The sequence below is a fragment of the Magnolia sinica genome, chromosome 2, assembly GCF_029962835.1.
Source record: "Magnolia sinica isolate HGM2019 chromosome 2, MsV1, whole genome shotgun sequence".
Lineage (NCBI taxonomy): Eukaryota > Viridiplantae > Streptophyta > Magnoliopsida > Magnoliales > Magnoliaceae > Magnolia > Magnolia sinica.
Genome location: NC_080574.1, coordinates 42,221,241 through 42,365,419, shown reverse-complemented (window position 1 = coordinate 42,365,419; position 144,179 = coordinate 42,221,241). Strand labels below are relative to the sequence as shown.

Here is a 144,179-nt window from a genome sequence, read left to right as displayed (position 1 = left end):
TTTAATCTTTTTGAAGTGAGACAAATCCAAGTAATAAATACTGATAATCTCAATGATATTAAATCCAAGACAACTATGATCACACATGTCTATCTCCAAGTAGTTAAACTATCTTTGTTAAAAGTTATACATGTTTCTAATGAGAAATATTTTGCTTACTTATAATATATATCCACATTGAAAGAGAAGTTAGAAATAAACTATATAATAGAATCATCAAAATAAATGATATTGTTGGGGATTTGTTCTGCAGAATCACACAGATATGGATCTAGGATAGCAATCCAATGGCACCAAGCAATCACAAGAGAAATACAGAGATTTAATGTGGAAAACCCTTGTGGGAAAAAATCACAGCACAAAGCGACAAAATTCTATTATGAAAATAGAAATTACAAAGAGAGGTGTCACGCCCCAAACTCAACAAAATTTTCGATCGCTGAATCCGGTGTCGACAGCCTCCATAGTACCCCCATTCTCGGTTCCTGGCGCTCATACGCCAGATTCCGATCCTGGGATCCTACAAGGAAGATTTTTCAGCATACATTTATCTCGTAAGAAGCATAATCACAAGTTTACCCAAATCACAAAGGCAACATCATCATTACATATCCACTAATATAAACAGTTGAATACAGTACTGAAAGGGAAATATACATATATAAAAAATCGAAGCTCCAGAAGACCGCTGCATGCTCCAAGCTCAACGTTATAGCAACCTAATGCCACCTGCACGCATCTATCGTGCATAAGCTTATAGAAAGCTTAGAGGGTGTTGTAAGTGTGTGCGCAAGATAAGTGTCAAGTATACAATATCAGATTAAGCGAAAATACTGTCAATCCATAAATCGTACAATATCAGAGTAATGCGGAAACATGCTGGTAAGTCCATAAATACCATCAGCCTTATCCAAGATATGCGATGCAAAAACATAATAGGCCAATAACATATACTAAGGAAGCAATGTAAGTCAGCTATGCAATGCGAAGACATAGTAAGCCAAACATTGCATACTGAGGATTCAATGCAATATGCAAATCCTAATGAGTCCACGAATACCGTTCACCCTATCTAGACCATATAAATGCAGAAACATAGTAACCCAAAATGCCATATGCCGCGGATGCAATGCAATATATGGTGTAAATGAAATGACCAAGCTAGAGTGTGAAGTCGGGATGATAGCACGTAATATCGCAGGCTATGAGGTCCATCACAAGGGACTTTTATCCAAACCAGTCTCATACCTAAATTTGGATAGCCAGACTCAATGTGGTAAACTCCTGATCTCAGGTTGGTCGCGTGCTCCAACCGAAATTCTGGCCATTGCGAAGTACCCAACAATTAATTGCGCACCACCAGCCCGAGTGGATAGTGAATGAATGAATGAATGAGTAAAATGCTGAGTATGTAACTCCTGCTCAATAAGTCCACATGTTAGTACCGTATATCTTTGGGATCATCAATGGGGTCTAGTATACTCTACGCCAGCTTGTCACCTCTATCCGAGCCTACAACTGGGTAAGTGGAAGAGACCTCACTATCCGCCTGCCAATATCGAGCCTGGCTTATCGATAGCGGACCTATTCCTTAAGCTGGTCAAATTCAACCTAGATATTGCCCCCTTACTCAAGTGGGTAAGGTCACACCCCCTTTCATCCGACCATGACACAGTGGGAGACGCGGCCTACTGGTATACGACCCTCATACGCTCATATATATCCACTCGGTATAGACGTTGGAGCGTCCCCTGGCCTCGGGGGTTTAGAAATTTTCACCCAGGAACATCTATAGCGCCCGTATGCTAAAACCAAACATTTCTGATATCCCATCTGACCATCCACGATATGCCTGTGGAGGCTACGGCCCTAATATTGCTAGGGCATATAGTAGTCATATCACAAAATGCATGATGCATGAGTCATACAATCCAGTCATACATCAATCCTACGCATACCATACGCTCATATGGGATGACTCCGCCTATCAGGGAATCCCATAAACAACTTGCCCCATAACATATGTAATGGTCAACCACATCTCATAACAAACATGCAGATGATGCGTATGGGCATGTATCATGATGTTATGCTGTCACATACTCATAATCGGTATCGATAACCGGGACCGATAATCAACATTGATAATCGGCCTCAATAATCGGCATCGATTATCAGCATCGATTATTAGCATCGGCCTCGATAATCCAGCACCCATAATCAACATCGATAATCAGCACCGATAATCAGCCTTGATAATCGACACTAATACAGCATCGATAATCGGCACTGATAATCAGCATCGATAATTGGCCTCGATAATCGGCCTCGATCAACATCGATGAAAATAGGCCTAACAAGGCCTAAAGGAAGGTCACAATGTGGACATTTAACCATCATTGCCCATTAATGTGGACATTTAACCAACATCACTCCTAAGGAGTGACCCACATAGAGCTTAACATATAATGGGGCACATGACCTCACACAAGGCCTCACATACAACATAATAGGCCTCACACAAGGGTCTCTCATACATCATAATGGGCCTCATCGTATGGGCCATATATATATCACATTGGGCCTCAACATAAGGGCCTCATATACATCATAATGGGCCACATCCATGGGCCTCAAAAGCATCACAATGGGCCACATCCATGGGCCTTAAATACGTCACAATGGGCCTCACCAAATAGGCCTCTCATACATCATAATGGGCCTCATTATAAGGGCCATATATATACATCACATTGGGCCTCATCAAAGACCACAAACATATCACAATGGGCCTCAACAAATGGGCCACAAGAACATCACAATGGGCCTCACCAAACGGGCCATAAATATATCACATTGGGCCTCATTAAAGGCCTCAATACATCACAATGAGCCTCATCACTTGGGCCACGTGTACATCTCGTTGGACCTCAAACACGGGCCTCATAGACAATAGTGGGCCTCTCACACGGACCTAATATGCATCACAATGGCCGCTCACACAGGCCTAATATACATCACAATGGGCCTCTTATACGCCACCATGGGCCGCATCATATGGGCTTCATATATAACACATTGAGCCTCATCATATGGGCCTCGTATACAACACATCGGGCCTCACTCATGGACCGCATGTACATCACAATGGGCCTCGGCACATGGGCCATAAATACATTACATAGGGCCTCATTAGATGGGCCTCATCATATTTATAGTGGGCTTGATGGGGCAACCCATGGCCCAACAAAACAGATGGGTAGCATGAATATACATCAAGGTGGCCCTACACATATAGCAGGTGGGCCTGCACCTTCAAATGGGCCCACCAGATGAACAACATAGATGTACAACACATATATCAGGGGGGGCGCACGTCCAACGAACTGGATGGCGTGGAGGATACAATACATATATCACGGTGCACCCCACAACATTAGAGAGTACGCTGGACAGCATGCTGTCCAGCAGTACGCCCCACCTAAGATTTGAATCTACCTCATATGGATGGAGGTGTGGATTCACACCATTTGGATGGACGGTGTGGACACACACGTGTGCAGCGAGGTGGGTCCACGTCCCAAACAACTGGATTGGACGGTATGGATATAAAATACGTACATCAAGGTGGGTCCCACCTAAAATTTAGATCTATCTCATTCTAATGCCATAAAACAATCTCCCAAGTGGTTGGATGTTGTAGATGACACACACCTCATGATCAGACCCTGTTGATGTAAATATAGCAACTATGGGTTGGTGTGCTGGCCCACCATCCATCAGACAGACGGTTTGGATATTAAACAGATGGACAGTGTGGGTATAAAACATATATATAGTGGGTCCCATCTAGATGGACAGATGACATCGATGAGATCCATACATCTGGTAGGTCCCAGATGAACGGTTGGGATATAACACATCCCTCATGCGGGACCCATAGATCTTGATGACGTCATACAGCAACTATATAGCTGGTATGAGGTACCCTAGCCAATTCGATTATCCCCACTGTCCAGGGATTGGACGATGTGGATAAAATAGATACATAAGGTGGGTCCCACGACACATACATCATGGTGGAGTCCACACGTGTATGGGGCCTACGCTGCTGGGCAGCATGGATAAAATACATATATCATGTGCGGGCCCCACAGAATTTGCTGACGTTAATACCATAGCTGTAGTGCTGTGTAATGCACACCAGCCAATCTGTTCCCCACCATCCAAGGTCTGGACAGTGTGGATGCAAGATACATACATCATGCGCGGGGTCCACCGTTCTAGTCAGTGGACGGTATGGATCTCACATGTGCAAGATGGTGGGCCACGTGGATGGGATCCATGGACGGACAACGTGAATGAGACACTTACACCATGGTGGCCTCTCGTCCAAGCCCTGGACAGACGGCTTGGATCTTGAAGCACATACATCATTGTGGTCCCCACATGATGGCCATTCATGGATGAAAGACATACATCAGAGGTGGGTCCCACATACACGTGGCCCCCCTGATTTAAATCAAGTTGATATTTGTGTTTTACTTGACAGCAATGCCTATTGCTGGACAGCAACAGGTGTAGCAGATCACGGCCCATCTGGCCCGCTGGATCATGATCCTGAGGATGAACGACGTGGATTAAATACATACATCACAGTGGGGTCCATGCGGGGTCCACATGGCTAAAGATTAAGTCAATATTGGTGTTTTCTAACCATCTAAACGGCCCAACCGGACTGACAGTCCAGCAGGGTGGACAACAAGGCTGTCCCACCTGCTGGACAGTCTGGATCAACATACCATATTATAGGTGGGCCACACACATCATCACAAAGAAAGGGAAGGAGAGAGAGAGAGAGAGAAAAACGGTGGAGATGGGAGGAGCTCCGCCACTATGAGCTTCTCCATGCACATGCATACATCAAGATGGGTCCCACAACAAGTGGGCCCTCAAATAAAATCAATGGTGGATCACCCACCGATTTCGCTCCTTCTTGGCTCCTTGGAATGCTAAGCTTCTAAGCTCTCCCATTGATGGAGGATGATAAGGATTGAAGGGTTGAGATGAGGATTTTGGGGGTAGGAAGTGGACCACACCTAGCTTTTCCTTTCTCCCTTAGGATGCTTGGACGTTGGCTCCCTCTTGGGAGTTACTTGGAAAAAATGGGTAGGGAAGAGAGAGAGAGAGAGAGAGAGAGAGAGAGAGAGAGAGGTTGTAAGGGAGAGGGATGGGTGTGATGGGTGAGAGATGGGTGATGGGTGACGGCTGGAGTGATGGATGTGTACTTGACTTGAGAGTTGACTTTAGATGAGAAAGGGATGGGCGTTAGTACTTGACTTGATTGATTGATTGATGTGATGTTTGGTAGAGATTCTCTTAGGTTTTGCAAATGTGCAGCGTTTTCTCAAAATAAACGCTGGCCCACATCTCTTAGCTTGGGTATCACATCGGCGCGCAAGACGCGGCGTTGGAACCGTGACGATGGCGTGGTCGAAGAGTACAAGTTTTGACTCGAGTCGACTCGGGTTGACAGGGTGCGACTCAGTGTCACCTGCAAAAGCCGATTACAAGTCGCAAGTTGCCGGAATTCAACGGGGACGATCACGGAAGTCTACGGAACAATACAATCTAGGATGCGGGCCTTACAAAAAGATTTACCAGATTCGAACAATCTCGAGTCTCACCCTTGTTACACCATTTGATAACCCTAAAACCCTTTTAGGAACCCTTAAAACCCATTTAGAAAGCCTTAACATTCTTGAGAATGGCCCTAGGGACTCCTATTTATAGATGGAGCCTCACTTACATCTCATTGAGCCTCAAACAAGGGCCATATGTATATATCAAGGTAGGCCCCATGATCTGGACGGTCTGGATATCCCAGATGGTTGGACAATTTGGATATAACGTATACCTCAAGGTGGGCCCCACCGTCAAAAGGGCTGGACGGCTAGAATATAACACATACATCGCATGGGTCCCACCATCCATATTTGGGCGGTGGACAGCATGGATGAACACATGCATCATGATAGGACCCACTGTCCAGATCATGGTGGGCCACATCCAAAAAGAGAAATGGATGGACGACTTGGAATAAAACACATATATCATGGTTAGCCGCACACAGCAACAGATGAACGGTGCTAGTAAAATACATAAATCATGGTGGGTCCCCACGGCACCATCCATGTACGGACGGTGTGGATACAAAGCACTTACATCAAGGTGGGTCCCGCCCGTCCAGAGCGGACGGACGGCTAGGATAAAACCCATGCACCACATGTATCACCCCGTCCAGATGGACGGTGTGAATACAAAATATATTCATTAAGGAGGGTCCCACCCACACGTGTGGGGTGGGCCACGTCCTGGACGGAATATTTTGATATAACATATATCTCATGATGGGGCCACAGAGCTTGCTGACGTCAAGCATTGGGCCCACCGTTCCCAAACGGACAAACGATTTGGATATACAACATATACATTAAGGTGGGGTCCCACCTGCCACACGTGTCACACGTGTGGGGTGGGCCCCATGCGTCCAAACGGATGGTATGGATATAAAACATACCTCGTGATGGACCCACAGAACTTGTTGCTTCAATACAGCAGCTTCAGCTGCTGGCTGTCTAACAGATGGACGGCCCAGATAGATCACATGCATGAGGGTGGGTCCACACGTGTGGGACCCACCAGCAGCTTCATACCAAGCTGATATTTATGTTTTCTCTTCATCTAGGCCTGTCCAGACGGACAGGTTAGCAGGGCTGCCATTGGACAGTCCAGTAAGGTGGGTCCAATGTATGGATGGCATGGATGTAATACATACTTCATGGTGGGGTCCATCAAAGTGGGCCATACAAATCATCAACACCATAAGAAAAGAGAGAGAGAGAGAGAGAGAGAGAGAGAGAGAGAGAGAGAGAAACGACGGAGATGGGAGGAGCTCCGCCACTATGAGCTCCTCCATGCATGCACATGTACATTAGGTGGGCCTTACATAGATGGCCATACATCAGAAATTTTGATGGGGAAATGCTATTTCCTCCACATAATTCAGGGCCTAAGTGGCCATACCTTATTGCATAGCATAAAAACTTTATGGTGGGATCCTGGAGGATGGTCCCACCATGGATAAATACATGCATGATGTGATGGATCTTAGGCCACATCTAGGGACCAAGATGGGATCCCCACCATTGATTGGTGGGTCTCACTTGCCCCATGCTAAAGAAAATAAAGATCCATGGAGAATATGAAAGAAATATATCCTAGGTAGCACCCACCTTTAAATCTTCTTATCCTTCTTTCACTAATAGCTCTCAATGCTCTAAGGAGTGAGATTGATTTTTGAGGGTTGGATATGGGGGATTAGGGAGAAAGAGTTGCTGGATTATTATTTTTTTGGAGTTGCTTAGAATCCCAAGCTCTAACAATGGAGAATGAAGAAGAAAGAGGGAGGGAGAGAGGGAGAAAAGAGAGAGAAATGATTGCTTGGAAGGTAATTATGAGTTTGGGGAAGAGAAAAACATAATTACAAGCAAGCATGGGACTAGGGTGGCTAGGTGTAGGTTAGGGTGAGGTCATCCTCATAATGGCCTAGGGAAATGTGCCATGAGATAAGTGGGTCTCGCAACATACGGTCCACGACCATGATCATGCGCGGCCCATATCTCATGATCTAGACGTCGAATCGTCACACAAACGCGGCATCGGAATCGCGGCGACGACGCGGTCGTAACGGCGCAAGTCTCGAGTTGAGTCGACTCTGGTTTACAGGATGAGACTCAGGGTCGCGTGTAAATGAAATATACAGGTCACAGGTCGCCGGAATTCATCCGAGAGGACCGCGGGATCCTATGGAACAGAACGGTCAGTAGGACATGGGCCTGACACATTTAAAGTACTACAATCTGACTGGTTTAAGTGTCAAACAAAACCCGATAGCATTGCTGAAAAAATTTAAAATTAAAGATTATCGTAGATGTAGAATGGGTATGCTTTAATATTACTTGTTGGATTCATAGGTCGAAATGCATTGGAACAAATATGGTTTTTAGAAAATCCTATTGAATACATTAAATGAAGGATCCCCATTCCAATAACCTTTAATTTCGTACTTAATCTAAATCACATAGCTAAATGAAAAGCCATTTCTAATGTTAACGGACGTGATGGAACTTAATCTTCCACACCTTACACACACTCTCTCACACACACGGGGTCCTTACTCTTGCTCGGGTGGTAGACTCTCAGGAGTTTCAACTCCCGGTCAAGGGTTCGAGTACCCATAGGTGGTGAAATTCCACTAGCGTGAGTGGTGTGTGTGCATGTGTAAAAAAAAATAAAAAAAACTCTCTCACACACACATCTCTACATATGATGGACAATCCACATTAAAGGTGGCCATGCATGATGGATGGTCCACATCGAATGTAAGGCCCACACGATGGACGATCCACATTAAAGGCAGCTCCACATGATTGGCAATGGACACTAAAGGTGAGCCACCCATAATGGACAATTAACATTATGGTAGGCCTCATATGATGGATGACCCACATCGATGTGGGCCCCACAAAATGGATGGTCAACATCTAAGATTGGCCCCTTGTGATAAATGGCCTACATCCAAGTTGTGTCCCCCAACATGATGGACAATTTACATCCACATAATACGATGGACAACCCACATCCAAGGTGGCCTGGCATGCTGGAGAGCTCACATCAAAAGTAGGCCTTACAAGGAGGATGGTCCATATCAAAGGGAGGCCTCACATGATAGATAATTCACATTGAATACAAGGCTAAAGTGAGGGCAACATAATGAACAATTGACATCAAAGGTTGGCCTCACATGATGGATGGTGGATATTAAAGGTGGACTCCACATGAATAAGTAAAAATTGAAAGAGACAATAATGAAAGATATTTTAAAAAGATTGAAAAAAAAGAAGAAGAAGAAGAAGAAGAAAAAAAAGAAAGATTAATGGGAGAGATTAAAAAAACCAGGTGAATAAATAAACTACTTTACTTATCTACGGATAAGTATGTCATAGAAACCAAGATAAGATACATAAAGCATAAGCAGCTTATGCAAAATGACTTATGATCCAAATGGGCCTAAATGAATAAGAGAGGCCCATTCTTTCACTTGAGCAACTACAATTTTCAAATAGTGATTGCGTATAATGAGATCAAATTGATGAGTGAACTAGAGCAAAATTTACATATGTTTAATCAACAATTCCTGGATAAATGCCCCATATTGATCATTGATTTAGATCGTTCATAACATGGTTCACCCTTGATTGTGTCTTGTAAAATATCACATTTATTGGAAGATCCTAACCAACCATTCAATGGTTAGTGAAATGGATGTCCATATTGATCATTCTACAAGTGTGTTGATCACTAATCTAGACCATCCATATCATATGGTCTCACCCTTGATTGCCCATCACAATAAAAAAAATCACTTTTTTCAAATGACCTTGACTATCCATTCAATAGTTAGGAAATGGATGATGAATATTGATCATATCACAACTAGTCTGATCGTTGATCTAAACCATCCATCATGTAGGTCCCACCCTTGATTGCCCATCCCTCTCGAAAAATCACGTGTTGGATGATCCAAACCATCCATTCAATGTTGAAGGAAAATGGACGTCTATAAATTGTTTGAATATTTTTCTAGACCATCCATCATGTGGGTCCCACCCTTGATTACCCATCCCTTGCAAAAATAAGCACCTTGGTTAAATGATTCTTACATCCAATCCATGCCCATGGAAATTGATAGTCCATCTTGATCATAATAAAAAAAAATGGTCTTATCATAGAGGTAGACTATCTATCATATGGGTACCACCATTAATTGTCAATATCTCTAGGGGAAAAAAAAAAAACACATTGTTTGGATGATTCTCACTCCTAACCTCCAATAAATGCATAGGAAAATGAACAATCCACCTTGATCATACTAAAGGTGTCCAATCTGATCATTTATCTAGACATTCATCATGTGGAGCCCCACCTTTGATTGTCCATTCCTCTAAAGAAATAATAATACTTTGGAGAAGCAATCTTAGGCTTCCAATAAATGATGGGGACATGGATGGGCCATGTTTACCTTGCTACAAATAGTAGACCCTCCATCATATAAGCCCCGCACTTTGGTCCAATAAACCCAAGATGAGATTTGATGAAATGTCACCTTCTTAGAAATAAAAAAACATTCATTTTTTGGAGCATTAAAATTCCCAGTATACATTTGAATTGCTGAAAATTCGGATGCCCAAAATCATAATCATAAGGGAAGTTGCCAATAGAATACCCATCATTCTAATTCCCGAATCCAAATGACCCTTAATAGTTTTCTTGACTCGAGATCCAACACGTCTTGCCATTCACAGGGGCCCACTTGCTGAGATGATTGGATTATTTGAATTGTCCATGTTCACGTCCGCAACATAACTAAGCTATTTTCTTCTAATCATGCTTAAGTAATGATGTCAACTTTTTAATTTTAAAATTAAATGTTAGCCATGGAAAAGTTTCTTTTCATTGTTCTTAACTCATCTGTTGATAGCAATGGTTAATCATCGATTCCATTAACCATATAGCATAAAGTTAGCAATAAGGTCAATTCAGCTCAGGGGTCAACTCAACATGCCAGGCCTGAACAGAGCTTGGGCCTATTAGCCCAACCAATGGGTTGGGCTTTGGGCTCAAGTCATTTATGCCCAAACCAATTGGACTTTATATGTAGAGCTATACACGGGTTGAATCGGCTTGGTACAGCTCGGCTTAGCTCGGTCCTCGAGCTTGATTAGCCAGCTCAGATTGGTTCGGCCAGCATCTTGGGCCAGTTCAAATTAAGTTAGAGCCTATGCAACGTTTTCCGAAATACATAAAATGCATCTACAATTTTTCACATAATATAAAACGGTAACAACAATTTACAAGTATTTCATCAAACACTTGGTGGGGAACATCAAAATCAAGATATGATAGCAGTTTTACAATGCAAAGTTTTTTGTTGCTGTCATTTGTTTTGCATTCATTCCTTCCTCGCCACCAGCCGATCTCACGAAGAATGTATGCACTTGAAACAATACTTTGTTGAGTCATTTCATCAAATACTCGGCAAGAAGCGTCAATATCAAAATAACCGAGCCAATTCGATTTGAGTCTATTCGAGTTGAGCTTCGATCCAAGTCGAGTCGAGCTCAGGTAAGCTCGAACTCCGCTCGAAATTTTTTCAAGCTCCAAAAACCAGCTCGACTCAATTCAAATCCAATTTCAAGCAGGCTAACCGGGCTAACTGGACTCATGTACATCTCTATTTATATGTGCATATCATATATGCTACCAATAGTAACTTATGAACATTGAAGTGGGAAATAGGAATTTTATCAACTTTTGAGCCAGGCTGGATTATATTAGGCCTAGGCCTTTAGTATGAGCCAGGTCTAGGCATAACCTGGCTTAGCCTATACCGAGCCCATTGGCAGTAGCCCTCCAATACATTTCTTTCCTGTTCAACTTAGAAAAAAATAAAAAAGACATAATTTTGAGGCGTGGATTGGGTACTACCCTCACTGGGACCTAGCTAGATACCGGCATTCCTGTCAGGGATTTATGGGGCCTACCAAGATGTATATGTTTTATCCCTGCCATCCATCCATTTTGATAGATCTTAGGGCAGGAGCCCAAAACGGAGGCAGATTGAAGGCTCAACCCACCAAAGCAGATCTTTGGGAACATGGATTAAGTGGACCATGGTACCAGAAGCAATGGGGGTTGAATTCCTACCATTGAAAACTTCCTATGGCCCACATGATGTTTATTTGTCATTCAACTGTTCATAAGGTCACCAAGACGAAGAGAAAACATAAATATCAGCTTGATCCAAAGCTTCTATCTCCTCGAGAAGTTTTCAACAGTAAGCTTTCAATCCCCATTGCTCTCAGTAGTGTGGTCGAATATTGAGCCGTCAATCTGCCTCCTTATTTAGCTCATGTCTCAAAATGGATGGATAAGAAGGATATAACATATACATGTTAGTGGGCCCACAGATCCTCTGACAGGACCGTCCGTCTCTACGTAGGTCTTGGCCGGGGACCATGGAATGATGTGACAATATAATTGCAGTCTGGAGCCCACACAAAAAGCTTATGCCTGTGCTAGGATCCGGATTTAGACCCGAACTTGAGTCCAAACCCGGCTCAGGCAAACACCCAGGAGTCCAAGCTTTTCAATTGTTGAGCCGAGTTTGTAAACGTGTGGCCAATGGCCGGTTAATCTGAGCCATTGATCTAATGGCCCTCGGCATGGATGGACCACACGCTCCAAATTTTTTAAATCACATCGAATCTTTCGTCTTTCCTCTATCGAAAATGGCTTGTTGGTGCATTTCTTCTTAACCACGTATGTGCATGTAGAAAACGTAAAGGTCAGAGAAGACAAGTTGACGAGATTTATTCAGCATGGTCCATCCACGATGGGGCCATCGCATCAATGGCCTGGATAAACCCAAACACCATTGCAAATCCCAATTCATGCTTGAAACTCGACCCAACCGTACGTAATACCCGAATCCAGTCGAATTCGGATCCAGCACCACGTACATTGTAATCCTACACATTTACAATGACTTAATTCAATGGTCAGGATTGACCCATTTCACCGTAAAACACCCAATCTCTGTGGGGCAAAACCATGTTGAATACGTAAAATCCGTACGGTCCATCAGGTTCCATGCTTATCAGGATGGAGTGAAGATACAAAATCAGCACGATCCAAAACTCAAGCGGGCCACACCACTTGAACTTAGAGGTTTTAAGGGCAATCTTAGATTGCTCACATTTGTGTATCCCATCAGAGTTTTTTTTTTTTTTTTTAAATTTTATCAAGCTGATCTTTTGTATGTACGGTTGAAATAAAGGTTATCACTTGATGGACGGAGTGGATGTACGTATACAAACGTCATGTGGCCCCACATAGCTTAGGTGTTTTAAAACGAGTATGGGAGACAATTCCAATCCCATTATTGTGACGGACAAGGACATTTGCCACGTGTATGACAGGGATTGTGGCAAAATCACGAGAATAGCTCTTTGATACTCTGGCAGAGGGTGATGGTTGATGGGCGGACACTTTTATTTGCTAACGTGGCACATATGTAACTTAGCGGCAGCAGGTTTCACAATTTGTTTGTTTAGTTTGGGTTAATGTAGGTCACATGTACAATATTTTAGCACACGTGTATCAAGCTTAGTATTATAGCAGAGTATCAGATAGCTCGGAAGCGGATTGAGTCTGTGGGGCCCACAGTGATGTAAGTGTTTTATCCACGCCGTTAATCGCTTTTATTAGATCATTTTAAGATATAATGTTTAAAATTAGGCAGATCCACATCTCCAATGGACCACACCAAAGGAATCTGCAGTGGTAATGATACCCACCGTTGAAAACTTTCTAAGGGCCACCATTATGTTTTTTTACCATCCAACCTATTCATAAGGTCATGCAGATATGTATGAAGTGAAAACACAAATATCAGCTTGATCTGAAACTTCTCCAGCTCCCAAGAAGTTTTTAATGGTGGACGTTCAATTCCCATTTTGTGGTCCATTTAAGGCTTTGACCTCCCTCAGTTTTTGGATTACATATTAAAATGATCTGAGAAAAACTATTAACGGCATGGATAAAACACCTACATCACGGTGTGCCCCATGGAGCCCTGTCCGGACGGATTACCGTCAGGGGGGTAGGACGCAATCCGCGTCCCAGATAGCTCCATTCGGTTAAAACAGAGTCAAGTGCATGGTATTAGTAACCATATGATAGAGTTATTTTTGTGCACAAAGTGATATTTCTTTGCCATCCAAACCATGTATCCATTGAGGCTGATCATAAAGATTGGACAACCCAAAAATGTGGCTAATCCAAAACTCATGTGAGCCACACCATAGGAAACAATGTCAAAACATGTACAAACCTCCACATTCTAATTAGTGGGGTCCACATGTTTTGGATTTGCTTGATGATTTTTGGGCGTCCTAAAAATCCGAATTCTAATGAATGCAGCAGTAAAAATCTCTTTAAGAAAGAAGAAAAAGAAGTCAATTGATCTAAAATATGGATGTCTGGTTACAAGTCCCAGTCGGGTCGGTCCCTACCTCACAGTCAGGTATGGCCGGGTAGAGCCAAATCCGAGCACGACTCCGTGCTCATTTCCTAGGTAGCCCAAGCCCAGCCCAAAATGGCCCGAACGGGCTTAGTAGCCGGAATGGATTAAATGTATGACCCAACACCACCCAAATAGGTGGTGTTGGGTGCTGTGGGGCCTACCTTGATGTATATGTTTTATATCCACGCCGTCCATCCTTTTTTCATGATCATTTTAGTGTATTATGTCAAAAACGATTTGGATTTGAAGCTTAAATGGACCACACACCAGAAATAGTGAGGATAATGACAACCACCGTTGAATCTTCCTGGGGATCACAGTAACGTCAAATTTCCAGCCAACCTGCTCATATGTTCACACAGGCTTGAAAAACACAAATATCAGCTTGATTGAAAGCTTTCATAGGCTCCGAGAAGTTTTTAATGGTAGGCATTCAATCACCACTGTTTCCTATGGTGTGGTCCGATTGAACTTTAGATCTATTTTATTTTTGTGGCTCATGCGAAATAAAAATAAAAATGGAGAGCATAAATTTTTTTTTTTTTTTTTAAAAACGAACACATATAAAGGTGGGTCCTACAGTTGGGTCACCACCCGAGCCAGTGTCTTTACAAGCCGGTTGGGGCCTGTTAAAAAGTGGGTCGACCCCACCCATCCTTTTAAGTGGGTCCATCACTTGTGCCAATGTAATAGACAACACCTCTGAAATCATTTGGGATCGGCACCAAGCACCTGATATGTCTACCAAACAACAATAACAACTGTCCACCGGTACACATGGACAACAACGTACCATCTGCGTTCTTTCTCATTCATGTCCGATCCGTGAATAGAACCACTCATCAATGATCGGTCCCTTCAGTCGAACCGGAATTGTCTACATTGCATGTTTTGTTTTACCTTGGGTGTAAAACACCGGAGATCTGTGGGGTCCAACATATTGTATATGTACAATCCACTTTGTCCATCAGGTGAGAAAAATTATTTGGACCGTACAAATAAAAGATAAGCCCAATTAAGAACTCATATGGGCTGCACTGCGCCGCACCAATGGTAACAATGTAAAAAACACTTGGTGAGCAACATCAATGTCAAAATAACCTTTCACCGAACTAGTTCAATCTGAGTACGACTCAAGTTAGGGTTTGATCCGAGTCAAGATTGGGCAAGCTCGACATCTCAAAATCTTTTCGAAATCTATTGGAGCTCAAAAAATCAGCTCGACTTGGATCGAACTTAGTTTCAAACCAAGCCGAATCAAGCTTTTTTGAGTTAAGTCAAGCAAGTTAACCTTGCTAACTCAGTTCGTGTACTGCCCTACTCATATACAAACCTATAGCTAGTATCCCATCCCCATTGTTCTTTGTCATGTGGCCCATATGAGTCGTTGATCAAGATAATTTTTGTCCCTAGGACCTAACACAGAGGATAGAACTTTATATGCAAAGTGGATTTTACAAATACAATATGGTAGGCCCCACAGCCTGGGTGTTTTACACGGGGCAGATTCGGTGAGTCCATGGTAACAGCTTATCAGGTTAGTCCTGTGAGGTACTTTATATCCACTCTATCTACAAATTTTTCTTATTTTAGAGTATGGTTCTAAAATGAGGTAAATCTAAATATTAAGTAGAATGCAGTACATAAAATAGTGGTCATTAATCATTAAAAACTTTCTATGGGCCACAATAGTTGGGGATTAAGTTGATATTTATGTTTTCCTTTCATCTGCATCAATATAACCTTACAATAGTTGGGGATCAAGCTGATATTTATGTTTTCCTTTCATCTGCATCTACATAACCTTACCAACACATCCGGAGAATAAATATAACAGTGGGCCAAAGAAACTTTTTAATGGTGGGCATTTAATGACCATTGTTCCCTATGGTGTGGTGGAGATTTATATATACTTTATTTTTTAAACCATGTCTTAAAATAAGCAGAAAAAACTCATAAAGGGAGTGTATACATCAGGGTGGGTGCCAAAGTCATTAAGGCGAGCCAATGCCTGTAAGTCACCCACTAAGCTGTCACCCTTGGAGTCACGTATTTGGGTTCCTTTTTACTTGCCGTGTAAAACAGGTGTTGTAGAGGATTTCTATCTTTGGATCTTCTGTCCGCCACAATCAGAAAATTCCTGATTATCTACAGCTGGAGTGGCCTATGTCAATAGAATCGCATTAAATACGGTGTGTAACGATGTAGTCCAATCAAATTGAAAAAAAACATGAATTTTCTATTTGTTGCAGGCATAGCATCCAGATTCAATGAAATCTATCCGAAGGTGATGCACACACCAACCCTGCCATGTGTCATCACAATGACCACTTCCGCCATCTTTCTGGTCCTCATCTTCTCCGACATTGGACATTCATTTCAAACGTGTAATGGGTCTCCCAGGGCCCACCAACGGCGACATTGTAAACGTAGTGGCATTATCCTCTTTTCGGTGCAACCCAGATAGGCCGGTTCCACTACAACCGTTTGTACAATAAGCTTATTCTACCGCATGGTGTGTTTGGGCACATCATGATGTCTACATTAAATCCAAACCGTCCATAATGTGAGACCGCTCATGCTCTCCTCTAAGCCCAAAAATACGGCTGATGCAAGATTCAGATGGTCCACACTGTACAAAATCATGCCTGAAACCTCTAAAATTGCGTGATGTAGCTCAGATGAGTATTTGAATGGCCTAATTTTTGGCGTCCATTCATATTGGCAGGTCACGTATAATGAATGGATTGAATGGAATGTATAAATCATGGTGGACCTTACACACCATCTGGAAGTTTTAATGGGGGGTTTGCCGTCCATAACCTTTCCCTATGGTGTGACCCATTTTTATAACTTTATGGGCTGATTTTCAGGAGATGGAGTGAAATTCAAGGAATATTTTATATGGACGGATTGGATCACGGTGGACCACGTACACTGTTCGAATGACCTTAGTCTGTAACCCTTGCGGAGGAAGCGATCTCTAGAAAACTGGAGAGATTATTTTTATAAGCAGGCGAAAAGGACGGTAGTCCGCAGGCCACGGGAGGTCTGACGATGAGAGAGTTTTCTCACTGGCAGGATCGATAGGACTTCCGTTTCAAAAATGGTACTCCGCGAACCACTGTACTAGGGAATGGCGACAAGGGATAAGCTGCAATTCCGTGGTCTTTATAGCTGGAAAAGAACCGTGATATCCGGCGGTGTGATGGATGATAGGCAGGCACTGCGAAATTTCTTAGAAATTGCATATGTGGCATACGCGGACAGTTTCCTGTAACACGGGAGTTCCTGCTACACAACCCTGTGAACGGTTTGGATTTACCTAATTTTTAGTGGTCTTTCAAAACAGATGGACGGAGTGGATTTGTCACGGACATCTGTGGGCCCACACAGACCTGGGGACAGAAATATATATCTATGTGCCCGGGGACCGGAAGCGGATTGCGTAGTAACTCGGTGTGCTCAGCGCACTGAATAAACTCCATGAGGTACACCATGATTTATGTATTTTACCTGCTCCGTTAATCCATTTTCCCAGATAATTTTAGGGCTAGAGCCTAAACTAAAGCATATGTTAAAATGGACCACACCACAGGAAACAATTAAATTAAAAGGCTACCAAAGTTTTGTATGAAGCTTATATTTGTGTATTCATGCCTGTATGATATTATGAACAGTTGGATGACAAATAAACATCACTGTGGGGTCTTGTCCCCACTGTTTCCTGTAGTATGATCCAGATATGCTTCAATTTTAGGCTCAACCCCTTAAATTAGATTGGAAAAAGGGATGGACAGTGTGAATAGACCACATACATTCAAGGTGGGCCCAACTTAGTTTACTCAGCACGATAAGAGCGTACCGAGTAACTCAGTACGCAATCTGATTCTCGGGACCCGGTAATAAGAAATCGGATTGCCTACTGAGTTACTCAGCATGCTCTTATCTTACTTAGTAAACTCAGTTGGGCCCACTATAAATTTATGTTGTTTATCCACATCTTTCATCCATTTTTCCAACTCATTTTAGGTGTTGAGCCCAAAATTGAAGCTTATACAAATCTCAAGTGGACTATACCACAGTAACAGTGGAAATACTGATTTCCAGCATTGAAACCTTTCTAGGCCCTACGGTGATGTTTATTTGTCATCCAAAATGTTCATAAGATCAAACAACCATATATTAATGGCAAAAAACGAATATAATTTTGATCCAAAACTTTTTTGGCCCCCAAGAATTTTTCAACAGTAGAAATTCAATTCACACTGTTTCCTGTGGTGTGGTCCATTTTAGCATTGTATATGCCTCGGTTTTGACCGAACATCCTAAAATGATCTTGTAAAATGAATGGACAGACCGGATAAAATACATAAATCACGGTGAACCCCATAGAGTTTACTCCGAACGCAATCCGCTTCCGGGTCACAGGGGCTTCCGTGCAGGAAATGCCCATAATAGGTGTTGTAGGAAACTCGGCTTCTGATTAGATGCATCTAGTGGATATTTATTAGACGGTTAAAAATAAATAAAACCCAATGGTCTTATTTTTGTTGGAAATTATATAGATTAATGTATTTCTGTATAATGTGAAAACCGAAGATTGCAAAATAATCTGAAATCAGGACAGGCTGAAGCATGTCTGAAACGCTGTCCTTAAAGCGTTATTTGCCTCTACTCAAGTGAATTGAGTATGCTGATAGGTTACGGGCAAATAGCTTCTAGGATACGACGAGCCTGGTGTGGGTCTGCATTCAGCAAACAAGAAGGGCCACCAAATGGAACTCAATCACACACTTTCTGGCAGTATTACAGTATAAAAGAAAAATTCCAAAAGAAGAAGGAAAGAAGAGAAAAAGTAGTTTCGACTTCTACACAAGTTAGTTCAAATCTTCAGCCGTTGGTTCAGTTGAACCGTCCTAGACCACACCGCTGGTTTGTTCTTCAAGCTAAGGTTTAAGCCTCTACAACCACACTGCAAGAAAGTGCAAAGTGCGCCACTAACGCTTCTACAGCCACACTGCCTCACATGCCCACGCCCTCGCATCAAGCCCGAGACCGAGACCAAGACCGAGCTCGAGCCCGTGCCCGTGCCCGAGCGCGAGCGGGTGTTCTAGTGCTACGCACTGGAACATGCAAGGTACATAGTCCACAGACTAGGTAGGTAAATATTATAATACTCCACATCCTTCATATAAACCACAGATTTTTCTCTTCCCTTTTCCATGTGGGACTATTCTCAAAAACTCACAAAAAGATATTTTTCAAAACAACTTTTTATATATTATATATTATTTTATTATTGAAATATATTTTATTAAAATTAATATATTTCAACAATCCCACACTTGATTTTTTAAAATATATTTTTCAAAAAAATATCTCTGCCAGAATAAAAACAGCTTATATGTACAAAGAAAGATATCTTTTAATTTGAATATTCCTTTAGTGTAAGAATCTCAAAACTCTATCGAAATGACTGTAGCTATAGCATTAAACAAGTTATTCCTAGATAACAGAGTTGGAGAAACTACACACATATTCACTATTGTGTATTTTAGAGTTTTCATAATATTTCTTAGCACAATTAATGGCCATGTACTCATCCTATTTCATGAACGATGTCGAAAAAAAAACTCCAACTCTCATGAGAGACGACACCATTTCTACGTCCACATAGGTAAAATCCTTCTAGTGTCTTCGTTACTTTAAGACACTTGTCCTTTAGACTAGATTTCATTAAGTGTTCTAAAACTCAACCCTCTTTCATAACACTCAATACTTATCTATTATAGATAAGGTCGTATATGATTTTAGTGCTGAAAACTTTTCACATATCAGTAACTTTTTTTTACCCATTAAACCCGAAATTAGAGATTTTTGAATTTTAGGTTGGGTTAACATTATTGGAGGAACTTTAGTTGAAGAGTTTCAACCCCATCCCTCTAGATGTTGCTTTTACTACCTCTCTCGGTAGAGGTTTAGTAAAAGGATCTACTAGGTGATTACTTGATTTCACATAAGAAATAGCAATAATTCCATCTCAAATCAATTGTCTGACATAATCATGTCGAAGACTAATATATCTAGACTTACCATTATAAGTGCCGCTATAGGCTCTAGCTAATGTGGCTTCACTATCACAATGTAGTGACACAGCCGATATAGGCTTTACATATAAAGAAATTTCTAATAGAAGATTCCTTAGCCACTCAGCCTCTTTACCTGTTGCAGCCAGGGATATAAATTCAGACTCCGTAATTGAATGCATTATGTAAGTCTGTTTCTTGGTTCCCCAAGATACAGCTGCACCTCCTAAGGTGAATATCCACCCTGTAGTAGACTTGTTGTCCCCTACACTTGATATCCAGCTCGCATCAGTATATTATTCCAATACGGCAGGAAACTCTGAATAAAATAGTCCTAAGTCTTTGGTTGCTTTTAAGTAACCAAGGACTCTACTTATTGTATTCCAGTATTCAGTACTGGGGTTGCTAGTAAACCTACTAAGTTTACTCACAGCATATGCGATATCAGGTCTAGTGCATTGCATAGCATACATAAGACTCCTTATAGCACTCGCATATTCTAATTGTGCAACTGTTCTTCCAGTATTTCTTTTAGCTTGATACTTGGATCAATTGGGGTTTTTGCTTCCTTTATATTTAGATGGTTAAACTTGTTTAGTATCTTCTCAATATAATGAGATTGACACAAAGCATAACCCCCACAATGTTTTTTAACTTTGATACCAAAAATGGTATCAATTTGTCCAAGATCCTTCATTTTAAATACGGAAGATAGAAACCTCTTTGTTTCAGTCACACCTTCCATTTTATTACTTATTATTAACATGTCATCAATATACAAATAAATAATAACGATGTAATTACCATCTACTTTAGAATATATGCATTTGTCAGCTACATTGTGCATGAAACCATGAGATAGTATTTTTGAATCAAACTTCTCATGCTACTATTTTGGTGCTTGTTTTAATCCATACAAAGATTTGACTGATCTACATACTTTGTTTTTATTTCCTGGTAGAACGAATCCTTCAGATTGTTCCATGTATACCTCCTCGTTGAGAGGAATGCGGTCTTTACATCCATTTGGTGGATGTGAAGATGATGTATAGAAGCTAGCGCAAATAATATCCTAATGGATGTTATCCTAGCTACAGGAGAGTATGTGTCAAAGTAATCTATCCCTTCTTTTTGTCTAAAACCCTTAGCTACTAGTCGAGCTTTAAAGGTTTGGATAGTCCCATTAGTGTGATATTTCTTCCTAAATACCCACTTACAACATATGGGTCTAGAACCTGGAGGTAAGTTAACTAGTTCCCACGTTTGATTTGATAGTATAGATTCCATTTCATCGTTTATAGCTTTTTTTTAGAAAGATGAGTCTCTAGAGGATACGGCCTCTTTATATGTTTTAGGATCATCTTTTATAGTCATTACTATAGGTATTTTTCTTATAATATTTTCTCTATCTCATTCTACAAGTTGAAAAATGACACGTTGTGAGTGTATATAGTCATCTCCTAGACTCTTCTCTATTCTTGTCCTTTGACTCCTATGAGGTTCAATAGGAGCTTCCACTATCTGTGGAGCTGTGCTATTTGGTTCTCTATTAGGAGTTTGGATTTCATTATCCTTTGACTCCAAGGATAGTGAGTTTTCAAAGAACTCAACATGTCTTAATTCTATTATTGTATTAGACTCTATGTCTAGAACTTTATAAGATTTACTATTTTGTGCATACCCTACGAAGGCGCACTTAATAGCTCTTGGTCCTAATTTAGTTCTTTTTGGATCAGGGGTTCTGCAATATGCAAGACACCCCTACACTTTTAGATATCGTAGGTTAGGTTTTCTACCTCTCCATATTTCATATGGAGATATTTTATATTTTTTAGACGGAATTCTGTTTATTATATGGCACGCTGCAAGCAGTGCCTCACCCCATATACTAAGTGACAACTTTGCTCTTATTAGCATTGAGTTGACCATCTCTACTAATGTTTTATTCTTCCTTTCAGCTATTCCGTTTTGTTGAGGTGTATATGGCGCTGTACATTGATGTATCAGTACATGTTCTTCACAGAAGTTATCGAATTCATTAGAGAAGTATTTTCCTCCTCTATCGCTATGGAGACTTTTTATCTTCTTATTCAGTTGATTCTCTACTTCTTCTTTATATATTTTAAACATGTTTAATGCTTTATCTTTGCTCTTTAATAGGTACACATACACATACCTAGAGCAATCATCTATAAAGATTATGAAGTACCATTTACCTCCACGAGTAAGAATGCCGTTTAACTCACAGATATCATTGTGCACAAGATTCAATACTTGAGATGATCTTTCAACACTTGGAAAAGGTTTCTTTGTCATTTTGGATCTTATGCACACTTCACATTTTCTGGTTTCATTATCTATGTATGAGATTAAACCATTCTTAGCCATGAACTTCAAGGTACTATACCCTATATAGGCTAGTCTATCATGCCACAGTCCAGCGGATTCAACCATATACGCAGAAGTGTTACTTTCATTCAAAGAAAACTTAACCATTCTGTTACAAGCATATCCCTTTCCGACAAAATTCCCATTTTTGGACAAAATCAGTTTACCTGACTCATACACCACCTGTATGCCTGGTTTTCCCAAAAGATCCCCAGCAACTAAGTTTCGCCTCATGTTTGGGACGTATGGTACATTAGTTAGAATCAATTTCTTTCCAGACGTGAGTATCAGTTCGACAGTTCCTTTGCCGCGACCTTCGATCGGACTTCATTACCCATTTGGACTTCTTGACCATCGGTCAATTCCTCATAGATTTTGAATGCTGATTTGTCGTAACACATATGTACTGTAGCGGCAGTATCATACTACCAACCTGAAACTTTGCCTTTGATGGTATTCACCTTAGTGATCATAGCCACGATATCGCCTTCTTCTACTGCACTTGTCTCTTTTTTAGATTTGCGATAGCGGCATATTCCAGCATAGTGCCCGGTTTTTCCATAGATATGGCATGGGCCCTTGAACTTTCCGTTCTTCCTTTGGGTGTTCTTCTTGAATTTTCCTTTATTAGGTTTCAGCGGTTTATTATCTACTATGCTGAAGTCAAAATACCTGGTGATGAGAAACTTGTTGGTACCTTCTTCTTCAGCCTTGTATTTGAATTCCAAAACGGCCCAGATCTCCTTTGTTGATGACATCTGTTGGTACAGATCGGTCGGAGAGAACGTTCAGAATGTGTCCTCGACACAAGAGTTCGTCTTCGACTCTTTTGGTGCAGGTAGCTACTTGTTCAGGTGTGTCTTTGTCAGATGCTTTAGGTAATGCTTGCAAATTTGGATCTAATATATAATAGATCTGCAGCGCCGTCAAGAAAAATTTCAGCTTGTCTTGCCATCTTGTAAAATTGGTTCCATCGAACTGATCAAGATGTATCAAATCCTGATTCATCAACTTGATGGATGAAACACTGTCGGCTTCCATCAGAAAAATAACGCTTTAAGATTGTTAGAAATTATACAGATTAATGTGTTTCTGTATAATGTGAAAATCGAAAATTGCAAAATAATCTGAAATCAGGACAGGCTAAAGCACGTCTGAAACGCTGTCCTTAAAGCGTTATTTGCCCCTACTCAAGTGAATTGAGTATGCTGATAGGTTACAGGCAAACAACTTCTAGGATACGACGAGCCTGGTGTGGGTCTGCGTTCAGCAAACACGAAGGTCCACCAAATGGAACTCAATCACACACTTTCTGGCAGTATTATAGTATAAAAGAAAAATCACAAAAGAAGAAGGAAAGAAGAGAAAAAGTAGTTTCAACTTCTACACAGGTCAGTTTAAATCTTCAGCCACTGGTTCAGTTGAACCGTCCTAGACCACACCGCTGGTTTATTCTTCAAGCTAAGGTTTAAGCCTTGTTATGTTGTTGGAAACACTAGAATATATAAGTGGAGAGGGGCTGGCTGTCTCAGTTCGTATAGGTTTGCTGGAGTGAGTTGAGATGGTTTGGAAACCCATCTAAGCCCTCCTTTTATAGGCTATGGTGGCTAGGGGGTTATGGTCCAGAGACTTAAATTTCATTAAGCCATTTCTAGCTATTGGAAAACTAGCCATTTTATGGCCGTTTTCTGACTATTGTGCATGGGCCATTAATCTGCTGCATGCTGACTGTTGTGAGACAACAGCTAGCCGTTTTTTGGTTGTTGGGCTAGCCATGCAGCAGTTACAGCTGGACCCTGCACTAATGGCTCAGCTGTTAAAGTTTCTGCTGCAACAACTCTTTTCAGTCCCTCTATTTATACTGAGAGATTTCTCTCCCAGTCCTTCAGTCTCTCTGCTAACCAGTCACCCGCCATAGCCACTTAGTCGCACCGCGACTCGTACATGTCTCGCTCCAGTTCGCTCAAGGTCGCGAAGGAGCGACCCTCTGTGACACGATGCGGACGTGTAAAGTGCAAAGTGCGCCACTAGCGCCTCTACAGCCACACTGCCTCACATGCCCACGCCCTCGCACCAAGCCCGTGACCGAGACCGAGACTGAGACCGAGACCGAGCCCGAGCACGAGCGCGAACACGTAAGGTCCATAGTCCACGGACTAGGTAGGTAAATATTATAATACTCCACATCCTTCATATAAATCACAGATTTTTCTCTTCCCTTTTCCATGTGGGACTATTCCCAAAAACCTACAAAAAGGTGTTTTTCAAAACAACTTTTTATATATTATATATTATTTTATTATTGAAATATATTTTATTAAAATCAATATTTTTTGCAACAATTTTAGCTAACAAAATCCCACCAATGATGGGCAGGATTTTCCAGCCAATATGATTTTAAGATGCTACATCAACAATAGTCGGTTACACAGTTTTGCCGGTTTAATTGAATTAATATATGTCACATGTGACATTTCTAGGTGCTTATGGGTACTCGAGCTTCAAGAATGTATCTAGAGCTAATATGTGTTCATGACTCTCATTTTCATTTCTAGCAAGTGGGACCATTGCTTGGGAATCCTGACCATTGATTTGTTGTGTCCTCATGTTGATTGCTTATGCCTCAAAAATTTCCCTTGGGAGGACATTCTTCACCGTTCAATTTGTGGCCCAAAGATAAGTAATGAAAGAGAAATACAACAAAGGTCCATTCACGATGCGGCCCGTATCATTATCCAAGCCCTATCTTAACTAATTGGAATCAGTTACAAGAATCTGGCTTTGAAATTTCACTTTGTCAAGATCTTGAGATAGAGTAGTTATAAAATCTTTTCTTGCTACCTCTCATCCTCCTTTTTGTTCATTCCCTCTTCTTTTGTAGCTCTCACTTATGATAACTCACTTCTAGCAAGCATAGTTGCAAATAATCAAACTATTTAAGTTTATTTTTCTTTGTCTTATTATCAATTGGTACTACTCTTAACATCATTGAAGCTCATTTACTTCTAATTCTATCATTTTTCATCTTCCCAATCATTCATTTCAACGTTCTTATTTCAAATATGCTTATCCTATGAATATATTATTCTTAAAATGCCAACACTTATGTATCATAAAGCATGATTGGTCTTAACACCCTGATCCACAGCTCAAGTGGTAGACTGAGGCCGTGTTTGTTAACGCTAAATTTTTGCACTTAACGCGGAATTGGAAAAAATTTCCTTGTTTAGTGGTGTTTGTTAATGTGTTGTTAACGCGGAACATGGAAAGCACTAAGTGGTTTTTCACTGAATTCTTTCCATGATAGGAGTCTGGCTTAATGGTGAACGCAGAATACGCTCCGTGATTTTTCATTAAACAAAAATATTTGCTTCCAAAAGTACCCTTTTTCAAGTTACTACGACAATTTATTTATTTTTTTAAATTGTTTGCGAAATACAAAATCAACCTTTAACCTGTGAAACTTCTTTATGCCCCACCATGATTTATGTGTTTGATCCACACCGTCCATCAACTTTTTCAGATCATTTAAGGTGTGAGCTAATAAAAGAAGCATGTCCAATGATTAATTAGACCACAAGGTGGGGATTGAACGTCCACTGTTAAAAACTTCTTGGGAGCTGGAGAAGTTTCGGATCAAGCTGATATTTGTGTTTTCACTTCATCGACGTCTACATGACCTAATGAATAGGTTGGATGGTAAAAAAACACCACAGTGGTCCTTAGAAAGGTTTTAATGGTAGATGTCATTATCACTGTAACATCCTTTGGTGTGGTTCACTGTAGTTGTGGACCTGCTTCATCTTTTGATTCTTATATTAATATAATATCAGAAAAATGACGAACGGCTTAGATAAAACACTTACATCATGGTGGGCCCCACAAAGCCCTGCCCGGACGATAATCCGTCCGGCCGGGGGTAGGACGCAATTTGCGTTCGAAGTGGATGGGCTGGTATGGATTGGGAAGCGGATTGGATGGTGTATTGACGTCAGCAAGTTCTGTGGGTCCCATCATGATGTATTTGTTATATCCAAACTATCCATCCATTTTGCGAGTTCGTCATAAGGCTTGAGCCAAAAAATAAGACAAATTTAAAGATAAGTTGGACCACACTGCATTGAAACCCTTTTGGGGTCACAAAAGTTTCGGATCAGTTGAAATTTGTTTTTCCTCTTCATCCAAATATTTTTGACCTTACGAATAAATTAGATGAAAAATAAACATTATAGTGGGCCCTGCGAATTTTTTAACAGTGAAAATCATTATCTCGCTGCTATTTTTGGTGTGGTCCATTTGAGTTTTGGATATTATTCATTTTTTGGATAATGCTCTAAAATGATCTCAAAAATTTGATGAACAGTGTGGATATAATAAATAAATTATTGTAGGGCCCATGTAACTTTGATCTCTTTGAACCGTTCGTACAACTCAAACCTCGAGGAGCATCGCCGCTCGTCTCAGACGTAAATTTCCTGCAAAAGCCTTTCGCAGGAAGTTCTTGCGTTGGGAACGCTGGTGGGGCCCACTAGGATGTTAGTGAGAAATCCTCACTGTCCATCCATTTTTTGAGTTCATTTTAGGACATGAAGCCAAAGATGAACCGTATCCAATGCTTAAGTGGGCCGAAAACGTGATAATTAAACGTCCACAGTTGAAATATTCGTGGGGTCACAGAAGTTTTAAATCATGCTAATATTTGTGTTTTCAGTTCATCCCAGTAGGAATGACGTTATTAACAGTATGGATGGCATGTAAACATCACTGTCGAATCAGGGAGGTTTCAACGGTAGGAATTTCCCTAAATACCTTTTCCTTTAGTACGGCCCACTTGAGTCTTGGATCCTGTTCAATTTTGGTCTAATCTCCTAAAATTAGCTCACAAAATGGATGGACAGAGTGGATTCTTGTCAAACATTACGGTGGGTCCCACCTAAGTTCCCAGCGACAGGAACTTACTACGAAAGGCTTTCGCAGGAAATCCACGTCCGCTCTTCTTTGCACGACACGTATCTACGTTGGATACTCCCCCTGCCACCAGCTCGGTCAGTGGTGGTCGGTGCTCTGTGGCCCCCATGATGTATGTGTGTTTCATCCATTTTGTTCATCCATTTTTACATATCATTTTATGTCTCTGTCCCAAAAATAAAAGGGATATAAATCTCAAGTTGACCACACCATAGGAAAACAATAGTGACTGCATATCCACCATTAGAATCCTCCTAGGGCCCACTGTACTGTTTATTTGACATCCAATATATTGATTTGGTCATGCATGCCCAGATGAAGTGAAAAATAAAAAAAATCAGCTTGATCTAAAACTTTAATGGCCCCAAAAGGTTTTCAATGGATAAAGCTCATTCAACACTGTTTCCTGTAATGTGGTCCACTTGAGATTGGGATATACCTCATTTTTGGTCTCATACTATAAAATGGTCTGGAAAAATATATGGACAGCATGGATGAAACACATACATCATGGTGGGACCCACAGAGCACTAACCACACACTAGCTATATAACTGGTGTAGGTGCATTGACGCTAGAGCTGGGCATTTTAGAACTGATACGGTGGATCCGACCTGTTCCGACCCGATCCGACTTGATTTGAACCGAACCGACGGGTTGGATCGGTGCGGATCAGGTAGCTCTATCCAGATCCGAACTATTTTTGGCTCGGATTTGGATTAGGCCTAATCCGACCAGATCCGTTCCCGTATCCGATCCGATTCGGGATCCGATCCGAACCTTCCAACAATCAATCTCTATGTCTGCCACCTTCCAACAATCAAATTCCAAAAAAAATCCCCCCAAAAAATAAATCATCACAGCAATCAACCTCTCGCAGCCAAATCACGTTAATTCAGAGCAGAAATTAAAAAAAATAAATAAATCAAATCTAAATCAAATATTAAAAGAACCCAAACAACAACTGCAACGAAACGACACTCCCATCCATCTACAGTAATAGCTGAGAGAGAGAGAGAGAGAGAGAGAGAGAGAGAGCGTCGTACCAATGGAGCATTGGTTTCCTTTCTCCATTTTAGGCGGAAAGCAGAAGAGAAAAAGACCTTGGAAAGGAGGAGAGAGAAAGATTGAAAACAGAGCTTGCTTTTCTTGCCTTTATAGCTTTTTTTGTATGGTATTCCTGCTATGTATGACACTTGATACACAGCCACTCCAATAGTGCACACGTGATATGTAATAACTCACATCTGGATCGATCCGAACCTAGCCCAATCAGAAAATCGAGTCGGGCACGGATCGGATCAAACAATTCACCTTTCGGATCGGTCCGACTCAGGTGGTCTAGACTCGGTAACGGATCGGTTCGGATTCGGGTTAGACCAATGTGCTTTCGGATCGGATCGAGTTGGCCCGGATCCGATCCGAACAGGACCGATGCCCAGCTCTAATTAACGCTCATTGAGCTCTGAGTTGTACGAACGGTTTAAAGGAGATCAAAGTTGGCGAGAATCAATTCACGTTTATTTTTATTTTTTTAAAAACACATCAGGCTTCTCATTCATTTCTCCATTGCATCATCAATTATTTCTTCAGCTTCTTTATAAAAGATTATAAATATTTCTCTTTGACGGGTATTACAATCTTTTTATCTTTGAAGATTGACTTAATTTTCTTGATTTTTTGTCTTTTCTATCTATTTTGATTTAGTAAATTTAGTAAAATTACAAGTAAATTTATTAAAAGATTTTTACCCAATTGTTCTTCTTTAAATAATTCTCAGTTTATACTAGACTATTGTAGCGATGGCTTCAAGGGATAGTGGCAGGGCAAGATGGAGTGATTTGGAGAAAAAATATTTATTGATTGTTGTCTTGAAGAAGCACATAAGGGTGGTAGGTTAGGGTCAAGCTTGACCAAACAAGCATGGAACAAATTAATAATTAAGTTGAAAAAGCGTATGGGAAAAGAATTTAATCCAAAGCAATTGAAGAATTTATGGGATTATCTAAAAGTACAGTATACTACGTGGATTAAATTGATAAACATCACGGGACAAGGGTACAATGCATTGACGGGCCAATTCGATTGGCCTGAAGAAAGATGGGATGAGTACATAAAGGTAATTATGAATTTTTGTTATATGGTTAAATAAGAATTTTCCTTTCATCAAATTAAGATATGATTTTATGATATTTTGTGAAAGAATTGCTAAATGGTCCATCTTCATTTTGCTACGAATTACTTAAAATGGAGAAAGATACATTCAATAGTTTGTGTAACTTGTTTCGCATTTAAAGGTGGTTATTTGATAGTAGATATATATCACTCAAGGAAAAGATTGCCATGTTTATAATGACAATTAGTCATAACCTTCAGAATAGATTGGTAAGAAATCGATTTGTACATTCAACACAAACGGTGCATAAGTACTTCCATGAGGTATTATTTGTTATGTTAAAATTTACCAAAGAAATGATTGTCACTCCATCATTTGATTAAAATGTCCAAGAAATCAGAACACATTGACATCTTCGGCAAATATTTAAGGTAAAACTTCATATAAAAAATATAAATATATTTACTTATAATTGAATCATCCTACTCAAGGGTTAACAATTTACTTTTAATGTTTAGGGTGTAGTTGGTGCGTTAGATGGAACCCTCATTCATGCATATATCCCGACAGATAAACAAATACCTTACAGAGGAAGGGGTGAATGTGCTCAAAACGTTATGGCCATTTGTGACTTTAATATGATTTTTACATATGTCATAACTGAATGCGAAGGGGTGGCACATGATTCAAGGGTCCTTATAGATGCTGTGCTTGATCCAACAAAGAAATTTTCATTACCCCCTCCTGGTAATATTTAATATATTTTTTCATATAACTTGGTAAAATTATAACTTAAAATTTTGCTAAAATGTCATTTGTTTTTATGTAGGTAAATATTATCTAGTTGATGCTGCTTACACTCACACAAGAGGATTTATGGCACCATACCATAATGTTCGGTATTAGTTGAGTGGCTTTCGTAGTGGTGGGCGACCTACTAGTAAAGAAGAGGTTTTTAATCATATACATGAAAAGTTACAGAATGTAATCGAAAAGTCTTTTGGCGTGTTGAAGGCATGTTTTACAATTTTGAAGCGGATGACACCATATTCCTTCCCGATGCAAAGAGACATAGTTATTGCATGCATGACACTAAACAACTACATCAGAAAAGAATCCATCTCCGATCCACTCTTCCAACAATACAATGATGAAAATGTTCTTTCGGAGATGAATATCGAATCAGAGAATGATATGCCTGAAGTGGAAGAAGTATTTAGAAATTGTGAGCAAACTATTATGTCCAATATGCGAGAAGAAATTGCCGCCACACTTATACATGCAAATCATTAATTTTTTTATCTATTTTTATGAATAATGATATTTTAATTTTTTATTAAGTACTTTATAATTTATTTGAATTAAATAGAATAATTTTATTTTCATTTAATAAAAAATAATTTATTTATAATGTAAAGCATTTCCAAACATGAGATAGATCGGGGCAAATGTGTTAAATTAACATATTTTAGACATTTTAGATGTTTGTTAACAAACAGATTATTTCAAATTCAATACTTAATTTTTAGACTTCAACTATAGTTAACAAACATGTTTTTTTTTTTTTTTTTTTACTTCAGATTTTAGATTCTGGCTTCAGCTTTGAGATTCAGGCTTCAGACTTCAGATTTAACAAACAAGGCTGAGTGAAAGATACCTCGTTTCAACACTGAGGTCTTGGTATCGATCCCTTGTGGGGGTGGCTAACAGTGAAGTGTGATCTGACAGTGGGGTGTACTACCAAGCTTAAAAAAAAAAAAAAAAAAAAAAAAAAACGATACAAGAATGCATGATTGGTCTTATAGTTATCCTGTGGAAAATTTCTTTCACACGAAAATTATGTAAAACTTAAGAGGCGCATCTCTATTTCTTCTACATTGTGACATTGTATCATTGAAATTTCAAATCAAGTTATTGCAACCATCAAATTTGGGGACACATAAGTTGGGGGCACCTCACAATTCTAAAATGATGTAACACTAACTTGCAAGCATCAACCATCATTGATAATGAGATGAGTTGGGCTTCACTGGTACCGATTCTACTCTAAGCATACATCCATACCAGTAGATGTAGGGCCAAATCACCTAGAATTTTAGAGGGTATATCTTTTATTTTTTATTTTTCTCCAAAAATGCTATAATTTGAACTGATCATAATCAGATGGACTATTGGGCCCATCTATCTCAAATCTATGATGATTCATCCATTAGATCATCAATCCACATCATGAGTCATTAATCCGAAGCATCTAAACTTAAAAGCAACTGTTGGATTTTCAAATGAACTATTAAAAATGCTTATATGACGAACAAATCTTCTTAATCACGGAAACACAACCATTGAGTCACTTGATCCATCCGATGATCATCATTTATTCTATGAAATTAGTCATGATTTGGTTTGAGATAATGAATTTTATAAGTAAATGGTAGAGATTGCTTAGATTTTAGCCATCAATTGTCTATCTTTGCATGATCTGAGTTTGACATTGCTTACCTGGCAGTAGTAGCTATAAGATGTACGATCAAGATGATCTTGAGGTCACAATTGTGGCTAGAATAATTGGTGAATGACTATGATCATACATGTACTCCCATGATATTGAACAATCCTGCACTGCACTTTCACATAAATTGCATTATCATGCATTACCTCTTCATTTATGATGTGACCACTACATGAAACATCATGAACTTGTCATATCCATAACATTTGATCATGCGGGTCACGTCTGGATGGTGCACACACTAATAGCACGAGTATGCTTTGCACATGCACCACACGAGCACTAAAATATTTATCATTATCTTCGTCACTCATTTAAATTTGAAAAGGGAGAAATTAAGGGAAAATTTTCCCATTTCAAGATAAAGAGGTTACACCCCGTGCCTATATAAGGAGAGAGAGAGAGAGAGAGAGAGAGAGAGAGAGAACCGTTGATCTTGGAAGACCACACTACATTTATCATTCAATAGGTTTTTTATTAGTCAAATTCACTTTTCTTCTTTGTTTTTAATGGTTTGGATTGCACAAATTATAGTGTTTAGAATGATCATCAAGAAGACCCCACGTACACCAAGATAGACCACACCTTTGGGCCTCTTGTGGCCCCAATATGCTGTCAAATGGGCAACTGTGTGGGCCATGCTAGAGCTGTACACGAACCATGTTAGCTCCGTTAACTCGCTCAACTCGACTCGAAAAAGCTCAACTTGACTCGGTTCGAAATTGAGTTTAAGCTGATATTTTTAGCTTAAAATTTTTTAATCCAGAGTTCTAGCTTGTTCGAGCTCGAATTGACTTGGATCAAACCTCAACTCGAATCGACTCGGATCAAATCAGCTGCCAAGTGTTTGATTAAATGACTCAATGAAGTGAGGTTTCGAATGCATACATTCTCCATAAAATTAGTTAGTAACAAAGAAAGAAGGGATATAAAAAAAAAAACACACGCTCACATCATAAAACTGTCTTCAAATCATGATTTCTACGTTACCTGCTCAATGTTTATTGCAATATCAGGATGTTGCTTAAACTTGGCTCGAACGGGCCCGAGCTACTAATGAAACTAAGCTGAGATAGCCAGCCAAGCAAGCTGAGCTGAACCAAGCTCTGCCAAGCTTGACTTGACTTGATTAGACCGGTGTACAGCTTTGGCCATGCACGCTGTACGATATAGGCCGGTGTGTCGGCCCCAGTACACTGCCACGTGGACAACAGTGTGGGCTCCACACGCTGTCCACTTTGGACAATGGTGAAGGCCTAACATGCTGCGACGCGGGCAGTTGTGTGGGCCCCACACGTCCACGGTGGACAGCCGTGCAGGCCACAACACACTGCCATGGTGGGCACCCATGTGGGCCTCACACACTGTTCACTGTGGACAATTGGGTGGCCCCACATGCCCCCCAGTGGCTTAGTCAGGTGGTTCTCACATGTGGCGAATTTTAAAGTGGACCCGCCTTGATGCATGTACATTCGCTGTGATGGGTGCAAAATATCAAATATGTATTGATTAGATTTTGATTTTAGTTAGATATTCTATCTCATGAGGCGTCGTGGGCCTCATACCCATTGAATTTTGTGTCACATTGATACCACGATGGTGGGCTCCACACGTGTTAGAAAATCTTATTCTTAGCTGGCCCTACCATACGATTTTGACTAGATTTTACCTCATGTAATGAATGTGTTATAGGCAATTGACAATCAAATTGTGTGACTATCAAATTGTGATTTGATGACGGGCCTCAAACGTGTCAATCATACTGTACAAGTGGGTCCTACCATATATACCCTAGTTATGTTAACATGTCGGGGCTTTTTAGTTTGTGTGCGTAGAGAGTTGTACATCGAGTTGAGTCAAGCCCAACTCTGCCATAACCGGCTTGGCTTACTCTTACGACTACTTCAGCTCTACTTCACTCGGCTTGGCTCGACCTTCCAGCTCAAAACTCTAGCTTAGTTCCACTCAACTACTTGAGGCAAGCAAGCTGGATTCAAGTCGAGTTGAGGCGAGTTAAGCTGATCTTTGTCTCTCTTTTTTTTTTTTTTCAAAATCCCAAATCTCAAATTTGGAATTTGAAGTTTTTCTATTTTCGAACAATTATATAAATCAAAAAGAAAAAATCTAAAGATTCCATATATACCTTGTTATTGACTTGAGAGAATGTAAGAGGACTTGAACAGCCGAAGATAATGATAAATATTTTAGTGCTCGGTTCAACCTGTTTTAACTTGACTTGTGCAACTATCATAAGGGTAAGATACTTGTTCAAAAGTCAGGCATGCAAATCGCACTATTGATTTGGACCAACAACCGTAATTACTAGTCGTGTTTTGGATTTAGTGATCTCGTAATTATACTATTTTAAACGAAAACTCTATTTATTGTATTTGGGTTTAACAATGGCTAAAGGGAAGACATTGAACAAAGAGAATGACTAGCACTACAACAATTCAGTCTTTTTACGACAAGTCAACTCATCGCTAAAAACTCTAAACTCGTCGCTAAAAATTTTTTAGTGACAAGTGTAGCTAGTCGCCAATTTTATTGCAAATACGTCGTTACAAATTTTATTTAGTGATGAAAACAACAACCTGTCGCCAATGACTCAATTATTTACGATAACCCAATAACTTATTGCAAAATATAGCTAATTAGCGATGAGTTAACACGTCGCCATTGCATATCAAAAAACGTCGCTAAATATGAGACTCGTCGCGAATAAAGACGTTTTGCGACGAGTCCTTGTCATCGTTAATAAAACCAAACTTGTTAGCTTGTTACAAATAATAATTATTTGCGATGACTTAATAAATTATCGCTAAATATAGCTTGTTTGCGATGAGTTTACACGTCGCCATTGCATATTATAAAACGTCGCTAAATATGAAACTCGTCATGAATAAAGACGTTTTGCAATGAGTCCACTTATTGCTAAAAAAATATAAAATCATCGCCAAAGCCTTTATGGCAAATGGAGCTGGGCATCGGTCCGGATTGGATCGGATTGGGTATAACCCGATCCAATCCGAAATCTCTACGGCCTGATCCAAACTCGATCCGATCCATGACTGAGTCCAAGTCACCTGACTCGGACCGATCCGATGTATGGTTGGCCTGACCCGAACCGAGTCCGATTCGGTTAGGGAAACTGAGTCGGATCAGGTTTAGTATGATTCAGATCGGTTAAATTTAATTCAACTATTTCATGTGGTGTGGTCCACTTCAACCTTCAATATACCACATTTTTTTGCTCAAAGCCTAAAATGATATGTCAAAATGGATGAACGGCTTAGATAAAACATATACAACAAAGTGGGCCCCACATAACTCTAAAACACTGTATCTGTGCTTTCCCTATATGTATTACAACGTTGACATGCACTGCACGAAAGTGCAGTGCCATCCTTTTCATGCAAGCACGTCCCTTGCTGTATATAGGTTCTGTATTATAAGCACGTCACTTGCTGTATATAAGCACGAGGGTATGTGTTATATCCAAACCGTCCATCCATTTGGCGAGCTCGTCTTAAGGCTTGAGACAAAAAATAAGACAGATCTAACTATCGTGGGGACTACATGAATTGTTTAATGGTGAAAATCATTCTCTGCTACTATTTGTGGTGTGGTCCAGATGATCTTTGGATATTATTTATTTTTTGGATAATGCTCTATAATGATATCTAAAAATATATGAACGGTATTGATATAATAAATACATCACGGTAGGCCATGTAGCTTTGATATCCTTTGAACCGTTCGTACAACTCGGAGCTCAGAGGAGCGTCAGTGTCATCTTCTCACGACACATACCTATATAGGCTATATAGCTGGTGTGTGGTACGCTGAAATATAGTAGCTGGATGTCAGATAGACATCATGTGGGCGCACGGAGAGGGAAACCGACTGGTACGCCCCCTGACATGGTCGGTGCTATGTGGGCCCCACCATGACGTATGTGTTTCATCCATGTCGTCCATATATTTTTACAGATTATTTTACAATATGAGTCTAAAAATTATGTATATCCAATTCTCAAGTGGACCACATTACAAGAAACAGTGTTAAATGAGAGTCGACCATTAAAAACATTTTGAGGGCCATAAAAGTTTTGGATCAAGCTGATCTTTGTTTTTTCTCTTCCTTTGGGACTGTATGACCTAATCAACGAATTGGATGTCAAATAAACATTACAGTAGGCCTTAGATGTCAAATAAGCAGTATAATAGGCCTTAGGAGGATTTTAATGGTGGATATTCAACCGCTATTGTTTTCATGTGGTGTGGTCCACCTGAGATCTATATTCCTCTCAAATTTGGTACCAAGCCATGGCATAAACTTTAAAATGGATGAACGGAATGAACGAAACACAAACATCCGAATTGGGTCGGTTCGAATCGAAACAGATCTAATCGGATTGGATTCCAGGTCGGATTGGTCCGGGTAGGCATGAATCCGAACCCGACCCGAAAAGCATTCGGATCTAGCCTAACTTACTCGATTCGCACCGATCTAGGCTGTCGGATCGGGTCGGATCTCGTCGGTTCGGGTCAGGATTACCTAGCTTTAATGGCAACGAGTTTTGATTGTCGCAAATACGATGTCACAAATTTTATTTAGTGACAAAAACAGCAAGTCGTCACCAATAAATTAATTATTTTCCACGACCTAACAACTTATCGTAAAATATTAGCGATGAGTTGGCATGTCGTTATTATGTATCACAAAATGTCACTAAACTTCGAACTCGTCGCTAATAAAGACTTTATATTATGAATCTACTTGTCGCTAAAAATTCCAAACATGTCACCAAAGATTTTTGTCAACGATTGTTGGTCATCGTGAATTATGCTAATTTATTTATTAGTAACAAATAAAAGTTGTCCCTAATACAAATATTTTTTAAAATATTTTTTTTCTATTTGAACCAACTAATCAAACAAAATAACTTGTATTAATCAATATTCATCATCATCCATTGAAATATAAAAATAATTTAATTAAATAAAAATCAAATTTATAATTATCCATAACACAAAATAAGTACACATTTTCAAATTGTCTAATAAAAATCAATAAAATAAAATAAAGAGAAACGTGCATCCTTGATAATGTGGCGGAGCTTAGGAAGATAGCACCAGTCTGTAGGAAAATCTGTAAAATAATTAAAATAAAATATAATTAGTGACTATTCTACACTACTTGTATAATTCAAATGTGACATTTAACTTACCAGTGATGGTGTGATTGAGGTTATAGTGACATGAGAGTACGCACCATCTATTCTAACTGAGCTTATCGTGTCTGCATATCATTTATCATTTGTACTATCTCCTCCAACTGAGCCTATTGTATCTGCATATCATTAATCATCTCCTGCATGACCTGCACCTCAGTCCTAAGCTTAGTCGTTGTTGCCTCTGCCTGCTCGGTTGTAACGCCCCAGATTTCGAGGGTCAAGCAAAGCTCAACTCCCAAAATTCAACGCATCACTTATGCAACATAGATAATGATGTTTAAATGTTGTCCATATAGTTCATTAAACATGAGAGGGATTATACCAAATCAGCATATTATACTCCAGAGACAATTTAATTTAGCAAGCGGAAGACTGAAACACATACACACACACACACACACATATATAAGTATGTAAAGGTGTCGCAACCTCCAGAGTATGGGTATGATACCAGGCTGAATATAAACATGTATTGTTTCAAAATTTACAAAATATCAAAATGTACATGTCCAACTAATCCATGTATCCCTGTAATCAGCAAAGCCTGGTTAATCACAACTTATAATGGGAGCCCAACACCTGGAGGTTCATAGCGACTCACAGCTCGTCATCAACCAAATAGCTAGTGAGTATTAGACTAAAAAAGAGATAATGAAGGCCTACTTGCAGAAGGCCCGCGAGTTAATCAGTAAATTCCTGAAGTGTAATATCAGCCTGATCCCTAGATCAGAGAACTCTAAAGCAAACATGCTGGCAAAGCTAGCTTCATCGGTCAAAGATGATATCGCGAAACCAATCCTAATCGAGTTCTTAACCGAACAAAGCATTAGCGAACCCGATCCAGGCACGGTCCTCCTGATAGATTTAGAGCTGACCTGGATGAACCCAATAGTCAACTACCTCAAGGAAGGAAAACTACCCGAAGACCGACTAGAGGCACGTAGACTTCGATCTAGGGCGGCTCGCTATACCATGGTCGGAGACATTTTATACAAAAAAGAATTCTTTCTCCCTTACCTCAGATGCTTCCGGCCTGACGAAGCTGAGTATGTCCTGAAAGTAATTCATGAAGGCATTTGCAGAAACCACTCCGGCGGTCAGGCCCTTGCTCACGAAGTCATCCGACATGAATATTTTTGGCCAACCATCTAGGCAGATGCTAGGCAGTACACTCGAAAATGAGATAAATGTTAGCGATTTGTGACGATACTCGGTCAACCGCCTGAGCAGCTGACTCCAATGACAGGACCATGACCCTTCGCCCAATGGGGGATCGACATCATCGGCTCCTTACCAACTGGCAAGGGGCAGACTAAATTTATAGTCGTCGCATTGACTATTTCACTAATGGGCTGAGGTCGAGCCCCTAGCTAAGATTATCGAGCAGAAGATTACCGACTTTGTCTGAAAGAACATCATATGGCGGTATGGGATCCCCTACATGACCATCTCGGACAACGGGAAACAATTTGACAACAACCAATTCTAAGGCATGCGCGAAAACCTCGGGATCCGGAACGTCTACTCATCTACTTGAGATCAAACTCCTGACTACTTGGATCCGCTTCTACACCGAACAGATGATGCTGGACCTCGACCTGATCAAGGAAAGAATGGAGCAAGCCCAGCTTAGAGTCATGGCTCGACAATAGCAGGTCTCTTGTTTCTACAATTTTGGAGTGAGGACGACAAGGTTTCGAGTTGGAGACTTGGTCCTCCGTAAAACCTTTCACAATACCAAGGAACATGGCTCAAAAACCCTGGGACCGAACTGGGAAGGGCCCTACATAGTTACAAGCACGAGTCGACCGAGAACGTATCGGCTCAAAGACATGGAAGGATGACTCTTGCCATAATTGTGGAACGACGAGCACCTGAAAATCTACTATGCGTTGGAGCTGACCTGGCCTAAGCACAAAATCTACTTTCCTTTTGTTTTTAATCAATAATGTCAGAATCTACGGAAACTTAATAAAAATCCCAAGCTCGGAAAAACTTCGCTCTCTACTTTCCTATGTAAATTTACTGAGGGCTTCCTACAATAGAAGGAAAAAATAGCCCTCACCAATGGACCGACCCTTAAAGAAGAGGTCGGACCATGAGCCATCGCTACCACATAAACAACACAACCTACGATAGGAACAATGCTTCTGAAAACGAGTGTCCGACCAAGAATCACAGTTCGTAAAATGAACGACTAAGGGCCCAACCTTGGCGCAACCCAAAAGTACCGACCTGCCCATCATAAAACCGACTAGTCTACTTAGAAAATCCACGCAAACAACCATTGCAACAAAAAAATATTTTATTAATAATAACATAAAAAGTACATTGCAAAAAAAGAAGATTACAAGAAAAAGAAGAGAAAATCATCATTAGGGGGGGGGGTGGGTGGGTTCTCAGAAGGCAAGTTTTCCGGAGGCACCTCGAAATCTTTAGAGAAGTCAACCTCAAAAGCCAAGATGTCAAGCTCAGGATACGCCCCTTTGACATCCTCGAGGTACTTCTCATACCCAAAGTCATATAGGGCGTCCCTATCCTCCTCATAATCCTTAGAGGCCTTATACTCCTCCATGGAGGCCGCCCAAGCCACAAGAATGGCCACCCGAGCTACTTTCATCTTCATGCTATATTCGCGCTTCAGCTCGCCCATGTCAGACTTCCACTTAGTGCCCCTCTCCAGAGCTTCGGCAAGAAGCCTCTTAAACGCCTCTAGCTCGGTCAGCGCTGCCTCCACCTGAGCCTTCAGGGCTGTGTTCGCTCCCTCCACCTGAGCCCCTCAGAGCAGCGTTCTAAAAGCAGAGTTGCTCGGCTTCAACACCCTTCTGCAACAGCGCGACCTCAGCCTCTTTGTACTCCACTTTGCCGCGCACTATCTCGTGACGAGTGTTTATGAGAGATGGGTTGAACATAAACAAAACTCACATTAGAAAACGCAAAAATAACTAACCAAAGGAAATGTCGAAAGAAAAACTCACCTTGACAAGGAGCCTCGCCAACTGCCCCATAACCTCATCTGAAGGCATGTCCATCGTCATGGTGAATTCGACATCGGTTACGTGTTGTTCAATCCAGTGCAGAAGGCCCTCCATCGGGGCACGAGCCAACCTAAGGGACCCTCGAGCCTCGTCACCTTGGCCACCAACTGGCTTCTCCACTTGAGGCGCAGGAATCTTGGCCTCAATCTTCGCAAACCTCTGGGCCCCAGCCCTCTGAGCCCCAGTAGCTCGGACCTCGGCAACAGAAGTCGGCCTCACAACCACCTCAGCCACCTCGGGGACGGCCGCGACAGAAGCCATAGTCGGCACAACATCTGCGACTTCCCAACCCGTAGAAAACGAAGACATAATTATCCCCTTCTTCTTTGAGGTCATCTTCTTCTTCCTCTGAGCCACCTCAATCAGAGAAGGCGCTTTACGCTTCGAGCCCCTCGGACTAGGCATTTCTACACGATAAAAAATAGAGGTCAACAAACACATAAACAAAAAAGAAACCTACAGTTAAACCCCTAAAAGATATACCTGTCAAAAACAAGTTAAGACCTGATTTGAGTAGCAGCTGGGGTGTGATCAAGCACTTCCAAGACCTTAGCTCGGCGTCCATCGACCTCGCTTTGACAATCCGTGCTTGTTCCTCTACACCCACTGCAACAAGGTACTTAGGCAGAACTTCCATGAACAATCACGATTAGAAACAAAGAAGCAAATTGAACTAAAGCATAATCGATCATATATACCGACCTAACGTGGTGAAGGAGGTCAAAACCTAAGAGCGTAGCCCGAAAATCTCTGGTGTCTCCCAGTCCCCCGATGTCCAGAACCACTTAGTCTTCCAATTCTTGTTCGAGGTCGGGATGTCTGTGACTATGGCCCTAGTAGTCTTCTTCCAAGCAGCAAAATAATACCAACCCTCGTGAAGGGGATTGAATTTCACTTGGTACAAGTGAAGGAACTCATTCACCGTCAGCTCGGGTTGATCAAGCTCGGACCAGAGAATGAATGTCCCCACCAGCGTTCTCCACGCATTAGGGATTAGCTGCCCCAAGGCTAGTCCAAGTATGCGAGGACTCCTCACAATTCCAACAAAGGGGGCCTCAACCCACACTGTAGGGTGACCTAGAAGATGGTCACCTCGTCCTCCCAAGGTTTGTTAGGGAGCACCACGGAGTTAGGGACATGGTACCCCGACTTGATTCGCACCAGGTCGGCCTCCATCAACAAGGACTCTACCAGCCATTTTCCTCTTCCTCTGATGAGGACCCACTGACTTCTTCAATTACTACGGCAACCCCCTCTGCATCCTCCGGTTGTTCGGTCGAGGATCGCTCCGTCATTCACGACTCATGGGATGCCTGGAAATCCCTGTCGCTCATCATCATCAGGGGTGATGGCGGGTTTGACATGGGATGAAGATCACCTGCCCCACCGTCACCACAAGACGTCCTCTCTCGCTGGCTTGGCATTTCCGGTTTGATTCCGAGAATGGAAGATTGCCAAAAACCTGAAGAAAAGAAGAAAAGGACGAAGGGAGGGGAATAGTAAAGCAAAAGTGATGCTCACCAAGGAAGAAGACTCGCGAGACGACACCAGAAAACCTCTTGCAGCCTCGCTGGAGATCGCCTGATGCCAAGGGAGGGCAAGTGCGACAAAAGCAAAAGGGACAAGTAACCCTACTTGACGTTAGGGCGCCCCCTTTTATAGCAAAACCATACATATGACATTTAATGTGCTCATTCAATGTGGCAACCAGAGCAACTCCTCGACGCCTGCGCTCAGACACGTGGAGCCCTACCATTCGCTGCACGACTCCACGACCAAGAGCATGCCACGTGTCGTCGTCCCATTTGCCGGATGCTGAAAAGGCACCTTGACAATGCGCATGACCTCGAGTTACGAACATGCCGTCTCGAGTGCCACGTATCATGATTGCAGATAAGCTTTGGTTCTTGTACCCGCTGCCTAACTTGACATTAATGACGAATTGACTCGACACCCCAAAAGATAATGATCCGACCTAACCAGGACCAACTTACTTCTTAAGTCCGCTTCGCAAGCTTAGAAATATGGGGGCTTACTGTTATGGAAAAAAATGGATCAACCAAGGAGATATGGTTAGGTCGGAACTCCACGTGCTTACCCAGGTCGGAAATAAACCAATGCGACCGAAAGAACCAACCTCTGACCCGAGACCAAGCAAGAAATAAGATCAAGCTCGAGATATCGTCATTGAGATAGAAGTATCTATCACTCGACTAGAGGAATCAGGCCGACATGAGCCCAGGTCGGCCTACTACCTCCAAGTCAGATCGGCATACTGCCCCTAAGTCAGGTCACCTAAGACCACCTCGGCCTTTTACTGCACATCCCCAACGATCCCGAATAGTTAGGGGAGATCCACCCGAGATCTTATTCAAAGATCTCGGGGGATATCCACGATACGCTCGGGATCCCGAGATCTTCACCAAGGATCTCAGGAAGTCTCCCCATGCGTTCGGGATCAAAATCCCTCTACGGGATGTCCCTACTAAATATGGAGATCTCCTCTACATCACCACCTTTCCCCAACTATAGATACGTTCATTTCTAATGGTGAAAGATATGCAATACAATTCTAAGTCTAAAATTCTACTCTCGACTAGACCTAAATTCCGTAGCCTGACTTTGGCATCGGAGGTTCCCTGCTCTAGCAAGGGTCTCCTTTATCCATTCCTTATGCAGGCATCCGAAAGATTCAGGGAAGGCTAATCAGTTTTCTGCATCAATAATATGCATAATATACGTGTGGAAAAAAAAAAAAAACTCTTTACATATTGATACAAAGTAAATATAATATCTACGTACAAACGAATGATACGTCATCGATGGAGTCACACCCATGACTAAATAACTCAGTTAAGAATGCTCCGATGCCGAAATCCTAGGTGTGCCAGGAGAAGGGCAGGAACGCTTACCCTTGATTCTCACCGGGGCCCACTGAGCTATAGAACAATAAGAATTTTATCCTGGCCCTTCATCCATGGCAGATTAGGCATCTGTACGGACCAGGTTCTACATAAACAACATGGGGGTTCTCCACGCAAATCAAGGGTGGGTGTAACTCTCGATCTGTCACCATTGGCCCATGTGAGTTTCCGTTGGCTGATCTGTCATCATTATGTTGAAAAGCTTCGTAGGCCCATCATCATCCCTGTGTTTTATCCACTCCGTTCATTCATTTTTTTTAATTTTTTTTTTCCATATTAGGGCACTAGTCAAAAAAAATGAGGCAATCGAAAGCTTAAGTGGACCACACCACAGGAAGAAGTAGGGACTTTCCTGGGCCCACCATGATGTTTACTTTCCTCGAACCTGTTCATAAGGTCACACAAACCTCGGTTAAGGAAAAACAAAAATCAGCTTATCCAAAACTTAGAAGTTTTCTACGGTAGCAGTTCAATTCCGACTGTTTCCTATGATGTGGTCCACTTGAGCTTTGAATCTGCCTTATTTTTGGCTCATGCACTTAAAATAATATTTTTAAAAAAATGGGTGGATGGTGTGAATAAAATACGGACATCAAGGTGGGGCCCACAGATCTTTTCCACGTATGTCGGTGATGTATATTATACACTAGGCAATCCGAATCCCCTTAGGCGACACATCACACGGACATGTCAGATGACGGTAATGCATGACGTGGTCCCGCGACGGATCACATCCAATGGTGGCCCACCAAGATCAACGGCCCTAAATAATACAGTCCAGCTAATCAAAGAGTTCACAACCGCTTTAAAGGTCTCAAACGGATTCCAGCTGTTACTTGTGTTCCCGAGAGCACTTTACCTTTATCGCACCTCTCACTTCTGTCGAAACCGCGTTTGTCGGCCCGCCCGTTGTTATAACCGTTTTTCAAAAACCTCCCAACGGAAAACCCGCGAAATTCATTCCCCTTCCATCCCCTGCAACCGAAAAACCTGCGAAAGAAATCGCACTCTCACGAAACAACAAAAATACCAAAAAAAAAAAAATTTAAAATTAAAAAAAAAAAAAAAAAAAAAAATCCCCCTTTTTTCTGATGCATGAAATTCTTAGGATTTTGGGTTCTTCCCCTTTCAACCTCTCCTCCGAAGAAATGCCATTTCCCATTCTCTCCCTCTGAAAATCCAAAAATACCAATCTAGTCCTTTCACATCCAAGAGAGATGGAGGGAGAGGGAGGAGGAGAGCCAGTGGATAAGGTTGGGATGGCCCAAGAAGAGAGCAATGTGATTCAGGGGCTGATCGATGTGATTGAGGCCGTTGGATCATTTGCGGATTTCCGACGGACCCAGAGGAAGGAGTGTTCCAATCTGGTGAGAAGGATGAATCTGTTGGCGCCGATGTTGGAAGAGGTGAGGGAGTTCGAAGGGCAGCTGCCTCCAGAGGCTGAGAAGTGTCTGGATGATCTGAAGAAGGTCTTCGTGTTGTCCAAGAAGCTTTTGATTACTTGTCATGAGGGGAGCAAGATTTATCTGGTTATTTTTTCTTTTCTTTCTTTGCTTTTTTCTTTTTCTTTTAAAAAAATAATAAATAATAATTTTAGCTTTTTTCATTTATTCGGTTTTGTGGGCAGACCAAAATTATCTACTCCATCCATCTCCACTGCACATCTGATGGTAATCTGGACAGTGCATACACAAAAGTCGTGATGATCAGACAATCCTAACTGTCCAATCAATGAAATTTTCCATGTCGAATGTGCGATGCGGGAACCAAATTAGCTCCTCTGCCTGTCTCGACTGTATTTCCAGTGGGCTCACATGGTGCTCCGAAGCGTCCATTGATTCTGCCTCTCTGTTGATGGGCTGTGGCGCAAACATCGCAACAATTAGATCTGTCTGGTCGAGGAACTTCTCCCTGTAGAATTTGGGTCATTTCCCTTTTCTCCATAGCTGCCCTGCCTCAAAATCGTGACAATCGGATAATCCTAGCCGTCCCTTCCATGATGTGCAAGTGGACAATTAGGAAACTGAAAGAGTCTAAATTTTACCGAAAACTTTCAGATGGTCATGATCAGATGAATTTCTTTCTTCTTTTTTTCCTGTATTGGTTGGTCACATCAGCACTGCAAAATAGCACAGGTTAGATGGTCCCAACACTCCATATGATGAAAATTTCCATGTCCAATGCGTGGGCGTGGAAACATATTAGCTATCCACCTGTTTCCACAATGCATCTGGTGGGCCATGGTGAACCAGGCCATCTTTTTGAGTCTGCCCATCTATGAATGGGCTATGGAATAAACATCGCAACAATGGGATGGTCCAATCAAGAAACTTATACCTGTATAATGTGGTCTGTTTTGTTCTTCTCCCTAGTTGTCATTGGCTCAAAATTCGCCTATTGTAAAATCCTGAATGTCCAACTGGTGCTGTTCAAATTAAGAGTTAGAAAATAAGCAAAAGTGTGCATATTTAATGGAAAAAATTTCATTGATTGTATAGTTATGATTGTCTGACCGGCACTCGTCGGGGTATATAAGCTAGAGTTTTTATTATTTATTATTTATTTATTATTATTATTATTTTTATGTCTGTGGTGGTGGGGTTGGACTGGGTCTCTTTGCTGATTAATACTTTTCATTTTTGTTAGGCATTGGAGAGTGAAGCGGTGATGGGTAGATTCCATGCTGTTTATGAAAAAATGAGTCAGGCTTTGGATTGTATGCCTTACAATGAGATTGGGATCTCTGATGAAGTGAGAGAGCAAGTGAGTTTCTTTTTCTTTTTTGTTTTGATGAATATTTTTATCAAAATCTTCTTGAGAATTACCTAGATTTGTTCTCGTAAATAAGCTTTAATTTATTAATTTCATCAATCCAATGAGGCGAAGTATTTTTCCTTCCAAGTCTTCGACGTTTCTTGCAATTCGGATATGAAAATCCAATCGAGGAAGCTGACGTTTACTGGATCAAGAAATAGATTAATTGTAACCATATTGACAAATCTCATTCTTGGCAATTTCACAGCCTGGAAATTTCTCAGGAGGAACTCTCTCTCTCTCTCTCTCTCTCTCTCTCTCTCTCTCTCTCTCTCTCTCTCTCTCTCTCTCTCTCTCTCTCTCTCAATTTATGTCCATGCCTACTTGTCAATATATCATCTTGCAACTTAAAATGTTTTTATTGCCCCATCAGCATAAAAATTGGGTGTCTCTGTTTATCTGATTAGAGTTTATGATATTGTTGTACTCAATTGGAAATAATAAGGTTGTGTTTGGTTGCACCAAATTTCATGATATTTATACCAAATTAGACTGATTAATTATGAAATTTCATGATATTTCGGGTCCTTACTCATGCATTAGTGCAGACTCACAAGAGTTTCAACATGAGGTCATGGGTTGGAGTACCCATTGGTGAAATCCCACTGTGTGTGGGTGTGTGGGGGTGTGAGTGCATGTGCTTTAAAAAAAAAAAAAAAAAAAAAAAAAACATGTCAATTCGCTTCCTACATTCGGCAATCATCTGTGAGAAACCAGGCATTATATGATGCTCAATCTAAAGAAACATCATGCTCTGTTTTATCCAGTAATAGGAATAGTGGGTCCTGTCTTTCTGTAATCTAAACCACTCATCTGTTGGGCCTCATCATCAGTGGACTAAGCCACATATCTCTACTGTATGATGAACCCAACCATCTGAATTGTGGCTTTCAAATGGACACTTATAGCCAATTGTCCACATTTGGGTGCTTAGGATTGTCGAATGGGGGAGATTTTCAGTTGGTTTTCCCATAAATGATGAGTGAACCATATGAACATTTTGGATCAGCAAAAGGTGGGCCGCCCTATATGTATGTTTATTGAGAAGAGAACTGTTCAACCGAGTATCTGTATTTCCTAGTGATAAATAGCTGTATTTTCAGAAGTTACAGTTGTTTTGTGTGCAACTAAACATCATTGAAAAGCTTTTGTGCATCTGGGTGTTACACTAAATGTAATATGTGCGCTGAGTCAGGTTGAGCTAATGCATGAGCAACTCAAAAGAGCGAAGCGGCGAGCGGATACTCAAGATATAGAGCTTGCAATGGATATGATGGTTGTATTTTCTAAAAAAGATGATCGAAATGCAGACACCGCCATACTGGAACGGTTAGCGAAGAAGCTAGAGCTGCATACTATCCCAGAGTTGCGAGATGAAACACTAGCTGTAAGAAAACTCATCAAAGAAAGGGGCAGACAGAATGTTGAAACCACCCAACAGATCATAGACCTCCTGAACAAATTCAAACAGATTGCTGGGATTGACGAGACAAACAAGCTAGATGATGTTACTTGGCAGAAATGTTTTAATAAGTGCCCATCTTTGGTGATCCCAAATGATTTCCTTTGTCCAATCTCACTGGAACTCATGACGGATCCTGTTATCATCGCGACCGGTCAGGTAAACTTTCATAACCCAAAGAGAAATATCTACGAGAATCTTGCGAAGAGGATTTGCGGTGAACATGCCAATGTGGGACGTATGAGAACTGGTCCAATCGTCAGGTGGGACTGCCAAACATGCCTGAGTCCAAAATTCAGGCCGATCCACTCTACAGGCGAGCAACACATATGCCTTGTTGAATGTGGAAATTTGTCATACTATTTGTGACAGTCCATTTCTCTCATACATGTTTCGCCCACCTCATGGGCACCTTAACAGTGGGCCCCACCAGATGGATGGCCCAGATCTCACACATGGGTAGCATGATGACTCTTGGCACAATACTCCCTAGCATTTCTCAAGCCCAAATGGGTAAATATTCTATTTCTGCAAAGATTGTAGTGGAGGCTGATAGCAGTTATCGTCTATCTTTCAGACATACGAAAGATCGAGCATACAGAAGTGGCTGGATTCCAATCACCGGACCTGTCCAAACACTCGACAGATATTGTCCCATCTCTCGCTAGCACCAAACTATGCCCTCCGCAACTTAATTTTGCAGTGGTGTGAGAAGAACAATGTCGAATTGCCGAAAAAGGACAGTTGTGCCAGCTCAGACGACTCTGAACACAAAGAGGAGATTTCTACATTGGTTGCAAACCTGTCATCAGGTCAGCTCGATGTGCAGCAAATGGCAGTCAAGAAAATCCGTCTGCTTTCCAAAGAAAATACTGATAATAGGATCGCCATTGCTAGTTGTGGTGCAATTCCACCTCTGGTCCACCTGCTGTCCTACCCAGATTCCAAGATCCAAGAACACACAGTAACCGCTCTGTTAAATCTATCGATTGATGAAGGAAACAAGAGACCGATTGCCAAAGAAGGAGCCATTCCCGCTATAATCGAAGTTTTGAAAAATGGAACTATCGAGGCCAGAGAGAACTCTGCTGCGGCGTTATTCAGTCTATCTATGCTTGATGAGAACAAAGTGATGGTGGGGTCCTTGAATGGAATCCCACCATTGGTTGATCTCTTAAATAATGGGACCATCAGAGGTAAGAAGGATGCAGCGACTGCCCTCTTTAACTTATCTCTCAACAATGCAAACAAGGCCAGAGCGATCGAGGCCGGCATTGTCCCACCTCTACTCCAACTGCTTGGTGATAAGCAATTAGGTATGATCGACGAGGCTCTATCAATTTTGCTTCTTCTCGCATCGCATCCTGAAGGACGCAACTCGCTAGGACAGCTGTCGCTCATTGAAGTGCTCGTGAATTTCATCAAAGATGGGACGCCCAAGAACAAGGAGTGTGCGCTTTCCGTTCTGCTCGAGTTGGGATTGAGTAATTCATCTTTCATATTGGTTGCACTCCAGTTCGGTGTCTATGATCATTTGGTTGATGTGGCGAAGAGCGGAACTAGTAGAGCTCGAAGGAAGGCTAGCTCCCTCCTGCAGCATATGAGCAACTGCGAGCAGGTTCCATGAAATTCGAAGTATTAGATCTCCGGGTTTTCTACACCTGCACTCCACAGGCACCTCTACACGGGGGATCTGAATCGTGGATCAGGTGGGCCCAACATGTTGATGACATGGTGAAATCAGGCCAGTTAACTGATCATATTTGAGCCAGCATTCGACATTTAACATACACATGCAGCCTACCTGATGAGTGGAATGTCCTGATCTTTGGGCTATCTCAGCTATGCAGTGGGGCCCACCGCCCACCTAATGTATGTGTTGAGATGCCGCACAGGTGTGGGGGTGAGTGTGAGCTTAGCAGAACTTCAGACTGTCAGATTGTTATGGTATTCATTCAACCAGATAGTCAGAATATACACTGAAATTCTCAATGTGTGATTCTCTTAAGTGATTTTCCTACCTCCTACTCTGTAGCTTCATGCTATATAATGTATTGGATGAAAATATCTGGTGTAAACCCAATCCCTGACTTCTTAATAGTGATTTTTAATAGTGGCATAGTTCTTGAATTCTACATTGCTTCTTTGTATTAGCTTTGTGTTTGAATTCAGTATCTAAAGTTAAAAAATTCAAGGAATTTCCTGCTGAAAATGCATGGATGCTGAAGGATGACAGATGAAACAGGACCTCAGCTCCATTGAAATGTTCTATCATCAGAATAGTTGAGATGAATAACCTCAAATACGGCGCACATATCTGCAGGTAAATGTAGAAGAACAAGATATTTGAATAAATGAGAAAATTTTTTTAAAAAAAAACCTCACTCCAAGAAATTCTTTGATATCGTCCACTCGACCCTTAATCTTCACAAATTCAATAATTTTGGGTGCAATTCAGAATAGATGATTTCTTTCAGTTGAGGGTGTGTTTGGATGCACAATTTAATTGAATTGGGGAAAATTGAATTCTATAAGAGTTTCTCCACCAATACAAAAGGCATGTTTAGGGGATCACTAGAAAGCGAGTGAACATGATGCTTTTCCACCCAAATTAGTAAAATTAGCATGCATGGCCATCTTAGGTTGGTCCTGAAATATACCGACGGCAGAAATGCAGAGAAGTCGTAGTATCGTGCTAATGCAGTTCCCCTTTGCTGCCCACCACCCCAGATGCCGAACAGATGGTTATCTATCAGTTGAATCAGAGTATTCATTCTGCCTACATTACGTTTTTAATTAAATCCAACTGAACTTCTAGTCAGCTTCACAACCATCAAAATCAAGCACTTCTCTAAACATTCTTTAAACGCTTGTAGAATACTCTTTTCACTGTTAGCAAGTTTTAAAAGGCATGGACATGGGCAATCCTCATGACTGTTAGATACACCCATTCCTTTCCACTTTTGGCTATACATTAGTACAGATTTTTACATCCATCTTTTCTATACATTGGTACAAAAAACACCCACTTTTCCACTTTTTGTTATGCAATGGTAAAATGTATAGAGAAGAGATCACATATAGTGGCTGTAAGTGAAACTACAGGCACTTCTTTCTCACCAACATATCACATGTATAGTATATCAAATCCATGGAGATGGTGGGCCACACCCTGATGATCACCTGGAACGAAAATCAGGTCAATCCATTCACTGAATGAGTAGACGGTTGAATCAGCTTGGATATAAAAAATTTGATTAATTAATATAAGGCAATGATGAAACAATTCAAACCAATCTACAGCCAGCAGTTGAATTGCATGCGTCACTGCTTCAATCTCCAAGTTGTTATGACATTAAGGTTGTGACAAAGGCGTTTTTTTTTTTTTTTTTTTTGTTCAGAGAAACCTTGTGACCATTTTAGTGCATTCAACCACAGTCGAGTTTTCTAATTTGGCATTTTTGTTCTGCATCGAACCTTGATTTTCTGCGGCATTGATTTTCCATGGGAACTTCAAGGATGCCTTTGGATGTACAAATGATATGAATTGTCAGTTACATTCTTTCCAAGTAAACCTTCAAAGTTGCTTGCAGTTTGGGGCCTCCACTCTCAACATGGACTATGAGGAAATTAAAATTTGGTAATTATGAATTTATCAGACTAGTAATTGCATCCAAACACACATACTTCCATTTGGCATCCGACAAATCAAACCCCAACACTCCCCTCGACTGTAGAAGGTGAACATGCTTAAGGACTTTCATCATACCTATCGTCTCCCCATTTAAATACAGAGGAAGAATTACACCGTAATGTGAGGTGGGAACTCCAGGCATAAAAAGGGGAGAAGATGGATTTTCATTGTTGCTGTTTACAAGATGAATTATCTTCCCTGTCAAAGTGCACTTCTCTGCACAGAAACTACATGGATAAAGGAGGGTCTATGCTCCCCGAAGAACTTCCCCAGGAATCCCAAAATCTCAGCTCTGTTAAAATTTTAATCAAGAGGATAAAAACAGTTGTATTTGTTTATGAGTTACACGACACAATGGAATATACAAATGATCTTCATTCCACAAGAGCCTGTACGTACAGAAGATGGAAAAATCCACAAGTGCAATTTAAACAAACAGGTTAGAAAGCTTATGGCTCCGTTTTGCCTTGACCGGTTCCGTTGTTAGTTCCTGCACAATCCCACAGCCCATTGTGTCCATGATGATTTTGCCAAGCACAAATCTAGTTTCCCTTTGATCTCCTTTCCCAAGCCGCTTGTAGTTGATGTCGAAGCATTCTCTTTCACAGGCATATGATTTGATATCGGTCTCTAGGACATCAAAGAGTATAGATGCAATCTTTCCCATTCTCTCAGATACAAGTACCTGAAAACCCCACATATTTTCTCACAAGATAATATACATGCTCAAAACAAAAACACATGCATGGATGCATCTAACTATTCCAGACAGAAATACAATTTCTAAGAAACACGATAAGCTCTTCTCCCCTTCTCTTCGACCAATGCTTTAAACACGGGGCCTGACCATGACAAGTTTTTGTGGGTGGTTCAGTCCAACTGGTCAAACATGTGATGATCCATTCCGTCCCAAGAATCTCCTTAATCTAACATCATAAAAATATAAGGTTGGCCAATTCGTTCTTAAGTAGAGGTCACAGATTCAATCATTAATGGTGAATTTCTTTTTCCGAAGAAAAACAGTTGCCCACCTGGTTTTTTTTTTTTGAAACGATAATCAGTTTATTAAAACAAGGCCAAAGCCAAATAATACAACAAACAACAAAATAAAAATACAAACAAAAGACCCATTACAACTCAAACTAACAAACAGGAAATTGATCAAAGCCTGATATACTAGCTGCGTGCTCCCATTCCATTACATTCGCTTTTGCCCTGAAAAAACTTCGGAAAGATGACCGCTACAATTTCTAAAACAGAGATTGTTTCTTTCCATCCAAATGTTCCACAACCCTACAAGCAAACTGACTTAGCAAACCCACTTCCCCACTTTACCCTTGCCCCCACAATTCCAAGCTAAGAAGAATTGAGATATCGAACTTAGGGCAGCCCATAGAACTCCAAACAAGGAAAGAAAATCATTCCACAATTTGGAGGCAAAAGGACAATGTATAAGCAGATGGTTAACCAATTCGTCTTCGTTAAAGCATAATAAACACACATTTGGAAGAATCATGTGACACTTGCGCAAATTGTCCAACGTAAGAACCTTATTCCTCCCCACTAACCAAGCAAAACCCGCCACCTTTGAAGGAGCACTATAACGTCACGCATAGGTTGTATGGAACACAGACTGCTCAAAATTACTGCCATCAATCATTGAATAAAATGACCTTATCGAGAAATTACTACACTTTTTAATGTAGGGACATTTTCACACTGGGCTCGAGTGGGGTGGCTTGTGGGATGCGGGAGCACACTCGGGGTGGGCAGCTCATGTGAGGCAGGTGGCTCATGTAAAGCCGAACCCATGTGATTTGGGGACCACGAGAGGGTGGAACCCATGGATTCGGGGCCCATGAAGAGGGTTCGGCCGAGGACCTAACTCATGGATGTGGGGCCTGAGCTATGAGATAAAAGGATTAATTCGACATGTTCTATCAGTTAAAGCTTTGAGAGCAAGTGGTTAATTGTCCTGCATGAAATTGGTATCAGAGCGGGAGATCTCGTGTTCGAGACTCCTCACCGGGGGTGATTAACACGAGTATTTTTGCACCGGGCTCGAGTGAGGTGACCTGTGGGATGCGGGGGCACACTTGAGGTGGGCGGCCCGTGTGAGGCGGAACCCATGTGATGTGGGGCTCACAAGGGGGCATAACCCATGGATTTGGGGCCCACGAGGAGGGTTCGGCCAAGGACCTAACCCATGGATGTGGGACCTAGGCTATGAGATAAAGGGATTAATTTGCCATGCTCTATCAATTTGAGCTTTTAGAGCAAGTGGTTAATCGTCCTGCGTCACTTTTCTTTATGCGCCACGCCATTAAATCTGACTTTGAAGAAGACAGATGACAATTTGAAAGAAAATCTAACAACCTGATCAGATCATTGACCTCGACATCATTTAAATTCCTTCTACACGATGGTGCCTAGATAGTATCCTCCCCTTAGAGAAGCAGTGAACAACTGAAATATTTGGTTCTAATGAAATACTTTTTTTTAAATGATGATAATATTATTTCACAAAAGCCAAAGCTCAAAATATACAATAACCACAAGCCCGATTGGGCTACAACTCCCCCACTAAATTGGAAAAGAAACTAAGATCTTTGAGGACTACACCCATTCTATTACAAGAGATTTTGCTTTATCAAAGATCCGAGAAACCTGATTTTTGCCATTTTTGAAGCATCTCTCATTCCTTTCCATCCACAAAACCCATATACCCACCAACAAGCACAAACACCATACTTTTGCCCCAATTTTTGACCAAACCCCATCATGCCATATTAGAAGGAAACTGTCAATTGAGTGCAATAAGACCCAATCCACTCTGAATAATCTGAAGTTCTCCCATAATCTTCTTGCAAACAATGGAACGGAACACAATGTTTAATTTTTTATCCTCTATCCACAAATCCTACAAAAATAGAATCTTCTTACCATCACCTACTGAGAATCCCACTCCCTCCCATACCTTAACTTTAAACGAGCTTACCAATTTCCATAGGGGAAAAAAACTTATATAAAGAAGAAGATTTTATCCATCTACCCCCTTCCTCAACCCCATACTTTCTTCCCACCACCTTACTCCAAAAACTACCATCCTCTATCCCGAACCTCCAAACCCACTTTCCCAACAATGCTAAATTCATTTATTCCAAACCTCTCAAGACTTTGCCCCCCTAAACCATCAGCTTACGCCCTTCTTCCCATTTTAATAAATGGAACTTCTAATTTTCTTTCGACTCCTATCACAAAAAGACCCATCTTATCTTTTCTAACTTGTTTACAAATTACAACTGACTATGAACATTTAAAAGTAGAAATAAAATAAATCAACAAATTTAACATAGCCGATTCTTGCCTCCCAAAGAAACGTGTTTGCCCCACCAAGATGCCAATTTTCTTTCAAATCCTTCTATCACTTTGTTCCATAAGTGTTTGGCCAGTTTGCTTATACATACAGGAAGACCAAGATATGAAGATGGAAAGGAACCCACTCTACAACCAAAATGAGTTGCAAAACCTTCTACCTCAACCTTAGAGAGCCCCACCCCCAACAATTCACTTTTTCCGATGTTGACCTTCAAGCCCAAAACCACCTCAAAACATAATATAATCGACTGAAGATTATCTATTTTTTCTTCATTTGCTTCACAAAATAATAATACTCCGCATATTAAAGATGAGATATTTGGAAATTAGAATTGTCTACCCAAATTCCTTCCACCAAACTTGACAGAACCCCTTGTTCCAACATCCTTCCTAAAGCCTCCACAACAACCACAAATAGATAAGGAAATAGTGGGTCACCCTTCTACAAACCTCTAGAAGTTGGGGAAAAAAAAATCCATTTGGTGCACCATTTACTGACACCTCATATTTCGCCGATCGGACACAAACTTGGACCCAAGCGACTCAACATATAATCAAGAAACTCCCAATCCACATGATCATACGCCTTCTCGATGTCTAACGTACAGATAATGCCTTTTTTTCCTTTCCTATTACAAGAATTGAGAGATTCATGAGCTATTACTACACTATTAGCAAGTTGCCTACCTTTCACGAAGGCCCCTTGAGATTTTGATATCACATCGCTAAGAACCACACTAAATCTGGCAACCAATATTTTTGCTAAGATTTTATACGGTCCCCCAGAAGACTGATTTGTCTAAAACCCCTTTAACTTTCCACACCGTTTTTAGGGATTAGAGCTACAAATGTAGCTCCAAGTTCAGACGCCAACCAGCCCAATTCAAAAAATTCATTGAGAAACCTAATTAAATCGTGTTAAATGGTTCCCAAAATATTTGAAAAAAGGCTATTGGATAACCTTCCGGACAGAGGCCCTTATCTCTTCCCAACTTTGAAACTGCTATCATAATTTCTTCTGAAAAAGACATTCTAAGGATTTCTCTGCCGCAGGAGATAAAGATGCAAAAGAAAGGTTATCAAGCTTAAGTCTATCCCAATCTTCCCTTTTCAAAAGATTCTTGTAAACTAGTTTGCCCACCTAGTCAACCTAGGTTTCCAGTAACCTAGCCCGTTTTGGTGGATGGTTTCATTGCAAACCCATCCGACCGCCCAGTCTGTTATATGTTTTAAAACACTGGAATTGACCAAACAAGATATTCATTGTTTACGAACACTAAATTGTCCTAAAGCTCTCATCATCATCATCATCACATGTATCATTAGAAAGACCTTGCACAAACTAAATCATTCTAAAGCTCTCATCATCATCATCATATGTATGTGTCATTAGAAAGACCTTGTAAACACTAAAATGTCCTAAGGCTCTCATCATCATCATTTTCATACATATGTTACATCAAAAAGACCTTATAAACACCAAATCACCCTAAAGCTCTCATCGTCATCGTCATCATCATGAGCATCATATGTATGCATCATCGGAAAGACCTTGTAAACACTAAATCATCCTAAAGCTCTCATCATCATCATCATCATCATCAAATGTATGTACCATTAGAAAGACCATGTAAACACCAAATCGTCCTAAAGCTCACATCATCATCATCATATGTATGCATCATCAGAAAGACCCTGTAAAAACTAAATCGTTCTAAAGCTCTCATTATGATATATGTACCCATATTTGTATATACATATCTATGCATGTCTCCCCGTGTGTATAAGTATAACTAACAAAATTTTATTCAGGAAACAAGAAACATCCAAGAAAGCAAACACGTTCCCAACACAGATTTAGTCTTAGCACGCCTCTTAGCCAAACGAGAATGAGAATTAAATATAATGAGGCCTGACCCATGCTCATTTTGAGGGGATGCCTATTGGGCAAAGAAGAAGAAGAATCCCTACAAAGCTGACCCTCACCTGTCCAAACCTTGTATATAAAAGAAACACATATAGAAAGAACGTGTTAGATGATAGGCACATTTTCTTCTTCTGGCTTTTCTAGTAAAGGTGCCCATAGTTGTCAAAATCCTATAGTTTCCCATTTACCATTTACAATTTAAGTCAAAATTAAGGTATAGCACTTTGAATCCCTTTCAAATGAAGCCTATGATTCTACAATTCAACTCCTATGATTTATTGAAATCTCGATGTACAATTCAAGTTGTACTTTATTTTTGAATTTTTATTTGTCTTCCATTTTTGTTTTTTAATTGGTGAGGACTTTAAGAATCCTTTGAAACAGGTTAATTGTTTTATTTACATTTTATAAGAGATTAAATGATGGATCTTCTTTCCACCTCAAATTGTCAGGCTTTTTGCATAATTTCCTAACGCTTAACTAGTTGACTGTAAATTGACCTACGCCTTATCTTGTATGGTTTTTTTTATGAACAGTTGCAATCATGTTGACCTATATGTATTGTGGTAATACTGGTTAGGATTTAAACTTAAATAACTACACTTTTTTTTCTTTTTTCTTTTTTTAATTTCAAACTCGATGACCTATACTATTTTCGTCACATATCTTGAATTCAAAGTTCTCTTTTTATTTTGTCTTTTTTTAGTTCTCCTTATGGGATTATAAACTCAAAGGTTTATCTGATTATTCAATTAGTAATGAAAAACTTAATATAAATTTTTTGCAAGGCCTTATTAGGAATTTGCACTTTATGAGTTCTACCTTAAAATGTGGCAACGTTTATGCTTTGTTAGGAACATTATTTTAGAGTCAATGAGTTAATGTCAATACTTTTTGAGTTTGAGTTGATATGTCAAACTTTAAATTGATGATTTAGCCCAATTTCGAGAAAATATTTTTTAACTCAGTTTACACTTTTTGGAAAGTCTTTTTAGACTTCTAATCATCTCATTATCTTGATAAATGTTACTCTTTAATTTGCAGTCAAATTTAGGTACCGACTGTATCTGTAGTAATGAAATGACATATTTAGCAATTATCCACAAATTATGCTGTGGAATGACAAAATAATAAAAATTTGATCATATCCTCTTTCTTTCTTTTTTTATCTTACAAATGTTACTTCAGATTTTTTCTGTATTTTGTATAAAAGATTATAAAAATCTGACGTCATTTGATTTGTGGTTTTGCAATCCGATCCAACTTTCAAAACATTTTAGCTGCCCACAGTCCAAAGAGTGGATGGCATGGCCCTGCAGCTGGAAACTTGGATATCTGTGATTATCACATGGATTTCCATTTCTTTATATGATGACTGAAAGAATGGGTGTTTACAAAAGCTCATGCAAACCTGCTGCACAGAAGCAACCTTGCATGTGTATGGAACATCCAAACCATGTTTCAGGTTTCCCACACCATGTAAATGACCCTGCCAAAAAATCAATGAACCATCCGTCACATGGACAACACATGTACAGAATCAGTAAACAGTTTAAAAATGTTGCCTGCATGTTTGCATGGTGCAGTGGCCTATTTGGGGCAGGTCATCTACATGGAAGTCAACATGATGCATAGTTCAGATGTCCCGTGCACATCCAGTTGGGCACATGCAGCCACATGTAGGTTCATGTGGGCTTGGCAAAAGTCTACATATCCACACCCTCAAAATTAACAATGTGAATCATATGCTAAAATGCCAAAACATGCCGACAAGATAAGAAAAGTCCAACCGGTAAGTGACATCATCATATTGTGGATGATGTATTGATGCTACAGAAAAGAGATTTTAAAGAAATAATAAAATAAAGATATGAGAAATCTGATTTTCTTCAAATGCACACACAACAGTGCCAAACAAATTTCACTTACCAAACCAGAACATGGAAAAAGTGGGTATCTAGCCATTGTTTCAATAAGCGTATTTGTGCTGGTCAAAGCGCCTATAGAAGATTTCACTAGTGATGCTAAATCAGAGACTTCCTCCAGAAGCGATTCATTTGATTTACTCCCAAAAGTCTCTGAAATTTCAGGAATGAACTGAACTCTCATTTGAGCATTTTCTCTTGCAACTTCCACTGCTTTAATCCAATTACCATAATATAAAATGGAAGATAAAGTCCAAACTACAAGAGCGTCTTGAGGGTGCTTTAACAATGCCAAGTGAAAGGCCAAGAGCCCAACCCTGTCCAATACCAAATGCATGATTAGAGAGGAAAAAAAAAAAAGAGTCAAAGACCACTTCAAGATTTGGATTTAGCATTGCATGTAAGACAAGAATCACCAAACATCTAGTTTTCTGGCATGCAGGATCCCGTACATATTAAATGGCTCAGGTCAACCTGATGGGTCAGTGGACCCGATCTAAAAATTAAATAGGTCCCAGTCCAAATTTGGAACCATGGAACTGGTCTAGGTACAAAAGTTTGACCAGATTACTAAAAGGGTCAAGTATGGGAGCTCCCAAAATCAACATGACTGGACCTGACAAGGACCCAATTTTAAAGAGGTCAAATTTGGGCCATCCTAAAATGGACCTGACCCAAACCCAAGAGAGTTAATTCATACAGTCTAAGGAAAAGTGGGAGTTAAGAAATTGTCTAAAATTGCTAAGTTTCATTAGGCCAAGTGGGAATAGAGAAATTACAATTAGTTAAATTAGGGGATGGATCTGAAAATTGGTAGTATTTAATGTTGTTGCAAATGAAATGTTGGAGGAAAATAAATGGATGGATTTGGAAGTTCACATACAACTCATGTATGTGATCATTTCTTAGATATCTATCAAATGTGCAAAAGGGGGGAAAAAAACGGAAAGAAGTACGGAAAGAAGTTGTCCAAAGGAATGCCATTGTTAGGTCTAGTTGCTCATGTGAACAGGGACTTCACGACACACATGCCATCAATTCCCATTTGTCTAAGATCTGGAGCATTCACCATGTAGGGATCACGTGTGGGACCAGCCCAGATCTGACCCATGACTCTCATGGATCAGCTATGAATACTCCTATATGCAAACCCAATCCATTAAATAAATAGGCCTGACCTGACCAAAACTCAGACCTGAACCTGGATTTTAACAAGTGGGGTTTAGGGCAAAAAAATAGATGGGTCAGGTCTGAGATTCCCCTCCACCCACCCATTTGCAACCCTACGCACATATAGAAAGACAATTCAGTGATCCACTAGAGAAAACCATGAGTTTTGGCTAGACTCAGAGACTCCTCATACGCCCAGGCTAAACTTTGGAATTATAGGAGAGCTTCGTCATCTATGCTAATATGACTATTAGGCATCACCAATTTTTTAAATATCGACGATATCGGCCTATATTTCTCACGATATTATCTTATATCACGCTTGTGCGATATGAAACACACAACTAGTGCCGATATATCCCACATGTTCAATCCAATGAGCATTTTCAATTACCGATCCCTTCTTTTTTTAAATTATGCTAAATCGGTGTCAAATGGTTATAAAAAAAATTGGTTCTTCATGTTCTATATATATTTGAAATTTTCCTTCAACCAGCTATCAATTAAGACTAATTTAGAAGTATTTAGGAGTATTGGATGAAATGATCATCACATACACTCTAATTTTGAAATTTGAGAGTAGGTGATTTGATTTAGGGAAAATTGGGAAAAATTCAAAATTTCCCCAATTTCTCCATAAATGCTTGCAATGTTGCACTCCAACCATGAAACCAAGCATGTATGAGGGTTGATCTACTGATTTGTTAAGTCCTTGTCAATTTTCAGAAAATAGAAATCATTTTTAAGTAAAAATTATTAAAATATTATTTTTTTCAAAATTTCCCTTTAACCAGCTGTCAATTGAGAATAATTTCGAAGTATTTAGGAGCGTTTGATGAAATAATCATCACATACACTCTAAATATTATGCATTCAGTTTGAATATAGCTGCATTAGTTAAGTCAAACAATGCATAGCTTAGTACCTTATACAAAGGAAACCTATTATCTGCACTTCTTTTTTGAGATGTTATGTTTTAAAAGTGTGCATTAAGGTTTTTTTTTTGGTAACAATCCCTGAAGTTTCATTGAAAAATTCAACCATTTCCCTAATGGTTCCCCACTTAAAAGTGTTCGCATTTCTGAATAGCATTTACACCCATATGAGCTAGATCGAGCTAGACTTAAGGCTGATATGCACTTCCCTATGACGCCTATCCACTTAAGGTAGAACATAATAGAGGCAGAAATTAAAACTTTTCCCGGGAAGATTTCTAACTCCTAAGAGAGGTTACACCTTTCCCTTTTTCCCCCTCAAACTTGTGCTCTGCATTTTTCATTGATAAATGAGCTATATACAGCCATTAACATGATATACAAGACTTCATATGACAAAAAGTAGAACGACTCAGCACTATCATAATGAGGCATGCTGACTCATCCATTTACAAGAGTTGTCAGCAAGACGTAAATGTCATGATGACTCATGTATATACATGACTTGATAAGACACCACTACAAGACAAACATACATGACACCTTATAACAAAACAAACGACACCTCATTACTACCATGATGACACTATACATTACTCATAACAGGACAAACTTCTAAGAAGATAAAAATAAGAACATTGGCTTTATGATGAGATTTTCCACTATCTCTATAATGGATATTCTCCACAGGCTTTAATTATTCTTCCTTATCTTCATGATGAGATTCTTCATCAATTACTTCCTTCTACTCTTCCTGGTGGAGCCAACAAAACCCTTTTGCCTTTTTCTTGCAATTTTTGGATTTTTTTTTTTTTGTTAACTCTTCAATCTTCGGGAGGCTTAATGAAGTTTCATCATTGTCGTTGTCCTCGATTAGCTTTTCATCTTCGTAGCGTTTGATAATGCTATCATTTGTGAAGTTTATCCCTTGAAAATATCTACATAGGTGTTGTTCCCAACTATCATTTGAATTTATGTCCTGGAAATACTTAAGACAATATTAGCATAAAGCTGTCTCCTTGTTAAGAGGATGTCATCAAATATCCCCTTCTCTATTAGCCAGTAAATTATTTCTCCTTCAAATCTTGACCACTTAAGATTAGTCACCAAACAACTAATTATTCCTGATAAAGTTAGGAAAAATAAAATAAAATCAACATTTAGGTATACTCCTTGTACTGAACTCAAATTAGGGAAAAGATTTCTAATTTTTTGGCAGAAGCTAATCGTTTTTGGGGAGTTTTTAATCACAATGATTTCTAATGTAAATTGCTTCCATTGGAATAGGGTTGAGATCTTACCACTTTTAATTCATGAGTTAAGAGTGTTTGGAAGATGATGATCTTTTCCTGGTACTCTTTCTATAGTGAAAGTATTGTGATAATAAGAATTGCCACCATGCAAAACCTTTCTAACTTTGGACTGCTGATTAATTTTTTCTTCATGAGGCTCACCAGATTAACTGAATCAATTCGAAGAATAAACTTTTCGACTATCAGCTGGGTGTGGAACTTTTGAACTCCATTTACAGCTACTAAAATTTCTTTTTCTGCAGGCCAGTAATTAAGCTCAAAATTTTTTAATGTCCACTTGCATAAGCGCAGATTTTTTTCTCTTTTTTTTTTCATTCTTTTTTCAGTAACACTGCTTCCCATGTTTTTAAGGAAGCATCTGTGGATAATACAAAGGGATCTTGATATGTTGGTTGTAACAGTGGGAGCTTCTTTACCAGCTGCTTAAGTTCAATAATTTCCTTTATTGCTTCTAGCGTCCACCTGCGTGGTTCTGATTTGATTGCCTTTCGGAGTGATTTTGTTTTTTTGAAATATTAGGGATGAAGTCTCTAATGTAAATGACACATCTAAGGAACCATTGGCACCGTAATTTGTCAATGAGTTTGTCTAGGAACCATTCGATCTTCTGGAGTACATGAGGCTAGACCTGGATCTGGATCTGGATCATCTTCTTTGATAGCAACATGGAATTTGCCTTTGGATGCTGAAAGACCGATTCCATGATCTTGGACCAATCGCACGAATTCCTGTAAATTCTTCAGATGATCCTGCAGATTGGTAGAGAATATGAGAAAATAATCTATATAATGGTGTCCATCCTCCTTTGGAATTGTGTGGGAGCGTTCTTTAATCCAAATGGCATGACTAGGCATTCAAATAGTCCATCTGACGTTGAAAAAGTTGTCTTGTGGATATATTCTTCCTCAATCCTTATCTGACGATAGCCTGATTTGCAGTCGAATTTTGAGAATATCATCTTTTCTGCTACCTGCTGTATCAATTCTTCTCCGTTTGGCATCGACCATTTGATATCCACTGTAACATGTTTAGAGGGATATAATTTATCACCATTCACTTTTCCTCTCTTCTGCTCATTGTGATTGCAGACCAAGAAGCTTGAACACAAGTAATTAGACTGGGATGGTCCAATTAGTCCTTTCAGCAGCTCCTGAACTCGTTCATGAAGTTCCTGTTCATCTTCTTTATTATGCTTGCTTTGCACAGGAATATTGTGTAATCTTGGGATATGGGCTTTTGGAGACTCAAAATCCTACTTTTCTTGTGGATGTTCTATATGGCACTTTTCTAGCATCCTTGTTAGTTCAACAAGAGATGAAATATAAGGGTACGCAGTAACACCATGTCTTTTCTGACCATCCTTGGCCCCAGGCTATCAAGTGTGACAATGCCTAGACCTGCATCATTGCCACCGTTGCTGAGTTGGACAAAGCTGGCACTAATTACTCTGTCATTTAGCAGGATGGGAGCATCAATGCATAATAACTTAATTGACAACTTCCATTCATTGTCTCCACTATATTTCCTCTTAGAAAATAAAGCCAATTGTCTCACATTTCTTTTTTGCAAAAAATTATGTTAGCGCCGCCCGTATCAATAAACATGTCACATTTCTTCCGTTTGGTAGCACCGTCTACAGCTAATTTTGCAGGAATAAGGATATTATTGTGGGTACATACCATTTTCTTGATCTGATGTACCTGTGTTGGCTGGAGATTGTGATTTTGAAATGTTTCAAAGTGACTATTAAAATTTCTTTTATAATCTCCTTAGAAACGTGGCATTACTGCTTTCAAATGGACTTCTTCATTAGAGAAAATCTCTTCCCAGCGTTCGAAGTATAGGTATCGCCGGCCAGGGATACGGAAACAATATCGATATCGCCGATAATATCGCTGATAACCAGAAATGCGGAGAAACATAGGGAAAATGGTAGAATTTTCAACGAAATTTCAGGAGATGTTAAAATGTATATATTTGCATATTCAGAAATAAAAAAATTACAAAAAGAATGCATACATAACAAGTTTTCATTTAATGGGGCCTTAAAAGCATGTGTTGTTGTAAGAAATCAGTCCAACCATCCCATCCAGCCTATTTAACCATCCAACCTTCCATCCAAACATCCATCAATATTGCAAAATATCGACAACACATGATATTTTACCAAGAAATCATCAATAATTGGAAAGGAAATGAAAGATTGTAGTCTTAATATCGCTCATGTTGTAATATCAATAATATCGAGATATTATTAATGACAAATTGAACACTACATGCAACCATGTGCCCCTAAAAAAAATGAAATTAAAAATTTTCTAATAAACAAAAATTTGATGATATCAATACGTTGGCGATATTATTGAAATATCTTCGATACACTTATGATACAAGCATTACTTAGAATTTACATATTAAAAAATATTGGCGATACATTGACGATAATGATGCATTGGCAATACAAGCGACACCTATAATTTACATAGTTGAAAATATTGGTGATTACATTAGCGATATTGATACGTTGGCAATACTTAGCTATACATTACTAATACCTAGAATTTCTGATACTGCCGCGTTATCAGTATCGCTACCAGTGTTATCGGTATCGCTGAGTTGGAGATAAAGATAATATCGGAGATATTTCGAACACTGTCTCTTCCTATGCCGAGGATGCTGATAAAGTTACTGACGTTTGCCCTTCATAAAATTTGAACGGATAATCATCATTGGTGCAGGTTGGCTTGTTCGAGCTGTCTCCCTTCATCACTGCCGGAGTGTGCGTGCATCATCTTTTGATGACATTGGTGATTCTTCTAAGATGCTTTCTTCTGTTGTGGCTTCACATACTGATTCTATTGTTGGAAAGCTTTCCTATTCTGGATCCGTAATATGCATCGAGAATTTGTTGGAATTTGCTTGCTTGCAGAACTTGCTCCTTGTGGCGCTTGCTCACTTGTGTTTATTATCAAGGATGCTTTCATTTATTGGAGAAGAAATTCATCTACTTCATCATAAATTGGAAAATTTCCTCTTTTGATTTCTTTGCAAAGCTTGTACCAATGCATCTTCTTCAACTCTTCAGAAGATGGGTTTAGCTTCTCCATCTTCTCCCATCACAAGGTCAAGGTGAAGGAGAGTGTATATGCTTCCTACAACACTGATGTAATATGCTCCCCATTTTGAAGAAATATTTCATTGAAAATGAACTCTCTGCTTCCCATCCCTCATATGATTTCTTTTTTATTATAATAGGGTATAGGAGAAAAGAGTGGATTGAACATGTCATAATCATAGAAAACTGTGATAAAATCTCTAAAAGCACTGTGGAAGATATAGCTTTTGAGGGGGATTTGAGTTTTCCATTAAAAATAAAAAATCAAAATCAAAAGACTCTCTAGGTGAAACCCAACAACTAAATTGGACGTGACCCAAAGACTCGAATATTGATTCACAAAGGGCAAATGAACTCTAGTAAATTTTTGGTTTTTTCTTTTTTAACACTTCTTAGAAATAAACTCAAGGATTAACACACAAACAATAAGCACTCTTCTTTTTTCCTCTTTTTCTAATCGAAGGATTCTTAAGTAGAATTCAAAACTAAAGGGAACTTAACTCACAAAACAAAAGACAAGAAAACTCTTTTGGGATTTTGTGTCTCTATTTAAGAAAACAATGATACTTGGCTTAACTTGATAGGGGTATCACTAATTAGAGAGAAGCCAAAAAAAAAAACAAACAAAGGAGACTAGTGAACGAATGATTAACATGCAAAGAACATACCGTGGGTTGCTCCAATTGAACAGAGGTGCATGAGCTCCTAGGAGGATCCTAGGCAGAGGCCATTTTCCACTCTGGTAATAAACTCAACATAACAATGAACAGTAGTAAGAAAAGAGGACTCTAACCTAGTTTGTTCTCCAAGTTCAGGTCCTCTTTCAGTATCATTATTCATTGTTGTGTTGAGTTCATTACCAGAGTGGAGAGTGGCCTCTTGATGCAGGACAATTAACCACATGCTCTAAAAGCTCGAACCGATAGAGCGTAGCAAATCAATCCTTTTATCTCATAGCCCAGGTCCCACATCCCATGGGTTAGGACATCGGTCGAACCCTCCTCGTGGGCCCCACTTCACATGGGTTTTGCTTCACACGAGCCACCCGCCTCACACGGGCCGCCCACCTCGAGTGTGCCCCTCCATCCCACAAGCCAACCCACTCGAGCTCGGTGCCCGGTGTGAAAATGTCCGTGCATTACCTCTGTCTAGGGATCTTCCTAGGAATTCATGCACCTCTGTTCAATCAAAGCAACCTATGGTATGTTGTTTGCATGCGATTCCTTCGTTCATTTATCTCCTTTGTTTCTTTGCTTTTCACTCTGATTAGTGATACACTTATCAAGTTAAGCCAAGTCCTTTACTTCTTAGTTAACTATCATTTAAAAAAAAAAAAAATAGAGTCACAAAAATCGCAAAAAGAGTTTTCTTCACTTCTATTTTGTGGATCAAGTTCCATTTAGTTTTTTAATGCTATTTAAAGTCCTTTGATAATAATTGGAAAAAAGAAAAAAGAGTCTACTTATTGTCTGCGGGTTAGTCCTTGATTTATTTCTAAAGTGTAAAAAAAAATCACAAAAATTTCCAAGTCCATTTGCCCCTGCAAGTCAGTATTTAAGTCCTTGAGTCAAGTCTAGTTTAGTTATTGATTGTTGAGCCTCATCTAGAGTCTTTTGATTTATGTAAAAAAAAAAAAAAAAAAATCTGCGAAAAGCATCAAGTGCCAAGGCATTCAAGAAATGACTTTAACCATGTTGATCAAAATGCTTCGTAGAGAGAGCGTCCTATCATGTTCAAGTAACATACTTGTCCATCTAGATCTAGAACCTGGAGCTAAATCAACTAAAACCTTCATTTGTAGAGTTTCATTGTTGAAAAAAGGGTATGTACTCTGTAATAAATCCTCTCGAGTTGAAGATCGTTACGGAAAGCATATTCCACAAAGAAGAATGGAGTGTTAGTATGCTAATGATGATAAAACCATTGCGATCTCACTGAAGAAATACTTATGAGATAGATTACATTGATCCTGTTCCATTTCCAAGGGAGATGCCTCAATTATCTCCTTGGGAAGAATTATGAGTCATGGGCAAGACATCCCTTCCCAATTGAAAAAAAATGTTCAATGGGTTTGCTTCTTCATCAACAAAGAAGGAGATGAATTCTTATGTCTCTCTCACTTTGAGCCCACTAAATATAGTAGAAATTTGTTCATTCCAATGTTCAAACGATCAACGGAAATTAGGATCCTTAGCCCATCTAAAGAGAAAAACTGTCTTCATGTTGTTCACACCAGAATCGACGGCACAACCTGAGAAGATTTCCGAACCCCCAGAAGGCAATCATGAGCAGTTCATTCCAGCTGAATCATGGGATCAGGACACAAGCCAAAGGTCTTTGAAGGATGGGCTTCATAACCATCTTGGCATCTACCAAAAATAGACTAGTAGTCACCCCTAAGATTTGACAAAGAGCGGGTCATGATGGATGGAGAATGGTATGCACTGAACAACTGATGTTACTCGCAAGATTCTTGGCCATCATCCTCGGATCTTAACAATGAGATAATTCCAGAAGAAAACACATTAGAAGAATTTCATCAGAGTTCGCAAATAAAAATGATAAACTCTTTTCCTACTAGGCATTCTTCTATTATTGAATCATCCTCCTCATCTAGTTCATTATCCTTGATTCATCAATCCATACTGGAAAAGGAAGCTTGTATAGACCAAGAAGGTAATTCCAGTGGTAAAAAATGAAGAAATCTACCAAATTTCCTCCCTAATGAACCTTTAAAAAAATTAGCAGGCAAGTGAAGCAAACAAAGAAACATAAAAGAAAAACTTGAAAACAACTAACAAAAGAAAGGAAAAGAAATTGCAAAAAACAACTCAAAACAAAAGCAGAAGAACATTATCCCAAAAGAGGAGATTTAAAGAGTTATTGCTAAAGGTGAGGGCGAGAGACCAATCTTTCATATCCCGGAAAAGGAGGTTTGCAACCCTAGCAGGAGAGAAGAGTCTCGAAAGAAGCATTGATTCCTCTCAATCTCCAAATAGCCCAACAAGTGCCCAAAGCTGCCAGAAGCTAAAGAGCAAAGAGCTCTTTTCCGACCCTTGAACCATGCCACTTGCCAGGCGAGGAGGCATTGAATCGAATTAGGAATAACCTAATGGTGCTAAAATTTGAGCAGAACGGAGGTCCACACTTTTTTGGGAAAAGGGCAATGCAAGAAAAGGTGGTTAATGGATTCAATGTTGGCATAGCATAGAAGACAAACATTGGGAATTGTCGTTTCGAGTAGATGCAGGTTGTCAACAGTGAGGGTCCTCCCTCTCGCGAGTAACCAAATGAATTCCCACCTTGGGGGGAGCAACTAACGCTTGGCTAAACGAAGGGAAGGCCATTGGTGAGTCCGAATGAGGAGTGCTGATGTGGTGCAAGAAGGATTTGCAAGAAAAACTGCCAGAAGAGGACAAGGACCAAGAGAAGTCCTCCATTCCTGCAGAAGGCTGGATATCCAAAAAAGCTTTAGGAGGTCCAAGAAAGCTTCAAATTCTAACTTCGAAAGACCTCTTCTACAAGGCGGACACCAAATTCTTGATCCAACAAAGGAATAGCAATCAACAACTAAAATGGAGAGATTAGGAGAAAGTTGGTCGTGCCAGGGAAAATAGAAGCAAGAGTTATCTGAGATCTATCGGTCGAGCCAGAATCTAATTCTGGACCCATTCCCCAAGCCCAAAGAGACCCTCCCAGAAATGGGATTTAAGACTAGAAATGGCTTTCCAAACAGAGGACGCTCTATAGATAGATGAGCCCGTAGTAAACAATCCTCTTCCAACAAAGATGAATTAACATCAACCAAGACTCTAATACCCGCACCCCCTTCCAAATAGGACCTACAAACCTTAGACCAACTTAGGAGATGATACTTGTGGTTATCAGAATTACCATTCCACAAAAAGTCCCATGCGAGCTGTCGAATTTGCTTAAAATAAACTTTGGACAACGGAACAGATAGAGATAGTAGGAGGAGAGGTTAGGGAGGCTTTAACCAAGGTGAGCCTCCCTCCAATAGACAGATAACGATATTTCTAGGGAGAGAATTTCCGCTCCATTCTTTCTAAGACCACGTCCCATGGGTGGTTGGAAGACTTGCCAATACATAAGGGGGGGACCTAAATAAGAGAAGGGGAAGGAGCCAACTTTACACCCAAACGTCTCCACAAAGCTGGAAAGAGAAGAGGAAGATATGTTAATGCCAAGCATTTCGTTTTTGAAAAGATTATATTTGAGACGAGAAATAGTTTCAAAACAACAAACTACCATCCTCATATTAGACACGACAGATGTAGAGGCCTCACCAAAAAGCAAGCCTCATTTGCAAATTGAATATGCGAGACAGAGTGGCTGGCATGGGCCACTTTAAAACCACTAAAGAGATCGATGGATTCCTCTCTTTTCAACATACAACTGAAACCATCCAATGCGATAACAAAGAGAAAGGGAGAAAGAGGGTCTCCCTGTCTGAGACCCCTAGAGGAGGTGAAGAAACCTTTCAGAGAATCATTAATTAGCACAGAAAAAGAAGCAGAAGATAAATAGGATCGAATCCATTTATGTCAGGTTTTGCCAAAACCATATCTACCCAACAAGTAGTCTAGGGAGTCTCAATCTACATAGTCAAACGCCTTTTCAATATCTAACTTGCAAACCAAAACACCGAAACCTCTTTGTAACGAGAATCAATGCATTCATGGGCTAACAGAGGGAAATCTAGGATTTACCAATTAGCCAAAAAGGCACCTTTTATTTTTTGGAAGACACAGGGTGTCCCCACCTCTTTTTGAAGTGAGACTAATCGATGCGGATACACGCAATCACCCACAACCACGTGTATCGAGTAAAGCCAAGGAGGGGAATCGAACCCTCACCTGTAGGGAGCAAACCTATGGTGAAGACCATTCGCCCAAACCTCATTGGTAGCCAAAAAGGCACCTTGGGCTTCTAAAATTATTTTTAGAATGCACGGGAGAGCCTGATAGCTAAGATTTTCGAAAGGATTTTGTACGAGGCACCTAAGAGGCTAATAGGCCCAAAATCCTTATGGCCAATAGCTCCATCGACCTTGGAGATCAAAGTAATGAAAGAAGCCCCCGTGGCTCTAGAGAGAGAACTAGATCTAAAGAATTCTTAAATAAATTCTACCACATCCTTTTTAATTACATCCCATAAGAATTGGAAAAGCGCTAGGGGAAACCCGTCAAGACCTAGAGACTTATCACTGCCAATGAGAAAACTGCATATTTGATTTCTTCCTCTAAGAAAAGGGCTTCAAGAGATATGCTTCCTTAGTAGAGATAACAGGGAAGTCCAGATTTTCCAATCTAGGCCTCTGACAGCTCTCAGTAGAAACCAAAGAGTAGAAGGAAATTATGTGGTTGATTAACTGTTGATGATCCTCTACTTTACAATCATTGATAGTGGCGCTACTTATCTTGTTCGATTGAGCTCTAGCGCTGGCTATGGCATGAAAGTAGCTCATGTTTTTGTCTCTGGCTTCCAACCGAATGGCCCGGGATCTTTGCCTCCATTTGATCTCCAGCTACCAAACCAATCTAACGTAATCAACTCGGAGGGAGCCCCGAACCAATGTCTTATTTTAGTAAACATGATAAAGAAAAATGGGAAAAATAAGGATATCGTAATGTCCATATTGGACAAATTGATGTACTTGTTCATCCACATTTTAATTATGAGTTAAACGCCAAATATCTAGTATCATTACTAGATATTAGACATGAAAAATGGGAAAAAGCATTAATATGTCAGTTTAAGGGTAGGTTAGATAAAGATAGTTTGTGTTCTATATAGCTAAAATTTTCCTTGTCTCTACAGGATAGGTTTCTTACCGAATCTTTCATCATTTGCATAGATAAAGACATTAATTTGTTACCAGGATCAGCTTACACTACAATCACATCTACATGTCTTTAATTTAACCCATAGTGTGTTGACAAATTCTAGATTAGATTATGGTGTACATATTCCCAGGAATAATTAGCATATTTACGAATTAGGACCATTGTTTAGAGTATCCCCAATATTATTCGTATCTCTAGCTCGGCGATACCCATAACACTGGTAGCGATACCGATGACACTGGTAGTCTCAGAAATTCCATGTATCAGCAATGTATCACTAAGTATATCACCAATGCATGCGATATCGCCAATATTTTCAACGGCGTAAATTCCAAGTGTTGCTTGTATCACCGATGTATCGATATCACCAATATTCAACTGTATAAATTCCAGGTGTCACTTGTATTACCAGTGTGTTGGAAATATTTTGATAATATCACTAATGTATTGATATCGCCAAATTTTGTTTTTTTTTAAAAAAAAAAAAAATCATTTCAAATTTTTTTATGGGTGCATGGTTGTATGCAGTGTTCAAATTGTCGATGATAATCGGTCTTGTCAAAATCCTACAATTTACAATTTTAGTCGAATCATAAGAAAAATTATTTGAATCCCACCTTTCAATCCCTTTTTATATGAATCCTACGATTTACGATTCAAATCCCGATTTACGATTCAAATTATAATGTTATCTTCTATTTTAAGCTTCATGTGGCTTTCATTTTATGTTTTAAATTGGTGGGGCTTTAAGAATCACTTAGAAAAAGCCTTTTAAAAGAAGAAGAAGAAGAAGAAGAAGAAGAGGGAATCAGTTAGAAAAGGTAGATTATTTTATTTTGTTCTTTATAAGAGATTAAATTATATACATTTTCTTCAATGTTAAATCGTAGAGCTCTATTTTAATGATTTCATACTTCTTAATTGTTTGAAACACCAAATTGATGTATGACTTATCTAGAATGTTTTTATGGATGGTTACGATCAAATGATGGTTAGAAATCAAAATATCTTTTTTCATCGGTCTATAGAATCAAATGCCACTTTTCAATGTGATTCTACATTTAAGCAAGGTAATAAGAACATAAATTATTAAAGGATCCTTGTATGTTTTTAAGAAAATAAATTATTAAAGGATCCTAATATGTTTTTAAGGAAAATTCTTGAAAGACTTAAAGATAAGAATCCTTTAACACTATCCTAACATGGTATTACTTGGTGCATATCGATGGCAAAAGGATGATTGCTGAGTTTTTAATTATTTTTTTTCTGATTTATTTATATTTTTCATATTTTTAAGAAGATCATAAAAAATCTTCCGATTTATGATTTGATGCGATTCAACCTCTATTACGATACGATAACGATTTTGACAACATTGATGTAGGCTACTAAATACTAATATAGTAATACACTAGTTCTATATACGTTGATCTAATTGCCATTGTGGCACTGATGACCACCGTCATCATCGTCATCAGAGTTGTCTCCTTCTTCAACGTATACTTCATATAGATATGAATATCAAAATCCATCGGTCGACACGGCTATATTGTATCTGTATCGACACGAGACAATACACGATACAGGGTCGTATTGGCCCGATACGAAAAAATTGACTTGCATAGGCCTATATCGACTTGTATCGGCTAATACACCTATAAAAGCCCAATTTTGAATATACTTTTTTTCAAAATTTCACTCGTCTCTTCTTTATTTGGTAAAAACCATCAAAGAAACTTAAAAAGTTATTTAAAGCTAGATCTAGACCTATTTCGGGATCAAAACAAATGACTTGAATGAAACTCAATAAATCGAAGTAAAGTGGACCATTATGGGAAAAATTGGAAAGAATGGTAAACATTAACTTTCTTTTTGATAATTTCTTCTTTTGTTGTATTTCAATGTAATGGGCCCTAGTTCACCAAATCATGCTTGATTTGTGTTCAAATAGGGCCCATTTAGTTGACCTTTAACAAGTCAAACCGACAGATAACATTCTCATCAAAGAATGGTCTGATACACCACCATATTAAAAAAAAAAAAAAAAACAGATTGATTCTTGAATATCTTATTATTCTCCTTTTTTCCTGATGTTTCTTAATTATTTGGCTTTTAAAAATCTGACCGATACAAGCCAATATGGCCCTAATATCGATACGCGACGTCGTATCGTAGCATTTTTCCACCAGATCGATACACCAACCGATACCGACATTCAGAACTATGATAATTCATCTTCTTCTGTTTCTTCATCATTTCTTCGCACTAATACTTCATCCATATCTGATGATTGATCTTGATCATCTCCTTTTTTTATCTCCTCAATCTCATCCACCACCTGACGACCACTATTACCCCCCTCTTCTCCGCCTTCGAGTGAAAGTACTTTCTCTAAGTGTTGATCCGAATACAGTATCTTCGACTTGTGCCATGTTAAGTCATCGCCTACAAAGACCACGTTCTGTCTCTACGAGCCACTTAATATCTGCATCCAAATCATTTAGGTAGATAGGATTATAAAAACCACATTTTCTCGCCTAACCTGAAATCGTTTTTGCAACTTCTGGTTATATTGGACGAAGGCCAAGTCATTGAACTTCTTTTGTTCAAGATGATTTCTTTTATTGGTATGAATCTTCACTAAAAAATGCATTAGCGATGCCTCATGGACGTCACTTTTCTCCCTAAGATTTAAGACTAAATTCAACATTAAGAAGTGAATTGTCAAACTTACTACCTCCAACGTGCTCTAGTTGCGCTCACAACTACTAGCAAAACACGTGAATCCAAGAATCTTCATGGCTAGCTTCTTTAGTGTTGGATCCTTCCTGTTCGGGTCCACTCCATAGGCAGCTCATCAGTCAATTGAAATAAAAGTGTTAAGTAGGTTAGACCTTGTACATTTTAAGAAACTATTTCTAAGTTACCTATAACAAGTCACTAAGACGTTCATACTTGGCAATTTCATAGTCTTATGCCTGATGACTTTTTCTCTTGACAAAATATCCGCATTCTTCATATAGAAGTCCAGTAGAGCTGAAACCCTACCTTGTTCTTCTTTAGCTGGAACCATTCTTTCCAAGACATCAAGAAAGTCAACCATATGCGTCGCTTCTACCTCTATCCGATAAGTGGAAACGAAGATTAAGGCCAGATTAAGGATGTAGGCAGCCGAATACAATGGAGATGACATTTGGCTGTCACACCGCATATTTATAATATCTAAAATAGGGTTGTAATCACGTTATTTATAGTTAAAGTGATCCATGATTTTGTTTCTAGCCCTCACCATTGCATCATAGATGTAACCTATTGGTGGCTTCACATCTCTGTCCACCAATCGCATCACAGTTACCAAGGGTTCCGACAATTTTAGTGCCTTTAGCATTTATGTCCAAAAAGATTGAGAAATAATTGTTTGTCGTTTTGGCTTCCCTTTGTCCTCTTTTACCAAAGACATTGTTCCAGTCGATCAACACTACAAAGCTTCTAAGCTTGGCTTTGTTTGAAAACAATCTTTGGATGGAATCTCTTGATCTTTTTGAAGTTTTGTACTCTTGAAACTCGAATTGAAAAGGAGTTGTCGGTCTTATAGTTGGAAAGAGGTTAGAGTAAGAGAGAAAATTGAGTAAAAGAGAGAAAGAGTGAGCTTCAGAATGGAGAATAGTGAAAATAGAGGGATTTGAGTACCTATTCATAGGCAAAAGTTGCTGAAAATGCAAAAATAAAAAATAAAATAAAATTATGCAATCACATATGCTGTATGCAATTACATACATCGCATATGCGATCGCAAAATGTCGCACATGCACATATGCCATCCATGCAAGGATTGCATATGCCATGCCATGATGGCATATGCAATCCCATCGCAAATATGCAATGTGCACATATGCGTTCGCATTTGACAACGTTGGTTGGTAGTTGGTACAAGTTGAAGGTTCTAAAATGGCAAGGGGAAGACCCAGAAGCATGTGGGTGGAGATAGTAAGAAAAGACTCTATGGTCTACGGTCTAACTGAAGTTATGGCCCTTGATAGAGTAGAATGGCAGAACACGATTCACATAGCCAGCCCCAATTAGTTGAGATAGGCTTAGATGATGATGATGAAATAGATTTATGGGATTAGTACATGAAACATAAAGCTTGGATGTAGTTTTCTTATCCAAACAATCTCATTGGAAGTGTTGACCAAGTTTCTGTTTCTTGCTTTTATCAGCAACTATATTTCTTTTGACAAATTGTAAACCATGGTGCTTGATTTCTGTGCTAGTATACCTGTGAAATCTGAGAAACAAAAGAATGCCTCACAAGGATCAGAGTTGATGTATCTGATGGTCCAATTTCGACATTCCTCTTGGTGGGTGTGTACAAGAAAAGGTTAGGGTCAACCCAAGCAGTCCAAGGCTGCATCCTTGAGGCTCTGTAACAAGGACATGCTGCTTTTTTAAAATTAAATCATGCTGAGACCTGTCTCAGCCCACGTGTCTGACAATCCTGCACACAACTCTTATAAAAACTACTTATTATTATCATTTACTTGGTCATAATTTACTTCAAATATAAAATGGATTTTCAGGTTTTTTTTCTTATTTACTTTTTGATTTTTACATATAAATTGCTAAAATACACTATTAAACTAAAATAGCTTTATTATTTAACTAATTTTATGAACATATCAATGAATCTGACTTTTAAAAACAACCATGTCCATCACGTCATATCTGTGTCTGACACAACCTGTCTGCCTAAGCTAGATAGATTGGAGGCATAACAAAGCATGCTAAGATAATATAATCTGATCAGTTCCTTGATGGAAACCACCCAAGAATACACTAGCAATTTAAGCATTTGATGGAATTCGATAACATAACATCCTGTAATGCTAGTACACAAAAGCTACAAAATTTTGGAAGTGATGAACTAAATAAACAACGGAAATTATCATTGGCTTACCACAAACTGCAATCAGTGGGTCGGTCACAAGCAAGTAATTTATCCATACTGGAAAACAATTTCTGCATAACACAGACACAGACACAGGCTCAGACAGGAAAGAATAGACAGACAACCCAACCATAACAAATTGGAATACCACCTCCATTAATGTCTGTAATCAACAGTCTAAAGGTTGAACAAAAAAAGTGAATTTTGACCCCTATCTTCTAGTCCATTTTCATAAAAAACCCTCCCTTATTACTGTTCCCAAATAAACCCCAATCTTTTATGCCATTCATCAAAGAAGCCCCAACTGTTAGTTTGCCATACGAACCACATACAAAACATTTACTGTATTTTGAGTATGACCAAAATGCCCACAGTTACTTACCAAGAAGATTTCAATTGTGAGCATCCAATAAAAGCTTTGGGGGGCTCGCCCCATCGTCGAGGTGACATCTACTCCACCCATCAGTTTCATCAGCTCATGTTAGGACATGAGCCCAAAAAAAGGTAAATCCAAGACTCAAATTTGTTACAAAATAGGGAACAATGGGGATGTACCCCCCAATTCAAAAAGCCATTCCCACCGGGTTGAAGGGAAAAAACAAAGGGCATCTTGCTCCAAGGATGTTTCAATGGTGGGCATCTAATCCCCACCATTTCTTGTTGTCTAACCCACTTGGGTTTTGAACTGGCCTAAATTTTAGGACACATGTACAGGCACAATGGATGGACGGAGTGGAGTGGATGTCATACAGACATCACAGTGCACCACGACATTTCCATGCCTAACAGTCATTTCCTTAAGGGCATGTTCGGATAAGTAGCACCCAAGGGAAAAGAAGGACAAAAATAATAATTATGCAGTGGTGATTTCCATAAGACTATTGAAACGTGCAATCCAATTTTGAGTTCTTGTTTGTATAGCAAGCGGAAATCTCATATTCCTCTCACAATAATCACCCAGTTTCTTGTGCCAAGAATCTGGAATATGGAGAAGTGTAATAATTGCTCGGTGGAATCCACCTTTTTCTTTGTCACAAATCGTCACATCAAAGGAAACCTTTCCTTTTCCATTGTTTGGGATGCCATGGTCCCATGGAATCCATGGTTTCCAACATGGCCTTGGGGGGGGGGAGAGAGAGATCCCTCCCATCTTTTTCTCCTTGTGTGTGGTCCACCTCTGTGGATGGTGTGCATCATCCTCGGCCCTTGCCAAAGGATTTGACGATGCTCTCTCGGCTCCTTCCACCTGAAATAGATCGGGGAGAGGCCTTTTGGATTAGAGGTTTGGCAACGACAATTTTATCACATGCAAAGGGTTCTACAATCATGATCACACCAAAGCAAAATCTCAACCATTCAAGTTTAGATCTTTGTTTAGAAATCTAATGTTATAGTATACCGGTGTCCCGTATCGGTATCGGTTGGCGTAACGGTGACCGCCAAAACCAATACGGATACGGGGGCGTATCGGTGATACGGGGGCGTAACGGCGCAAAAATTTTTTTTTGCCAAAAAAATATGAAAAAATATGGATTAAATCCGGAATATTCTAAGCATTCCAAATATGCATTCATTTATAAATTGGAACATGTTTATGGTGGTGTAACGGTCCACTCTTTAGTGAGAAGTTGTATCGGACTGTCTGATGAATTTATGAACCAGATAACCTGAATTTGACTACAAATTTCATATATTTAATTTTCTAACCATCTACTATCAATGATAGATATATTAGAATGAATGTAATATGAAAATATCTTACATTTAGGTGTTTGCAATTATTTTTGAGGGCCAAAATTCATGCGTAAATAGAAAAAAAATATAAAATGGCACCCCAAATATGTAAAATGCACATTAACATGTTCTACTATGATTAACACATCATATGGCATCATTGAAACAGCAAAAGAATCATTAAAAAATGATTTTTCGAATTTTCAAAAAAAGGGCCGAAATAAATGCGTAAATAGAAAAAAATAAAAATAAATAAATAAAATGGCACCCCAAATATGTAAAATGCACATTAACATGTTCTACTATGATTAACACATCATATGGCATCATTAAAACAGCAAAAGAATCATTAAAAAATGATTTTTCGAATTTTCAAAAAAAGGGCCGAAATAAATGCGTAAAAGAAAAAAATATAAAAAACTATAAAATGGCACCCCAAATCTGTAAAATGCATATTAACATGTTCTACTATGATTAACACATCATATGGCATCATTAAAACAGCAAAAGAATCATTAAAAAATGATTTTTCGAATTTTCAAAAAAAGGGCCAAAATAAATGCGTAAATAGAAAAAAAGATAAAAAAATATATAAAATGGAACCCCAAATCTGTAAAATGTACATTAACATGTTCTACTATGATTAACACATCATATGACATCATTAAAACAGCAAAAGAATCATTTAAAAATGGTTTTTCGAATTTTCAAAAAAAGGGCCAAAATAAATGCGTAAATAGAAAAAAATATAAAATGGTACCCCAAATCTGTAAAATGCACATTAACATGTTCTACTATAATTAATACATCAAATGGCATGATTAAAACAGCAAAACAACCATTAAAAACTGATTTTTCGAATTTTAAAAAAAGGGGCCAAAATTCATGCGTAAATAGAAAAAAATATTAAAAAATTATTAAATGGCACCCCAAATCTGTAAAATGCACATTAACATGTTCTACTATGATTAACACATCATATGACATGATTAAAACAGCAAAATATATTAAAAAAAGTATAAATACCTATTTTTGACGAATTTCTGAAAAATGACCCACCGAGCTTTGATTCAAAAAAATCTATAATATTATGTGTTTTTTTATCAAATACCTAGATAAGGTTGGTCGAAATTAGTAGTAGAAGGAGTTAGAAACAGTTTGGAAGCAAGAAGTTTCAAAAAAACAGCAAAAACAAGGCTTAAAAAAAAAAAGTTACCGTTTCGGGCCCGTTACGGGCCCGTTACGCCTCATAACGGCCCGTTACGCCCGTATCAGTCCCGTAACGGCCCGTTACGCCCGTATCAGTCCCGTATCGGCCGATATGGGTACAAAAAATCGAATCGGCCATTTCGGCCCCGAAATGGGTAACGGTTCGCACCGTTACCATTACGTATCGGCCGATACGGCCGATACGTAACCGATTTGGCATACCACTGTATACGAGATGTTCTTGAGATTGGATTCATGAAAAAACAGTGAAAACTGCATGTATCCGCTATGTTTACACCCTATGGATCCAACACCTCATGCAATGGAATGGCTTTCAAGCAAGAAACTGACTTCCAAGGTGAAAAACAGAAGAAATTAGAGATGTCCAAATTTCTTCCATTTTTACTCTTTGAAATTATTGTCGTGTATAAACTATATGTTGATTAGTGTAGTATGATCGACACATTGGCTGGAGTTTTTCATTTCTATGGACCAAAAAAAAAAAAAATCGTTATTAAAATTAATTAAAAATGCTTTTCTTTAAAAAAAAAGTACATTATAACATAAATATGTAGGGTGTGACCTCTTGCAAATTTCTATTAAATAACTAAACAGATTACTTTCAAATTTTAGTTAATCAAATTTTTATTATATTAATAAAAATATTTTTATTAAAATTTAGAAAAATATTTTTCTAAGGCAACAATCTTTATTAAACTAAAAGGCCGAGGCCGAAAGAATTACAAATCTAACTAGAAAGAGGAAAATAAAAGGATTCAACTACTAGATTTAAGGCTATAGCCCACCTCATTACATTTGCTTTGGCCCTATTAAACACTACCTCTACCTAGTTGCTTTTGATTCTAAAGCATCGATTGTCCCGTTCCCCTCAAAAGAACCAAATTCCTGCCAACAATGTCTTTCTCCAAATTGTCTTCCCCACCTTTCCTTCCCCTCCTCCATGCCAAGCCCTTAGAAGACTCCCGATTGTGCCCAACAATACCCACTAAACTCTAAACAGTTAAAAGAAGTTGTCCAATAATCCTTTAGCAAAAGGACAGTGTATTAAGAGATGGTCCATTGTCTCCTCGCAATGCATACATGACACATACATTCGGGAGCATCACTATCTTTTTTTCCAAATTATCAACTATGAGCACATTCCTCCTCCCTACCAGCCACGCCAATGTTGCCATCTTGGATGGGGCGGCATAGCGCCATAAAAACGTTGTTTGGCTCACCTGACCTTCCAATGTAGAACTAGAGATAGCATTGTAAAATGATTTTGTAAAGAACCAGCCTGATTTTGGCCTATTCCACATCATAGAATCCTCTTTCCCCATTGAAGGGATAACGGAATGAAGCAAATCCAACAGCTTGAGCATCTCTTTTGCCTCTTCATCCAACAAATTCTTCAACAACCTACTCCCTCCATAAACTTGGGACTTAGCTTTGCCACTTTCTTCCATATCATCGTTGCCCTATATAACACTGATGCCTTGGTCCACCGCCTCCCTCCTTGAATCCCATGCTTCCTTTCTACCTCCTCTCTCCATAGGTTTGCCTCTTCCAAACTGAACAACTAGATCCATTTCCCCAGAAGGACAAAATTCATTACCTTCCAACTTCCTGAAGCTAGCTCCCCTTTTCTTACAGTTTGCACACCTCCTCCCACCTCATAAGATGATATTTATGCTTCTCTTCTGCTCCTTGCCATAGAAAGTCCCACCTAATCTTTTCCAACCTATCCAATACCATTTTCGAACATTTGAAAAGGAACATGAAATAAATTGTAAGATTGGACAATAGCACCTTTATCAACATCAACCTACCTCCAAAGAATGACACTTGCTTTTCCATCTCAAAAGGTTTCACTCGAATCTCTAGACCACTTTATCCCACAAATGTTTGCTCGGTTTCCCAATACAAAGTAGAAGACCCAAATGAGTAGAAGGAAATGTGCTCGCTCGACGACCAAAGATATTCACGTATCTGCTCACTTGCTCCTTTGATAATTGAATTCCTAATAATTCACCTTTAGCCTGGATACTACCTCAAAACTGATGATAATCTATCTCAAATTGTCAACCCTGGCCTCCTCCGCCTCACAAAATAGGATTGTGTCATCTAAATATTGTAAATGAGTGACTCGGAACTCGTGACTTATCAACCCTGAAACCTTCTATAAGTCTCACAGCCATCCGTCTATTGATCATCCTGCTTAATGTTTCCACCACTACCACAAACGGATATGGAGAAAGTGAATCCCCTTGCCGCAAACCACAAGATGCCGAGAAGTACCCTTTCGGAGATCCATTTACCATAACTAAAAACTTGGCCGACCTAACCACCTTCTCAACTTCTTGCGACAACCCAGTTGTCATACCACATGATTGAGAAAATTCCAACTGACACGATCATACGACTTTTCAGTGTCTAGCTTGCGTATTATTCCTTTCTTCCACTTCATATGACAATAATCTATATATTAAATAAGTGATTGAAGACCTTACATATTTGTGTTATAAAAAATTACTGCCTATTTGAAATTTGTATTTAAAATATTCTAAAAATAGAAAGATTAAAAAAAAAAATTTGATATTAATTGATATTCTAACAGTTTAAGTAGCCTAAAATGTCGAGAGGAAGTCGAACATTGGTTAGGAACACAGACGGCCTATTGAGAGGAACATATACGGGTCCATACGTAATTATTGTGATCAAGCGCCGTGTAGTGGAGTGTCCCAGTGCAGGAACATTTGGCAAGGAGTTATCATAATGTAGTGAACTATACTAGTATTCCAAAGGAGGTGAAGATGCAAATGAAGTGATACATTCTAATGTTGCTAGTGGAGAGGAGCAGGACGGACACGAGGACAACCCTTCAGTTTGGTTATGGGTGTCAAAGATCCCTCTTTGGGTGAATACATTCTAAACAAGAGGTACAAGACCCTCATGACTGATCACTAGAAGAGTTAGGATCATCGGCTTCCTGATCAGTGTCCAATGCTTTTCGCTGCAAAAGCAATAGCCAACCACCTTTTGCTATTTAGCTCTCTACTTGGAACTTGTGAGTGCCTCATATTTAATATCTATGGATTGTAGAAGGTAATTGCTGAATTTGCCAAGTAGACACGTATATTTCTGGACCATGAACCCTCTTTGTGGACCATGGGGCATCTTTTATTATCCTCTTATTTCCCTTTTTATTTTATTTTTCTTTTATTTTTCCTCTTTTTCCCTTGGTTCTAAGGGTATTTTACGTAATTTGGGGCATCAATTAATATATATAAGAAAGGGGCTGGACGTTTAGACCTAGTTAGAGTTTTTTCTCCCATAGGCTTTTTCCCTCTTACATGGCATTAGGGCAAAAAAGCTCCCGAGGTTTTCTCCTCATCATCCCTTCTTGATCTCTATTTCTTTCTCTTTTTTCTTTTCTTTACTTTCTTTCTTCTCAGATTTTATACCCAGTTTAAGAGTTGTTGCAGACTAATCAGCAATTAAATTTTATTAACGAGGAAGGATCTCGCAACACTTTTTTATTTTCTTTGAAGGGTTGTTTGACATCCAATTTTGACCAGATTTTTTAAGAGTTTTTCTCGTAGTTTTCTTTAAAACGGGTTTGTGAATGCTAAGGTTACTGAATATTTTCATTAGGACAGTTTATCTTTTTTATCCCAATTTACAGCGATTCTTTTGCAGCCAACAATCAGGTATTTAAATTTTATTTTTTTAAAAGATCATCAAGATTTGTTGATTTATGGTGAATTACCTGTAAGATACCTTTCTCTTCTTTGATGTTTGGATTTAGAACTACGAGGATTTATGCCTCTCTTTTTTTGGGTGTTTATAGAGACCACTGAAAGCTATAGTTGATTATAGCAATTTTTTTTGTATTGACTGGTGTAAAGTCTAGATGTGTAGTGCTCTTTTAATTGTTTAGGAATAAATATAGTTTAATCATCAACATCTGATACAGTTAATCCCATCACCTGCAGGGGTGGGAGAGGTTGATTGTTCACTCTAAGAATCCTGGGTTGCAGATTACAACTCATAAACTTAAGTCCAGCAATTATCTTCGATAGTCAAAAGTTGTTAAGATGTTTATTAGAGGAAAACAGAAGTTGGGATATATAGATGGCAATATATTGGAACCTCCTATGATTGATCCTTCTTATGGAGAATGAAAATTGAAGAATTTGTTAGTTATATTTTGGCTCCTGAATTCTATAGAACCATAGGTTGGTGAATGACCTTTTAAGTTGTCCATTGGGCGTGATTTGGTTAACTGCTAATGAATTATATATTGATCAAAATAATATGGCCTGACTTTATAATATTTATTAGGAGAATGGTCAATCGAGACGGAGAGAGATCAGTGTCTGATTATTATGCTAAAATGTGTGGTTCGTGGTGTATTGTCTTTCCTAGATGATCTTCAATTTGTTTGTTATGCAGATGCAGAGGCATATAAAAGAAGTGTTAGGAAGAAAATTATATTTGAATTGTTTGCAGGTCTTAATTCTGAATTTGAGCCTCTTCGAGCTCAGATTCTTGGTTCTTCTACTTTACCTTCAATTAACAATGTATATACTTTGCTAACACGAGATGAAAGCGTCATACAACTATGGGATCAACTGTGATAAAGAAATCTACCTCGATGACAAGATACAAAAATTTTAATAATGTCAGTGCTAGTCGAGGTACATGAATAGGTCATGATGGTGGTGGCGAGGTCATTGTTGTGGTATTGGTCGTAGTCGTGGTATGGATCGTCTCTACACTCATTATCGTAGATATGGACATCTGCTGATTATTGTCGGATCCTTCATGATCGACCTCAAGGCCAGCCACTAATTCTATAGCCACAGATGGTAAGGATTCTCAAGACCGTTGGATATTTTGTACCATTGGCAAATTCACCTATGGTTTCATCAACTGGTGATGTAGTTCATCTCTCGAAAAGTAAGTATCATGCCTTACGAAGTGATGCCACTCAAAATATTGTCTTTGGATCAGGCATGTAATACCTTCACAGACTTTCACACTACTTCTGCATCAAGTCCTTGGATAATTGATGAGAACATCCGACCATTTAGAGTGTACAAGAGAAGGAGATCGGCCCAGCCTTCACTTTGGCTCGATGACTTGTACATGGGCCCGAGTGGGCCCCACTAAGGCCTTGAAGACCCCACATGCATGATTGTGCGTCTTCGAAGACCCTACACTAGGAAGATGCATGTGGACTGCTTAGTTGAGGAGTCTTGACCATTGGATTGTGAGGACACAACGATCGAACCATTGGATTGTTCAGATCCTTCCATAGGATGGTTGGATCATTGTGATCCTTGATCACTTTGATAATGAGTGTTCGGATTAGCATATTTTATGTTTTTGCTGATTATTCATAGCATAGGATTAGCATATTTATGTTTTGTGGCATCATAAGACATGTGAGACATTTTTATTTGAGGGGCATTATTGTAAAAACGCATTATTGAGACTTTAGGGGGGAGGGGGGGAACGTCCAGCCCTAGCCCTTATATTTTGGAATGAAAAACTCTCTTTTGCTTTAAAAAAAAGCATCATTTCTCATGTGAAGTGAGAATTTCTTGTGAAAAGAGGTCATTTTGGTGTGAATCCAAGGGTGTGAAGCCCACTATCTTATTCTTCTCTCTCATTCTCTACAATCGAGGTATTTTCTTCTCCTTTCTCCTTCTCCATCTCTCTCAATCTCCGTGACTTTACTAGATAGGGGCGACCTTCACTTCTTCTAAAGTAGACCCGAACCTTCTTCTTCTCCTGCGGGGCCTCTTCCTTTTCCTTTTGTTCTCAACCAAAACCCATCCCCATCACATCCAAAACCACCTAAACCTAGCCCATTCAAACTGTACAAACCAAACCATTAGACTATCCATCCGAACGAGTGTAACCGTACGCCCAACCCTCCCTCTCTCTCTTTCCCTCTTAACCCTTGCTCCTTTTCCCCTTTAAGATCCCTAGCCCTAAGCCTAAAACCCTAACCCAATACCCTAACTCTCAAAACCCCATTACTCCACAAACCCTAATTCTCCCTAGCCCTAATTCCAAACTCTAATTCTCAAATGCCCAAATTTCCTAGCCTTAGAATTGAGCCAAATCTGCCCATTGAATTAGAATCATGCCTATGCTAAGTGAGAGTTCCAATCTCTCATTGGGCCTTAGGTTTTCATGCTTACATGATTCATGCATGTGTGGGATTGTAAATTTAACATAAATCTGAATTTTATAGCCTCTTTGGTACTCTTTTAATCAAGGTAGGATAGCATATTATCATATTTGATTTACTTTGATTAATCTCTTAATAATATCCCGCATCCAAATAGTTAGATCACACTTCCTGCATCAATAATTGATTCGGGGCTACTGATCATATGACAAGTACATCTATTTCTTTTTCTTCATTTATCCCCAATCCTAATTTCGGACGTGTGAAATTAGTAAATGGTACCCTAACAATTATTGGGGAAAAAGGTGCTGTTTTTTTCCGAACCATTGTTCATTTCAGGATCTAAAGACGAAGAAGTTGCTTGGTGGTAGACATGAGAAGGATGAATCATTCATTCGAATTCGAACTCTTCAAAGCAGTTTAATGAGTGTATTAGTGTCAAAGGGAAAGAACTTCATAGTTAGCATTATTAGTTTGATCATCCTTCTAATTTAGTTTTACAGTCCTTGTTGCCTTAGTTAGTTGAGCCTAGTAATGACAAGAATTTACAATGTGAAATTTATGTTGTGTTTTACCAAACATCATTAGTTTGTTTATCCTCTTGTGAAGAGAATCTAACTGAATTTTTTCTTTGGTTCACTTGAGTGTCTGGGGTCCATTCCCATTGCTTATAACGGACATGAATATTTCGTCTCTTTTATGGATGATGCTTCTCATCTGACGTGGATTTATTTCATGAAAAATAGGGATGAGGTCAAGCTCCATTTTCAAAGTGGTTCATAGTTGAGTTAACAATCAATTTAATACAAATATTGGTACTCCTCGTACAGATGGTGCAAAGGAATATCTTTCCAATTCTATAATGTCTTATCTTCAAGAGGATGATATTAATTCTCCTACTTGTGCGTAATAACCCGCGGTAGAAAGGAATTGTTCAAAGAATGAATAGGTATCGCCTAAAAGTTACTCATGCTCTTCTCATTGGTATGTCTATGCCTAAATCTTTTTGGTCGGATACTGTCCTTACTCCATGTTATTTGATTAATTGTTTGCCAATTAAGGTTCTTTCTGGTAAGTCTCTCATTCAATATTTTTCAGCGTTTTATCCTATCCCTGAAATCCCATAGCGGGTCTTTGGGTGTGTTTGTTATGTCTATGATGTTGATCCCCATCAAAATGAATTGTCAAATTAGGTCGTCAAATGTATCTTCTTGGATATTTGTCTTTGCAAAACGGGTATAAGCATTTTGATCCAGTCACTAAAAAGCATAATCTCCATAGATGTTAAGTTTTTTTTAAGACGCTCCATATATTTCTATAGGTCAGGGGGAGCATAATTCTATGGTTCCACTCCGGTTCTTCCTCGGATCACCACGAAGCATGCTCCTTTGGCAACAGGTCTTAATAGTGTTCCTACTAGCTTACCTATTTATACTAATCCATATTTAAACTCATTCTTGGATTTGTCTACTACTATCCAAAAAGCCAAAAACAATGCACTTTTCATCCTATTGTTCGTTTTGTTTCCTACCATTCTTTGTCTCCAATTCATACGTCCTTTGCTTCTAATCTTGAGTATCCATGTAACGTCTCGGAAAAATCCGTACAAAGACCCGAGTACCACCTCAGGCAGAAATCACTAAGGACCAAATTCTTTAGGAATTAGACGAAAATTAATTAAGTACTAAACTGAATTAATAAGCAGATTAGCTTGAACTGCTTTCTATACGAACGACAAGACCCAAAACTAGTAGGATTGCTAACACTACATTACCTAGAAACTTAGGATCAATCCCAAAACCCCATTGCTCTCGGGAGCATCATGAAACTCCGCATCGGACCTGGACCGCACGTCGAAAGTCCGATTACCGCGAAACCATACGCTTATGACCGCCTCACTGGACTTGACAACCATCTCGAAAATCAAGTCCAAATAGTATCCCGAAACGCACAACTTGAGCCTGGAGCGAAGTGTGTGAGAAACGCGAGTATCTTTAGAAAATATATTCAAACTTCGCTTGCAGGCCAAATCTAAGGTTTCAGACCGTCAGATTCTGACCCAACTATACCCTCGGATCAGGAAAATTTCCCTACACAGGTCAGTGTACTTGTGGCCCTGATCGAGTGTTAACGAAGTCCACCGCGGTCGATCCATGAATCCGATTGGATCAAAAACTTAACCTGACTTAGATCCAATGTCAGGAAACTTTCCCTAGACCGTACGCAGAAAACGGACCTCCAGAAGTCCTCCGTTAGACCGAAACAGCCAATCCTTGGCTATAACCTAAGTATACCATGGTCGTGGGGCCATTTTTGTCGGTTCTGGGCCTATATAAGGACCTAAACCCACCCCTCTCTCATTCCATACGAATTTCAAACCCTAGGAGAGAGAAGATAGGGAAAAGAAAAGGAGAAAGTGAGGAGAAGTGAGAGTGTGAGTTGGTTGTTGGGATTCTTCCCTGCCGCTCCACTTGCTGAAGCGTCGCTTCCGTGTCGCTATACCGGCGATTCTGAATCCCTTTTTGGGTAAGAAATCCTAACCCTAACCTGATTTAGGAATCCAAATAGTAGAATCAGCGAAATAGCTAACCTATTTCATGATTCAAGTAACCGTTGTGTCATAGACAAAGACGTGGTATTCAAACTGAGTTCGATACGAGTATATTGGCGAAAGGTGCGGACTATAAATGTTTAGGTTATGGTTTTCAAGGCTTTCAATGTCAGTTAATGATTTATGACTGACTTGATTGCTATCACATGTGCTTTGTTACGATGTTTCCGTATGTTACACATATATATAACCTATGTTGAATATAATGTATCTATGTGTTTGTAGAAATGTTTGAATGAATATGGAATTATGATTTGTACTTGCCATGCTTATTAATTGAGAATATATGATCGTTGTATGCGTGGCAACTCCTTTGTGAAAGGATTCGCCATAATATCTGTTATAACTAATATACTACATGTGTGTTGTAATGTATAGTCTAGGCGTTTGATCAATTATCCGAATGAGTAATTGTTTGATGAAATGTATTTATTAAAGGTGTTGAGATAAGATTCTCAATCGCCTTAGCTATTCGAATAGATTTCTCCATGTAATTTACATTAGGCTTAGTGATCCATGTATGAAATGCTTATTTATGATGATATGTGCACTATGTGTTTGTTAAAATGCTCAAACGGGATTTATATTTGGATTGGTTATCACATGTTGTCTTTGACTATCACATGTGAATGCTACTGCTTTGGAGTGTGATTGGGGCTACAATGTAGTCCAGGCAATCGGTAATGGCTCCTATTCGAGCGGCCGAACTAGTTTCGCCCCGTTAGACACATTCAAGGAATCCAGGTCATACGCTGATTGTCGACAGTGGTTAGGCCACACGGAGTGCTTACGCGCTCCATGTCGATTAATTCAATGTGCGCTCGTACTAATCGGACTTGTCAAGTAACCCGATTGGCCTATTGTATGCTTAACTTGTATGGACGTGACTGCTTGAATCTAAGGTACCACTTACCAATGAAAGCCTGTGTAACCGTGGTACCACGATCCGTCAAGATTCATGAGCCGGGCATGGTGGTATGGGACACCGTGGTCGAGCTGTCGGCCTACGCTGGGGTGACGAGCCTCCCCGTAGTGACCAGTGAGCAACCCAAACTCGTGAGCCGAATACGGTGGTATGGGACATTGTATTCGAGCTGTCGGCCTATGCTAAGGTGACGAGCCTTTCCCGTAGTGACCTCAAGCATACGCTAGGACTACGTTAAGGTGACGAGCCTTTCCGTAGTGACCTTGCATATAAACCAGGCCTGCGCTGAGGTGACGAGCCTCTCCGTGGCAACCTAGAACATGCCCATCGTATGTGATTGACTAGGATTGACGACCCTAGATGGATCATCGTTTGGGTAATGATATAAGGGAGGTATCTTGGCTTCTCGAATCTGCGGTATAAATAAGCCTAAATAAGAACTTGGTTAACACGATCATGCATCTGTATTGCATGGTGCTTTGGCGAGGAAGTGCACGTGTCCGGAGTGGTGCATGCCGCGATCGTGAGATGATGTCACTGAGGGAGTGTAGGCGAGAGCATACATCATTATCGCACACCATTTCTGCATTAACAAGAGTACTCAGGATATGATTGTTGTACTGCTTTATCATTACTGCTTGATTGAATTGATAACATGTTAACCTTTGCCTTATAGCTCCACTGAGTTGATCACTCACTCCCACTCTGGGACGGTGTTTTAAAACACCAACTAGACCCTGTTGTAGTTGCAGATGACGACAATGCTTATGTGACGGAGCCTGACTTTGCTGATGACGAGGAGTTCTCCTTTATGCAGTTATCAGGCGGGTCTATGTAGGCCATGTTCTGATCGACGGGGTTCCAAGGACGCTGACTAGATGTCATTACACTTTACCATTTTGTATTTTGGGGACACATGTATATTCACTTGGATATTTTGGGAATTGTACATGTATATATTTAACCTGGTAACATATTATATGAACTATAATATTATATATATATATATATATATATATATATATATATATATATATATATATATATATATATATATATATATATATCACAGTCTTCTGCTTGCTTAAATTTAATCGTCTCTAGAGTATGATATGCTGATTTAGCTTAATCCCGTTCATGTTTAAATGCACTAACACGGACAACATTAAATCATCATTTTCTATGTTGCATAAGTGATGTGTCGGAACTCAGGTGTTGAGCTTCTGCTCGACCCCTGATTTTCGGGGCGTTATAAGTTAGTATCAGAGCATGATTTGGATTAAACTGGATCTAGGTTATGGTAACATGACGTACACTAACGTACTTTGACTTAAGAGGGTGCGATGAAAACATAGAAACGATCTTAAGATCCCAAGTTCGCCCATCGATGATCCTACCACCATTGAAGCGAAACTGACCATTAGATTTCACCCCGTACACGTATAAGATCATGTAACGATGATCCCGATCCCTTTCTAAACCGTCAATCGACGAGTTTGGGCGATAATCCAGCGAATCTCACCACAAAACTCGCTAAAAGAGTGAATATGTGCGAGTTATAGTCCGAAAGCATCTCAAATGGAAGTGGGGGCCACACCGTGATTTACAAAGGGACCCAAGGGGTGTCCCACATGTTTTTAGCACCCTGGGGAGGGGTGGACACTGCCCCTAGGCGGAGCCACCGCGGTCAGACCAGAGTCCGGTCGACGGCGCACTGCTCGGCTCCACAGCACCCGGGTGGCGGCACCGCCCGATCGGCGGCGCGCCGCCGGGCTAGGTGGGCCTGTGCACACGTGTGGGACCACCCCACTACTCAAACCCTCTTTTGGGTTGTTTTGTCCCATTTCATGCCCCTCTCAACTCCATTTCCCCTCTCAAACACTCCAAAGCTTCCATTACCTCTCAAATCCTTTCTTCCATACACTTCCAACCCTCAAATCTTCAATCTTGTTTAACCTTACCTCACTATTCCTCATTTTCATCTCTCCATCTTCCCTATTTCTCCCCATTTGAGCACAAAAGCCCTCTTTGGTATCTCATATCCTTCCAAACTCACAAACCCATCTCACCCTTCAAGCTTTGTCAACTCAATTGCTCTTTTTGAGCTAGTCACCGCCATCTTCTCAATCTCTACGCTCCTTTCTCGCATGGGAAAGAAGAGAGCGGCCCCGAATGAGGCCGAGCCGAGCCGACCAAGCCGTGCTATGAGGAGGATGGACGCCGGAGCCTCTACGAGTGCTGAGCGTGAACGGAGGTCCAAGCGGGACCTCGATCCTCAGATTCCGTTGGAGAGATCGCTACTTCCAAACATCGACCTTGGCAAGTTCCGCAACCGCAAGGTCGTATTTGAGGCACATGTTGATGAGAAGATGTTTGGGATGTATCCAACCATCGACTTTCTTCTGGAAAATGGGTGGGGTCCCATATTTGAAGGGAACACTCATGCGAGTGAACACACCGTGCGCACCTTCTACGCCCTCATTCGGAATCCACTATTAAAGCCTCTCCAGTTTACTATCCGTCTAGGAAGACAGGAGGTCATAGTTGGGGTGGACGAGATTGCCCGCATTATGGGAGTTGAAAGAGGTGTGGTGCACGCAAGTGAGAAGAACCTCACTAGTGAGCGAGAGAAGAGACTCCGCACACGTTTCCTATGCGGCCGACTCGAGAATTGGAGGCGGGGAAATAGTCTCGCTTCATCCAAAATGACGGCCGACTTCCGCCCACTCCACTACATATGCACGTATAACGTGTATCCTAGGTGGAGTAATCGCACCGAATGCACAAGGTTCATGGTGGATTTCTTATATAGAGTCGGGCAAGGAGAAAAAGTATGTCTGCCTACACTTGTCCTATCCCAGATCATCCGCACTGTGCGGTCAGAAAGGGAAAACTCCTCGCTACCTTTTGGTCGACTTGTTTGCAAAATTGCCCGCCACTACTGTTTCCGACTCCATATGGAAGACGTCGCCCCAATCCACATTATTAGCGAAAGCACGCTTCACAACATGGGCATTGGCCAAAGGCGACGCTAAGCCCGCCTTGAGGAGCAAAGCGATGATTCAGAAGAAGAAAGTGACGCTGTCGAAGAAAGCAATGGTGAGGAAGTGGCGACGAAGAAGAAGGCAGTGGTGGGGATGGCAGTGAAGAAGAGGGGCAGTGATGAGGATGGGGATCAAGAAGAAGAAGAGGAGGCCCAGGACTCTGATGGGGGCTCTCCTCCTGCTACACAGGAGCGTGACAGTGGTCAGGCTACTATCCAAGCCCGCTTGGCGTAGCTTGAGGAGGGCCAAGTTGCCCTGCGACAGGAGGTCAGCGAGACCCAGGCCTTCGTGAAACAAAAATTCAAAAAAGTGTCTCGCACCTTGAAGGCTATCCTGTGTTGCATGCAAGACAAGGGCGCTCCTCCACCATCACCAGATTCAGACGAGTAGTCGCAAGTGTGGTCGTCTTTTAGCTTACTTTGTTGTTAGTCTCCCTTTTGTACTAGCCTTAGTAAGTTTGTTTGGTCGTTAGCATGTTTAGTAGTTAAAGCCTGTTTAAAAATTAGCTCACATGCATCTTCTGTCATGACTCGTGTGAATCTGCATCCCATGTATTGTAACAATTTTGGTAAATGAAATGCATGAAGTTTCTTCTGCTTGTAATGTGAATGATGTGTGGGTGACTGTATGTCCTTATGTTGAATCTGACACGGGTTGCACCCTATGTTGTATATAGGGGATGCCACCTAAGGCCACAGCTGACCAGCTGATGCGAATGCGGTGGTTTTCCGAGGGTCTACGACCCGAGATACGCTAGAAGATGTGTTGCGCTAGATATCCAACTATGTTGAGCTAGTGGGCATGTTTTTGCGAGCTGAGCAGGATGGGGACAGGCTGTCCCGTACACGTGTGCCTATGGTTCCTAGGCCTCGACCAGACTCGCTGAACAGACCGTTCCTCGGCAAGAGACCCCATGCAGACTCGCCTCCTAGGCTTGCTGCTCCACCAGCTCAGCTGAGGCGAGCAAACTTGTGGTGCACCTACCGCAAGAGGTCTAGCCACGTTGATACATATTGTTTCACCAAGATGAGGGACAACGGCTTCTCGCCGCCTCAGAGGATCAACCGCCAGCTTCCTCAAGCTATTGTAGCTCCACCTCTATAGTCAGCACCAGCACGTCCATCTTTTCGGCCGCCTACACCTCGATTTAGGCCGGCTCAACGACCTATGATACCGCAGCCCAACCGTTCTCAGCAGGCGCATGTACATGCTCTTGCAGCTGAAGCGTCTGATTCAGCAGCTACGATGCCTTTAGCTTTTGAGGTCACTACCCACATCCAAGGTACCCCCGTATTTCTGTTGGTGGACACCGGGTCCACTATTTTGGTGATTTCATGTTCTGCAGTCAAGCGCTTAGGGCTGAATACGACCCCGATGGTTGGGGTGAGAGTTATCGCAGCACCAGGAACTTTTACAGATGCCACCAAGTTATGTGAGGGTTGCTTGATAGATTTAGGGAGCAGGACGATATACATTGACTTGATTGTCACCATAATATACCATTTCAACGTCATCCTTGGTATGGATTGGCTTACGGATATGAGGGCCAAGATCGACTGCGAGACTCGACTGGTGATGGCGCACGGGCCCGAAAACACGACCTTCACTTTCCCCGTTCATGTCAGTTGCCCTTCCGGGTTCTTTGTTATGCTGCCCTATTGAAGGATCATAACGGTCCGACACTTAAAAACACGCCAGTCGTTCGAGATTTTGAGGATGTGTTCAGAAAGACACCTGGATTGCCCCCTCAGCGCGAGATCGATTTTAATATTGATCTAGTGCCTGGTGTGACACCCATTTCATTACCGACTTATCGCATGCCTCCGTGTGAGTTGGAGGAATTGAGGAAATAAATCGATGATCTGTTGGATGCTGGCTTCATACGACTGAGTGTATCTCCTTGGGGAGCACCCGTGTTGTTTATGAAGAAGAAAGATGGATCACTGCGATTGTGTATTGAATACCGCAGATTGAACCAAGTAACGGTGAAGAACAAGCACCCTTTGCCCAGAATAGATCTATTTGATCAGTTGAAAGGGGTGCAGTATTTCACGAAGATCGACTTACAGTCAGGGTATCACCAGTTGCGCGTCAGAGATGAGGACGTGCAGAAGATAGCTTTCAGGACCAGTTTTGGGCACTACGAGTTCCTTGTGATGTCGTTTGGACTCACAAACGCACCAGCCGTGTTCATGGACCTGATGAACCGAGTGTTTCGGCCGTATCTGTTCCGATTCGGCATTGTGTTTATAGATGACATCCTGATATACTCCAAGAGTCGGGAAGATCACGAGGAGCACCTGCGAGCAGTCTTTGATACTCTTAGGAAGAACCAGTTGTTCGCTCAATACAAGAAGTGCGACTTCTAGAAGGAATAAGTGAAGTTCCTGGGACATGTGGTGTCTAAGGAAGGCATAGTTGTGGACCTTGCTAAGGTAGCCGCAGTTCAGGACTAGGAGCAACCCGGTTCGGTTACAGAAGTGAGGAGTTTTCTTGGCCTGGCAGGCTACTACCGTCAATTTATTAGGGACTTTTCCAAGATAGCCAGACCGTTGTCTCAGCTAACTCGAAAAGACCTTAAGTTTGCCTGAAATGAGAAGGCAGAAGCAGCTTTTCAGGAACTGAAGGACAAGTTGACGTCCGCCCCTGTGCTAATATTGCCAGAGCAAGGGGTCAAGTATACGATATACACCGACACCTCTTGTGTGGGTTTGGGTTGTGTTATGATGCAGAAGGACAGGGTTATTGCCTATGCATCGCGACAGTTGAGGAAACACGAGAACTACCCTATGCACGACTTGGAGTTGGCAGCCGTCATCTTTGCATTAAAGCTCTGGAGACATCACCTCTATGGAGAGGAATTCGAGCTCTTTTGCGACCACAAGAGCCTCAGGTACATATTCACACAAAGAGACTTGAATATGAGGCAGCGGCGATGGATGGAAACGTTGAAAGACTTCAAGTTCGAGGTCTCCTACCATCTCAGCAAGGCCAACCTTGTGGCAGACGCGTTGAGCCGCAAGAAGACTAGCATTTACGGCTCTGCTGATGATCGATGAATGGAATATGGTCGAGTTTTTGCGAGACTTCGAGCAGAAGCTTACGGTTGAGGAGCCGTTCGAGAGCGTCGCCCATATTTGTGTGCAGCCACTCATCGATGACCGAATCATAGTGGCTCAGGGCGAGGACGAATGGTTAGTGGAGTTGAGGAAGCGAGCCAATGACGATGCAGACTCTGAATGGAGACTTGGTACGGATGGGGGTTTACGTTATCGTGGCCGCTTATGCATCCCGAATCTTCATGACTTAAGAAAGGGAGTTCTCAAAGCAGCTCACAGTTCGAAGATGGCAATGCATCCTGGTAGTACAAAGATGTATTAGCATATGAAGCGCTCGTACTGGTGGGACAACATGAAGGCCCACATAGCAGATTATGTGTCTCGTTGTCTCACGTGCCAACAAGTCAAAGCAAAGCATCGCCGACCTCCTGGACTGCTTCAGCCCATGCCCATAGCTGAATGGAAATGGGATTTCATCTTATGGACTTCGTTTTAGGGTTACCGAAAACGAGGAAGGGACATGACTCCATTTGGGTGATCGTGGACCGGTTGACGAAATCGGCTCATTTTCTCCCTATTAGAGTTTCGAATACTGCAGATGATTTAGCCAGGCTGTACATACGTCTGCATGGAGTTCCTATGGAGATCGTGTCGGACAGAGACGCAATTCACATTTATCTTCTGGACTCGTATCCAGGAAGCAATGGGTGTGAAACTGAAATTCAGCACCACATTCCACCCACAGACTAACAGGCAGACGGAACAGGTAAATCAGGTGTTGGAAGATATGATGCGAGTTTGTGTACTTGATTTCAAGGACAGTTGGGATGACTGTCTTCCTCATGCAAAGTTTGCTTATACCAACAGTTTTCAGGCGAGTATTGGTAGGGCTCCCTATGAGGCACTGTATGGGCGTCCCTGTCGAGCACCGCATTGCTAGGCAGAGGTTGGTGAGAAGAGTTTGATTGGCCCAGAGTTAGTTCAGGCGACCTCAGAGAAGATCGACATTATCAGGCATCGACTTTTTGCAGCACAGAGCAGACAGAAGAGCTACGCTGATACGAGGCGGCGACCGCTAGAGTTTGAGGTTGGGGACCATGTGTTCCTGAAAGTTTCCCCTATGAAGGGAGTTCTTCGGTTTAGCAAGAAGGGGAAGCACACGCCGAGATTCATTGGCCCATTCCAGATTCTAGACCGAGTGGGTGTGGTAGCCTACCGCCTTGCTTTGCCCACACCGCTCGTATGCGTGCACAACGATTTCACGTTTCGATGCTGAAGAGATACGTTCCTGATCCTTCCCACATTATCAAATGGGAGCAGGTACAGTTGAGTGAGGACGCTACTTATGTACTGCGACCGACATGTATCCTAGATAGGAAGGAGCAGGTGCTGCACAGTAAAGTTATCCCACTTGTGAAGGTACTATAGACACATCATACTGAGGATGAGGCTACTTGGGAAACAGAAGCCGAGGTTCGTAAGAACTACCCTCGGATTTTCAAGGAGTACGAAAAGGTACTAATTTCGAGGACGAAATTTTTCTTTAAGGGGGGTAGATTGTAAAATCTCGAAAAAATTCGTACAAAAACCTGAGTACCACCTCAGGTAGAAATCACTAAGGACCAAATTCTTTAGGAATTAAACGAAAATTAATTAAGTACTAAACTGAATTAATAAGCAGATTAGCTTGAACTGCTTTCTATACAAACTACAAGACCCAAAACTAGTAGGATCGCTAACGCTACATTACCTAGAAACCTAGGATCAATCCCAAAACCTTGTTGCTCTCAGGAGCATCACGAAACTCTGCATCGGACCTGGACCGCGCGTCGAAAGTCCGATTACCGCGAAACCATACGCTTATGACCGCCTCACTGGACTTGACAACCATCTCAGAAATCAAGTCCAAATAGTATCCCGAAACGCACAACTTGAGCCCGGAGCGAAGTGTGTGAGAAACGCGAGTATCTTTAGAAAATATATTCAAACTTAAGTAATCTGGGTCGTTCGCTTGCAGGCCAAATCTAAGGTTTCAGACCGTCAGATTCTGACCCAACTACACCCTTGGATCAGGGAAATTTCCCTACACAGGTCAGTGTACTTGTGGCCCTGATCGAGTGTTGACGACCTTTGAACTGAATTAGGTCCACCGCGGTCGATCCATGAATCCGATTGGATCAAAAACTTAACCTGACTTAGATCCAATGTCAGGAAACTTTCCCTAGACCGTACGCAGAAAATGGACCTCCAGAAGTCCTCCGTTAGACCGAAACAGCCAATCCTTGGCTATAACCTAAGTATACCATGGTCGTGGGGCCATTTTTGTCGGTTCTGGGCCTATTTAAGGACCTAAACCCACCCCTCCCATTTCATACAAATTTCAAACCCTAGGAGAGAGAAGCGAGGGAAAAGAAATGGAGAATGTGAGGAGAAGTGAGAGAGAGTGTGAGTTAGTTGTTGGGATTCTTCCCTGCCGCTCCACTTGCTGAAGCGCCGCTTCCGTGTCGCTATACCGGCGATTCTGAATCCCTTTTTGGGTAAGAAATCCTAACCCTAACCTGATTTAGGAATCCAAATAGTAGAATCAGCGAAATAGCTAACCTATTTTGTGATTCAAGTAACCGTTGTGTCATAGACAAAGACGTGGTATTCATACTGAGTTCGATATGACTATATCGGCGAAAGGTGCGGACTATAAACGTTTAGGTTATGGTTTTCAAGGCTTTCAATGTCGGTTAATAATTTATGACTGACTTGATTGCTATCACATGTGCTTAGTTACGATGTTTCCGTATGTTACACATATATAACCTATGTTGAATATAATGTATTCTATGTGTTTGTAGAAATGTCTGAATGAATATGGAATTATGATTTATGCTTGTCATGCTTATTAATTGAGAATATATGATCGTTGTATGCGTAGGAACTCCTTTGTGAAAGGATTCGCCATAATATCTGTTATAACTAATATACTACATGTGTGTTGTAATGTATAGTCAATGTGTTTGATCAATTGTCTGAATGAGTAATTATTTGATGAAATGTATTTATTAAAGGTGTTGAGATAAGATTCTCAATCACCTTAGCTATTCGAATAGATTTCTCCATGTAATTTACATTAGGCTTAGTGATCCATGTATGAAATGCTTATGTATGATGATATGTACACTATGTGTTTGTTAAAATGCTCAAACGAGATTTATATTTGGATTGGTTATCACATGTTGTCTTTGACTATCACATGTGAATGCTATTGCTTTGGAGTGTGATTAGGGCTACGATGTAGTCCAGGCAATCGGTAATGGCTCCTATTCGAGTGGCCGAACTAGTTTCGCCACGTTAGACACATTCGAGGAATCCGGGTCATACGCTGATTGTCGACAGTGGTTAGGCCACGCGGAGTGCTTACGCGCTCTATGTCGATTAATTCAATGTGCGCTCGTACTAATCGGATTTGTCAAGTAACCCGATTAGCCTATTGTATGCTTAACTTGTATGGACGCGACTGCTTGAATCTAAGGTACCACTTACTAATGAAAGCCCGTGTAACCATGGTACCACGATCCGCCAAGACTCATGAGCCAGGCATTGTGGTATGGGACACCGTGGTCGAGCTGTCGGCCTACGCTAGGGTGACGAGCCTACTCGTAGTGACCAGTGAGCAACCCAAACTCGTGAACCGAATACGGTGGTATGGGACACTGTATTCAAGCTGTCGGCCTACGCTAAGGTGACGAGTCTTTCCCGTAGTGACCTCGAGCATACACTAGGACTACGTTAAGGTGACGAGCCTTTCCTTAGTGACCTTGCGTATAAACCAGGCTTGCGCTGAGGTGACGAGCCTCTCCGTGGCGACCTGGAACATGCCCATCGTATGTAATTGACTAGGATTGACGACCCTAGATGGATCATCGTTTGGGTAATGATATAAGGGAGGTACCTTAGCTTCCCGAATCTGCTATATGAATAAGCCTAAATAAGAACTTAGTTAACACGATCATGCATCCGCATTGCACGGTGCTTTAGCGAGGAAGTGCACGTGTCCGGAGTGGTGCATGCCGCAATCGTGAGATGATGTCGCTGAGGGAGTGTAGGCGAGGGCATACATCATTATCGCATACCATTTTTGCATTAACAAGAGTACTCAGGATATGATTGTTGTACTACTTTATCATTACTGCTTGATTGAATTGATAACATGTTAACCTTTGCCTTATAGCTCCACTGAGTTGATCACTCACTCCCACTCTAGGACGGTGTTTTAAAACACCAACCAGACCCTGTTGTGGTTGCAGATGACGACGAGGCTTATGTGACGGAGCCTGACTTCACTGATGACGAGTTCTCCTTTATGCAGTTATCAGGCGGGTCTATGTAGGCCATGTTCTGATTGACGGGGTTCCAGGGATGCTGACTAGATGCCATTACACTTTACCATTTTGTATTTTGGGGACACATGTATATTCACTTGGATATTTTGGGAATTGTACATGTATATATTTAACCTGGTAACATGTTCACACTCTGGAGACCTATAACAGTTTATATGTTTTATATATATCTATCACAGTCTTCCGCTTGCTTAAATTTAATCGTCTCTGGAGTATGATATGCTGATTTAGCTTAATCCCGTTCATGTTTAAATGCATTAACACGGACAACATTAAATCATCATTTTCTATGTTGCACAAGTGATGTGTTGAAACTCGGGTGTTGAGCTTCTGCTCGACCCCTAATTTTCGGGGCGTTACAATCTACTATTCCTAAAAATCTTTAAAAGGCTCTTAATTCTCCTCTGTCCACAATCTATGGAGGAGGAGATGGTTGCCCTTGAGAGGAATCATATGCGGGAGATAATTGATTGACCAATTCGAAGGATATGATGGATTGTCGCTAGGTGTGTGCTCTTAAGTACAAACCTGATGGTAGTACAACTCAATATAAAGCTCGCCTTGTAACTAAAGGGTTTGCATAAACAAATGATCACGATTATTCTGAGACTTCCATTACTAAGATGAATTCAATGCAGGTGATAATTTCTCATGCTACTAATTTGAATTGGTTGTTGTTTAGATGTCAAGAATGCCTTTTTTAATGGTGATCTATCTAAGAAGATTTTTAGGCTTCACTCTTCCAATTTTGCTAGAAAGAGGGAGGAAAGAAAGATATGTCGTCTTAAGAAGTCCATATATGGTTTGAAGTAGCTCCTCGAGCCTAGTTTAAGAAGTTTAGTAGAGCCCTAATTCATATTGGATTTACTCGCATTCACTCCGATCATTCTGTGTTTTTTAAGCGGTGTATACAGGGTATCATCATTGTGAGCATTTATGTGAATGATATTATCGTTAAGTGATAGTGATAATACTGGTGCAATTTTCAAGTTAACTCAATCTTAGCAAAGTTTTTTACATAAAAAATTTGGGACCACAAAAATATGTTCTTGAATTTGAGGTCTCTTGTTCTAAGAAGGGCATTGATTTGTCTCAACAACAATATTCCCTTGATTTATTGACTTCAACTAGTAATCTTGATGTCAAACTGATGCAGGATAATTAACCACTTGCTCTAAAAGCTCAAACTGATAGAGCATGGCGAATCAATCCCTTTATCTCATAGCCCAAGCCCTACATCCCATGGGTTAGGACCTCGGCCAAACCCCCCCTCATGGGCCCCACTTCACATGAGTTCCACTTCAAACAAGCCACCTTTCTCAGACGGGTGGGGCCCGCCTCACACGAGCCACCTGCCCCGAGTGTGCCCCTGCATCACAATGGCCACCCCACTCGAGCCCGGTGTGAAAATACCCCTGCATTACAAACCTATTAATTCACCGGTAGAGATTAATAAGAAGCTTTGGGCTGATGATCGCCTTAATGGTCCCCGCACGTACCAGTGTTTAGTTGATTGGTTGATATATTTACTATTACTCACACAAATCAATCTCATGCAGTGAGTTTGGCTAGCTAGTTCATACATGCTCCTCAATTCAGTCACCTTGAGGTAGTTCGTCGCATCTTAGGGCGTGTTTGGCTTTCCAATTTCTGGTGTAATTCAAAGCAAATGAGCCATCATTATCTTTCAAGGGTGTTTGGTTAAGAGAGAATTACGGCATAAAAAACAAGAGTCAAATAAACATGTAAAAGTAAACAAGGAAATTGTAATCATTACATTTTTACATACCAAAAGACCCATTTTTACAATGATGCCCCTATAAAACAAATAATGGTTTACTATAATCATTGCAATCAAATGTAAGTGATGTTACCACGCAATTACAAGGGTAAGTAATCATTACCCATTTCCAACCAATTACCATTGTAATTGGACAACCAAATAGGCCCTCGTTTTACATTAAGTCTACTCGAAGACATGGCATCTTATTTAGCTGTCATAGTATCTTGATATTTAAAGCTACTCTAATGCAAATTCGGCAAATTTGCCAGACAATCGACAACCGACACTCTACGACAGGATATTGTACTTTTTTTCGGAGGTAATCTCATAACCTGAAAGACTGAAAAGTAAACAGTTATTGCCTGAGCCTAAGTATCGTGCCATGAAGAATATCGCATGTGAAATTTTGTGGTCAAAAAGTTTTGTCGTTGATTGGGATTTCCAATGAAGACTAATATGTTGACAATGAAGCTGCAATTCACATAGCTTCTAATCCTTTTTTTTTTCATGAGCAAGCAAAATACATTGAAGCTTCAATTTATTCATGAGAAGGTTGTTGTTGGCACCATTTGTACTCCCTTTGTTATGTCTACTGCTCAACTTGTGGATTCTTCACTAAGGCTCTTACCGTTTAAGTTGGACGATGTTTTCTTGGCAAGCTAGGCATGATTTATATCCATGCATCAGCTTAAGGGGGAGTGTAGACAAGTATATTTCTGGACCGTGGGCCCCCCTATCTATAAACCATGGGACCACTCTCTAGACCATGGGTTGTCTTTTATTCCCCTCTCATTTCTCTTTTTTTCTTTCTTTTGTTTTTTCTCTTTTTGCCATTGTTTCCAAGGGTATTTTATCTAATTTTGGACATGACTTAAAATAAAGGGATTTTTTCATACGGACGCCTACCTTTTCAGCTATGGACCAAAAACCTCCTGCTTCTAAATTATTCTCAAAACTCGCTTATAATTCTCACCGTTAGTCATTAAACCTCCTACTATTGGCAATCCATACACTTGGTTTTAGTATTTTTGTATTGACAAAACTACCCTTGCTTTAGCACAATTGGCAATCTCCGCTCAATAAGTTGGATTCATTGCATCGCAAACCCTCACCCTGACTGTACATGGGGCCTGCCCTGATGTTTATGAGAAATCCACCCTGTCCATCTATTTTTCCAACTCATTTAAGGGCATGGGCCCAAAAATGAGGCAGATCCAAAGCCCTAAGTGGCCCCCACAATCAGCCCAAGATATTTCAACGGTGGACATTCTTTCCCACTGTTTCCTGTCATGTGGCCCACTTTAGCTTCAAATATGGCTCATTTTCTCACACACATCCTAAAACGAGCTGAGTTAACAGATGGACAGGGTGAATTTGTATAATAATTAAAAAAATTTGTGGCCCCATGAATGTTTCAACAGTGTGCATTCAATCCCAAATCTTTCATGTTCGTGTGGCCCACTTGAGCTCCGTATCAGCCTCATTTTTTGGCCCCCGCCCTAAAATGAGATGGCAAATCCGATGGACGAGGTGGATTTGTAACAAACATCATGGTGGGCCCCACCTACTGTCGAGCAACCCTTGCCCAGTGGACTTAAATGTCCAACTACCTCTTTGATCTCATTTATTTACATTGGTTGTCATGCAACTCTCACCCCAACCACACGTGGGGCCCACCTTGATCTTTGGGAAAAATCCACTTCAACAACGAGCACCCTTTCACACTTTTGCCTGTCATGTGGCCTACTTGAGCTTCAAATATACCACTTCTTTGGTCCCATGCCCTAAAAAGAACTGGCAAAACATATGAACAGGTTAGATTTGTCACAAACATCATGGTGAGCCCGACATAGCTTGGGGTGAGGGTTGCGCGCCAATCAACGTCAATAGTTACGTGTTTTAGATGGTAGCAGATTAGGTGTTACCTGGGTAACACCTTAGTGAGTGTCACCCTTACCATGTGGGGGGCCACAGATTAATATGTTGTATATCCACACCTACCATCCATTTTTTCAGCTCATTTTAGGATGTTATTCCAAAAATTAAGCATATCCAAATCTCTGGTGGACCACACCACTGAAAAAAGTGGTGAATGACTATTAAAAAAAAATTGGCCACTTTGGATCGATTTAATCTTTGTAGTTTCCCTTCATCCTGGAATTTTTGACCATATCAACGAGTTGGATGGAAAATAAACATTACGGATCTACTTACAATAGGCCCTAGGAATTTTTTTAAGGTGGGCATTCAATCACCAGTTTTCCTATGGTGAGGTCCACCTGAGATTTGGATATGCTTACTTTTTGGGACCACATTGTGAGAAATGAATGGATGGCGTGGATATACACCACATCATCAAGGTGGGCCCCATGATGAGGACAACACCGATGAAGATGTTACCCGGGTAACACCTAATTTGCTCCCTTGTTGGACATATAAGTCTAGGGGGTGATGGTTGCATAGCGAGTAAGGATGCGAATTACCTATTGACACCACCAGTAGTGACTCGCTACTGGATAGTGCTTTAAGGGCCCACTTGAGCTTCGAAACTACCTCATTTTTGGGCCTTTGGGCTAAAATGAGATGACAAATCAGATGGATGGGATGGATTTCTCATAAACTCTTATGGCCCCAAGAATGTTTCAATGGTGGGCATTCGATCCCATTGTTTCCCATCGTGTGGCCCACTTAAGCTCCGAAATATCCTCATTTTTTGGATCATGCCCTAGAATGAACTTGCAAAATGGATGGACGATGTGGATAAAACACAGACATCATGATGGGCCCACGGAGCAGAATGGGTGGGCAAAATGGGAGGCAGTACCATCATTTGACAAAGGTAAAAACATTAAGAAGGGGTCAAACAGTAATAGCTGTGGACAAGCAGGGATAAAACACAGACTTTACAACAGTTAACGACTCAATCCGTTAAGTATCCGTTAATGTAGGTGGCTATAGGCAAGGTGTTCTGTATCCGTTATGATACGCCCGTAAAGGCCGATACGTATAGGTAACGACCATGACTGTTTACGTGATAAATGAGTGAAATGGGACAATTAATTTTTTAAGACCAAATCGGCCATTACGATGGCCATAAAGGCCGTTACGGGGCATAACAACCATTCCTCCCGTAACGGTGGAAAAACAGCCACTTTTTTTCTATTAAAATCAAAATTTCTCCTCATTTTTTCACTTTCATTCCAAAAACTCTCATGTATCATTTTACAACAGATTTCGACGACTCTTACTATAGTTTTTAATATTAAAACTGTAGATTGAAGTGATTTGAGCAAATAGAAGCTCTAAAGGCCATTTTTTCAAAAAATTGAAGAGGTAGTATTTATGCCTTTTTTCTGATTTCTAGTTTTAATGCTTGATTGTGATATGTAAACATTAGAGACATATAATCATGTTCACAAATTCACTAGACAGCCTGATACAACACTCTCACCAAAGAGTGGACCATTAGACTACCAAAAACATGTTCAAAATACAAAAAATGTATACATATTTAGAATATTTACATTATTTTGGATTTCTAGATATTTTTTCGGAATTTTCCAAGCAAAAGAAAATTTCCAACCATTACGGGGGTCATAACGATCATTACACCCCCCATATCAGTAATGGTGGTGACCGTTACAGCCACTGTTACCGATACAGAATACCTTGGTTGCAGGATGATTATGAAATAAGTAAGCGGGTTTTGGGAAATAGTTTAAAAGCGGGAGGTTTTTGGTCCATATCCGAAAAGGCAAGCAATCATATGGAAAAATCCCTAAAATAAAAAAGAAGGTTGGACGTTGAGCCTTAGTTAGAGTTTTTCCTCTCCCAAAGGCTTTTTCCCTCTAACGTGACAAAGTTGGTGTGAGCTGGTGAAATGGTGCTACTACTTTTATTGGGAGATCCCTATGGAGATTTGCTTCGTTAGTTGTTCTCAAGCATATTTGGATAGAGGACAAGGAATTTTTAGGGAAGAAATGGTACCACAGAAGAGGTACCACAGAAGAGGTATGTCATCATGCTTGGGAGACTATCGTTAACAAGGAAAAACTAGATGTCGGGTGACAAGGAAAAAGGGCAAAAAATTTTAAAGGTCAGGGAAAGAAGGTGACTTCAAGCAGAAAATATAAAAATTGTGTAACTGAAAGATGGAAGGCCCCACCATCGGGCTCAGTTAAACTAAATTTACACTAGGGTTCTCTTCGAAACCCTAGACCCACAAGTGGGAAGCTTATTGTGGGATAACACTTGAGACTTGTATTAAAATTTTCTCAAGCCCTGCTAGATTTTGTGACTCTAGTGAGGCGGAAGCTTGGGCCTTGCCTTGCACTAAAGTATTTTTCTGTAACGGCCCGTTTGTTAACACTGAAAAAAATCATAGAATGCGGAACCTAGAAAGCGCTCCACATTAAGGGACGTTGGTTAACACGGAATCTGGAAAGTTCTTCGTGATTTTTCCAAAAAAATTTCAGCGAGGAATGTTTGGCTTAATGGTGAATACGGAATGCGCCCCGCGGATCCTTCATTAAAATTTAAAAATAAAAATAAAAATTCTTCCAAATTTATCCCTACACACATTGCCAAAGAGAATTTCTCTCTTTGGATTAGATTACGTAATACACAACCCAACTTTTAACTTGTAGAACTTCTCTGGCCCCACAATGATTTATGTTGTAGATCCACACCATCTATCAACTTTTCTAGATCATTCTAGAGCACGAGCCCAAATAATGAGGCACATCCAAAGCTCAAGTGGACCACACCATAGAAAGCAGCGGGAATTGAACGACTACTATTGAAACCTTCCTAAGGTCCACTGTGAGTTTTATTTGCCATCTAACCTCTTCATAAGGTCACATAGACCTGGATGAAGGGAAAACATATATATCAACTTGTTCAGAGCCTGTTGTGGCCCCGACAAGTTTTCAACGGTAGGCGCCCAATTCCCACTATTTCCTATAGTGTGGCCCGAGTTTTGGATCCACCTCATTTTTTGTTTCTTGTCCTAAAATGAGCTTGCAAAACAAATGGACGGGGTGGATTTCCTACCAACATCACGGTGGGCCCCACCTAGCATCCCAGCGCAGTAAGTTCTATGAAAGGCTTTAGTAGGAAATCTGGAAGCTGCCAGTAGTGGAAGCAGATTGCATGGTGTGACACACACCACCGACCTAACATCACCAAGTTATGTGCACCCCACTATGACGTGTGTTATATCAAAACCGTCCATCAATTTTGCGAGATCATTTTAGTGCATGAGACCAAAAAAGAGGCAGATCCAAATCTCAAGTGGACCACACCACAGGAAAACAATGGTGATTGAACGCTTGCCATTAAAAACTTCTTACCACCCACTGTAATGTTTATTTACCATCCAACTTGTTGATTAGGTCACATAGACCTGGATGAAGAGAAAACACAAATATCATCTTGATCAGAGCCTTCTGTGGGGCCAAGAAGTTTTCAACGGTAGGCGCTCAATTCCCACTGTTTCCTGTAGTGTGGCGCACTTGAGCCTTAGATCTACCTCATTTTTTGTCTTGTCCTAAAATAGTATGGGAAAATGGATGGACAGTGCGAATAAAACATATACTTCACGGTAGGCCCCATAGAGCCCTTGACAGGACTGTCCGTCTCCAACTAGGTGCGGGCGCAGCTTCGATGGATCCCGAATCCGGACATGATTTGCTACTGAAGCTAGGAACTAAGGTGTTACCCTTACCACAGGAAACAATCGTGATTGAATCCCCACCCTTAAAAACTTCAAGGGAGCCACCGGAATGTTCATTTGCCATCCAACTTGTTCATAAGGTCACAAAGACCTGGATGAAGAGACCACACAAATATCAGCTTCATCCAAAACTTTTGTGGCTCAGGAGAAGTTTTTAATGGTCGATTATCATTGTTTTCTGTATTATGGCCCACCAAGGTTTGGATCTACTTCATTTTTTTTTTATCATAACCTAAAATGAGTTTTCAAAATGGATGGACGGCGTGGATATAAGGCACATACGTCATGGTAGGCCCCACAGTCACAGATCCCACCCACATCTCCAAATAGGAGATAGGGGCAAATGTGTCAGATTAACAAATTTCATACGTTTGTTAACAAACGGGTTGTTTTAGATCTCGTACTTAATTTTCAGACTTCAGCACTTCTTTTAGACAATTACCAAATTGGTTTTCGAACTTCAAATTTAACAAACAAGCCCTAAGTCGCATGACACTCTTGTACTGACTGCAGGCAAATCCTTTAATACCATCCGATGGGCATCCTCTTGAATATTACCATTGTGGACATCTTAGAGGATGTATAGTTCATCCATATTAGGTGCAAGGATAATTATAAGGCTGATCTTTTAGCTAGAGTTAAACATAACAAGTTCCAAGTTTATAAATCATTTCTTATGTTGTAACTAGTGATTCCAATATCGATAGCATTGGCTGATACTATCGATATCGCACAATGCCGATATGAAACTGGGCTATAATTATTTAACTTCCTAGTATAAGTCGATGTATCGCAATGTATCAACGATGTATCGATGCATTGCTATATTATAAAAATATGGTTGTAAGTTTCCCAATATCGCCAATACGTATCGCACGTATCAACAAGTATTGACGATATCACACTTGCGTCAGGACCCTTCCGAAAATTTTAAGAACTTCCCCAAAAATCAACCAAAAAAAAAAAATGATTTTCTCCAAAATTTTGGTTGGGATTATATTACTAAGAGGATTTCAACCAATCATTGTCATTTGTTTGGAGAGAAAAGGAGATTTGGGTGCGGAAATTGAGAATGAAGAGCGTGTGATACCAAAACCCTAATTGATGAGTCTTTCAAATTCAAATTGTTTTTTATTTTTTTGAAAGATGAATCAAATTTATTAAAGCCAAAAGCCAAAAGAAAGGAAAGATAATAGACAAAACAAAGGAAAAACAAACCAGAATATAAAACACAACCAAGAACCAACTCTCTAAAAAGGCAACCCATGCAAAACCCCAAACAAACTCGACTCAGGGAGCCCACTCCCTGACATACAAAAGAACCTTGTTACACACACTCTCAACTGAACCGCTCACATCGTGAAAACATCAATTATTCATTTCCGCCCAAATGGTCCACAAAACAACTAATAAAGCAATCCTCCATCTAGGACTACCAAGGAGACCCCCTTCACCATTACGCCAAGACTGAAACAAGTTCTCTATCGAACTTGGCATAACCTAGCTAACATTCATTGATTTGAAGACGCCAGACTAGATGATTCTAGAGAAGAAACAATGGATAAACAGGTTCTTGACAGACTCCTCTGCATCTATACATAAGAGGCAAGCATTCGGCAACAAGAGGGATCTTTTACACAAATTATCTATAGTCAAGATTCTATTAAGCCCCACAAGCCAAGCAAAAGCCGAGACTTTTAACGGTGCTCCATAGGACCACAAAAGAATTGTATGGCTATGATCTGAATCCTGCTAAGGAGAGATCAACAACACATGGAGCGACTTCACCGAGAAGGCTCCAGATTTGTTGAAGTGCCAAACCAGCAAATCAGACGACCCCGGAACCAACACAATCCCCTACAAACAAGACAACAAACTCACCATCTCAACTAATTCAAGGTCATTCAAATCCCGACGACGTGGAGAAAACCAAACACCCCCAGATTCATGAGGAGAAAACCAACTAGCCACAGAGATATTCAGCATGAGACATATTCGCCAATGCCAGAAAGGATATTCACAGTGGACCATCCCCACACCAAATATCCTTCCAGATATTCACAGTGGACCATCCCCACACCAAATATCCTCCCAGAATCTTAATCTGGACCCCTCTCCCACAGCAAACGAAACTCCATAAAAAACCGAAGCCATCTTTCCAATCGGTCTTCAGATAAAATAAGCCCGATAAAGAGAAAACTCATCCCCTGACCCATTAAGGAAGAACCATACTTAGCCTCAATGACTGTACGTCATAAACTAGATTCCTCCACTACAAACCTCCAACCCACTTGCCCAATAGAATCTGATTAACCACTTCTAGAACCTTATCCCATGGATGTTATGCGAACTTACCCAAGCATAAGGGAAGGCACAGGTACGAGGGGAATGAACCAGGCTAACAACCAAAGCACAAAGCTAACCGAATAGTCTCATCTTGGAAAATGTTAATACGCAACTCAATTTTCGCACTATTTATATTGAGCCCAGAAACAACTTGAAACCAAAGCATAGTTATCCTAAGATAACCAACGCATAAATTGTTTTCTCTTGTTTAAATTGCTTGGAATTTATGAAATAAAATTTGCAACCCATGATTTTGCAAGTTTTGTATGCTCAATTATGGATTTTGACCCCCAATTTTCGAATTTGGGGAAAATGGGGGAAACCCAAAATTTTCCCTATTTCACCCATTTAACTTGGACTTGGAGTGTGGAAAAATCATGTGAGAGTGCCTTGGAATTTTTAAATTTAAAAATATTGATAAATAAATTAAAAATATTCAAAAAAATTTATAATGACCAAATGTTATTTACGCCTCATATTTATGTATTTATGAATGTATGTTGATCTTAACATCAGCCACACTCATCTATTCAATTTCAAAAATAAATTTAATTTTTTTAAATTATAGAAAACAATTTAAAATATATTTTTAAATAAATGCACTATACATTGTAGGATGGATTTGGCTTTTGAATGTATTGGTTGTATTTTCTTACATATCTTCTATGATTTAAATTATACGAGCTGATTTTGAATATGGGTGCATCACTTCTGCCAAACAATGCATAGTTTAGAACCCCTATATAAAGGAAACTTATCATGTGTACTTGTTTTCTATGATTGTTTAAGTATAAAATAATTCCTTTTTTAACATCCCCTAAAGTTTCATTGAAAGATTCAACCAATTCTCCAATGTTTCCCAAAAACGGCAATACATATATGAGATACATGCGATATTTCCCATGCAATACCCGATATGTTTTCGTATCCGAAGGTGTGATACACATGTCAATACCAATACTGAAAACACAGGTCGTAACTGCTTTTGGATTTTGGCCTTCCTTGCTTGTATTTGCTTTTGCTTATGATTAAATAAATTCAAGTTATCAATCAAGAAAAAGAAGATGATTATTATGACAATTATTATGATCATATGATGATGAAGAATTCATATTGACGAACCTGCTGAGGATATCAAGTAAGACGGAAAACGAAACTTAATGACCAATATGAAAACCTATTGAGTCAACTAGCCGCTGTCACATGTTAAAAACAAAACCTTGCACAAGCACGACGACCAGACTTAACTTCAAGAAAATTAGGAAATTCCATTTGGTGTTCATCTTCAAGAATTTCATATGAGTGCAAGCTTAATTTATGAAAGAAACAAGGAAAAATAGTACTACTTAGAGAAGCTTACCATTAGCATGATGGAACTTTGAGCAGATCGGTCCTGTGTAGCTAGATACGCCCCCTGCAAACCAAAATCATTTTCTTTAAACTGAGAAGATTTTCAGCTTTTCAATATTCATGGTAAAATTATCTTAAGGGAGATCCACCGATTGAACATCCACTCACATGAATTGGAAGCACGATTTCCAGAAGCTTGAATCTATGAAGCAAACGGAAGGAGGACTCAGCAGCTCCATATGCCAGCATAAGGTTCAATTCCATCATCAGCCTTCCCTAAAAAATTAAGGATGATATCATATTAAAAGTGTTAAGAATAAAAAATCCTGACAGAAATATAGCCCATAATAGGACAAAAAATAGTACAAAAGACAAGGTCATCCAGTTAGTACCTTGTCCAAATTCATAATGGATGTAGAAAGATCCCGTATTGCAATTGCAGTCTCCTTAGAAAATTGCAAACCAAGGCGAGCTGCAATTCTTAGACCTCGCAAAATTCTCGCTGCAGGTTGAAGTGTACATATAATTAGATTCTTCAAAATCATCATCATCATCATCATCATCATCACAGCCTTGTCCCAGCCTCCCAGGTATTCGGGTTGGCTGCTCTTTGTCATGATTACTTGGCAAAAGTTAAACAACTGCCTACCTAACATCAGCTTGCTCCTTTACGCAAGCAGGCTTCGGACCAGCTGGTGTTTTGCTACCGGGCAGGGTTTATTAAAACTCATCTAAAATATGGACAAAGATGATTAATATTTGAAAACCAACAGAAGAAAGGTTTGTGTGAGCAAGCTAGTACCAATCAAATGTTCCAAATAAACCCATCCTACTATCAGTTAAAGATATTTCACTATTTGGTAATGTGTATTTAATAAAAGGGTTATTTCAATGATTCAACCTTCACTGCATTGATAAAGAATTTTAACCCTCAGCGACATTCTCAGATCCTCATTTGTGAAGGCGCTCATCAATCTGGGCCATTCATCAGAAAGGGCATTTCTCAAATTGGCCACTGACTAAAACCCAGATTTATTGGATTATCTGAATTCCGAACCACATAAAAAGTAGTCTACAATGTCCATTAATTGGACAGTGATATAGCTTTAGCCTAAAAGTTGAAAAAATAGGCCAAAATTATATCAACCATCCAGTTGATGGACCTTGTTGGCTACATTTTGCAATGTAGAAACATTGGGTTTTAAGCAGTAGCCTAACCAAGAGGTAGCTGTTCTCATGGACGGCCACGACCAATGACAATGAGCAGAATCATCAACGAGGGTGGTGAATGTTAATGCTCTTCACTATTGCAGTGAAGTCCCTTTCTTTTTAATGATAACTACCATTTTGTTAAAACAAAATGGATACAAAAACAGAAACACTAGGGGAGAGACAGGAATGAACCAAAAAGAGTACTCTCGTCACTCCCTCTTTTGGAAGAGAAATGGAAACCATGTTTGCATCCCTCTGAAGTGAAGAAAACAGTATACAACTATTTCTGCAACAACCCTGTATCTCCAACACAATCAACGTTGACCTTTCTTAAAAATATAGCCTCCTATTATTGGATTATGCTAATATATTTTGCAACCAGATTCAGATGGGCATGAGTGATGGTCCCCAAAGAACTGGGACAACTGTGATGATGACGACAATGACAATGATGATGATGATGATGACGCCAACAATGATGGTGATGATGACCCAAATGGAGGACAAGAAAAGGTATACAAGAACCTAAATAGAATCCACATGAACCTACCACAGTCCTCTTTGAATGCCACTTGAGCAGGAATTATAGTTTGCACCTGAGTACATGCATGGATTAATACACGAGCTAGGAGTATTTAATCTTAATTAAATATCACATATCAAACATTTGAAGGATGTAAAACATTAAAAAATGAAGACAAACAGTACCTTGCACATCTTTAAATCCCTAATCCCACCAGCATAGTCATAGATTGTATTTACGAAAGGATCATAGAATAAACTGCTCGCCATTGGACCATGAATATAAACACTGATCGGTTAATTGATATCACCAGAAAAAAGCTCATAAAGAACAGTTTCAGGTAAGAGGTAAGCAGCTGAATTAATTGTAGGAAACTTGGAATATCAATCAACATGTTTTCAAAACCAGCTGCATGAACAGATACTACCTCTACATGAATTACAAAAACCATATTGACGATTACCCATTAATTGTAAAATCCCGCTTCATGCAATTTTTCCAGCGAAGAAAATCTTTCTTATCACAACTAGCTCTCATTTGAGAAAAATCATCTGTTTCATTTTCTTTAACATTCTTACCAGTGGTTTCAAAGCTAGAGACCTGGCACGGCAAAGATTAAAATAGCAGAGAAAGCAAATCAATGGAGGTAGCATGTGAAATGAAAGGCATGGAACAATATGTTCATTTACAACAACAATAGAAAGCTTAAGAAGCCTTAGACGAACCTCAACTGCAGAATCTTGAATGTACACCCTACATATAGGAAACCGTCTCCCCACAATCTGACTACGACGAAATTCTTTCTGGATCTGCAAAAACAAACATCAATCTAACAGACAGGGTTCAAACATCATCCCCAGAACCACTCGGTGGAGCTTTTGATCACCTGTTCAAGCTTTGCAGTGGTGACCACATCAAAATCTTTAGGTATTCGCTTGAGAAGTAGGTCCCTCACACAACCACCCACAAGATAGGCTTCAAACCCTGAATAAGCTATGATCCGGTAAGCAGCGCATCCATTTCCAATTCAAATAGTCCCATTGCAAGAATCCGTGCGCAACAGAATCTATCAATAACATTAAAATTAAAATTAAAATTAAAAAATCAATTTGGTAAGGAACAAGCATTTTCCAAAATCCCTTTCCAGCGAGAGTATAAACAACTTCTAAAAGCTCATCATTGTCGCCACCCACTATCATCACCGCCACCGCCACCATCATATCACGCTCCCAGCTATTTGCAGTCCACTTTCCAACTCCTATTTTAGTATTATTTGGGAACAGTAAGTCTCATGATTGCTTGGCAAGAGCTCCACGACGGTAAGACTGGGTGCCCACCTGAAATCAACCCTACTCCTGTAACAGGCTTCGAAAGCTAGTGCAACACCTCCAGGAGTTTCCAATTATGCGTCAGATATGAAACAAAATCCCCTTAGAACTTGAAATTGCATTTTGTTTGAATCTGTCCGAAGAGGAAATTGATGATTTTGCCACATTCAGGAATGTATTCAGAGTTTTTCCTTGGCTTCAAAATGTAGATAGTTAGAGGTGGAAATTTGAAATATTGGGGAATTTTCTGTAAGGTCATTTTATAGGCTGATCAAGAGAGGCGGGAACTATGATCAGACTACTAACTTTGATGCACACATGGCGATTTCTGGGTCCCCACCAACTAGCTGCATGGCTAGCTGCGAACCAAAAGAAAAAAACTCCGACAATTGATCAGCTCCAATTGAGAAACATGATGCTCAAAACTGTATGAGTTCTATGTCAAAAGGATGCAGAAACACTGATCAACTATTCTTGCATTGTGAATTTACATCAGGGCTCTGCTGGGGATTCCTGGCTCTCTTTAAGATGCAGTGGATCACGCCAGGGAAGAACATATTCAATCTGGAAAATGGAACTCTCAGAGCAAAAAGATCAGAATTTATGGAAATTGCCAGCGCTGGCAGTCACTTCGAAGGAACACAGCAGGACCTTCAATAACAAAGTGCTTCCCATGGAGATGGTTTATCAGAAAGCTAGAGGTTAGGCTAATATTTAGGGAACATGCACTTTACAGGATGCAATATGCAAGATATTCTAGGTCTGTTTGGTCGTTCTATCCCTCCCTTTGTATAGTTGGGTATGGAACAATCTCGAATCATCCCTTATGTTCTTCGCCCTTTTGTGCAAATCTCAAATCTTTATAAACACTTAACGGTCAGCATGCGCAAAGCCAACTTCACAAGTGCATCCCTTCCAGAAATGGCACTCACTGGGTTAAAAACACTTGCAGCCATAAACTTCTCTTAATGCTTAACAGGCTTGTCTTCACCAACACTACATCTCCAAACCCCAAAGCTGGTATTTATATATTTGAACAACAGCAAAAGAATACAAAATAAAACACCATAATTAGTTTCTTGATTCTCTGTCATGTTTCTTAAATATAGTCCGAACCCAACAATCACAGCATCCCAAGCTTTCCCATTGTTTTCCAATTTTGTCTTTCAAGGACACCCAAGAACTATAAATAAATGCTAACTTGTATTGTCAGGGCCAATATGATAGGGACATCACGTGCACACGCACACACACGCCGGCCCCCTACGCGCGTACGCAAGGAAAAGGAGAGCCCCACCGTCGATCTGGCTCGATGACAACGTCCAGGGAGGGCCTCCTAGTTAGAAGACGGAGTTATGGTTCAAGAGAGTAGGCCTGATAGTCAAGTAAAGCCCATCATGGAATCTCATGATCGTGGCCCACTAGTCCGATTAAATTCATATTTCAGGTTTTGTTTATTTATGTTATTTAGAACATCATGAACGCTTTAGATTTCTTTGATTAGTTTTTATTTTGGTTTACTTCATCGCCAAGTAATAGGTTGTGCACAAGGCGCGAGTTTTGGGGTATAGGGTTTTCTTATAAATAGGCACTCCTTGTAGTTCTTTGATTCATTAAAGTTGAATAAAAAATTCCTACATGTTTTTTCTGCTCTCTAAGTTTCTAAGTTGTGGAAAAAATTCAAGTGGGTGCAAAGTCCTCCCTTTTCGAAGGGCTAACTACCGTGGTGCGAAGCCACGTCTATCCCAATCCACCCCCATCTCATGTCATCCATATTCCTCCCATTCTACGATCATCCTCGCATCAAATCCGTTTGTTTTGCAGCCGTTCATCTCCCTATATCCAGTTTTCAGAATCTGGCCCTGCAGGAGGGCCAAAACTTCGACGAAGCACTGCGCCCAGACCACACGTCGGATCGCCACGAGATTTGGAGGGTTTGTAGTCCCCCCTGGCCGACCAAAGCCTAGAAGCCCCCAGCGCATGTGCGGCCAGCCTCCTACACACGTGCAACAGGCCCGGGCCGCGGTCCGCACGCGAGAGCTGTCGTTTGGTTTAGGTTTTCTTCCTATTTTCCCCTTTCACGCTAGTTTTTCATAACCCTAACCCTAGATTGCATTATCCCTAACTTATTTGCCCATTTTCTCAACCTAGGGTTCCTCGAATTGAAATTGGGGAATCCCTTGGATTAGGGACTGATTGTTGTGCATGTGTGGCTAAATTCTATTTCCCTTTGAGCATCGTTTGGTCTATAATTTTATTGATCCAGTCCTAACCTGTGTAGGCCTGGACCCGTGCAAATTCCCCTTTACTTGAATGTTTGAGCTTTTGTGTGGGATGTGGAATTATCATATGATCGTTCTACATTAGTTTGATCTACGCCTAAATTCTTGCATATTATATTTCAATTTCATGTCCTGCATCACAATAGATGTTAGATTAAAGTTTCTTTTAGTTTTGCTTAGAAATGATGAGAGGACTTCTGATGTATTCAAACTATTACATTGAAGTTTTCTCTTTGAGGAGATCCTCATGGTTTAATCCATAGAGGAATGCTTGCTCTCATTCCTCTTGTGAAGTAGTGATTTCTTGTTTGCATCAGTCGGTATAAGAACTTGTTCATTCTCGGGGTTCATGGACAGCAATTCTCAACAATGAAGATAAACAATACAAACTATGAATCGATAGCTGATAGTGAATAGTTTAAATCGAGGAAGATATACAGCAGTTACAAAGGTTAGTAAGTTGACAAGATAAATGACTCTCAATATTTCGGAACAAGACACTAATCGAGCTCTCAATTTGGAAGCTAGGGTTTCACCCAAAAAAAAAAAACGTTCTTTAGTGGTGTTCCGGGGTTGAGTTTTGAAGATCATGGAGAAGATGTAGGATAATTGTATCTCATTCTCAACACTCATGGCGGAAAGTTTGTGCATTGGAACAAGCCACCCATCCTGAATGAAGATGTTTAGAAATTGATTGAGATTTGACCAAAGGAAAGGGATGGATGATTGGCTGGTATTATAAAAGTGGCTCAAGAGACACCCATCCATTATTCACTAAAATGCCCAAGCAAGAGCTTGACAAGAGAAGTGTAAAATGACTTCCAGGAAGAAGAGAAAGAACACGAAGTTCTAGCACTCAATAAATGATTGGGCATGTACAAATCCTCTCTTTTCTTTTCTTTTTTTTATTTTCTTTTTCTTCTTAATTTATAAAGGTCCTGTCCAGTCAAGAAAAAATAAAATACAAATGTGTCCTTTTCTAAAAGACTTCCATACAAGATACCACTAGAGTGAGGAAACAAATTGATCCACGGGAGCAAGCAACTTGTGCCATAATAGAAACCCGAGAAATGCACAACGGTGAGAAGTGGGATTGTGTCACAAGTCACGAAGAAGAGGACCCCTCCTAAGAGCACCATGCGTCGAACTCGGGGCTGGTATTCTTACATGATTAATGATTAGCAGTACAACTTAGTAGCTAGGTTAGGAACACTGTTGAATTAAGAAGTTAGATTAGGGTCTCTACTAGTTTTACTTGCCAAAAGATCGTGTCCCAGTTACTTGGATTTGATTTTACAAATCATGATTCCAAGGAAAAAGTTCAACAACTGGCTGCCTACATGACGTCAACCCCTCTTTAACCAGGCTGGGGGCAGCAGGCAGATAACTACCATGCGGAGTTATCATATAAATGCACATTATGTATGTATAAGAAATGCTACAGTGCTGTCAGAGCACTGTAAGTTATAGTGCTCCTAGTTGCATTGGGTCATTTTGACAAACCAATCAATCATCTGAACTGTCCATTAAGTAGCTCCAGTGATCTTAGTAGTGTTCCTAGTTGTCCTGGGCCATTTGGAAGCCCAATCAATCAATCTGAACTGTCCATTAAGTTATTAACACATTAACATATTTCATTGTTACCATGTGAAAACCACACTGATCAGACTATCCAATCCATCCTTGATTTGGCCTTCTTTTTTGGCCATCCTTTTTTTTCTAAACCATGGATGGAACTTAGAAAGTGATTGGAAACTAACAGATATTAAATGCTATTGATCAGTCATAGATGGAAAGGCTTAGAAAGTGATTGGAATTGCTTAGAAAGTCATAGATTGATTGCCTAACGAAAGTGATCTTTTACAATCATTAGTAATCCATGATGGGCACCAACAAATATGTGGATCAAATTGGCAATTGACCAATTTTAGAGTAAACGACCTTGACTGTCAATATTAAATGTTATTGATCAGTCTCCCTCCCTCCCTTCCTCTCTGCTTAGAAAATGTCCATCCAATCAAGAAGAGGCATAAGTCTGTGTCCAATTACAGGGAAAAAAGGTTCAATATGATTAATATTAAATGACTCAAAAACATGCTGAAAAGCAACATTGGATCCTCCATCGCGTTATTTATGTAATGAAAGAAACCACCACCTTTGTTTTGAAGAATCTTCAAGACCAGCCAGACAGGAGATGAAATCATTGACTTTGTAATCCCAACAATCCTCGAATCCACTGCCTTCCAAGTTGAACTGTCAAAGCGGCCTGAAATGTAAAAATAGAAAAGGCTCAATATAAAATGTTCTAATCACAAAGGAATGTCCTCTTTTGCTTATCTCCGACCCCAACCCCGAGCCAATATACCTATCACAGTTTTCATCAGTAAAATTCATTAACATTTTTTTATTATGTTTCTCAATCTAAATTCCATTTTTTTGCCTATAAAGATGGATAATAAGTAGACAACACACTTGTGACAGCATATAAAAGTTGGCATGTAAAAACAAGAAGGAAAAAGAGGACCAAAATACAGTCATATTAGTCTCATATGTAAAATGAATTGGAAACTCGTTGATCCTAATCAACCTATGCACTAGACTATTAGATAGCGCTTGATTGTAACCAACCTATGTATTAACCTATTACATTGTGCCTGTGGGGATTTTGTGCTCTCATTATCGGGTTGGCAGCCAGTGTCAAACTTATGCTATAACTTCTATCATGAATCCAAACAATGTGACATTCAAAATTCATGCTAGGGCATTCCATGTAAACAATGCGCTGCATCGGAACCCGGTTGTAATGAGTAATGGGCACAAGTTAGCTTGGGCGTCCCTCAGAAGCAAAGTGCCGCAACAATGCCCAGTTGTTGTGAAAAGTAGGCAAGGGTTCCTGTGTCATTCTAGACGCACACAGGTAAAGACGCTAAACCAGGAGAACAAAATTTGTCTTGCCACATGGAATATAGGAATATTGACAAGTTGGAGTATGGAGTTAGTAGATATGATGAAACGGAAGGAGAGTTAACACAGCTTGCATTCAGGAGACCAAGTGAAAAGGGGACAAAACTAGAGAATTAATGAATATAAACCTTGGCATATAGGAAAGGACAATGATAGAAATGGGGTAGGGATAGTGGTAGATAAATATTTAAAAGATAAAGTTGTCAATGTTGTGAGAGTAAGTGACAGGATTTTACCAATAAAACTTGCGTTAGGAGAGGAGATCATCAATGTTATTAGCGCATACGCTTCGTAGGTAGGATTAGAAAATAGAATCAAAAGACAATTCCAGGAGAATATGAATGGACTAATGTAAGGATTTCTGAACGGTAGAGAATATTTGTAGAGGAAACTTAAATGGTCATGTAGGAAAAGAAAGTAGAGGATATGAGAGCATACGTGGAGGATATGATTTTGGGAGAAGAATGAGATGGGAGATGCCATCCTTGACTTCACCATGGCATACAATCTAGCTCTAGCGAACACTACTTCAAAAAGAAAGATGAACAATTGGTAACTTTCAAAAGTGAATCATATACAAGCCAAATAAATTTCTTTCTACTTTGGAAAGAAATATATGTAAGGATTACAAGGTTATACCATGAGTGAGTCTAATTGTACAACATAGGTTAATGGTTATTGATGTTTACATTAGAAGAAAGGGAGTGAAATTAATAGGAGTCCAAAAACTAGGGTTTTACACCAAATCATGTATTGAATTTATGGGTTGTGTTGATGCAGGCCCAAGGCCTAGCAATTGGCCCAACATGTATTGAATTTATGGGTTGTGTTGAATTTCAAGGTCTACAAACTACAGTTGCTATTTTTGGATGATTCTAGTTAATGACTTAGTTTATTCTCTAAAGATTTTGGGGGTTGATTCTCTAGATATATATACGGAAGCTATTTTTAGGCTATTCCATCATTGGCAAAATCTTTGTAGATTTACTTGTTGCTACTATCTTATTTTCAATAGATTTAATTGAAAATTCCTAATTAACGATTCATAGGGATTCTAGGGTGTCTTCGATTCTATAAAAGGGTTGTTCTGGGAGGTCGAAGGTACTTCATATTTTCTGATTTTTGTAGAGTTTTACTTGTAATTAATAAAAAGCTACAAGTTTAAATAAGTTGTTTATCCCAATCCATTCAAGTACTCTTACGTAGTGCATGTTCTTCATCCATTCTAGTGATTCGGAATTGAATTTGCATTGATTCAATAATTGGAATGCATCATGGGCCCCATAGTGTAGGGGGAATAGACCCAAACCTACACTAGACTAGTAGAATTTGGATCACTGACTATTTTACATTTATACATCGAATTGATGGCTACTAAATGGATGGTTAGGATCACCGATCAATGTGATTTTCAGGCTATGCTCCATCCACAATGGGCCCTATGATTTGAACAGTTTGGATTTCTATTTATGCATGTCACGTGCTTGGTGGCCCCTATGGTTTGTACAGTTTGGATTTCTGTTTATGCATGCCATGTGCTTGGTGGCCCCTATGATTTTTTACAATTTGGATTGAGGTAGTAAGAAAAGACTTGATGACCTATGGTCGAACCGAAGATACTGCCCTTGATAGAATGAAATGGTGGAACAGGATTCATGTAGCCAAACCCCAATTAACTGGGATAAGGCCTGGATGATGGCAATGATGATGATTGATGTTTATTGTATGATGTGCCCCATGATTTGTATAATATGGATTGACATATATGCATGCTACATGTAGATGGACGAGGTTAGTTTAATCATTTGTCCATGAAAATGATGGTAATTATTTAAAAAATGCAGATCTTTTACATTCCCTTCGTTGTTCTAGTGATGAGCAGTGGTCTCGTGTATAAAAGTGGTCATGATTTCAAATCCCATTACCTTTTGCCTAATTACGAAACTCAACTGAGTGGTACACAAATTAGTGATCCATCCATTTTTCCCAAAATCTCGAGCAAATTTATGTAAATTCAGCTTATAGTGATGCTTGTCAAATTAAATACAAAATGGATGATTGGGACAACCAATCAATGGGATTTTCGGGCTATGCTCCATCCACAATGAGCCCTATGATTTGTACAGTCTGGATTTCCATGTGGTAAGTGGCACCTATGATTTTACAATCTGGATTGATGTTTATGCATGCATTGTACAAGGGGCCAGTGATTTTGTATAATATGGATTGACATTTATGTATGCCACGTGTGGATGGATGAGGTTTGGTAATCATTTGTCCATGAAAATGATGGTATTTATTTTTAAAAAGACAGATCTTTCGCATTCCCTTTATTGTTCTGGTGATGAGCAGTGCTCTCACGCAGAGTGGTTATGAATTCATATCCCATCATCTTTTGCCTAATTATAAAACTTGACCAAGTCATGTGCAAATCAGTTGATCCATTGATTTTTCCTGAAAACTCAGGCAAGTTTACACAAACCCAAGGGCCAACATGTGATGAATCATGGGCTGTTTGCACCTAATTTGGGGGGCTGAATTTGAGATACTGCCATTTATTATTTTTTGAAGATATATGTGCTGATTTTGCCTAAATGGTTGTTGACTTGCAGGATTCTCCAAAGATTTTAGGGATGATTTTTCTGGATTCATTGTAACTATTATAGGCCATTACTAATTGGTTGAATCTTTTGTAGGTAGAATTGCTGCTATCTTAGATAAATTCAATTGATTTGAAATCAATCTAATCTTTGAAAAACCTTAATAAAAAATTCATTGGGATTTAGGGTGCCTTCTAGGGTCTACAAAAGGAAGTTCTTCTATGAGGTAGGAAACTACATTTTCTACAAGGTCGTTTGGAAGCCTGTAAATTTAAGTTGTAAACACTTTACACCTAAAAAGAGTTTCAGGTGTAAACTATTTACATGCTATTATGTTTGTCTTTAAAATGGTAATTTGTTTATAGGTAAACAGATTATGTGTTGGGCTAACTTGTAAAATGTTTACAATGTATGAAGTAGGAATTCACACTGCATAGAGCTTGGGGCGGTAAATCTCGTCAAAATCGGCGAATCACATAAAAAGGACTTCATTATTTTTGGGGACCAAGCAAAGCATCAAAGAATGCACGCACTGGACAAATTGGATGTCTTCCACCCATCACAGTGGACCCCACATGCAATCTAAAAGCTTTTATGGTGGGCATGCCATCCTTCCCTCTCGTGTGGTCTATTTGATGATCAATCAAGCTATTTTTCTCTTCTTTTTTTTTCTTTTTTTTTTTTGTTGGGGAGGGGGGGATGTACCGTAGACATTACGATGGGCCCCACACATCACGAGTGTGTATCAACCATCATGTTCTATTATATACAATGTCTTTTTAGCTATAAGACTTCACCTCTAATTTGAAATATGGCTTTTTAACAGGTTTCATATTACAACTAAAAGTTGTAATGTGTTTACAACCTATAAAGCCTTTATAGGTAAATGCAAGTATCCAAACAGCCTTGCAATCCAATTACCTATAATCCCTTTACAACTTAAGGATTTTACAGACATCCAAACAAAAAGTTTTGTGAGGTTTACATTTCAGTTATGATGCAGGACAACTAACCACTTGCTCTAAAAGCTTGAATTGATAGAGCGTGGCGAATCAATCCCTTTATCTCATAGCCCAGGCCCCACTTCCCATGGGTTAGGTCCTCAGCCGAACCCCCCTCGTGGGCCCCACATCACACGAGCCACCCGCCTCACACGAGCCACCCACGCCAAGTGTGCCCCTATATCCCACATGCCACCCCACTCGAGCCCAGTGTGAAAATGTCATTGCATTAAGTTATCAAAAAAAAAAAAGTATGTGCAAGAAGTAATAAGTTATGACCCTTGATAGAGTGGAATGGCACAATAGGATTTGTGTAGCCGACCCCTAGTAGTTGGGAACTCAGGATAAGGCTTACATGATGGTGATGGTTTGCTTTTTTATTTCTTTTTTTTAACAGGTTTCATATTACAACTAAAAGTTATAATGTGTTTACAACCTGTAAAGTCTTTACAAGCAAATGCAAGTATCCAAACAACCATGCAATCCAATTACCTATAATTAGTGTTTAAATTATCGGCGATAATATCGAATTATCGGCAATATTTTTAGTATCGGTGGCTCGTTGATACCGAAAACCCCAAATTTCGAATCTCTACTGGATATCGGCGAGATTTCGCCGATTTTTTCGATTTTCCGATAAAATGGCAAATTTTCGACATTTTCGGTGATTGTCTGCGATAAAATCGAGCATATGTCCAGCTTAAATGCTGGAAACTCTATAAAAAAAATAAAAATAAATAATAAATAAATAATAAATTAAAAAATAAATAAATAAATAAAGAAAATACCTTTCGAGCAAGGTATCCCGTATCGGTATCGGTTGGCGTAACGGTGCCCTCCAATACCGATACAGATACGAGGGTGTAACGGTGATACGAGGGCGTAACGGCCCGTAACGGTGCAATTTTATTTATTTTTTTTGCCAAAAAAAATATGAAAAAATATGGATTAAATCCAGAATATTCTAAGCATTCCAAATGTGCATTCATTTATAAATTGGAACATGTTTATGGTGGTTTAACGGTCCACTCTTTGGTGAGAAGTTGTATCGGACTGTCTGATTAATTTTTGAACCAGGTAACCTGAATTTGACTACAAAATTCATATATTTAATTTTCTAAATATCTAATTTATATACTTAACAACTTGATATCATTTCTCCTAATAGTTCTTTAAAAAAATGAAATTAAATTCAGGTAGATGGCGTTGCCAATTTGGGGCTGACTTGGAGGACCAATCTATGCTCCAAATCAGCCTCAAATTCATGCAATTTATTGCCATTATCCCACTTATGAATTGATGGACATTTATTGGATAGTGAATCATGAAAAAAATCAAAAGGCCTTATTTTAAAAAATAAAAGTCCACAAATTAACAATTAAAACTATTCAAACAATTTGATTTTGGCATTGTGAGTTAACAATTGCAGTCCATAATTTAATTGGTAAATTTTAAGTTAATATATGTCTCGTGTACAATTTTTTAAGGGCCCGAATTAGGCGGGACTCGGATTGTGAAGTGTAGCACACGTGTCAAAGTTTTTTGGGCCCCACCCGTGATGAATGTGTTATATCCACACCGTCCATCCATTTTGCCAAATAATTTTAGGGCATGAGCCCAAAAATGAGGCACATCCAAAGCTCAGGTGGACTGCACCATAAGAAACAAAAATAATTAAACGTCCACCATTAAAAATTTATTGGGGGCTACAAAAGTTTTAAATCAAGCTGACATGTGTGTTTTCCCTTCATCCACGTCAATGTAACCCAATTAACAAGTTAGATGAAAAATAAACATTACAGTGGACCCTAAGAAATTTTTAATGGTGAGCATTCTATAACCACTGTTTCCTATAGTGTGGTCCACCTGAGATTTGGATCTTACTAATTTTTTGGATCATGACCTAAAATGATATGGCAAAATGGATGGACGGCATGGATAAAATATATACATTATGGTGGGGCCACGCGGCACATGTACAAAACGTGTTGCGTAACTCCATAGAGTCTGCCTGGTGTACCTGTGTGTATTGACATCAGTAAGTCCTGTGGGTCTGATCATGAGGTATGTGTTATATCTAAACTGTCCATTCATTTGAAGAGATCGTCTTAAGGCTTGACACAAAAAATAATACAGATCTAATTATCAAGTGGACCACACAGCAAAAAGCAGTGGGGGATTGAACGTCTACCATTGAAACCCTTTTTGGGATCACAGAACTTTTGGATCAATATGAAATTTGTTTTTCCTCTTCATTCAGGTCTTTTTGACCTTATGAATAGATTGGATGGAAAATAAATGCTATGGTGGGCCTACGAATTGTTTAACGGTGAAAATCATCACCTCCGCTGCTATTTTTGGTGTGGTCCAGACGATCTTTGGATACGATTCATTTTTTGGGTAATGCTTTAAAATGATATTTAAAAATAGATGAACAGTGTAGATATAATAAATACATCACTGTGGAGCCCATGTAACTTTGATCTCCTTCGAACCGTTCGTACAACTCGGAGCTCGAGGAGTGTCAGTGCTGTCTTAGCGTGACACGTACCTACAGCAGCTAGCTGGTGTGTGGTACGCCTGCCATGTCCATGCCTTGGACGGCCTGGCCCCTAACACCCCATTAGGTGGGCCACAAACATCATCAACATAAAAAAAAAGAGAGAGAGAGAGAAAGAGAAAGAGAGAGAGAGAGAGAGAGAGAGAGAGAGAAGAAGAAGAAGAAGAAGAAGAAGAAAAAGAAAAAGAAGGCTGCAGCCGCAGCTACCCAAGAAGAAGAAGAAGAAGAAGAAAGAGAAGAAGAAGAAAAGAAAGGAAAAAAGGTAAGTTCTTTCTTCTTCTCTTTCTTTTTTTTTTTTTCAAGGCCTGTAACAGCCGTTACGGTGTCGGCCGTTACCGTTACGTATCAGCCGTATCGTAACGGATACGGGACACCCTGCTTTTGAGGAGTTTTGGAAGATCTTCGGCGGTTGGATTGTGGATTGACAACTCCAATCTTCAAAAGTACGAAATAAACCCACAAGTCTTCTAACAGTAATAAATTTTAAGAATTTCGGCGAGTTTTATGTAATCTTGCTTGATTTCCGTAAAAAAAAATATTCATTTTCCCGATGAGAATCGACATTGAAGATTTTTCAAACTGGATTTTAGGGTTAAAAAAGGAAAAGGGTTTCGGTTTCCCTTTGCTTACGGAGGATTTTAGGTTTTTGCTTCCCTTTGTTTACGGAGAATTTTTAGAGTCGGGTTCCTTTTTTTAATACGGACGCGCAACGACTCTCTAGGGCCCACCTCAATGTATTCAATGTATGAATTGTATATCTACGTCGTCCATCCATTTGTCCATGTCATTTTAGGGCATATGCCCAAAAATGAAGCATAACTGGATCTCAGGTGGACTACAGCACAAGAAACAGTCGTCATTAAACACCCACCATTAAAAACTTTAAAGGGTCCACCGTAATGGTTATTTCGCATCCAAGCTGTTCATAAGGTCACATAGACCTAGATGAAGGGAAAACACAAATATCAGCATGATCCAAAACTTTCATGGCCCACAAAATTTTTTTAATGGTGAATGACCATTGTTTCTTGTAGTGTGGTCAGTGGTCCACCTAAGATTTGGATCTGTTTAATTTTTCAGCTCATGTCCTAAAATGAGCTAGCAGAACAGATGGACGGCGTAAATATACAACACATACATTGAGGTGGGATCCACAGCCAAATTCTATCCCACCCATGCCGATGGTTCAGCAGAAGCAGATTACATGGTGTGCCACACGCACCAACCTCCATGGTGTGTTGAGGCCACCAATTTCTATTAGCCCCACCATGATTTTTTTGCTATATCCTATCCATCCTTCCATTTGGCGAGATCGTTTTAGAGCATGAGCCCATAAATGAGACGGATCCAAATCTTAAGTGGACCACACCACATAAAGCAATCGGGACATTGATTCCCACCGTTGATACCTTCCTATGGCCACCATGATGTTTATTTGCCATCCAACCTATTCATAAGGTCACGTAGACTTGAATGAAAGGGAAAAAACAAATATAAGATTTATCCAAAACTTCTGTAACCCCAAAGAAATTTTCAATGGTAGGCCTTCAATCCCCACTGCTTTCTATGGTGTGGTCCACATGAGCTTTGGATATGTCTCGTTTTTTGGTTCAAGTCCTAAAAATATTTCGGCAAACGGACTAACGGTTTGGACATAAAAATGATCATATTGGGGCTCACAAAACTTGGTGACATCAATATAGAGGTTGGTGGTGTGCGGCACACCACGCAATCTGCTTCCCAGTTCTGCAGCGTAGCAAGGCCTTTCACAGGAATGCATTGGAAGTTAGGTGGGGCCATGGGGCCCACCATGATATTTGTCAGAAATCCATCTCGTCCATTCATTTTGCCCGATCATGTTGGGTCATGAGCTAAAAATGAAGACCATTGGATTTTTTTTATTTTAACTGTCCAATAAATGTCCACCAACTGGATATTTAGATGATTAAAAAAAGCTTAATTTGGATTCATGATATAACTTAAGCAGGATACCATAATTTGAACAATTTAATTTGACACTTGTGTGCCACATGTTCAATTTCTAAGTGCCTGTATATAAAATCCATTTTTATATTTTTTAAATAAAATAAATCTATTTTTAAGATAAAATAAACTATTTCTTTCTTTCTTTAAATGGGGCCCATTGTGGCCTGAATTATTACATGATGAGGATGGGCTAGCCTAATGGGACCCATCAGGATCCATTGGGGCCATTTAAAGGAAATTAAAGTATTACATTATTTATTTTTAATTTTTGGATTTATTTAAAAATATTTTAAAATATAAATTAATAATGTATTTAATGAAAAAATATTAAAAACACCTATCTGTATGGATTTTGTAATGAATGGTTGGATTGATGGGTAGATGGGATGGATGGAAGGTTGGATGTATAGATGGGATGGATGTTTGGGTGGATAGTTGGATGTATAGATGGGATGGATGGATGGGATGGATGAATTAGAATTTGGATGAGTTGATGGATGGATGGATTGAATGGTTGGTTGGATGGATGGATGGATGGATGGATGGATGGATGGGATGGTTGGATGGGTGGATTGGATAGTTGGATGGATGGATGGATTGGATTGGATAGATGGATGGATGAATGGATGGGTGGGTTGGATGGATGGGTATATGGTTGGATGGGTGGATGGTTGGATGGTTGGATGGATGGATGGATGGGATGGTTGGATGGGTTGGATGGATGGTTGGATGGTTAAATGTATAGATGGGATGGATGGATGATTGGATAGATGGAAGGATGGATTAGAATGTTGGATTTATTATAACAACACATGCTTAGCCCCCATTAAATGAAAACTTATTATGTATTGTTTTTTGTAATTTTTTTATTCCTAAATATATAAATATGTGTATTTAAACATCTCCTAAAGTTTCACTAAAAAATCCACCATTTTTCCTAAGTTTCCCCGCATTTCCAGTTATCAGCGATATTATCGGTGATAACGATATTTTATCTTTGGAGAGACTGACAACTCAAACACTGCCTATAATCCCTTTACAGCTTAAGGATTTTACAGGCATCCAAACAAAAAGTTTTGTAGGGTTTATATTTCAGCTATGATGCAGGACAACTAACCACTTGCTCTAAAAGCTTGAATTGATAGAGCATGGCGAATCAATCTTTTTATCTCATAGCCCAAGCCCCACTTCCCATGGGTTAGGTCCTCGGCCAAACCCCCCTCGTATGCCCCACATCACACGAGCCACCCGCCTCACACAGGCCACCCACCCCGAGTGTGCCCCTATATCCCACATGCCACACCCACACGAGCCCGGTGTGAAAATGCCCTTACATTAAGTTATCTCTCAAAAAAATGAAAAACAAAAAAGTATGAGTAAGAAGTAATAAGTTATGACCCTTGATAGAGTGGAATGGTACAATAGGATTTGTGTAGCCAACCCCTGTTAGTTGGGACTCAAGATAAGGCTTACACGATGGGGATGGTTCGCTCTTTTTTTTTCTTTTTTTGAAAGATGATGGTAAGGATTTGCATGAAGTGAACAACTTTCAATTTCAGTAAATTTGTTTATTCCTCTCCATTTCAATATCTTCATGGTGTGTTCTTTGTCTATACTTGCAGTTCGGTATTACGATCTCATTGATTTGATAACCGGTCTACATCATTTGACACCTCATTTTAACTCATAGGGCACATGTGGATATACCATGAAAAGCTATAATTAGATATTAAGGAGATTAGGGTTCCATAACACCCCTCTCTAATTTATATTTACAAACTAAAAGGGAAAAATATACAATAGTCCGTATAACTACCCAAAGTACAAAGAGTCTCACTTCAACACTCCCCCTCAAGCTAGAGCATAAATATCTATCATGCCTAGCTTGGAACATAGTAAAGAAAAGTGTGCATATGGTAAGGCCTTAGTAAGGATATTTGCAACCAGTGATTTGGACTAAATATAAGCTATGGTAATCTCCTTGAAAGTGATCTTCTCTCGGATGAAATGGCAATCAACTTATATATTTGCGGCCCCTCGTTATTGAGCCCTTCCTATTTCAAGCAATCATCCAAATCTGCCTTCACCACTCGCCCCTCGCCGTTGGATTCAACCTCCAAGCTTCATCAACCGTGCATCTATTCCATTTCAACAGCAAACGGCGCTGGCGAGAGGTGATGGGTTCGATTGGCAGAAGCAGTCGAAGGTGGCGGATGGCACTAGGGTGCAATTATGGGGTTTGATATTGGGTGGGTTTTACATCTAGAATTGGTTTTGACAAGGCAATGGTTGCAGTTGCCGAGGGGATGACGCCAAAAACGAGAAGAAGAAGATTAGGGGGTAGTGTTTTGTAAAAGACTCCCTCTCTGATACCATGAAAACTATAATTAGAGATTTATTAAGTGATTAGGGTTCCATAACACCCCTCTATCTAATTTATATTAATAAATTAATAAGAAAATTATATGATAGTCCATAGGACCACCTAAAGTACAAAGAGTCTCACGTCAACATACCACAAATCACAATCAAAATGAATGGATATCCCTTCTGCTATGCATTTGGTGGGCTAAGAGAATGAGGACCGCATTATGTGGGGCACCATTTACCTTTTCCACGTAGAAGCAATGCTAGAGTGTGTCAGTTCCAGCAATGTGATCTAAATATTAGCTTAAGAAAGCACCCGCATCCACAGGCATCCAAACACAACCTCAATAATTGTCCTCTCTTGCATTCCTATATAGTAATAAATTTTGTAATTTGCATGGATCATTGGGATTGAGAAATTCTGCCATGATGCAAGAATTAGAAGAATTAGTTTGTCCAGTTAAAGATTTCAGAAAAAAGCACTATTGTAAAACTAGTACTATGACTCAATAACCATGGAAGGAAAAACAAAAAGAAGGCCTTAGTAGTCCAAGAGACCAAAAAAGATCGAAGTTTGAGGACCCATCACCACGCGTACACCTTTGGTTATTAGAACCATTCATCTAGTGACTCCCATTTTAGACAGCCAATTTGGAAAAAACATTTATCGATCATATGTTTCTGCCATCCGGTCAAAAAACTTCTACATGTAGAATGTGAACCTTGATGGCCTTTTTATTTGTTAACTATGCATTTGACCCATGGGATCATCTGGCCAATGGGATTTCTTCCCCATGGAGCATCCAATTACAAGATGAACCGTTCTGGTTAAGAAGTGTGGCCAAGGAGGGCCCAAGGCTTAATGGTCCTATGAGCTATTGATTTTGTTGCGAAACGGACATTAAAAACATAAGTGATTTAAAGATAATAGTGCATTCACAATTTTTGCCTACCTACGATTGTGAAAATTAATAATAATAATAAGGGGTCGTTGGGATGCCTGTAAAATCCTTAAGTTGTAAAGCGATTAAGGTAATCGGATTGTGGGGGCTGTTTGGATGCCTGCATTTGCCTGTAAAGGCTTTACGGCTGTAAACACATTAAAGTTTTCAATTGTGATCTGAAACCTAGCAAAAAGCAATGGATTTTTTATCAAAATTCTCTATTAAGGGGAGAAGCTTTCACTTTCAATTGTGATTTGAAACCTGGCAAAAAGCAAGGATTTCTCTCTCTCTCTCTCTCTCTCTCTCTCTCTCTCTCTCTCTCTCTCTCTCTCTCTCTCTCTCTCTCCTGAATGCCTTGTTTCTCCGTTTGAAGTTGACATGACCTGTTACTCTCTCAATTTGAATTTGGCCACAAAAGATGAGGAAATCTAGTACATTATCTACCTACCATTTTAGCTATGCCTGCTGAGATTGGATTTACGGCTTCTTTCGCAAACATCCAAGGACATGGAGATAGCAAGCATCCCTTAAATGGTTGGGGTGTTTGCAAGAAGAGGAATTTACGGAAAAGTCCCTGTGATTTTAAACAATGCTCGGCCTATGATACAATGCTTGGGCTGATGGTCTTTAGCTCAAGAAAAGCTTTGATTCCCAGGCAGAGTTTGATGAATGATACATGGACACTAATAAATTGTACATGTGGCATATGATAACCTCTTAAAACATCCAAATATTGGGGCACACTTTAGATGATTTATGAAACAATCATTCTACTGAATCACAGCTTTGAATGCTAGTGATATTTAATGACAGTCAACATAAAATTAAATCAACGGTTCAAATTCAACAAATAGATCTCCATAAAGCAAAGACTTAAAACAAACAGATCTCCATAAAGCAAAGACTTAAATCAGTGAACTAATATTATTTTAGGTTTATAAACTATTTCTATGATTTGGACGGTCTAATTTAAGTTACATATATGCCACATCTACAAAAGGAGGTGTCCATCAGACTCTGCCAGAGTATCTAATTAGTCCTCTGGTAGTCTCTCGTAACTTTGTACAGTACACGGTTTGGTTTTCAGTTTGTACAAGTGGGGTCATGGATGGCCGAAACCATTGGTTGCGTGTGGAACATAATCCTCCAAGGTAGCAGCTATTGGTTGGGGTCTTATTTGGCCTCTTTTTTCTAGTTGACTGCGAGCTCTTACTGTATTGCTCTCTTTGTTGTCAATTTGATGGTAGTTTATAGTTAACTATTTATATTCAATAGTTTCTCCTCATAAAAAGACATTTGAGTTAGTGGGCCCACTTTTGTGGCCCACTTAATGCTTAGTTTGGTGCAAGGATCAGCCCCAGGCTTTATTGAAATAAGCCCAATCCAAAGATCCATCTTAAACGAAGCCCTTATAAGACATTTGAAGATTTTATACGAATTTACCTCTCTAAGCTCTGTTGTGTGTGAATACTCCATTACAGATTACAGATTGTAAACACTTTTAAAGGTTATCCAAACACAGACAACTGTTTACCTGTAAACAGTATACAGCTTAAAGCCAGACAGAAGGAATTGTCAACACTTTACACCAGAAAACTTATAAGTTAAAATTTTACAAGCATCAAAACGACCCCTTAATGAATGAATAAATTTGAGAAATGCAGAAAAGAAGCCCCATTTCATGAATTTGAAAGACAGCTCGCTATGTGAAGGTGTTGCTCACAGACAGGTGTCACCCACACGGAGAGATGGCTGGATGATAGGATTATTGGAACTATTCATATTGCAGGTGCAGTTGCAGATAGGCCACGGTCCAATAACAAGATTCACGTAGCTGAATGGAGCCGTCGATGATATATAGATTGTTATAATCATCCATTCATCGTGAGTCTCCACAAGTAGCCCATCTACGACACCGCCCATAGAATGGACGGTTCAGATCATCCAACCATCTTCGATGGCAACAACAAGATTTTCGATAAGTACCTTTCTCCGCCGCAGAATGGGAAGAAGCGTCTCCATGAAAGCGGGTGTTTTCTACTTCTCCAGCAAACGTATGGTTCGGCCGCTGAAAGAGAAATGAAAATAAGTAAATAAATGAAATGCAGAATAAATATATATATATATATATATAGAGAGAGAGAGAGATAGGGGGGAGGGAAGAGAGAGAGAGAGACAGAGAGAGAGAGAGAGAGAGAGAGAGAGAAGGATTTTGCCTGTAAAACGGAGATTAGGGTTTGTATGCGAGAGAGAATGGAAGGAGAAAGGAAGAGATTGTTTCTCTGAGAGATGGCCATGAAAGCATGACATGGGAGTTGATGGTCACGACAGGTCTGGATATGGTGCGAGCAGTGCGGCCATTTTCATGGCTGAGGTCCGGTTCAGGTTATTTTCGGCGTGGAGAAATGCTACTTCCCGCTGCCAGAGATTTCCCGACACGGTTGGACTCGTGTCACACGCGTGCAGTATCCAGGCCGTTCATCAGCTTTTTGGGTGAACGTACTGTGCCTGGAAGTTTCCGCAGGCTGGAAGCAAAGTGAGGCCCACTTCAATGTCCCTGTGTGAAATCCACTCCGTCCATCAGTTTAGCTAGCTCAATTTAGTACATGAGTACAAAAGGGAGTCAGATCGAAATTCAAGTAGACCACAACAAAGGAAGGAATTGACGTTTTTGGATCAGGTTAATATTTTTATTTTCTGCTTTATCCCGGTGATAGGAATAACCTTACGAATGATTTAGATGGCATACAAACATCACGGTGGGCCCCGAAGCTTTCAATCATGGGAGTTTCCATTCCCACTATCCCGTTGAGTTTTGGATCCGTCTTTTTATTTTTTTCGCTCTTGCCATCTTAATACGCCGCACGTGGCTTCCACCTACGGCTACGGGAACTCTGTTGGGAGAATGGGAAACTTATCTGCTAGCGTCCAAGGCCAGGCTTGAGCCTGAAACTTAAGCCTGTGTATTAACCAGATCATGCACGGGCTATCTCTGGTCAGGTAATTTTTATGACATATCATGCATGGTGGGACACACTTGATGAACAGCTGAGGCATTGCAAAGATGTTGGCAGTTGGGCTTATCCTGGGCTTTTTGTTTTGGCCCATCACTGGCTCAGCCCATGATTTACTTTGCGGACTAGGCTAAGACAGATGTCAACAGGGCACTTCAGAGGCCCAGCCACAGAAGTGAACCTGGCCTGTGTTTTTTTTTTTTTTTTTTTTTTTTTTGTTAGAGGAACGGTTGGTTGCAACAGATCAGTTGGGTGGAAAGGAACGTGGACCCTTTTAGGACACAACTGCTACAGGGAGTTCCCGGGGTTTCTCCCAACTCTGAATGTGGACTCGACAAAAACCATCTTGATTTGTTTTAAGCCAGTGGGATTTTTAGAGCTTATTTTCTTTTGGAGATTAAACGACAGTTTGCAAAAGTGCCAAACTCACAAACGAGTCTAGGGTTGGCTTAAAACGACAGCCTCCTTCAAGGGTGCATCCAAACAGACCCTACCTCATTTATAGAAATTGGGTCTTTATTTCAACTCAAGCACAGATCCATCAACAAGTGGGTGGAACCTAGATGGGGTTGGATTAGGTCTAGAATAGGAGATTCTGGACTCAAGACCTATTTCTCCTTCTCAATTATGCGCATGCTTATATTGGTCGTGGTTGTAGTTTCATCAATAATGAAGATTTTAAACTATAATCTAAAACCCATTTTTGTGATGAAGGCATTTCCAATGCCATGATGTTGCCAAGAGAGATGCTCAATCTTCTGCACTTTATATTCTTTGGAAAACATCTTAGGAAAACCTCTTAATAAAACTAAGGTTTTTTTGTCTGTGTTGGTGAAGGGACTAGAAAGGGCGGAGAAGCTTGTCCATCGTACTCTTTCCTTATGGAATTTCCACACCGTAAGTTTTGTTGGGGAAACGGCGGAATCATACAGAGATGAATCTAGGATAGCAATCCAAAATCACTAAGCAAAAAGGAAGGAGAACACAAAAATTTAACGTGGAAAACTCTTTTGGGAAAAAATCACGGCACAAAGCGATAGAAATTCACTTTGAAAGCAGAAATTATAAAGAGAGAAAGCTTACCTGATTTAAACGACCTCGAATCTTACCCTTCCTACACGCCTTTGAAACCCGAGAACTATTTAGAAACCCTTGGAATGCATCCCAATCCCGTTTACACCTGTATATATAACCTTTGAAAGAATCTTAAACGAAATCGAAAACAAATCCCGCAATTTAACAGTTTTGTGAAAATTTTTTGTGTAAAATCTGATTAGATTTAAGACATCAAATACAACAATCTCCACCATGTCTTCAATCTTCAAACGTATATCTCTTTATCCTCTTCTCTCATCTCTGTCTTGCATCATAGCTTCATCAATATTTCTCGTGCACACTCCGTCTTCTTTTTACGTTATCGTCAAGCCAAGAAAAGTTGCACAAAACTTGAACTTCTCTGTAGGAACAACCTTGGTGAGCATATCTGTCGAATTCACGCTGGTGAAAATCTTCTCCAGAGTTACGCCTTCTTTTTCAAACACCTGTGTGACGCCCCGTCACTGTGGCCACATGTGGGCGGGCCCCAAGATGGCTGGCAAGCTACTGTGTGGTTGGCAGGCTACTGTGCTGGCAGGCTACTGTGCACACAGTGAAGGTGAAACTTTGTCCCACATCGAAAGTGTCGTCTGAAGTAATGGTAGCTATATGTGGAGTTGTCACCCTATACTGCATGAGGCCTTTTGGGGGAGTTCCTCAAGAACAAAACCGTGCGGGTTGTGCCCAGAGCGTACAATATCATACAGTGTGGGCGTGTGCTATTACAAATGGTATCAGAGCCGAGGACGGCTCTGCCCTTGGTGGGGGATATTGTGATGCCCCGTCACTGTGGCCACATGTGGGTGGGCACACGTGTGGCGAGCGCACATGTGGGCGGGCCCCAAGATGGCTGGCAGGCTACTGTGTGACTGGCAGGCTACTGTGCACACAATGAAGGAGAAACTTTATCTCACATCGGAAGTGTCGTCTGAAGTAATGGTAGCTATATGTGGAATTGTCACCCTATACTGCATGAGGCCTTTTAAGGGAGTTCTCCAAGAACAAAACCGTGTGGGCTATGCCCAGAGCGGACAATATCATACAGTGTAGGCGTGGGTTGTTATAACCTGTACGATAAAGTGGTGACGAACATCAATGCGTTTAGTACGAGAGTGAGCCGTGTAGGGAACGCTCACCGACTTTGCCTGGTCCATCCCATACTTAATTAATACCTTTTCAAGGTATTCTGTCTGTGATAACCAAAGCCTACTCCTCTTCCTGTCTCTATGAATATCTATGCTGAGAATCCTCTTTGCAGCCCCTAGATATTTCATCTCGAATGTCCCTGATAAATGAGTATTCAATACGTTGATTTCAGACATATCATGACTGGCAATCAACATATCATCTATATACAATATAGGATGATGAATTTATCATCACTTAATGTCTTGTAATAGACACAGTAAGCGTATTCATTCCGAATAAATTTCTAACTCATCATGAAAGAATCAATTTTTTTATACCATTGCCTAAACAACTGTTTTAGGCAGTATAATAGCCTTATTAACCTGCAAACTTTTTTCTCTATCCCTTTAACTCCGTAGCCCTCTAGTTATTTCATATAAATCTGCTCTTCCAACTCCCTGTGCAGGAATGTTGTCTTGACATCCATCTGTTCGAGCTCGAAATCGTATTGGGCAACCAATGCCAACACGAATCTGATAGATACTTGCTTAACCACTAATGTGAGTATCTCTGTGAAGTCGATTCCTTCTCTCTGAGTATACATCTTCGCCACCAGCCTTTCTTTATATCTGTCATGTTTCCTTTCGAAAAACCACTTACATCCAATCGTTTTTCAGCCCACTGGAAGCTCCACCAGCTCTCCTGTGTTGTTTTTATGCAACGAGTCCATCTCGTCGTTCATAACCACCTTTCACTTTTCTGCATCAGGCTCATTAAGAGCCTCTTAAATAATAGATGGGTCCACTTCATCTATAATGAGGGCATATGCAATATTAGAGTCATCCCTGTATTTTGCCGGTAACCTACGATCACGCGGTGAGTTTCTTCTCACAAGCGGATACTCCACCTTCTCCTTTACCTCTGTCTACGCATCTGTCTTTGCCTGAGTATCATCTGTGTCAATCTGGACATCTACGATCAACCTTTTCTGGCCTCTTTATCATTCTTGTGGAACAAGGAGCTTCCATCAAATCTGACGTCATGGCTAGTGATAACCTTGCGTGTGATCTTATCGAATTACCTATAACCTTTCACACCAACACTATGGCCAACAAAGATGTACTTTTTGGCTCTATGGTATAGCTTATCTTTCTCAATTGACAGTACATGAGAGTAAACCTCACAACCAAAATATGCGCAAATCTGAGTAGTCCATCTTATGACCACTCCATACTTCCTCTAGGATTTTACATTCAATTGTCGTAGAAGGAGACCGGTTCACCAAATAACAAGCCGTGTTAACGGCCTTTGTCCATAAGTCCTTACCCAATGCAACATTACTTAACATGCATCAGGCCCTCTCCAAGAGAGTTCGATTCATCTGCCCAATCACACCGTTTTATTCGAGTGTGTGGCGCACTGTGTTATGCCAAATGATCCCTTCATCCTTGCAATATTCATTAAACTCAGTGGAAGTAAATTCTCTACCATTGTCAGTCCTTAAAACCTTTATTTTTTGCCCTAACTGATTTTTCATATTGCCTTCAATTGTTTGAATATGGTGAAAACTTTAGATTTACGTTTCATGAAGTAAACCCAAACTTTCCGGGAGTAGTCATTAATGAATAAAACAAACCATAACGACCCCCTATGGAAACTTCTGACGATGGCCCCCATATATCAGAGTGTAGATAATCAAGCACTCCCTTACATACATGTTTCCATATTTAAAAAATAATCTAAATTGTTTACTATATATATAATGCTCGCATATATGTAAATCAGAATTCTTAAAAGTTGAAATCAAACAACGATCAGATAGTACCTTCATGCCCCGTCGCTCATATGGCCCAGACGGGCATGCCACATACGTGCGGATGTGAAATCTACAATAGCCGCTGCCGCTCCACCTGCTGAAGTGCTCCCGATCAACCTGTAAAGGTTTTCATACCTTTGCGCTCTCATAACCACGAGTGCCCCTTTTGAAACTTTAAGGACACCATTAAGACCAGTGAACTTACGCCCTATAGCCTCAAGTGCACTAAAAGAAATCAGACTTTTCTTCATATCAGGAACGTGCCTGACATTAGTCAGGGTATGCTCCATCCCATCAAATATCTTGATACTCACCATACCAATAACCACAACATTACAGGCATTGTCATTACCCATAAAGACTTGTCCACCATCGTATTCTCTGTAATTAACAAACCAACTCCGATGAGGAGTCATGTGATATGATCTCAGTAGCATCAAAGGCCGCAGAAGCACAGGAGCCACCCATCCACCAGAGCACTAACAGCACCAGCGGCACCTCCAACGCCACACTAGAAGCAGCTTAGAGGGACCTGTTTTGGATGTGGTGGGACAGGGCACCGCAGGCATGAGTGCCCCCGCCCCCAGCAGCAGCAGCCGAGAGCATATCAACAGCGTCACAGTAGTAACAACGACTGCAGCCACCTCCACCGTAGAAGCCCCAGTCACAGCCGAGATAACAGTATATGTCACCGCAGCGACAGCAGCACCCTTAGAGGGGACAGATACCTCCCAAGCCAGCTCAAGCTAGGTTCTATGCGGCTCAACAGGACCCGCAGTCCTCCGGAGGAGTTGTTGATGGTATACTTCCAGTCTCTGCATGCATTGCTCGAGTTTTGTTTAATTCCAGTGCTTCGCACTCCTTTATATCTGAGGATTTTTGCCAATTTTCTAGATTGCCGATAGAGTATGCTAGTGAGGGGTTGACCGTATCGATGCCCTTGGGGAAGACTACAGTGCTAGGCCGCTTCTGATCGTCTTGCCACGTGTTGGTAGGAGAGATTTTCTTGCCTGCCGACTTATTTGTATTGCCGATGTCAGATTTTGATGTTATTCCGGGCATAGATTGGCTTACCAAGTAACACGCTATCTTAAACGGCTCCGCGAGGACAGTCACGTTCTGTTTACCCAGCTTGTCTTAGTTCCAGTTCATTGCCGAGCTCAGAGGAGAATCACTATCTTGTTTGATGTCATGTGCAGTAGAGGGGCCCGTAGCAGTGAGCATTGATTAGTTGCCAGTTGTTTGTGATTTTTCGGTCATATTCCAGGAGATTCTGGGGTTGCCGTCGCATCGACATATTGAGTTTCAGATTGATCTTGTGCCCAGTACCACGACTATCTCAAAGGGCCCGTATTGTATGGCACCATTGGAGTTGCGAGAGTTGTAGAGGGAATTGGACGAGTTGCATGAGTTGGGTTTCATTCGTCCGAGCAGTTTGTCGTGGGGAGCGCCGATACTATTCGTTAGGAAGAAAGATGGCTCGTTGAGGCTTTGCGTGGATTACAGCAAGCTCAACCGGGTCACGATCAAGAACGAGTATCTGCTCCTGAGGATCAGCAATTTATTTGATCAACTGTAGGGTACACAAATCTTTTCGAAGATTGACCTGCGGTCCGGCTATCATCAGGTTTGGGTTCGAGAGGAGGACATCCCGAAGACAGCTTTTAGGACGCACTATGGTCATTTTGAGTTCCGGGTCATATCATTCGGAATGACCAATACGCCCGCAGTATTCATGCAGTCGATGAACGAGGTCTTCCGTCTGTATCTTGATCAGTTTGTTATGGTATTCATCGATAACATTATAATATATTCGAGGACCCGTGAAGAGCATATGCAACATTTGGAGGTTACGTTACAGACCCTCCGTGCCCACTAGCTGTATGTGAAGCTGGAGAAGTGCGAGTTTTGACAGGAGGAGGTGAAGTTCCTCGATCACATAGTGACGTGTAACACCCTGAACTTTTCAATACCCAAGTATTAAAAGACCTCGAGTGTTACCATGAATTTAACCTAATATGTATACGTGTGCGATACCAATCTAGCTACTTGACCTCTACATCCATCCGTACACTTATCGGATCTAGATTCTGATCCATTCATCTTGTTCATCTGATATAAATATGCTTAACCCACCATTAGAATTATAATCTGAGGAACTTACACATGTGAACAAGTTACTCGAATCTAACGATATACATATCATACTCCTAATCACTCTTGTGTTCATCCATTTACAAAACTGACCGTACATCCACATACATATACGGTTAGAGTGCTAACCATCAAGTTCCCTTATTTTTAACAAGTCATCTGATCATCTGTCATGTTTGAATCCGCCAAACGGGCCACGTGAACATCATAGTAAACTGATCATCATGAAAATCTTAGGGTTTAAGTCCAACTACCTGGTAACTTGTCAATTAAAGGTGTACAAATGTGATTTTAAATTACGGAGTGTGTAAGCCACTAAATAAGTATCTTGGACATCCTTGGGAGATCGAGGCCCAAACTGGACCAATAGAAAGAACATGAAAAATGAATAATGCCCGCCAAATTTCAAGAAATTCGGGCGGTGCACTCCGACGTAATGGATGTCGGAAGCTGGTTGAGAAATGGATGGTAAGATTATAAATATTAAATGCTATTACATACCACCGTTGAAGCTAAAACATACTGTGTGGCCCACCCGATCAACGGATATGTTCTATTTTCAGCCAGGCAACTCGGATTGTAGTGGGTTGTCTTAAAGATTTATTTGCTAAGACAATCAAGCAGCAACTAATCTTATGGATTAGTTGCCTTCGAAGTCTCTAGAACTGAATTAGTATGGCCTTATAAAAGGGGCCCTTTTAGGGCAACCCTTCTGAAAAGAGAAAGAGAATCAGAACAAAGAGAAAGGGCGTTGTTTTGGTGCCGCATCAAGTCGAGTCGACATTGCTCACTGCTGCGAGTTTGGGCTGAGTCTCGGGTTCCATTTGGTTCTTTCAACAGAAGGAATGAAGGAGAAGAAGCATAGGAGCAAAAGAAGAGGAGAGAAGAGAAAATTCGAGAGAGTGAGGGCTCGTGCACCATTCTCCATTGCTGCATCGAGTCAAGTAGGGGCTGGTTGAGTCGCTTCAGGTCGAGTGCTGCCGAGTCCATCTGTTGGATGTAAGTTGCAGAAAGAGAGAAAGAAGATGAGAGGAAAAAGGGGAAGAGAGGAATGAAGGGCGTCATTTCCTTTCATGGGATTGCTGTCGAGTCGACTCACGGACTCAGGGCGGGTCGCTGACCCATTTGAGGTAGCTCAGACCCAACCGAAACAAGGCCTGAGTTTGCTGGACTTCCACAGCAGAAGAAGGAAGAAGAGTAGAGATTGAAAGGAGGAAGAGAATGGGCGGCTATACAGTGGCTACTCACTGAGTCAGAATGCTTAGTCGAGTTGACTGATTGAGACCCGACTCGCTATTGAGTCTGGACCGAGTTCAGTCCAAATTGGGTTGTGACTCAGTGCGAGTCGTGTGATTTCGACTCGAGTAAAATCTGACGGTTTAGAATTACTTTGTTTGGGCCATATTGAAAGCAAGTAAGATCAAATTTGGATCTTGATCGAGTCAAGCGGGTCAGAGTTCTGTCTTTTTATTGATTTAAATTTAAGTCATGCTGGGGAAGCCAAACCAAGCATGTGGAGGTAAGTTAATTCCTCAAGCCTTCTATTAGTAGTTAATTTTAAGTAATTAATTCACCTTTAATCGAATATGGAGCTATTTCTGACATTACATTAGGTTCATCTTCATAGGGCCAACTCAACTGAGTTGGAAACGAGTCAGATTGCATTTGGAGGAGAGTTAATTCCTCTTTTGGGAAGTTAAGATTCATTTTCATTAGAATGTTGCTCAGTCTCTAATTCTATTATTTTAGGTGAAATAGGATCTTTAAATTCCTCAACTAAGACTCTATTCCAACAAAGTTGAACCAGATCAAATCATGCCCTTGAAGCTACTGGAATTATAACCAATGTACCATCTGTCAAAGTGCTTTGGCATTGAAGCAATCCAAACCGACCTTGTGAAATTTCCAAGTCAAGAGGATGGAGGACTTGTAGTTTCATTCTAGCCAATCTAGAAGAGGATCCCCACTCCAAGGTGAGGATTACCCTTCAAGCTTTTCTACATCTGGATAATTGACTTGTTTATTCGCTTTCATTCATATATCTTATCGATTGCCTAATATGGTTGGTTGCTCATGCTGAATTCGAATGTTATAAATAGTTGATGAATTAAGTTTAAAGTCAAATATTTAAATATGTGATGAATTTCAATTATCTCGATCCTGTTTTAAGGTCAGTACTTTAGCTATGCATGTGTTATCAACATTATACGTAGCAAAATTTATTATTTATAACTACTTGATGGTGTTTTTAGGAAATCCTCAAACTAGTGGCCACCTGTGTTATGGATTAAATAAATTTACGTTGTAGACTTATCATCTTGTGGATCATTTATGCCTATATGGCTTTTGGTGAATAATCCCTTCTTATCGTACCATTAAATGGAATATTCGGCTCTTGTGGCTTTTATGGAATAATTACCCCACGTGGCTTTAATGGATTATTCTATATAACCTTGCGATGGTAAGTTTCACTTGTTGGGCTACGATTGGCCACTAGTTGCGTAGGTTATCTTTAAACACCCTATTTGTTAGCCTCATGAGCCAGGGATGGTGGAATAGGACACTATGCTTTAGCTGTCGGCCTATGCTTGGTAACAAACCCCCCATAGTGACCTTTGAGCTTCCTTAAAATGATGGTTTGAAATTAGAATAATAATAGTTGGGCTAATCATGCATTTTCATGGCATATAGTCTTTTTCGAATGGTTAGTTCTCCTTGAGCGTACCTTTGTGTACTTTTCCGGGTGACTAATTTTTCTTAGGCGATCTATATTATTTGGTCTTTTCTGAGTGGTCAGTTCTCCTTGGGTGTGCCTTTATGTACTTTTTCGGGTGACTAATTCTCCTTGGGCGATTTATATTATATGGTTTTTTCTCGGTAGCTAGTTCTCCTTATGTGTACCTTTGAGTATTTTTCCTAGTGGCTAGTTCTCCTTGGGCGAATTTTTACCAGCTGGATGTGCATCCCTAGGTCTGTGAGTATGTGCATACATTCATGCATTTAAATAAGATCATCTTCTGTAATTTATTTAATGAATGCATATTTGATGAACCTTACCTGATTTCCATGATAATCATTGTCTAATATTTATTATACATTCTCTGATAACTGTTGTTAATTATCTTGATGATATGATAAATTTTGGGGGTTATACCTCACTGGATAGCCATTGATGCTATCAAACCAGTATTCAATGTGCAGGAGATGCAGAGGATGTGTACGTTGGTGTTCATGTGGAAGGGGAGGAGCCAGATGATCTTGCGACTCTCTATTCCTGATTTTATTTGTCTTTAATTTATACTGTTATGTTTGTAAAGTTTAAGACATTGGTTTGTATAAGTTTTCGGGTAACTGCTTGAAATATTTAGTTTTGTATACTTGGACTCCCTCTTATACTGGATTTTCTTATACTCCGCTAGTTTATTAACTTTGATAATAAACGAAAAAAATGTACGTGAAATTTGGGTGCTTTCAAAGGTTAATGCTCAGGTTTTTGGAACACGATTAGTGTACTCGGGTTTCGGGAACTGGGGTGTTATAGAGGGTGTCGCTATGAACCCCTCGAAGGTTGATGTAGTGTGTCAATGGGGTCAGCCCACGAAAGCGTCCAAGATTCGCAATTTTATTGGTTTGGCGGGATATTATCGACACTTTATTGAGGGATGCTCTCGTATCACAACACCGCTGATCAAGTTAACCCAGAAGGGCATAGAGTTTATTTGAACCGACACATGTGAGCAGGCATTCACAGAGCTAAAGGGCCGTCTGACGTCCACACCTGTCCTCACTCTTCCCTCTGGGAATGATGAGTTCGTGGTTTTTACTAATGCTTCATATATTGGTTTGGGTGCTGTCCTGATGAAGCACGGGAAACCGGTGGCCTTCGCGTCTTGTCAGCTCAAGGTCCATGAGCAGAACTACCTCACACATGATTTAGAGTTGGCTGGAGTTGTCTTCACACTGAAGGTGTGGAGGCACTATCTCTATGGGGTTAGGTTCGAGCTCTTCTCCGACCAGAAGAGCTTGAAGTATCCATTCTCTTAGTCTGAGCTGAACAAGAGGCAGAGAAGTTGGATGAAGATCCTGAAAGATTATGATTTTGATCTTCAGTACCACTCGGGCAAGGAGAACATGGTGGCGGATGCCATTAGCCATCAGCCACGAGGCCTGGTGGCGCATATGATGACTGAGGAGTGGAAGATGCTTGAGGATGTGACAGCATATGACTTCGAGATCGGTCTGCAGTCTTCTATTTTGCAGTTATCGAGCCTATTGATTCAACCCTCTCTTGTCGCAAGGGTGATCGAGGCTCAGCAGACAGATGAGTCATTGCAGAGTTATAGGGCAGAAGCGGCATCTTAGAGTTAGTCAGATTGGCAGATTGGTTCTGATGGTGGACTTTGCTTTAGAGTCCGATTAAGTGTCCCGAATATTCTAGAGTTGTGCAGAGATCTTATGATCGAGGCACATCGATCGCAGTTTACTATCCACCCTGGCTTGACGAAGATGTACCGTGATATGAGGCGACAATATTTTTGGACGGGGATGAAGTGCCAGATCACCAGTTTTGTGGGCGAATGTGACACATGTCAGCGTGTCAAGGCCGATCATCAGAGACCCCTGATTCATTGCGGCCGTTGAGCATCCCGATGTAGAAGTGAGAGCACATGTCGACAGATTTCATTATGAGATTGTCGAGGACTTAACACGGTCATGACGCCATCTGGGTTGAAGTCGACACATTTTCTTGCGATTCGTGCGACCTGGCCTTTGGACCGGCT

At 40.2% G+C, this 144,179-nt stretch overlaps 2 protein-coding genes across 2 annotated transcripts; one reads left to right on the top strand and one right to left on the bottom strand.

The window, feature by feature from the left end:
- The first annotated feature begins 44,093 nt into the window (after positions 1–44,093).
- On the top strand, positions 44,094–49,890 carry LOC131237038 (U-box domain-containing protein 15). The gene is made up of 4 exons (XM_058234656.1): positions 44,094–45,008; positions 46,126–46,242; positions 47,489–47,914; positions 48,333–49,890. The coding sequence occupies exons 1-4, from the start codon at positions 44,697–44,699 to the stop codon at positions 49,380–49,382; spliced, it is 1,905 nt and encodes a 634-aa protein (XP_058090639.1). The 5' UTR covers positions 44,094–44,696; the 3' UTR covers positions 49,383–49,890.
- Positions 49,891–51,885: 1,995 nt separating this feature from the next.
- On the bottom strand, positions 51,886–132,308 carry LOC131237037 (uncharacterized). The gene is made up of 14 exons (XM_058234654.1): positions 132,178–132,308; positions 117,925–118,035; positions 113,046–113,143; positions 112,885–112,968; positions 112,623–112,759; positions 112,345–112,417; positions 112,187–112,232; positions 110,817–110,926; positions 110,593–110,700; positions 110,435–110,488; positions 76,037–76,098; positions 58,684–58,996; positions 56,745–56,823; positions 51,886–52,134 (listed from the first exon to the last, which is right to left on the bottom strand). The coding sequence occupies exons 2-14, from the start codon at positions 117,971–117,973 to the stop codon at positions 52,121–52,123; spliced, it is 1,227 nt and encodes a 408-aa protein (XP_058090637.1). The 5' UTR covers positions 117,974–118,035; positions 132,178–132,308; the 3' UTR covers positions 51,886–52,120.
- Positions 132,309–144,179: the final 11,871 nt, after the last annotated feature.

Excerpts from the sequence above, each read along its gene's own strand:
- LOC131237038 (XM_058234656.1), top strand. The coding sequence starts at position 44,697 with ATGGAGGGAGAGGGAGGAGGAGAGCCAGTGGATAAGGTTGGGATGGCC. Across the intron at positions 45,009-46,125 it reads AGGGGAGCAAGATTTATCTG|GCATTGGAGAGTGAAGCGGT; the intron begins GTTATTTTTTCT and ends CATTTTTGTTAG. Across the intron at positions 46,243-47,488 it reads CTGATGAAGTGAGAGAGCAA|GTTGAGCTAATGCATGAGCA; the intron begins GTGAGTTTCTTT and ends GCGCTGAGTCAG.
- LOC131237037 (XM_058234654.1), bottom strand. The coding sequence starts at position 117,973 with ATGATTTCATCTCCTGTCTGGCTGGTCTTGAAGATTCTTCAAAACAAA. Across the intron at positions 113,144-117,924 it reads GAAGATTCTTCAAAACAAAG|GGTTTGAAGCCTATCTTGTG; the intron begins GTGGTGGTTTCT and ends TAGCTTATTCAG. Across the intron at positions 110,927-112,186 it reads GGCATTCAAAGAGGACTGTG|CGAGAATTTTGCGAGGTCTA; the intron begins GTAGGTTCATGT and ends TTCAACCTGCAG.